Source organism: Pagrus pagrus (assembly GCF_965226575.1).
Source record: "Pagrus pagrus genome assembly, chromosome: 22".
Classification (NCBI taxonomy): domain Eukaryota; kingdom Metazoa; phylum Chordata; class Actinopteri; order Spariformes; family Sparidae; genus Pagrus; species Pagrus pagrus.
The window spans coordinates 2,193,419-2,337,597 of NC_140204.1; the positions used below are offsets into that span (position 1 = coordinate 2,193,419).

The 144,179-nt window shown below is 39.0% G+C and overlaps 12 protein-coding genes and 3 long non-coding RNA genes across 16 annotated transcripts; 7 read left to right on the top strand and 8 right to left on the bottom strand.

Annotated features, from left to right (window-relative positions):
* Positions 1-10,925: 10,925 nt before the first annotated feature.
* LOC311251927 lies at positions 10,926-11,460 on the bottom strand. Its single transcript, XR_014621468.1, has 3 exons — positions 11,393-11,460; positions 11,158-11,217; positions 10,926-11,043 (listed from the first exon to the last, which is right to left on the bottom strand). It is a non-coding gene; the product is annotated as an uncharacterized lncRNA (long non-coding RNA).
* Positions 11,461-15,567: 4,107 nt separating this feature from the next.
* LOC311251832 (butyrophilin subfamily 1 member A1-like) lies at positions 15,568-18,020 on the top strand (the record flags this gene model as incomplete). Its single annotated transcript, XM_084344477.1, has 4 exons — positions 15,568-15,874; positions 16,040-16,318; positions 16,902-17,140; positions 18,009-18,020. The coding sequence occupies 4 exons, from the start codon at positions 15,568-15,570 to the stop codon at positions 18,018-18,020; spliced, it is 837 nt and encodes a 278-aa protein (XP_084200603.1).
* Positions 18,021-19,503: 1,483 nt separating this feature from the next.
* On the bottom strand, positions 19,504-23,890 carry LOC311251125 (uncharacterized protein). Of its 2 annotated transcripts, XM_084343441.1 has the most exons (9): positions 23,823-23,890; positions 23,588-23,647; positions 23,216-23,473; positions 22,686-22,928; positions 22,317-22,448; positions 22,127-22,177; positions 21,700-21,780; positions 20,691-20,764; positions 19,504-20,592 (listed from the first exon to the last, which is right to left on the bottom strand). In XM_084343441.1, the coding sequence occupies exons 1-8, from the start codon at positions 23,851-23,853 to the stop codon at positions 20,709-20,711; spliced, it is 912 nt and encodes a 303-aa protein (XP_084199567.1). In that variant the 5' UTR covers positions 23,854-23,890; the 3' UTR covers positions 19,504-20,592; positions 20,691-20,708. The 2 variants fall into 2 exon arrangements, with proteins under 2 accessions (XP_084199567.1, XP_084199566.1); XM_084343440.1 differs by having other exon boundaries at positions 23,588-23,830.
* A 2,608-nt stretch (positions 23,891-26,498) lies between these two features.
* LOC311251833 (V-set domain-containing T-cell activation inhibitor 1-like) lies at positions 26,499-30,401 on the top strand. Its single transcript, XM_084344478.1, has 5 exons — positions 26,499-26,560; positions 28,431-28,763; positions 28,936-29,214; positions 29,311-29,430; positions 29,798-30,401. The coding sequence occupies exons 2-5, from the start codon at positions 28,457-28,459 to the stop codon at positions 30,358-30,360; spliced, it is 1,269 nt and encodes a 422-aa protein (XP_084200604.1). The 5' UTR covers positions 26,499-26,560; positions 28,431-28,456; the 3' UTR covers positions 30,361-30,401.
* Positions 30,402-32,553: 2,152 nt separating this feature from the next.
* On the top strand, positions 32,554-35,097 carry LOC311251834 (butyrophilin subfamily 3 member A2-like; the record flags this gene model as incomplete). The annotated part of the gene is made up of 5 exons (XM_084344479.1): positions 32,554-32,640; positions 32,811-33,141; positions 33,475-33,753; positions 33,831-33,950; positions 34,231-35,097. The coding sequence occupies 5 exons, from the start codon at positions 32,554-32,556 to the stop codon at positions 34,761-34,763; spliced, it is 1,350 nt and encodes a 449-aa protein (XP_084200605.1). The 3' UTR covers positions 34,764-35,097.
* Positions 35,098-36,416: 1,319 nt separating this feature from the next.
* On the bottom strand, positions 36,417-48,943 carry LOC311251126 (uncharacterized protein). Its single transcript, XM_084343442.1, has 10 exons — positions 48,831-48,943; positions 40,738-40,904; positions 40,504-40,563; positions 40,117-40,377; positions 39,561-39,803; positions 39,187-39,318; positions 38,997-39,047; positions 38,579-38,659; positions 37,570-37,643; positions 36,417-37,471 (listed from the first exon to the last, which is right to left on the bottom strand). The coding sequence occupies exons 2-9, from the start codon at positions 40,766-40,768 to the stop codon at positions 37,588-37,590; spliced, it is 915 nt and encodes a 304-aa protein (XP_084199568.1). The 5' UTR covers positions 40,769-40,904; positions 48,831-48,943; the 3' UTR covers positions 36,417-37,471; positions 37,570-37,587.
* On the top strand, positions 42,524-52,350 carry LOC311251835 (butyrophilin subfamily 3 member A3-like; the record flags this gene model as incomplete). The annotated part of the gene is made up of 6 exons (XM_084344480.1): positions 42,524-42,697; positions 48,059-48,170; positions 50,294-50,590; positions 50,798-51,076; positions 51,173-51,292; positions 51,624-52,350. 6 exons carry the CDS (start codon positions 42,524-42,526, stop codon positions 52,109-52,111), a joined length of 1,470 nt encoding a protein of 489 aa, XP_084200606.1. The 3' UTR covers positions 52,112-52,350.
* LOC311251836 (butyrophilin subfamily 1 member A1-like) lies at positions 46,884-58,170 on the top strand (the record flags this gene model as incomplete). Its single annotated transcript, XM_084344481.1, has 6 exons — positions 46,884-47,088; positions 54,425-54,533; positions 56,150-56,482; positions 56,655-56,933; positions 57,029-57,148; positions 57,527-58,170. The coding sequence occupies exons 2-6, from the start codon at positions 54,434-54,436 to the stop codon at positions 58,168-58,170; spliced, it is 1,476 nt and encodes a 491-aa protein (XP_084200607.1). The 5' UTR covers positions 46,884-47,088; positions 54,425-54,433.
* Positions 58,171-60,801: 2,631 nt separating this feature from the next.
* Positions 60,802-63,369, top strand: LOC311251837 (CD276 antigen-like; the record flags this gene model as incomplete). The annotated part of the gene is made up of 5 exons (XM_084344482.1): positions 60,802-60,888; positions 61,059-61,389; positions 61,671-61,949; positions 62,027-62,146; positions 62,323-63,369. 5 exons carry the CDS (start codon positions 60,802-60,804, stop codon positions 62,853-62,855), a joined length of 1,350 nt encoding a protein of 449 aa, XP_084200608.1. The 3' UTR covers positions 62,856-63,369.
* A 20,391-nt stretch (positions 63,370-83,760) lies between these two features.
* On the bottom strand, positions 83,761-85,737 carry LOC311251443. Its single transcript, XR_014621406.1, has 3 exons — positions 85,661-85,737; positions 84,948-85,004; positions 83,761-84,060 (listed from the first exon to the last, which is right to left on the bottom strand). It is a non-coding gene; the product is annotated as an uncharacterized lncRNA (long non-coding RNA).
* A 5,945-nt stretch (positions 85,738-91,682) lies between these two features.
* Positions 91,683-94,136, top strand: LOC311251838 (butyrophilin subfamily 3 member A2-like; the record flags this gene model as incomplete). Its single annotated transcript, XM_084344483.1, has 5 exons — positions 91,683-91,776; positions 91,863-92,204; positions 92,300-92,581; positions 92,680-92,799; positions 93,210-94,136. 5 exons carry the CDS (start codon positions 91,683-91,685, stop codon positions 93,698-93,700), a joined length of 1,329 nt encoding a protein of 442 aa, XP_084200609.1. The 3' UTR covers positions 93,701-94,136.
* Positions 94,137-94,719: 583 nt separating this feature from the next.
* LOC311251839 (low affinity immunoglobulin gamma Fc region receptor III-A-like) lies at positions 94,720-97,964 on the bottom strand (the record flags this gene model as incomplete). Its single annotated transcript, XM_084344484.1, has 6 exons — positions 97,930-97,964; positions 97,237-97,299; positions 96,615-96,881; positions 95,708-95,950; positions 95,396-95,536; positions 94,720-94,778 (listed from the first exon to the last, which is right to left on the bottom strand). The coding sequence occupies exons 1-6, from the start codon at positions 97,958-97,960 to the stop codon at positions 94,720-94,722; spliced, it is 804 nt and encodes a 267-aa protein (XP_084200610.1). The 5' UTR covers positions 97,961-97,964.
* Positions 97,965-99,249: 1,285 nt separating this feature from the next.
* On the bottom strand, positions 99,250-102,330 carry LOC311251840 (putative high affinity immunoglobulin gamma Fc receptor IB; the record flags this gene model as incomplete). The annotated part of the gene is made up of 8 exons (XM_084344485.1): positions 102,306-102,330; positions 102,093-102,149; positions 101,524-101,784; positions 101,170-101,415; positions 100,845-100,958; positions 100,499-100,573; positions 99,426-99,467; positions 99,250-99,347 (listed from the first exon to the last, which is right to left on the bottom strand). Exons 2-8 carry the CDS (start codon positions 102,145-102,147, stop codon positions 99,250-99,252), a joined length of 891 nt encoding a protein of 296 aa, XP_084200611.1. The 5' UTR covers positions 102,148-102,149; positions 102,306-102,330.
* A 2,623-nt stretch (positions 102,331-104,953) lies between these two features.
* On the bottom strand, positions 104,954-105,859 carry LOC311251067. Its single transcript, XR_014621349.1, has 3 exons — positions 105,731-105,859; positions 105,478-105,528; positions 104,954-105,013 (listed from the first exon to the last, which is right to left on the bottom strand). It is a non-coding gene; the product is annotated as an uncharacterized lncRNA (long non-coding RNA).
* An 8,647-nt stretch (positions 105,860-114,506) lies between these two features.
* On the bottom strand, positions 114,507-118,867 carry LOC311251199 (low affinity immunoglobulin gamma Fc region receptor III-A-like). Its single transcript, XM_084343554.1, has 8 exons — positions 118,643-118,867; positions 118,243-118,491; positions 117,166-117,342; positions 116,753-116,824; positions 115,945-115,989; positions 115,176-115,250; positions 114,824-114,888; positions 114,507-114,648 (listed from the first exon to the last, which is right to left on the bottom strand). Exons 1-7 carry the CDS (start codon positions 118,788-118,790, stop codon positions 114,866-114,868), a joined length of 789 nt encoding a protein of 262 aa, XP_084199680.1. The 5' UTR covers positions 118,791-118,867; the 3' UTR covers positions 114,507-114,648; positions 114,824-114,865.
* Between the last annotated feature and the right edge of the window lie 25,312 nt (positions 118,868-144,179).

The window sequence follows — 144,179 nt, forward strand, 5'->3', positions numbered from 1 at the left end:
TTAAACTGTATGCTACATGTTGTTGCCACCATTTTATTCACTATAATAACCACTGGGTGGCAGCACTGTTTTTATGGACCATCTGTTTTTAGTGTTTGGATTTTTTATTCACCAACGTCTTACTATATAAATCATGTAGAACATAAGAATTAGCACTGCAGTGTTTAAAAGCTTTTAAAACAATTATTGTCAGCTTTACTAAACTGTTTATTTTGTTGTCATGTAGAAATGTATTTTAAATGTGAGGTGGAACCTTTTCTGAAGTATTAATTTTCATACTGTGTGATATTTACTTCACAATCTTTGTGAAGGCAGGCAGCTGTAAACAACAGCGAGCTTTAATGAAAGATGACAGTCGGAATACAAAAATATAAAATCCAAAATACGAGTAAAAAAAGGAAAGCAGAGTCCGTAAAAGCAGGTGGTCAAAACTCAGGCAACAACACTGAAATCCATGAGTGTAACACAAAACAAACCAGGGAGACACAAGGAAAACAGGAAGTAACACAGGTAGACATGGGCAGAACACAGGACTGGTGAGACAAACACATGAACCAACCAAGAGTGGGGAGAAAACAGGCTTAAATACACAGGGATTAGACAGTGATTCACTAATGGAGCACAGGTGAGGAGCAAATGGGCGAGAAAACAGTCAAAGGAAGTGTAAAGTGAAATGTGAAACATGAGGATATTACAACAAAATAAAACAGGAAAAAACCCAACCATTACAAAAACAGTTTAAGGTACAAAATGTCTGTATTCATTAAAGGCCTCTACATTCATGTGAACAGATGTGTGTGGTCATACGACTCCCTTCCTTGTACGTATTAAAGATCCTAGAATGGTTTCTGTTCCTGTATTCAGTCAGGTGTATCTGCTCTCAGTAACCCACAAGACACACAAGACACTACACAGTACCATCACAATGGGTAAAACATTAAAGGGGACATATGCAAAACTGACTTTTTTCTTGCTTTAGTATGTATATTTGCGTATCCGGAGTGCCTCCCCACCCCTTAAGCATGAGTTTCGACAACTAAGTCAATATTTTGTACCTTCCGGAGTCAGGAATTGAGTCTCTAAACGAGCCGTTTGGATTTCACTCGGATTGTTACGTAACAGTCTGGTCTTTTGAATACTCCAGCCTTCTCGCTGGCGATCTCCTCCCATACTACGCCAGCTACCTGAACGAGGATCGGCCATTTTCTCGTTCTCGCTTCACTTGTACGCAACAGCCTGACCGCTACCATGTACAACCCGAAAGCCAAGCACTGCTGCTCTGTCGTCGGATGCACGGATCCTCATGTTTCGCTACATTGCCTCCCTACCAAAGAGGATATCAGAGCGAAGAGGCTACTTTTTATTTATCAGGGTCCCAGCTTCAGTGAGCAGAAGCGTTATGGTCTGTGCCAGTCACTTCACGCCGGACTGTTTCAGCAACCAGGGTCAGTATAAGGCTGGACTGGCAACGAGATTGTCCCTTAAAAGATGGATCCATACCCACTGTCAGTGATGGAACTGTAAGTATTTAAAAAACAGTGTCGTTTGTGTTACTTTGGCCATTTAGCACTCAAGCTAACGCTAAGCGTTGATGTAAATATGAGGCTGAACTAACGTTACATGTGAAGTTATCAACGTTGAACACGCAGAGGAGACGGTATGAAATGGTCTCAGTTATTCACGGCCAGTGAGCTACGTTGATTAATTAGCATGTTGTGCTAAAGGACAGTGTGTTAGATGCCCAGGAGTAACTTGGCAGTTGTACGACTTACTGTGTGTTGCTATACACACAGCTAACGCTACAGCTTACTACGTGTGTAGCGTTAGCTGTAGCATTAGCTGCTGGCATGAGAGACCAGACCTGAGAGCGCCAAAACGTTATCGGCAGTAAAGCAGTCACTATTTTTTTTGGAGCTGGAGACAGGGGCTACCTGCTACATGTCTGCTGTGCTACTATCAGTTATATGCAGGCATGGACACAGAAAAGCTGCGTCGCGCTGTGTGTTGCTCGTTGTTGTTTTTTTTTTCTTTTCTCAACTTTATTGAAAGTTGCTGTGTATCGCTTGTTGCCTTGGTCACGCGATGCCGTCCTCACGTCTTCCGCCCGGCAGGAAGAGGTGGGCGGCGCACGCAGTAGCTCATTAGCATAAAAGGGAAAGGCACTCAAACCGGCCGCTTAGAGCAGGGCTGTGAAACTGGTGTGTAAAGAACCCTGCTGTGCTCAATCCTTCGGTTTTTTTGACCAAAGCATGTTACTATCATTTCATTTAGACATCAAGGAACCATGTCAAAAAGCAGAAATGAGCATAATATGTCACCTTTAACACTCTTGTTTGTGAACGCCACTTAACAAGATGGCAATAAAATAGAGTAAAGAGATACTTGAGACCAGTATCACTCTCAGTTCTGCCTAATCCATTGTAAAATAGAAGTGATCCTTTGGATCACTGGCGTCACTGAATAGCTCGATCCTCCCGGTTCTGTTGTGAAGACAAATTAAATTTCAGTTACCCAAAAACCTAAAAATTGTACGACCCTAACTAACATTGAAATAACATCTCTTGTATTACCTTTTCATGGTTGACTTGTCAATCCTCCCCCAGACTTAAGATGTGGTAAACGGGTTGATGGAAGGATTCATCATCTGACAGAGAGACAATTTAAAGAGCCTGAGACATACACTAATACATGGTTCAACATTTATTTGAATACTGACTGGTTTAATCAGGCTTTTCTCCTGAGACAGGCCATCCGCAATTTTGATGTTGTTTTAATCATTATTATGCAGATGATATACAATTTACAGTCTGGGCTAAAAAACACAATTCCTCAAACATTTTAGAATGGCCGTTGATTTTTGTTATTTCTTCTTAACAAGTCGACATCTACAAAATGTTAGCATTACTTGCACATCAGCGTCAAAATCTTGGTTTTAATGCATTATTTAATTTGCTTGTTTTCACAGTTTGTACAGATACACTTAGTGTGGTGTAATTTCTTTCATGTTATTTTGATCTAACAAAGTGTATCTGTGAGAAAAATAGGGGTCCAAATCTGCTACACTACACGAGTCTGCTGATTAGTAGTCTGACCCATTGTTATTTATAAAAATACTGACCACCGACTCAGTTGAAGCCTTCATAAGGCTTGAATTACTTAGCGAGTGCATTGTCGTGTGGTATTTTCATGGTGGCTACTTGACAGCAAACAGCCACTGTAACTGTGACAACAGCCACAAGAAGAGCAGCTACTCAGTGAACCGAGGGGCCCATTGCCCTTTTACTGTCTGTGGGTTTCTCGTGTGGTTAGAAGATGCGCTGACTTTTGTGAGAGCCAACACCTTAAGTAGACACAGACCTACGCAGTTTAAAAATGAAAATGTCACAGTAGAAATTCAGTGGTTTTCACCGTATATAACAGGGTTAGGCTAACCCTAACCTAAAACAACAAGTGGTGCTGCAAACTTCGCCCTAAAGGAAGGTTGCCTTTAACACTCAGTGACATATTTTCATTAACTAGCTTTTTATAATAAAGGTGTTATATATTGCATTTTGTATTCCTCTGTGTCAAGTTGTTACCTTCTGTCTTCCTGGGCTTGGTGACAACAGCATATGTCACCTCAGTATAGCTCGGAGCAGCTACACTCGCCCCTTCAGACACTGAAACATAATACAACACAACAACTTACACAAAAGGAGCATGTAGTATGAAGGCACACAACAATTTACAAAAACAAACACTTGCACAAAATAAAAAAATGACTATAACATAAAGAAATGTATGAATCATTTCTTATTAAATATCATTCTACCAGTGGAGGATGGGTATTATTTTAATAAACCGGCACTTGATTTAACCAACATGTTTGTTGTTCTTGTGACCTCAGACTCTTTTTAACACAACAGTTTTAACAGCTTGAAACATCACAAGTCTTTTTAAAACTATTTTAAATGATTTGTTGAGAGAATATGAACAACATTGTGACAAAGAGAAAAACAGAAAATTCAACCTTAACAAATGGAAAGTAGCAACATAAAGAAATGTTCAGTTTTAACTCATCTGTGTTTCCTGAGATGTACTTAGCTAATGTGGCGGGGTGGAGGCTAGGGATGAGTGTTGCCGAACTACGCCACCTGGGGAATTTCACCCCAGGAAATAGTTACTACTTTTTAAAGAGGCTTTAAGATCACACAGGTTCATAAATCACCACTGGGCAGGAGACAGTGTTCAAAAATATAAAACATCCTTTTATTATACAGTTTTATTTAAGTTTCCAGACCGTCTCACATTAATAAACTCTGGGCCAACAAAGGGGGGGGGGGGGGGATGGAAAAGAAAAGACCGTCCTGCCACACTAACATTTGCTCCGGCTAATGTGTTGTTTAATTTACATACTGACAATCCCCACATATACATTTATGTTGAGAAGCAGTTGGTGTGTGTTGGTGCTCACCTGTTTGTGGAGAAGAGGACGGCTGGCTGGGGTAAGAATAGGTCGTGGTATCTGTTTGAAAAAAAGAAAATGTGTTAACATGTGACGGTATCAGTGCTCACTCGCAAGTTTTGACACGCAGAACTACCAACTTTTAGTATGCTCGGTGTCAATCAGTGAGTTAACTGTCTTTATTTTTCATCTCTGTACCTCTGATGTTTGTTTGACGTTTCCGACACGTCAGTAATCCCACCAACAGCAGCAGCAGCAGCAGCAGAGCCACAACACCGAGGCCACTCCAGAGCAGCAGAGACAGCAGAGGGGCATGATGGGAGGACGAATGAGACTCTTCATCAGCGACTGGAGAGATAATGGTAAGAGCTGCTTAAGAGACTTGATCCTAATGCTGTAAAAGACATGCCTTTTGATTTCATTACATTACATCAGATAAAACATATTCTAGATCAGTATGTCCATTCTCCTGAAGTAACTTTAAACATATCCTCTGGAAATGTACATTTGTGAACATCCACAGACCTCAGCGTACAGTAGGCAAAGTACAACTTAATACAGTAACACAAATGCATGATGAACCACTGGTATGTCTCACCTCTGACAGTCAGCCAGCTCCCTGGTGATTCAACCCCAGAGACTTTGCACTTGTAGAGTCCTTCATTAGACGTAGAAACTGTCTCGATGGTCAGGTTTCCTGTAGAGCTGCTCTCCATGAAGTGGCCATCTTTGGAGAATTCAGTGGTGATGTTGGAGGAAGTCATCTTGTTTTTACAAAACAGAGTGACAGCATCTCCTTGCTTCACAGGATGGACAGGACTCTCCAGGATCACAGCACCAGCTGATAAAACACATCTTAATTGTGAGGAAAGTAGGACTTGTTATACATTAAGAATGACAAATAAATCCTTCTTTCATGTAGAATGAGAACTGGCACCATTTAAAGAATGCTGAATAATTCATTAGCTGTTCCTGTTCTACTAACTATCACTGGATCAAGCGAGGCTGGTTCTTAAGTGTTTTTTCTCCTCTGGTTTCTAAGTAGATTTATGTTTGCATAATAACGATTTCTTCTAGGTGTGAGTCAAACTGAATCAGATATGTGCATCATGCCTCCGTGTTGCATACCAGTCACAGTGATGTTGACGGTGCTGCTTCTCTTTCCTCCTATTTCACACCAGTATTCTCCACTGTCTGATGTTTGATAGGCATTTTTAATTGTGCATGGTCCTGTTGATGTCGACCAGACCGAAGAACATGTTTTAATATCTCCTTTGACCTTCTTCATCACTCTCCACCCAGTCTGTCCCTCCAGTCCCTCACAGCTGACTTCAATGGGCTCATGTTGAAAGTGCTGCTGCCTGTTTGGAGCAACCTGAGGGAAAACTTCATCCACGACAGAGACACAGAGAAACAAAGAATGATTATAGTCGGACTAAACTGTCAAAAGTTTTTCGTGAACAACATTATTACAGCAATCCAAATCTGACTGCTACTTACCAGCTTCTTGAGAGTAGCTGAAGTCAACTTGTACGATGAGCAGCAACAACACCATCATCACTGGAGAGACAAGAGAGCTGTGTGCTGTATCATACCTGCCATTTAGCATATAACCAAACTATAACATGTAAATGTCTGCAGCATTTTCTCCATCGTTGCCAAAGAGTTGTGAGTCTAGCGAGCACATTAAATCAAGAAACTGTTCAGGTCCACATTAGACAGAGTCAGTACTCACACAGTCTGATGCAGAGAGCTGTGACCTCCATGCTGCCTCACTTCTGACGGTCTGAACATCAGACTGAAGTAAAAATATCATCAAGTCAGAAGCTGCTCCTCCTCTTCCAGTTTCTGGTGTGATGACTGAGGAAGCAGAAGGTTTCTGGTCTCTGACAGACAGAGCGGCTATGACTTTAAATACAGCACAGCGTCAACAGGTGGTGACAGAGCACCTGACTTTTAGAGCATATAAAGCAACTGGTGAACAGGAAACAAAGAAATAAATATATTAAATATTTTAAACACAAAACGACTTTTGGAATCTGTACATAAGGATAAATCTCGAAGAAATCATAAAGATACAATTACTAGAAAGTAGGAAAAAGAAAGAGTATCATAAGCATCATCATTGGATGTCCTCCTTTGAATGGGTGGTGTATCTGTTGTTTAAGGGTTTTTCCATCAAAAATAAACAAACAACCAACAAAAAAACATAAAAACAAAAAATAAAATATGTTATATAAAGGTAACACCAGCAAGGGTCACTTTGTGTTGTAAAGTGTTGAGGACATACAATAAGGGCTCAGTTAATGGTTAATAGTTTTTTATTGGTCTTCAGGAATCGGATACAGCAGTAACACAACTGCAAACTAGTGACAATATTCAATCACAACAACAATAATGGCACATGTAACAGTCACTCATCTGCATCACATCCACAGCTGCAACACCGTGTCAACAGAACAATGCCAATGTCACATATCAGCTATAACAATATCAAATGTTTTTGCCTTGAAATGACAAAATAGAAACAACTGAAGGAATAATGTTAAGAACATTGACTAAAGGAAGCAAATTAAGCTTTTCCATGATGTTAAGTTAAACTGTCTTGCTGCATTTTTTTCAGTCTGTCTTGTCAATTTAGGCTTGTTTCGACCGATATGTATGTCCATTGTTAGGAGACAACTTCCAGCAGCTGTAATAATTATTACAGCTATAAAGAAGGAAAAGAGGAGTATGTATAGGGAGGAGGTCGGGGATGGACGTTGGGTTAAAGAAAAACTGGACGTTCATTCAGGAGAGAGCAGTTCATCAAGTACATAATGTAGGGAAAGTTATTTAAGTAACATCAGTATGTTTGTACTGAAAGTTACAGAAGTAACATAATGAGCGTACAACGATGGTCCGATGTGTCACTGTTACACTGCAATGATCATGTTGTGTTGGGAGTGGTGAAATAAGTCTTTGCTTACGGAGACGCTGAGGTGTGAGGATGTGTTATATTCACCCAAACTCAAAAGTCACCAATGTCAATTTCCACCAATAAAGGATGCAACAGGACAATCAGAGAAAAGTATGATAGCTAGGTACAAAAGCAAAAAAGTGTAGCCTAATGTATACCAACCGAAACAGCAAGACGTCCAAGAGGAAAAATAGGAGGAGACATTTAAAACTATAGCAAGCACCACTGTATTATAAGTCACAGTCTAGCTATTGTAGCCAGCTAGAATGTGCTCAAATGATTATCTAATGAACAATAACACAAGTCATGCAGGTGTTGCTTACCCTGAGTTTATTGAAGTCTACATATCAGGTCTTGATAATCTAAAACTACATTTACATTTACATTTCACATTTAGGGCATTTAGCAGACACTTTTGTCCAAAGCCACTTACAATAAGTACATTTGTCACAAGAAAGAAACCACAACATATCACAGTTGATAAAGTAGAAAAGATAGAAGCAATAGTCAAGCCCTCATCAGAGCAAAGTAGCTGCTATTTATCAAGGATACCTTTCATAAGTGTAATGTAAGTGCTAAAGGTAGAAACATACAAGTGCATATAAGTACTTTTTTTGTGTGTGTGTGTGTGTGTGTGTGTGTGTGTGTGTGTGTGTGGGGGGGGGGGGGGGGGGGGGGGGGGAGTGTTGGGGGGTTGGTGCTATACCAATTTACTAATTTAAATTACTGATGACGAGCAAAGTGTTTTAATGTATTAGGTAAATTATGGTTTGTGATGGTAACGGGACAAAATCTGACTTTTCACAGAGTGGTGGGGACACATCCCCAGCATGCTGTATCTGTGAGAAAAATAGGGGTCCAAATCTGCTACACTACACGAGTCTGCTGATTAGTAGTCTGACCTATTGTTATTTATAAAAAATACTGACCATCGACTCAGTTGAAGCCTTCGTAAGGCTTGAATTACTTGGTGTCCTGACCAAAATAGATATAGCGAGTGCATTGTCGTGTGGTATTTTCATGGTGGCTACTTGACAGCAAACAGCCGCTGTAACTGTGACAACAGCCACAAGAAGAGCAGCTACCGAGTGTGAACCGAGGGGCCCATTGTTGTTTACTGTCTGTGGGTTTCTCATGTGGTTAGAAGATGGGCTGACTTCTGTGAGAGCCAACACTCCTTAAGTCGACACAGACTTACGCAGTTTAAAAATGAAAATGTCACAGTAGAAATTCAGTGGTTTTCACCATATCACCAAAACAACAAGTGGTGCTGCAAACTTCGCCCTAAAGGAAGGTTGCCTTTAACACTCAGTAACATATTTTCATTAACTAGCTTTTTACAATAAAGATGTTACATATTGCATTTTGTATTCCTCTGTGTCAAGTTGTTACCTTCCTTCTTCCTGGGTTTGGTGACAACAGCATATGTCACCTCAGTATAGCTCGGAGCAGCTACACTCGCCCCTGAAGACACTGAAACATAATACAACACAACAACTTACACATAAGGAGCATGTAGTATGAAGGCACACAATAATTTACAAAAACAAACACTTGCACAAAATAAAAAAAATGACTATAACATAAAGAAATGTATGAATCGTTTCTTATTAAATATCATTCTACCAGTGGAGGATGGGTATTGTTTTTATAAACCAGCACTTGATTTGACCAACATGTTTGTTGTTCTTGTGACCTCAGACTCTTTTTTAACACAACAGTTTTAACAGCTTGAAACATCACAAGTCTTTTTAAAACTATTTTAAATGATTTGTTGAGAGAATATGAACAACATTGTGACAAAGAGAAAAACAGAAAATTCAACCTTAACAAATGGAAAGTAGCAACATAAAGAAATGTTCAGTTTTAACTCATCTGTGTTTCCTGAGATGTACTTAGCTAATGTGGCGGGGTGGAGGCTAGGGATGAGTGTTGCCGAACTACGCCACCTGGGGAATTTCACCCCAGGAAATAGTTACTACTTTTTAAAGAGGCTTTAAGATCACACAGGTTCATAAATCACCACTGGGCAGGAGACAGTGTTCAAAAATATAAAACATCCTTTTATTATACAGTTTTATTTAAGTTTCCAGACCGTCTCACATTAATAAACTCTGGGCCAACAAAGGGGGGGGGGGGGGATGGAAAAGAAAAGACCGTCCTGCCACACTAACATTTGCTCCGGCTAATGTGTTGTTTAATTTACATACTGACAATCCCCACATATACATTTATGTTGAGAAGCAGTTGGTGTGTGTTGGTGCTCACCTGTTTGTGGAGAAGAGGACGTCTGGCTGGAGTAAAAAGAGGTTGTGGTTTCTGTTTGAAAAAAAGAAAATGTGTTAACATGTGACGGTATCAGTGCTCACTCGCAAGTTTTGACATGCAGAACTACCAACTTTTAGTATGCTCGGTGTCAATCAGTGAGTTAACTGTCTTTATTTTTCATCTCTGTACCTCTGATGTTTGTTTGACGTTTCCGACACGTCAGTAATCCCACCAACAGCAGCAGCAGCAGCAGAGCCAGAACACCGAGGCCACACCAGAGCAGCAGAGACAGCAGAGGGGCATGATGGGAGGACGAATGAGACTCTTCATCAGCGACTGGAGAGATAATGGTAAGAGCTGCTTAAGAGACTTGATCCTAATGCTGTAAAAGCCATGCCTTTTGATTTCATTACATTACATCAGATAAAACATATTCTAGATCAGTATGTCCATTCTCCTGAAGTAACTTTAAACATATCCTCTGGAAATGTACATTTGTGAACATCCACAGACCTCAGCGTACAGTAGGCAAAGTACAACTTAATACAGTAACACAAATGTATGATGAACCACTGGTATGTCTCACCTCTGACAGTCAGCCAGCTCCCTGGTGATTCATCCCCAGAGATGTTGCACTTGTAGAGTCCTTCATTAGACGTAGAAACTGTCTCGATGGTCAGGTTTCCTGTAGAGCTGCTCTTCATGAAGTGGCCATCTTTGGAGAATTCAGCGGTGATGTTGGAGGAGGTCATCTTGTTTTTACAAAACAGAGTGACAGCATCTCCTTGCTTCACAGGATGGACAGGACTCTCCAGGATCACAGCACCAGCTGATAAAACACATCTTAATTGTGAGGAAAGTAGGACTTGTTATACATTAAGAATGACAAATAAATCTTTCTTTCATGTAGAATGAGAATTGGCACCATTTAAAGAATGCTGAATAATTCATTAGCTGTTCCTGTTCTAACTATCACTGGATCAAGCAAGGCTGGTTCTTAAGTGTTTTTCCCCACTATGGTTTCTAAGCAGATTTATGTTTGCATAATAACAATATCTTCTAGGTGTGAGTCAAACTGAATCAGATATGTGTATCATGCCTCCGTGTTGCATACCAGTCACAGTGATGTTGACGGTGCTGCTTTTCTTTTCTCCTATTTCACACCAGTATTCTCCACTGTCTGATGTTTGATAGGCATTTTTAATTGTGCATGGTCCTGTTGATGTCGACCAGACCGAAGAACATGTTTTAATATCTCCTTTGACCTTCTTCATCACTCTCCATCCAGTCAGTCCCTCCAGTCCCTCACAGCTGACTTCAATGGGCTCATGTTGAAAGTGCTGCTGCCTGTTTGGAACAACCTGAGGGAAATCTTCATCCACGACAGAGACATGGAGAAACAAAGAATGATTATAGTCGGACTAAACTGTCAAAAGTTTTTCGTGAACAACATTAATACAGCAATCCAAATCTGACTGCTACTTACCAGCTTCTTGAGAGTAGCTGAAGTCAACTTGTACGATGAGCAGCAACAACACCATCATCACTGGAGAGATAAGAGAGCTGTGTGCTGTATCATACCTGCCATTTAGCATATAACCAAACTATAACACGGAAATGTCTGCAGCATTTTCTCCATCGTTGCCAAAGAGTTGTGAGTCTAGCGAGCACATTAAATCAAGAAAACTGTTCAGGTCCACATTAGACAGAGTAGTACTCACACAGTCTGATGCAGAGAGCTGTGACCTCCATGCTGCCTCACTTTTGACGGTCTGAACATCAGACTGAAGCAAAAATATCATCAAGTCAGAAGCTGCTCCTCCTCTTCCTGTTTCTGGTTTGATGACTGAGGAAGCAGAAGGTTTCTGGTCTCTGACAGACAGAGCGGCTATGACTTTAAATACAGCACAGCGTCAACAGGTGGTGACAGAGCACCTGACTTTTAGAGCATATAAAGCAACTGGTGAGCAGGAAACAAATATATTAAATATTTTAAACACAAAACGACTTTTGAAATCTGTACATAAGGATAAATCTCGAAAAAATCATAAAGATACAATTACTAGAAAGCAAGAAAAAGAAAGAGCATCATAAGCATCACCATTGGATGTCCTCCTTTGAATGGGTGGTGTATCTGTTGTTTAAGGGTTTTTCCATCAAAAATAAACAAACAACCAATAAAAAAACATAAAAACAAAAAAGAAAATATGTCATATAAAGGTAACACCACCAAGGGTCACTTTGTGTTGTGAAGTGTTGAGGACATACAGTAAGGGCTCAGCTAATGGTTAATAGTTTTTTATTGGTCTTCAGGAATCAGATACAGCAGTAAGGTTTAGGGTTTTTCAAAGAGTCTGTCTTGTTAATTTAAGCTTGTTTCGACCGATATGTATGTCCATTGTTGGGTGACAACTTCCAGCAGCTGTAGTAATTACTACAGCTATAAAGAAGGAAAAGAGGAGTATGTATAGGGAGGAGGTCGGGGATAGACGGTTGGGTTAAAGAAAAACTGGACGTTCATTCAGGAGAGAGCAGTTCATCAAGTACATAACGTAGGGAAAGTTACTTACATGACATCAGTATGTTTGTACCGGAAAACAGAAGTAACACAATGACTGTACAACGATGGTCCGATGTGTCACTGTTACGCTGCAACAATCATGTTTTGTTGGGAATGGTGAAATAAGTCTTTGTTTTGGGAGACGCTGAGGTGTGAGGATGTGTTATATTCACCCAAACTCAAAAATCACCAATGTCAATTTCCACCAATAAAGGATGCAACAGGACAATTAGAGAAAATAGCTAGGTACAAATTAAAAAAACGTGTAGGCTAATTTATACCAACCGAAACTGCAACCACAAAATAGGAAGAGACATTTGAAACTATAGCAAGCAGCACTGTATTATAAGTCACAGTCTAGCTATTGTAGCCAGCTAGAATGTGCTCAAATGATTATCTAATAAACAATAACACAAGTCATGCAGGTGCTGCTTACCCTGAGTTTATTGCAGTCTACATATCAGGAGAGTCAGCAGCGGCTGGTTACTGCAGCAGGTGCTGATGAAGAGCAAAGTGTTTTAATATGTTAAATTATGGTTTGTGATGGTAACGGGACAAAATCTGACTTTTCACAGAGTGGTGGGGACCAGAGGTGGACAGAGTACACAACTTCACTACTTGAGTAAAAGTACAGATACTCCTTGTCAAATATTACTCCAATACAAGTAAAAGTAGCTTAGTCAAAATATTACTTAAGTAAAAGTACTAAAGTATTTGTTTAAAAAATTACTTAAGTAAAAGTATTTAAAAAATATCTCAGGAAATACAGGAAAGGAAAGTAGCTTAATGTCATTATACAATACACTGATGCGATTCTGCTACAGACGTGTTTATAGCTCAAAAATAAGCAAATAAAGGCAAGAAGCCTCAGAACACAGACTCAGCTGCATTCATCAACACATGAAATATATTGCAGACAGCTGCGGTCAGTTCAGTATATTTTTGCATCTGACATCCATGCTTTCTCTACATAAAAAAGATGTAGATGCAGGCGCTACAAGAACTTATATTGACATTTACAGATAAACAACTTATTGGCTAGTTTACTTTACTTATATCATACATCATAGCCAAAAATGAGCCGGATAACCCACATCAAAGACAGCCGCACCTCACTAACGCGCGCACATCCACTCTCTCTCTCTCTCTCTCTCTCTCTCTCTCTCTCACACACACACACACACACATGCGCGCGCGCACACACACGCACACACACACACACACTCTCTCTTTCACAAACATTAAGCTAGCTAACGTTAGTAGCTACTTTACATACCGCGACGTGCTTTTTCAGGTTGGAAGACGAGTCTTTGTAGTCTGTGATATAATTGGTCCGCGGTAAGAACAACCAACATTTAAACTGAAACGAATCAGTTTTTGTGACAAAAATCTCAAACATGGGTTTGAGATAAGGCCACGGGTGCTCATGACGTAGTACAGGTACGGCAATACGGCTAAGACAAACCATACACAAATCAGCAGAAACAGTTTATTTTCTCTGAATTTTGCAAAAAAAAAAAAAATCATCAGCCGACGTAAGCTCAAAAGTAGCGAGTAACGAGAGCATTAATAGAAATGTAGTGGAGTAAAAAGTACAATATTTGTCCTTCAAATGTAGTGGAGTGAAAGTAAAAGTATCCCCCCAAAATAATACTCAAGTAAAGTACAGATACTCAAAAACTGTACTTAAGTACAGTACTCAAGTAAATTTACTTCGTTACTGTCCACCACTGGTGGGGACACATCCCCAGCATGCTCAGTGTAAATGACCCCTCTGAGCACCACTCTGTTTGATTCATTCACTGTCTCTGCCCTCTGCAGAATATCAACCTCATGTCTCACCATATACACATTTATGTTAACCAAGTAGAGACATCTATAGTTATCATTCACATTTTCTACTGAAGCAGCTTCCTTGTTGCACCCCCATGTGTTGTTGACTCAGTGCCACTGTAGTATGTTGTTCACAGTTTTCAGTCGGCAGCAGGTACAAAGTTCAGTGTCAGTCGTAAAACAGGTTTAAATATAAACAGTGAGAGAAAATGAAAGTGCAGTTGGAGGACAAACACACACGTGATCATTTCCAGTAAACTGGACTAACACTGATCTCTGATCGGTGCTCTGCAGACTCATTTAACTCTGTGTGTAAGATTTATTTATTAACTTGAGCCTAACTGAACGGATCTATCAGTCATTGTAACAGACCTTGGCCGCGTTTCCCAGATTCGTTAAGAAGCTCTTAAGTGCTAAGATCTTCTTAGGAGCGCTCTTAAGAACGTTGTGAAAGAAGGATGTGTTTCCCAGAGTCGCTCTTAGCTTAAGAAGATCTTTCACTAAGAAGGAAATGTAAGATCGAGCTGACCCACTCTTAACAGCCTTCTTAGCGACCGAATGCTCAGTGATCAAGCGCGTCAGGGAAATTTACATCCTCCACTTTGCGAAATAATAAAACAATGCTCAGTGTTGAAATGCGCTCATAGCTGCGGACCACTGGTGCAAGAAAAAAAAATAGAAAATGGTAGATGAAAAAAAACCTTTTTATTGAATTACACGTTTAAGTTTTCCGCAACATCTGCATATATGAGTTTATAGTACTACACATAAAAAAAACAACCCTGTGGCATTTCACAGATATCAAGGGAACAGATGTATTAAACTCAGCTGAACCTCATCCAGAGAGGCTTCACCTGCTACTCTGCGTTGCCAAAGTCCGCGCGTGTGAGAAACCATGGCTGCAATACAGCACATTCTCCCTGCGAACCAACAGCGTCGCCGTAAATGGAAGCATTACAGCCTTAAACAGTCATTTTCCAGCTGTGGCAGTGCTTCCTTATGTTGATGTCAGTTGTTCATTCAATGACTGCAGGCCTAAGCCACTGACATGCCGAGGATATATAGCAGAAAAACGCAAAGAAGAGTGTCTGTACAATACGACAATATACTTTGGAGAGGTGGGCATTTCTTCTGGAGGTGGGCTGTTGGACAAATGGACTCTCACTCCACTGGGACGTTTTTCAGACTTATTGGAGTTTCAGAATAATGGGCCACTCAGTCAGGTCACCCAATGATTAAGTCTTTAAAGCAACTGAATTTTGGGAATCTTGGGAAATTATGGGAAATTTTATGTGTCATCATCCTGTAATTTCTTTATTTTGTCTGCTGTTCATGAGAAATTGGTTATATATTTATATACTATGGTCTTACTTTCACATAGAGGCGTTAATCAGTCACGACTAAATGATTTAAATGACACTGAAAATACTGTTGTGCTGATATAGTGAACAAAAAAGACATGCTTTTTTCCCCTTAGGTGAGTCATCTCAGCCAATAGTGGCAATGGTGGGTGATGACATCGTTTTGCCATGTCAAATGGACCCTGCTGTGGACGCCAGTGACCTGACTGTGGAGTGGTCGAGACCCGACCTGGAGCCCAGATTTGTCCATTTGAGGCGAGACGGTGTGGAGCTGGTACTTGAGGAGAATCCGTTGTACAAGGGAAGAACGTCACTGTCCACCAACAAACTGACGTATGGAGACGTTTCACTGAAACTCTCCAAAGTGAAACTGTCTGATGAGGGAACATACAGAGGCTTCGTTCCCACAAGTGGTAGGCCGACAGATTGTGCGGCTGAGCTTGCTGTAGGTAAGTCGACATTAATCTATGTTGCACTTATAAAAACTATAATCATCCTGCAGAGGAACACATGCTTTATATAGTCCCATGTGGCACAATTTAGATAGTCAGATTGTACTTTACCACTTGAAATGTACAAAAAAAGGACAGTTGACTCTTTAAACTCTCTTTTAGGTTCTGTCTCCTTCCCCGACATAAAGATCTCTCGAGTCAGCAATGGAGTGTCGTTAGATTGCAAATCCAAAGGCTGGTATCCAGAACCTGAGGTGTTCTGGCTGGACGCTGAGGGAAACCTCCTCTCTGCTGGACCTACAGAGACAGTCAGAGGTCCTGATGACCTCTATACTGTCAGCAGCAGAGTGACTGTGGAGAAGAGACACAGCAACAGCTTCACCTGTAGAGTCCAACAGAACAACATCAGCCAGACCAGAGAGACACTCATACATGTTCCAGGTAGTGAATGGTATTATTGATGTCATCACTTCATGAGTTGCATACAGTCTCGTCTTATCAACACATATGGATTTCTTTATTTTTTTTAAATTTCAGATGAACTCTTCATGTTCGAGTCAAGTTCTGCTCTTCGCATCTCCGTCTGTTTCGCTATGTGCTTCATATCCATTTGTGCAGCTCTCTTCATTGTGTGGAAAGGGCGACAAAACATAATTAGTACGTTTGCACTTATAGTTACTTTCACATAGAGCTGGGCATTATATTGATATTATATGGTGATCATAATATATGGCTATATATTGTTTCAGATTTAGGTAAGTATTTTATCATGGTATGTCATAAGTGTTGTCTTTACCTGGTTTTAAAGCTGAATTTTAGTTTAGTAATGTGATTTTCTGAACTGTTCTAACCCTCGTCTGTGACATGTCTTTACCCACGTCATCATCCCTACAATATTGTTGCAAATGTTCAAAAATATCAAATTAGGGTTTTTAGCTATGATTTAAATGGTGAAAGGCAACACTGCATGAACAAAGAAGGTTTGATCTTCTTAACTAAACCCACTCCTCTCCTGTCCACATAGAAACCACACCCAACAGCAGTGAACTTCAGCTGCTGATGGACCGACAGAAGCTCATGACAGGAAGTTTGGAAAACACAAAGGCTAAACTTGATGAGGACTTACAGAAGACTGAGGGAGAACTGGAACATGTAAAACATGTGATTACAACACTGACGAACCAGAAGAAGGACCTGAACAAGCAGAAAGTGAAACTCATCTCACTACAGCAGGAGGAGACGACACTGATAGAGGAAGAGAAGGTGAGGCTTGAGAGGAGCCGAGTGCTGAACGAAGACAAAAAAAAAGGGAAGATTGAAAAAACCAAGAAGTATCTGGAGGACACAAAGACAGAACATGAGAAACTGTTGGAGAACACAAACAAGCTATTGAAGACAACAGATGATCTGATTACTGAGATGAGAGAAAGGAAGGCAAAGCTAGAGAGAGATAAGGAGCAGATAGAGAAAAAGCTGGAAGAGACAGAGAGACTGACAGAAGAGACTGAGAGGAAACTTCAGTCAGAGAGAGAAAATGAAACAAACAAACCATCATGCAGTGATTCTGTATGATTGTTTTACTTCATGAAAATGTGATTATGATCTCTAGTGTCATCAGTTTCAGCAGCCTGCCTGTGTTAGTCCAACCCAAGGCAGAGTGTTGCCTGTTTCATATTCACTGTATGTTGTTCTGTAATTTGAGAAGCTGATTCCTCCTTCACTAACATAAATAATACTGTGTACAGTATGAGTGGCTATGATCCTGAATGATTTACGGTACTCTGTATCAGCTCTCCCTCAGATGTTTTCTTCTTCTTTTTTTAATGGTTAATTTTAAATTAATGCATATTTAGACTGAAATACTTAATATATTTGAGGATTTTTTAATACGATTTCACCAAGATTTCATCTTCTGTCTGTCGATAAGCTCAAAACTAAAACAGGAGAACATTTTTGCGATTGCAGTTTCTGATGCTTCAGAATAACTGATTTCTTTGCATTACTTGAACATGTTGACTTTTGATGTTTTTTTCATGAATAACACTTGCTCTCTGGTTAAATGTCATGTATTTTGTGCTTTGTATACATTACTTATGAATCTCTCATATCATGTTTTTTTACTTGTTTTTAGATGTGTATGTGAATAAATAAACCACATACGTGATTAACTGTAAAGAAATTAATTTATAAACCCAACCCATAAACCCCAAAGTGGTATCTCTGTGATCCATAAAGATACAAACAGATGAAGAATTATTATGCTGAAGGAAACATCTTAATATCTCTCTAATATTTCAGAAAACAAGACACAATAAACTAAAGGACCAGTCAAGATGATATCTGTAATGAGCGGGACATGAATCACCTTGTTTAATCATCACTGATCTGAGTTTTTATGTTAATATTGACTCTGTAAAAAACATGAATGTCTTCACCCGGTCTATTATTTACTGTGACGTCTAAAACAAAACCTAGAAGAGAAAGTAAAGCTGGTCTTTGGAAACAGAGTCGTGTCCTGTGGTCTGAAACCTTTTCTGCCTCTGTCTGATAATAACCACTGCACACAGTAACAAGACAGGCAGAGGACATGATCTTATTTGGAGGGATGCCAAACCCAGCAAGGCATGCTGGGATATGAACTACTTTATTATCTTCATAACCAAAGTATCATCCAATAAACTACCCTCAGTGTTACCTGTCATTTACTCTTTTGTTTCATTCAGCTTGTTTGTTACCTTTGCATTTGAGTGGACGTCTGTTATTTTGTGATAACTCCAACATTAACATGTTTAAACAGTCCTGAAGGTGAGGTCAGTATAACAGCAGTGATCTGAGGGGGAGAGTCTCTATATGAAGTGCTGCAAAGACACACACACAGAAAACAACATGGCTGCTATTATACTAACATATTCAGATTGGATCTAAAGAGAGTAAAAGTGCTTGTTGTGTATTTTGTTGAATAGTGACTGATTTGTCCAGCTGGATAAAGTTCAATAAATGATCAGATCTTGACATACAGCACGTCAGTCCATCACAACACTATTAAATCATGTCATAATGTAGTGAAAACATCATTTAATATAAGAGAGGAGATTATATTGTACTGCAGAGCTGCAGCAGAACAGCAATGAAAGTAAAAATACGTCACACAGTGTAACACTCCCTGTCGTCTGGGGGAAAGTCCACTTTATCTGATGTGATCCTGTTTAGTCGTCTGTGGTGTGACACTTCACTGCCCGCCGTAACAGGTATGTCAGCTTTTATGAACATGATTATTATCTTCTGTGCTTTTTAACCAATGTTTACCGACACTTGATCTAAAAGAAATGAAAAATTGTCTCTAAAGAAAGAAACAAACAGATTAAAGTGTGAGAGCTAAAAAGGTCGGACTACTTCCTGAAGGTCTGTTTGAAGAAACCACAGATACGTGTGTGAAGTCCACACATCGCTGAAAGAGTCTGATATATTTCAGTCTCTGGTGTAAAAGTGCAACATTTGCTGTAAAATCAAAGAATGAATGTGACTCATGTTCAGTGTGGATGAACACAACAGATGAAGAGCAGCGGCTGAAGAAAGCAACACAACAAAACGCTTCAGCAGAGAATTAAATCAAAAGACATTTAATATTCAAACTGATTCAATTTCACAGTCAGGAGCTCGTCTTACAGTCACACGATCATCTTTGAATGCCAATTTGACGTGTTTGTAGATTGGTATGATTTTCAGAAGTCCAGATGTTTCAGCTGAAGGACGGACGATCCCTCGAGCTCTGTAGCTTCAGAGTTCTGGTTTTCCATCACACTGTTGTCCTGCTTCTTCTACCACACTGCTGTACAGTTAACTTACAATCACACCTCTCCCTTCAGTGTTTGAAGTTAACCATGCTGCCATGCTGCCATCTTGTGTCTGAATAGTGAAGCTGGTCTGATTATTTATGAATTATGTGTATAACCTGCATTATTACATGTTATATGTTGACATGCAACCAGCAGTTAAAGCTTGATGAGCAGCGTCAGGCGTACGAGCCACACAAGATATAAAATACAAAATACAAGTAAAAAAAGGAAAGCAGAGTCCATAAAAGCAAAGGCAGGTGGTCAAAACTCAGGCAACAACACTGAAATCCATGAGTGTAACACAAAACAAACCAGGGAGACACAAGGAAAACAGGAAGTAACACAGGTAGACATGGGCAGAACACAGGACTGGTGAGACAAACACATGAACCAACCAAGAGTGGGGAGAAACCAGGCTTAAATACACAGGGAGTGATTCACTAATGGAGCGCAGGTGAGGAGCAAATGGGGCGGGAAAACAGACAAAGGAAGCGTGAAGTGAAACGTGAAACATGAGGATATAACTACAAAATAAAACAGGAAAAAACCCAAACCATGACAAAAACAGTTTAAGGTACAAAATGTCCTCTGCATTCATGTGAACAGATTTGTGTAGTCATACGACTCCCTTCCTTGTACGTATGGTTTCTGTTCCTGTATTCAGTAAGGTGTATCTGCTCTCAGTAACCTACAAGACACTACACAGTACCATCACAATGGGTAAAACATTAACACTCTTGTTTGTGAACTCCACTCAACAAGACAGTGGCCAGTATCACTCTCAGTTCTGCTTAATCCATTGTAAAATAGAAATGATCCTTTGTAGGTTGGTACCTGCAAAGGGAACTGGTACCACTGAGTAGCTGGATCCTCCTGGTTCTGTTGTGAAGACAAATTACATTTCAGTTTTTTATTTACCCCAAAAACTCAAAATTGTATGACCCTAAATAACATTGAAATAACATCTGTTGTGTTACCTTTTCATGGTTGACTTGTCAATAATCCCCCAGACTTAAGACGTGGTAAACGGGTTGATGGAAGGATTCATCATCTGACAAAGAGACAATTTAAAGAGCCTGAGACCTACACTAATACATGGTTCAACATTTATTTGAATACTGACTGGTTTAATCAGGCTTTTCTCATGAGACAGGCCATCCACAATGTTGGTGTTGTTTTAATCATTATTATGCAGATGATACACAATTTACAGTCTGGGCTAAAAAACACAATTCCTCAAACATTTTAGAATGGCCGTTGATTTTTGTTATTTCTTCTTAACAAGTCGACATCTACAAAATGTTAGCATTACTTGCACATCAGCGTCAACATCTTGGTTTTAATGCATTATTTAATTTGCTTGTTTTCACAGTTTGTACAGATACACTTAGTGTGGTGTAATTTCTTTCATGTTATTTTGATCTAACAAAGTGTATCTGTGAGAAAAATAGGGGTCCAAATCTGCTACACTACACGAGTCTGCTGATTAGTAGTCTGACCTATTGTTATTTATAAAAATACTGACCACCGACTAAGTTGAAGCCTTCGTATGGCTTGAAGTACTTGGTGTCCTGACCAAAATAGATATAGCGAGTGCATTGTCGGGCGGCATTTTCATGCTGGCTACTTGACAGCAAACAGCCGCTGTAACTGTGACAACAGCCACAAGAAGAGCAGCTACCGAGTGTGAACCGAGGGGCACATTGTTGTTTACTGTCTGTGGGTTTCTCGTGTGGTTAGAAGATGCGCTGACTTTTGTGAGAGCCAACACCTTAAATAGACACAGACTTACGCAGTTTAAAAATGAAAATGTCACAGTAGAAATTCAGTGGTTTTCACCATATCACCAAAACAACAAGTGGTGCTGCAAACTTCGCCCTAAAGGAAGGTTGCCTTTAACACTCAGTGACATATTTTCATTAACTAGCTTTTTACAATAAAGATGTTACATATTGCATTTTGTATTCCTCTGTGTCAAGTTGTTACCTTCCGTCTTCCTGGGCTTGGTGACAACAGCATATGTCGCCTCAGTATAGCTCGGAGCAGCTACACTCACTCCTGAAGACACTGAAACATAATACAACACAACAACTTACACATAAGGAGCATGTAGTATGAAGGCACACAATAATTTACAAAAATAAACACTTGCACAAATTAAAAAAAATGACTATAACATAAAGAAATGTATGAATCGTTTCTTATTAAATATCGTTCTACCAGTGGAGGATGGGTATTGTTTTTATAAACCAGCACTTGATAACATTGACAACACTGACTTGACAACAGTTTTAACAGCTTGAAACATCAGCTAACATTTGCTCTGGCTAATGCGTTGGTTAAGTTACATACTGACAATCCCCACATATACATTTATGTTGAGAAGCGGTTGGTGTGTGTTGGTGCTGCTCACCTGTTTGTGGAGAAGAGGACGGCTGGCTGGAGTAAGAATAGGTTGTGGTATCTGTTTGGAAAAAAGAAAATGTGTTAACATGTGACGCCATCAGTGCTCACTGGCAAGTTTCAACACGCAGAACTACCAACTTTTAGTATGCTCGGTGTCAATCACTGAGGTTAACTGTCTTTATATTTCATCTCTGTACCTCTGATGTTGGTTTGACGTTTCCGACACGTCAGTAATCCCACCAACAGCAGCAGCAGAGCCAGAACACCGAGGCCACACCAGAGCAGCAGAGACAGCAGAGGGGAGGACGAATGAGACTCTTCATCAGCGACTGGAGAGATAATGGTAAGTGCTGCTTAAGAGACTTGATCCTAATGCTGTAAAAGGCATGCCTTTTGATTTCATTACATTACATCAGATAAAACATTATGTCCAATCCTTCTGAAGTAACTTTAAACATATCCTCTGAAAATGTACATTTGTGAACATCCAGACCTCAGCGTACAGTAGGCAAAGTACAACTTAATACAGTAACACAAATGTATGATGAACCACTGGTATGTCTCACCTCTGACAGTCAGCCAGCTCCCTGGTGATTCAACCCCAGAGATTTTGCACTTGTAGAGTCCTTCATTAGACGTAGAAACTGTCTCGATGGTCAGGTTTCCTGTAGAGCTGCTCTCCATGAAGTGGCCATCTTTGGAGAATTCAGCGGTGATGTTGGAGGAAGTCATCTTGTTTTTACAATACAGAGTGACAGCATCTCCTTGCTTCACAGGATGGACAGGACTCTCCAGGATCACAGCACCAGCTGATAAAACACATCTTAATTGTGAGGAAATTAGGACTTGTTATACATTAAGAATGACAAATAAATCCTTCTTTCATGTAGAATGAGAATTGGCACCATTTAAAGAATGCTGAATAATTTATTAGCTGTTCCTCTTCTACTAATTATCACTGGATTAAGCGAGGCTGGTTCTTAAGTGTTTTTTCTCCTCTGGTTTCTAAGTAGATTTATGTTTGCATAATAACGATTTCTTCTAGGTGTGAGTCAAACTGAATCAGATATGTGTATCATGCCTCCGTGTTGCATACCAGTCACAGTGATGTTGACGGTGCTGCTTTTCTTTTCTCCTATTTCACACCAGTATTCTCCACTGTCTGATGTCTGATAGGCATTTTTAATTGTGCATGGTCCTGTTGATGTCGACCAGACCGAAGAACATGTTTTAATATCTCCTTTGACCTTCTTCATCACTCTCCACCCAGTCTGTCCCTCCAGTCCCTCACAGCTGACTTCAATGGGCTCATGTTGAAAGTGCTGCTGCCTGTTTGGAGCAACCTGAGGGAAATCTTCATCCACGACAGAGACACAGAGAAACAAAGAGTGATTATAGTGGGACTAAACTGTCAAAAGTTTTTCTTGAACAACATTAATACAGCAATCCAAATCTGACTGCTACTTACCAGCTTCTTGAGAGTAGCTGAAGTCAACTTGTACGATGAGCAGCAACAACACCATCATCACTGGAGAGATAAGAGAGCTGTGTGCTGTATCATACCTGCCATTTAGCATATCACCAAACTATAACACGTACATGTCTGCAGCATTTTCTCCATCGTTGCCAAAGAGTTGTGAGTTTAGCGAGCACATTAAATCAAGAAAACTGTTCAGGTCCACATTAGACAGAGTAGTACTCACACAGTCTGATGCAGAGAGCTGTGACCTCCATGCTGCCTCACTTTTGACGGTCTGAACATCAGACTGAAGCAAAAATATCATCAAATCAGAAGCTGCTCCTCCTCTTCCTGTTTCTGGTGTGATGACTGAGGAAGCAGAAGGTTTCTGGTCTCTGACAGACAGAGCGGCTGTGAGTTTAAATACAGCACAGCGTCAACAGGTGGTGACAGAGCACCTGACTTTTAGAGCATATAAAGCAACTGGTGAGCAGGAAGCAAATATATTAAATATTTTAAACACAAAACGACTTTTGAAATCTGTACATAAGGATAAATCTCGAAGAAATCATAAAGATACAATTACTAGAAAGCAAGAAAAAGAAAGAGCATCATAAGCATCACCATTGGATGTCCTCCTTTGAATGGGCGTTGTATCTGTTGTTTAAGGGTTTTTCCATCAAAAACAAACAAACAACCAATAAAAAAACATAAAAACAAAAAAGAAAATATGTCATATAAAGGTAACACCACCAAGGGTCACTTTGTGTTGTGAAGTGGTGAGGACATACAATAAGGGCTCAGCTAATGGTTAATAGTTTTTTGTTGGTCTTCAGGAATCAGATACAGCAGTAAGGTTTAGGGTTTTTCAAAGAGTCTGTCTTGTTAATTTAAGCTTGTTTCGACCGATATGTATGTCCATTGTTGGGTGACAACTTCCAGCAGCTGTAGTAATTACTACAGCTATAAAGAAGGAAAAGAGGAGTATGTATAGGGAGGAGGTCGAGGATAGACGGTTGGGTTAAAGAAAAACTGGACGTTCATTCAGGAGAGAGCAGTTCATCAAGTACATAACGTAGGGAAAGTTACTTACATGACATCAGTATGTTTGTACCGGAAAACAGAAGTAACACAATGACTGTACAACGATGGTCCGATGTGTCACTGTTACGCTGCAACAATCATGTTTTGTTGGGAATGGTGAAATAAGTCTTTGTTTTGGGAGACGCTGAGGTGTGAGGATGTGTTATATTCACCCAAACTCAAAAATCACCAATGTCAATTTCCACCAATAAAGGATGCAACAGGACAATTAGAGAAAATAGCTAGGTACAAATTAAAAAAACGTGTAGCCTAATTTATACCAACCGAAACTGCAACCACAAAATAGGAAGAGACATTTGAAACTATAGCAAGCAGCACTGTATTATAAGTCACAGTCTAGCTATTGTAGCCAGCTAGAATGTGCTCAAATGATTATCTAATAAACAATAACACAAGTCATGCAGGTGCTGCTTACCCTGAGTTTATTGCAGTCTACATATCAGGAGAGTCAGCAGCGGCTGGTTACTGCAGCAGGTGCTGATGAAGAGCAAAGTGTTTTAATATGTTAAATTATGGTTTGTGATGGTAACGGGACAAAATCTGACTTTTCACAGAGTGGTGGGGACACATCCCCAGCATGCTCAGTGTAAATGACCCCTCTGAGCACCACTCTGTTTGATTCATTCACTGTCTCTGCCCTCTGCAGAATATCAACCTCATGTCTCACCATATACACATTTATGTTAACCAAGTAGAGACATCTATAGTTATCATTCATAATTTCTACTGAAGCAGCTTCCTTGTTGCACCCCCATGTGTTGTTGACTCAGTGCCACTGTAGTATGTTGTTCACAGTTTTCAGTCGGCAGCAGGTACAAAGTTCAGTGTCAGTTGTAAAACAGGTTTAAATATAAACAGAGTGAGAGAAAATGAAAGTGCAGTTGGAGGCCAAACACACACGTGATCATTTCAGGTAAACTGGACTAACACTGATCTCTGATCGGTGCTCTGCAGACTCATTTAACTCTGTGTGTAAGATTTATTTATTAACTTGAGCCTAACTGAACGGATCTATCAGTCATTGTAACAGACCTTATCTAAATTACAGAGGGCGTGGTGAAGTACACCTGATTTTATCTGAGGCTGTTTGATTCTGGACTTTGGCCGTGCAGCCTGCTCTTTGAGTCGAGACGACATGGTGACACACACGAGACAGGTATGAAGCCTTTTTACAAGAAACTCATACACATAACTTGTAATGGATTATTCTGGTGACATGTTTTACATGTCGTTGTCATTATTTACAGCCTGTTTCTAGATTCATCTGCAAACTTACGTCATAGCTCTCTGTGGATTTTGTTCCACCGACCAGTTGCTTAAAGAATAACTTAAGAAATGTGTTGTAACTTTTGGTAAACATCGTGTACAAACAACGATCACACGGAAAAACAAAGATTTACAAAAAAATGTAAAATATGAAAGAGTTACTGTACGTTGTGTTATCAGTGAATGGTTAATCTGCAACCAATCACAGCATTTTACCTTCTTTTTCATATTGTCAATCCCAGCACTCCTCTGGTTTAACTACAGTGGTTGGTTTTATTTATACAGGTTTAAATTGTATAAACTGAATTAAATGTTACATCACAATGTTTAGGTACCTATAACAACAGCTCAACCAGCAGTGTGGTCACTAAATGGCTGAACCATTTGAGCGTTTACTGCCTTCAGTTTTCTGACACTGCAGACTCCATGTTAGTTTGAGCAGTATTTAAGATTGAACTGGTCTCACATGTTTTATAGTTGACTCGTTTTCTTTCTTTTTTCAGAACTCCAGGATGATTCACATGAAGGACAGACTCTTCAGACCTCAGCTCGGTGGCTTCACTGCAGTGGTGCTACATCACACTGTCTTCATCCTTCTCCTGACATGTGCAGGTGAATTACACACTTACTGTGATGTTGTAGTAACAAAACAGTCACTTCTGGGCATAAAACTGTTGATTTACACTGTGGAGAAATGTGAAAACTGCAGAACTTGTTTATTCCTGTTGTCTTTTTCAGTCGTAACTGTGACAATAAAACACATTAGTCTGAGCTATCTGACCTTTCGACTGTGATAATTTGATGCACCAGACTGGTTAGTTAGCATCTTTGTCATCTCAGACTAACCTCTAGTTTTTGGTAAACTGAAGCTGTTAATTTCATTAGCCTGTGGTCCAACAGTTACATTAGGTCTCCAATGTAACGTTAGTGACAGTTTTGATGTAAATGAGATACAAAAACATCAAATATGGATTTTAGATGATGTTGCAGAACTGTCCAAATGAGTGGAGCTGTTCAGGACTCTTTGCTGTGTTGAGAAGCTGAATTTATAAGCTATATTTAAAAGCCTTTCCTGGTCTGGTAATGGTGTTGTTGGTATAACATGAATGATTACTGAATCTGATTGTTTTGCAAGTGTAACCGGGTGGTTGGTTGTTTATGTATTTAATTTCTCTCCTGTGTCCCTTTTTTTTAGTCTGTGTGTTTTGCGGCACGGCCCTTACTGGCACCTGTAGTGTAGCCGCGTCATTGGCCGCTAATGCGGACGTGTTCATATACCCCCGCTGTTGTCTAGTCTCTCTCTCTCTCTCTCTCTCTCTTTTGTGAGAGGTTAGTACAGCAGTTAAAGTGGAGGACCTGCTAAACTTATGCATGTTATTTTTGTTTTCTTTCATTTTGATTTGAGTTTACAGTTGATTTGTATATAGATATATTGCTTGGTTTCATTTTGATTGTTTGAGTTTGCAGTGACCTCTGCTACAGCTAGCTATATGACTCTCTTCCTAACTGAACCGCTGTGGGTTTTTGTGTAGGCTGAACATAATATTCTTTGGAAATAAAAAGAACTATATAAATGTTTTTTAAAGAGAAACTTAATAAATAAATTATTTTATTGTGAGTAATAAATAAAATTTGTAAAATGACTTCACATCGTGCCTGTATTCATTTGTGTATCGACCTGTGCATGGGTTGTGGTTTTGGGAAACCCTCTCTGAGAAGTTAAAGTTAAAGGAGTATACTCTTTAGGTGCAAGTCCTAAGGTGGCGTTGTTGGTGTTACATAGATTCTCTAGATCTGCCACTCGCAGTTCAACTGAAATTTTGCCACACAAGTTTAATTGTATACTGGTACAAACTGCATCCAGAACATATCCATAAGCCTGCATGCTGTCCGTGAGAAGTCCGACACTGACAAAGGATATCTCCTTCTTAGCTTGTATATGTTAACAAATTGACTGCGGGAAATATAAATGGAAGCATTACAGCCTTAAACAGTCCCTTTCCAGCTGTGCCAGTGCTTCCTTATGTTGATGTCAGTTGTTCATTCAATGACTGCAGGCCTAAGTCACTGACATGCCGAGGATATATAGCAGAAAAACGCAAAGAAGAGTGTCTGTACAATACGACAATATACTTTGGAGAGGTGGGCTGTTGGACAAATGGACTCTCACTCCACTGGGACGTTTTTCAGACTTATTGGAGTTTCAGAATAATGGGCCACTCAGTCGGGTCACCCAATGATTAAGTCTTTAAAGCAACTGAATATTGAGAATCTTGGGAAATTATGGGAAATTCAATGTGTCGTCATCCTATAATATCTTTCTTTTGTCTGCTGTTCATGAGAAATTGGTTACATATTTATATACTATGATCTCACTTTCACATAGTGGCATTAATCAGTCACGACTAAATGATTTAAACGACACTGAAAATACTGTTGTGCTGATATAGTGAACAAAAAAAACATGCTTTTTTCCCCTTAGGTGAGTCATCTCAGCCAATAGTGGCAATGGTGGGTGATGACATCGTTTTGCCATGTCAAATGGACCCTGCTGTGGACGCCAGTGACCTGACTGTGGAGTGGTCGAGACCCGACCTGGAGCCCAAGTTTGTCCATTTGAGGCGAGACCGTGTGGAGCTGGTACTTGAGGAGAATCCGTTGTACAAGGGAAGAACGTCACTGTCCACCAACAAACTGACGTTTGGAGATGTTTCACTGAAACTCTCCAAAGTGAAACTGTCTGATGAGGGAACATACAGAGGCTTCGTTCCCACAAGTGGTAGGCCGACAGATTGTGCAGCTGAGCTTGCTGTAGGTAAGTCGACATTAATCTATGTTGCACTTATAAAAACTATAATCATCCTGCAGAGGAACACATGCATTATATAGTCCCATGTGGCACAATTTAGATAGTCAGATTGTACTTTACCACTTGAAATGTACAATAAAAGGACAGTTGACTCTTTAAACTCTAAACTCTCTTTTAGGTTCTGTCTCCTTCCCCGACATAAAGATCTCTAAAGTCAGCAATGGAGTGTCGTTAGATTGCAAATCCAAAGGCTGGTATCCAGAACCTGAGGTGTTCTGGCTGGATGCTGAGGGAAACCTGCTCTCTGCTGGACCTACAGAGACAGTCAGAGGTCCTGATGACCTCTATACTGTCAGCAGCAGAGTGACTGTGGAGAAGAGACACAGCAACAGCTTCACCTGTAGAGTCCAACAGAACAACATCAGCCAGACCAGAGAGACACTCATACATGTTCCAGGTAGTGAACCGTATTATTGATGTCATCACTTCATGAGTTGCATACAGTCTCGTCTTATCAACACATATGGGTTTCTATTTTCCTTTTAACTTTCAGACGAACTCTTCATGTTCCAGTCCAGTTCTGCTCTTCGCATCTCCGTCTGCTTCGCTGTGTGCGCCGTGTCCATTTGTGCAGCTCTCTTCATTGTGTGGAAAGGGCGACAAAACACAACCAGTAAGTTGGAACTTGAAGTTATTTTCATCCAAGCTGGGCATTATATTGATATCATATGGTGATCATAATATATGGCTATATATTGTTTCAGATTTTGGTAATAATTATATCATAATATGTCATAAGTGTTGTCTTTACCTGGTTTTAAAGCTGCGTTACACGTCAGTAATGTGATTTTCTGAACTGTTCTTATTCTTGTCTGTGACTTGTCTTTACCTACTTTGTCATTCCTACAATATTGTTGCAATATGTTAAAAAATATAAAATACATTTTCTTGGCTATGATTTAAATGGTGAAAGGCAACACTGCATGAACAAAGATGGTTTGATCTTCTTAACTAAACCCACTCCTCTCCTGTCCACATAGAAACCACACCCAACAGCAGTGAACTTCAGCTGCTGATGGACGGACAGAAGCTCATGACAGGGAGAGAGAAAATGGATTATTTGGAGAACACAAAGGCTAAACTTGATGAGGACTTACAGAAGACTGAGGGAGAACTGGAACAAGTAAAACATGTGATTACAACACTGAAAGAGCAGAAGGAGAATCTGGACGAGCAGAAAGAGAAACTCATCTCACTACAGCAGGAGGAGAAGACACTGATTAAGGAGAAGGAGGAGAGTCTGGAGAAGAGCCGAATGCTGAACGAAGACAAAAAAAAGGGGAAGATTGAAAAAACCAAACAGTATCTGGAGGACACAAAGAGAGAACATGAGAATCTGTTGAAGAACACAAAAGATCTATTGAAGACAACAGATGATCTGATTACTGAGATGACAGAAAGGAAGGCAAAGCTAGAGAGAGATAAGGAGCAGATATGTAGAAAGCTGAGAGAGACTGAGAGACTGGCAGCAGAGACTGAGAGGAAACTTCAGTCAGAGAGAGACGATGAAACAAACAAACCATCATCCAGTGATCCTGTATGATTCTTTTACTTTACATGTATCACAAAGTTTGATGTCATGAACTGTGATTATGATCTCTAGTGTCATCAGTTTCAGCAGCCTGCCTGTGTTAGTCCAACCCAAGGCAGAGTGTTGCCTGTTTTTATATTCACTGTATGTTGTTCTGTAATTTGTGAAGCTGATTCCTCCTTCACTAACATAAATAATACTGTGCACAGTATGTGTGATTATGATCCTGAATGATTTGTATCTGTATCAGCTCTCCCTCACATTTCTTTTTCTTCTTTTCTCAATGGTTAATTTTAAACTTATGTATATTTAGATTAAATACTTAAATACTTCATCTTCTGTCTGTCTATAAGCTCAAAGCTAAAACAGGAGAACATTTTTGCAATTGTAGTTTCTGATGCTTCAAAATTACTGATTTTTTTTTTTTGCATTACTTAAACATGTTGCCTTTGTGATGTTTTGTTTTTTTCATGAATAACACTTGCTTTCTGGTTAAATATCATGTATTTTGTGTGTTATATATACTTTGTATATATATATATATATATATATAAATCTCTCGTCATGTTTTTTTTTTTTACTTTTATAGATGTGTGTGTGAATAAATAAACCATATGTGTGTTTAACTGTAAAGAAAAAAAATAAATAAACCCAACCCATAAACTCTAAAGTGGTATCTCTGTGATCCATAAAGAGACAAAACAGATTAAGTTATTATGCTGAAGGAAACATCTTAATATCTCTCTAATGTTTCAGAAAAAAGTGTTTTTGAAGGAGACACCACTAAATGATGATGTGCACACTGAGCGGGACATGAATATTTTGTTTAACCATCACTGATCTGAGTTTTTATGTTAATATTGACTCTGTAAAAAACATGAATGTCTTCACCCGGTCTATTATTTACTGTGACGTCTAAAACAAAACCTAGAAGAGAAAGTAAAGCTGGTCTTGGAAACAGAGTCGTGTCCTGTGGTCTGAAACCTTTTCTGCCTCTGTCTGATAATAACCACTGCACACAGTAACAAGACAGGCAGAGGACATGATCTGATTTGGAGGGATGCCAAACCCAGCAAGGCATGCTGGGATATGAACTACTTTATTATCTTCATAACCAAAGTATCATCCAATAAACTACCCTCAGTGTTACCTGTCATTTACTCTTTAGTTTTATTCAGCTTGTTTGTTACCTTTGCATTTGAGTGGACGTCTGTTATTTTGTGATAACTCCAACATTAACATGTTTAAACAGTCCTGAAGGTGAGGTCAGTATAACAGCAGTGATCTGAGGGGGAGAGTCTCTATATGAAGTGCTGCAAAGACACACACACAGAAAACAACATGGCTGCTATTATACTAACATATTCAGATTGGATCTAAAGAGAGTAAAAGTGCTCGTTGTGTATTTTGTTGAATAGTGACTGATTTGTCCAGCTGGATAAAGTTCAATAAATGATCAGATCTTGACATACAGCACGTCAGTCCATCACAACACTATTAAATCATGTCATAATGTAGTGAAAACATCATTTAATATAAGAGAGGAGATTATATTGTACTGCAGAGCTGCAGCAGAACAGCAATGAAAGTTAAAAATACGTCACACAGTGTAACACTCCCTGTCGTCTGGGGGAAAGTCCACTTTATCTGATGTGATCCTGTTTAGTCGTCTGTGGTGTGACACTTCACTGCCCGCCGTAACAGGTATGTCAGCTTTTATGAACATGATTATTATCTTCTGTGCTTTTTAACCAACGTTTACCGACACTTGATCTAAAAGAAATGAAAAAATGTCTCTAGAGTAAGAAATAAACAGATTAAAGTGTGAGAGCTAAAAAGGTCGGACTACTTCCTGAAGGTCTGTTTGAAGAAACCACAGATACGTGTGTGAAGTCCACACATCACTGACAGAGTCTGATATATTTCAGTCTCTGGTGTAAAAGTGCAACATTTGCTGTAAAATCAAAGAATGAATGTGACTCATGTTCAGTGTGGATGAACACAACAGATGAAGAGCAGCGGCTGAAGAAAGCAACACAACCAAACGCTTCACCAGAGAATTAATCAAAAGACATTTAATATTCAAACTGATTCAGTTTCACAGTCAGGAGCTCGTCTTACAGTCACACGATCATCTTTGAATGCCAATTTGAGGAGTTTGTAAATTGGTACGATTTTCAGAAGTCCAGATGTTTCAGCTGAAGGATGGACGATCCCTCGAGCTCTGTAGCTTCAGAGTTCTGGTTTTCCATCACACTGTTGTCCTGCTTCTTCTACCACACTGCTGTACAGGTAACTTACAATCACACCTCTCCCTTCAGTGTTCAAAGTTAATACGAAGTCAGTGAAGGTAAAAATGTGTTGGAAGTCTTTTTTGATCGATTGCTGCATCATATGGATGCAGCTGAACTCTCTTTTCTTTGTACTTACACATTTAACTACACTTCCCAGGTCACCCTCAGGTAGTTGGTCCACCTCGGCCAATACTGGCATCCGTTGGTGATGACATCATTTTGCCATGTCGTCTGGAGCCTGCCACGGATGTTGCTTCCACAGCTGTGGAGTGGACGCGACCTGATCTGAAACCCAGATTTGTCCATCTGTGGCGTTCTGGTCAAGAGCTTCTAGGTGATCAGCATCCGTCCTACTCGGGAAGAACATCGCTGTTCATCGACAGACTGAAGCACGGAGACATTTCAATGAAGCTGTCCAGAGTGAGACTGTCTGATAAGGGAACATACAGGTGCTTCATTCCCACAATGAATATAGACTCAACTGTGAAGCTCGTCTTTGGTGAGTGAGCACATGTTTATTTTTACATCGAGCCCTCCACAGTCGATCCTGCACTGGAGCTGGAACCATGCTGCCATCTTGTGTCTGAATAGTGAAGCTGGTCTGAGTATTTTATGAATTATGTGTATAACCTGCATTATAACATGTTATATGTTGACATGCAACCAGCAGTTAAAGCTTGATGAGCAGCGTCAGGCGTACGAGCCACACAAGATCATTTTCGGCTGGAAACTGTATGAAAAGCACATGAAGCTGAACATGAATCGTCCGGCTCATTAAAGACGTATCGACATGAAATAAAAACAATTATCCATCATTTCTACTCTGCTTTAGGTTCGGCCTCCTCACCTGACATAGAGATTTCCAAAGTCAGCAACGGGGCGCTGATACAGTGTAAATCCAAAGGCTGGTATCCAGAACCTGAGGTGTTCTGGCTGGACGCTGAGGGAAACCTCCTCTCTGCTGGACCTACAGAGACAGTCAGAGGTCCTGATGACCTCTATACTGTCAGCAGCAGAGTGACTGTGGAGAAGAGACACAGCAACAGCTTCACCTGTAGAGTCCAACAGAACCACATCAACCAGACCAGAGAGGCACTCATACATGTTCCAGGTAGGAAAATTGATTCATGTAGCTAAATGTAGAGTTTTACTCTTTAAACACATCTGTTTTGTGTTTTCTAATTTCAGATGGACTCTTTTTGGTCCAGTCCAGTTCTGCTGTTCGCATCTCCATCTACTTCACCGTGTGCTTCATGTCCATTTTTGCAGCTCTCTTCATTGTGTGGAGAGGGCGACAAAACACAACCAGTAAGTTTGCACTCCTTCATGATGTTGTTAAAATTGTCTGTCCAGAGGATATTTTATTTCGTTCACTGTCTTCCTTCTGCTCTCACCGTCTTCCCTGCTGCTTCTTAATATCTTCAAGGAGGCTGCAGATTCACCACAGCAGACACTGATATACGCTACTTTACCTTCATTGTTTAGCCACTGATATGATTCATTGTTCATCTTTAGCACATAAATATTTTCTGAATAAAGAGAAACTTAGGAGTTTCCAACTAAACCCACTCCTCTCCTGTCCACATAGAAACCACAACCAACAGCAGTGAACTTCAGCTGCTGATGGACGGACAGAAGCTCATGACAGGGAGAGAGAAAATGGATTATTTGGAGAACACAAAGGCTAAACTTGATGAGGACTTACAGAAGACTGAGGGAGAACTGGAACATGTAAAACATGTGATTACAACACTGAAAGAGCAGAAGGAGAATCTGGACGAGCAGAAAGAGAAACTCATCACACTACAGCAGGAGGAGAAGACACTGATTAAGGAGAAGGAGGAGAGTCTGGAGAAGAGCAGAATGCTGGGCGGAGACAAAAAAAAGGGGAAGTTTGAAAAAACCAAACAGTATCTGGAGGACACAAAGACAGAACATGAGAAACTGTTGGAGAACACAAAAAATCTATTGAAGACAACAGATGATCTGATTACTGAGATGAGAGAAAGGAAGGCAAAGCTAGAGAGAGATAAGGAGCAGATATGTAGAAAGCTGAGAGAGACAGAGAGACTGAGAGAAGAGACTGAGAGACAGATAGAAAAGACTGAGAGAAGAGACTGAGAGGAAACTTCAGTCAGAGAGAGACGATGAAACAAACAAACCATCATCCAGTGATCCTGTATGATTCTTTTACTTTACATGTATCACAAAGTTTGATGTCATGAACTGTGATTATGATCTCTAGTGTCATCAGTTTCAGCAGCCTGCCTGTGTTAGTCCAACGCAAGGCAGAGTGTTGCCTGTTTCATATTCACTGTATGTTGTTCTGTAATTTGTGAAGCTGATTCCTCCTTCACTAACATCAATAATACTGTGTAAGTATGTGTGATTATGATCCCAAATGATTTGTATCTGTATCAGCTCTCCCTCACATTTCTCTTTCTTCTTTTCTCAATGGTTAATTTTAAACTTATGTATATTTAGATTAAATACTTAAATCTGAGTTTTTATGTTAATATTGACTCTGTAAAAAACATGAATGTCTTCACCCGGTCTATTATTTACTGTGACGTCTAAAACAAAACCTAGAAGAGAAAGTAAAGCTGGTCTTTGGAAACAGAGTCGTGTCCTGTGGTCTGAAACCTTTTCTGCCTCTGTCTGATAATAACCACTGCACACAGTAACAAGACAGGCAGAGGACATGATCTTATTTGGAGGGATGCCAAACCCAGCAAGGCATGCTGGGATATGAACTACTTTATTATCTTCATAACCAAAGTATCATCCAATAAACTACCCTCAGTGTTACCTGTCATTTACTCTTTAGTTTCATTCAGTTGGTTTGTTACCTTTGCATTTGAGTGGACGTCTGTTATTTTGTGATAACTCCAACATTAACATGTTTAAACAGTCCTGAAGGTGAGGTCAGTATAACAGCAGTGATCTGAGGGGGAGAGTCTCTATATGAAGTGCTGCAAAGACACACACACAGAAAACAACATGGCTGCTATTATACTAACATATTCAGATTGGATCTAAAGAGAGTAAAAGTGCTTATTGTGTATTTTGTTGAATAGTGACTGATTTGTCCAGCTGGATAAAGTTCAATAAATGATCAGATCTTGACATACAGCACGTCAGTCCATCACAACACTATTAAATCATGTCATAATGTAGTGAAAACATCATTTAATATAAGAGAGGAGATTAAATTGTACTGCAGAGCTGCAGCAGAACAGCAATGAAAGTTAAAAATACGTCACACAGTGTAACACTCCCTGTCGTCTGGGGGAAAGTCCACTTTATCTGATGTGATCCTGTTTAGTCGTCTGTGGTGTGACACTTCACTGCCCGCCGTAACAGGTATGTCAGCTTTTATGAACATGATTATTATCTTCTGTGCTTTTTAACCAACGTTTACCGACACTTGATCTAAAAGAAATGAAAAAATGTCTCTAGAGTAAGAAAAAACAGATTAAAGCGTGAGAGCTAAAAAGGTCGGACTACTTCCTGAAGGTCTGTTTGAAGAAACCACAGATACGTGTGTGAAGTCCACACATCACTGAAAGAGTCTGATATATTTCAGTCTCTGGTGTAAAAGTGCAACATTTGCTGTAAAATCAAAGAATGAATGTGACTCATGTTCAGTGTGGATGAACACAACAGATGAAGAGCAGCGGCTGAAGAAAGCAACACAACAAAACGCTTCAGCAGAGAATTAAATCAAAAGACATTTAATATTCAAACTGATTCAATTTCACAGTCAGGAGCTCGTCTTACAGTCACACGATCATCTTTGAATGCCAATTTGACGTGTTTGTAGATTGGTATGATTTTCAGAAGTCCAGATGTTTCAGCTGAAGGACGGACGATCCCTCGAGCTCTGTAGCTTCAGAGTTCTGGTTTTCCATCACACTGTTGTCCTGCTTCTTCTACCACACTGCTGTACAGTTAACTTACAATCACACCTCTCCCTTCAGTGTTTGAAGTTAACCATGCTGCCATGCTGCCATCTTGTGTATGAATAGTGAAGCTGGTCTGATTATTTATGAATTATGTGTATAACCTGCATTATTACATGTTATATGTTGACATGCAACCAGCAGTTAAAGCTTGATGAGCAGCGTCAGGCGTACGAGCCACACAAGATATAAAATACAAAATACAAGTAAAAAAAGGAAAGCAGAGTCCATAAAAGCAAAGGCAGGTGGTCAAAACTCAGGCAACAACACTGAAATCCATGAGTGTAACACAAAACAAACCAGGGAGACACAAGGAAAACAGGAAGTAACACAGGTAGACATGGGCAGAACACAGGACTGGTGAGACAAACACATGAACCAACCAAGAGTGGGGAGAAACCAGGCTTAAATACACAGGGAGTGATTCACTAATGGAGCGCAGGTGAGGAGCAAATGGGGCGGGAAAACAGACAAAGGAAGCGTGAAGTGAAACGTGAAACATGAGGATATAACTACAAAATAAAACAGGAAAAAACCCAAACCATGACAAAAACAGTTTAAGGTACAAAATGTCCTCTGCATTCATGTGAACAGATTTGTGTAGTCATACGACTCCCTTCCTTGTACGTATGGTTTCTGTTCCTGTATTCAGTAAGGTGTATCTGCTCTCAGTAACCTACAAGACACTACACAGTACCATCACAATGGGTAAAACATTAACACTCTTGTTTGTGAACTCCACTCAACAAGACAGTGGCCAGTATCACTCTCAGTTCTGCTTAATCCATTGTAAAATAGAAATGATCCTTTGTAGGTTGGTACCTGCAAAGGGAACTGGTACCACTGAGTAGCTGGATCCTCCTGGTTCTGTTGTGAAGACAAATTACATTTCAGTTTTTTATTTACCCCAAAAACTCAAAATTGTATGACCCTAAATAACATTGAAATAACATCTGTTGTGTTACCTTTTCATGGTTGACTTGTCAATAATCCCCCAGACTTAAGACGTGGTAAACGGGTTGATGGAAGGATTCATCATCTGACAAAGAGACAATTTAAAGAGCCTGAGACCTACACTAATACATGGTTCAACATTTATTTGAATACTGACTGGTTTAATCAGGCTTTTCTCATGAGACAGGCCATCCACAATGTTGGTGTTGTTTTAATCATTATTATGCAGATGATACACAATTTACAGTCTGGGCTAAAAAACACAATTCCTCAAACATTTTAGAATGGCCGTTGATTTTTGTTATTTCTTCTTAACAAGTCGACATCTACAAAATGTTAGCATTACTTGCACATCAGCGTCAACATCTTGGTTTTAATGCATTATTTAATTTGCTTGTTTTCACAGTTTGGACAGATACACTTAGTGTGGTGTAATTTCTTTCATGTTATTTTGATCTAACAAAGTGTATCTGTGAGAAAAATAGGGGTCCAAATCTGCTACACTACACGAGTCTGCTGATTAGTAGTCTGACCTATTGTTATTTATAAAAATACTGACCACCGACTAAGTTGAAGCCTTCGTATGGCTTGAAGTACTTGGTGTCCTGACCAAAATAGATATAGCGAGTGCATTGTCGGGCGGCATTTTCATGCTGGCTACTTGACAGCAAGCAGCCGCTGTAACTGTGGCAACAGCCACAAGAAGAGCAGCTACCGAGTGTGAACCGAGGGGCCCATTGTTGTTTACTGTCTGTGGGTTTCTCGTGTGGTTAGAAGATGCGCTGACTTTTGTGAGAGCCAACACCTTAAATAGACACAGACTTACGCAGTTTAAAAATGAAAATGTCACAGTAGAAATTCAGTGGTTTTCACCATATCACCAAAACAACAAGTGGTGCTGCAAACTTCGCCCTAAAGGAAGGTTGCCTTTAACACTCAGTGACATATTTTCATTAACTAGCTTTTTATAATAAAGGTGTTATATATTGCATTTTGTATTCCTCTGTGTCAAGTTGTTACCTTCCGTCTTCCTGGGTTTGGTGACAACAGCATATGTCGCCTCAGTATAGCTCGGAGCAGCTACACTCGCCCCTTCAGACACTGAAACATAATACAACACAACAACTTACACATAAGGAGCATGTAGTATGAAGGCACACAACAATTTACAAAAACAAACACTTGCACAAAATAAAAAAATGACTATAACATAAAGAAATGTATGAATCGTTTCTTATTAAATATCATTCTACCAGTGGAGGATGGGTATTGTTTTTATAAACCAGCACTTGATAACATTGACAACACTGACTTGACAACAGTTTTAACAGCTTGAAACATCAGCTAACATTTGCTCTGGCTAATGCGTTGGTTAAGTTACATACTGACAATCCCCACATATGTTGAGAAGCGGTTGGTGTGTGTTGGTGCTGCTCACCTGTTTGTGGAGAAGAGGACGGCTGGCTGGGGTAAGAATAGGTTGTGGTATCTGTTTGGAAAAAAGAAAATGTGTTAACATGTGACGCCATCAGTGCTCACTGGCAAGTTTTAACACGCAGAACTACCAACTTTTAGTATGCTCGGTGTCAATCACTGAGGTTAACTGTCTTTATATTTCATCTCTGTACCTCTGATGTTTGTTTGACGTTTCCGACACGTCAGTAATCCCACCAACAGCAGCAGCAGAGCCAGAACACCGAGGCCACTCCAGAGCAGCAGAGACAGCAGAGGGGAGGACGAGTGAGACTCTTCATCAGCGACTGGAGAGATAATGGTAAGTGCAGCTTAAGAGACTTGATCCTAATGCTGTAAAAGGCATGCCTTTTGATTTCATTACATTACATCAGATAAAACATTATGTCCAATCCTTCTGAAGTAACTTTAAACATATCCTCTGAAAATGTACATTTGTGAACATCCAGACCTCAGCATACAGTAGGCAAAGTACAACTTAATACAGTTACACAAATGTATGTTGAACCACTGGTACTGTATGTCTCACCTCTGACAGTCAGCCAGCTCCCTGGTGATTCAACCCCAGAGATTTTGCACTTGTAGAGTCCTTCATTAGACGTAGAAACTGTCTCGATGGTCAGGTTTCCTGTAGAGCTGCTCTCCATGAAGTGGCCATCTTTGGAGAATTCAGCGGTGATGTTGGAGGAAGTCATCTTGTTTTTACAATACAGAGTGACAGCATCTCCTTGCTTCACAGAATGGACAGGACTCTCCAGGATCACAGCACCAGCTGATAAAACACATCTTAATTGTGAGGAAATTAGGACTTGTTATACATCAAGAATGACAAATAAATCCTTCTTTCATGTAGAATGAGAACTGGCACCATTTAAAGAATGCTGTATAATTAATTAGCTGTTCCTGTTCTACTAACTATCACTGGATCAAGCAAGGCTGGTTCTTAAGTGCTTTTCCCCACTATGGTTTCTAAGCAGATTTATGTTTGCATAATAACGATTTCTTCTAAGTGTGAGTCAAACTGAATCAGATATGTGTATCATGTCTCAGTGTTGACCCTTGTTGATGTTTTACTGTTTGCATACCAGTCACAGTGATGTTGACGGTGCTGCTTCTCTTTCCTCCTCCTATTTCACACCAGTATTCTCCACTGTCTGATGTCTGATAGGCATTTTTAATTGTGCATGGTCCTGTTGATGTCGACCAGTGAGGAGAACATGTTTTAATAACTCCTTTGACCTTCCTCATCACTCTCCACCCAGTCTGTCCCTCCAGTCCCTCACAGCTGACTTCAATGGGCTCATGTTGAAAGTGCTGCTGCCTGTTTGGAACAACCTGAGGGAAAGCTTCATCCACGACAGAGACGCAGAGAAACAAAGAATGATATATATAGATATTATAGTCGGACTAAACTGTCAAAAGTTTTTCTTGAACAACATTAATACAGCAATCCAAATCTGACTGCTACTTACCAGCTTCTTGAGAGTAGCTGAAGTCAACTTGTACGATGAGCAGCAACAACACCATCATCACTGGAGAGATAAGAGAGCTGTGTGCTGTATCATACCTGCCATTTAGCATATAACCAAACTATAACACGTACATGTCTGCAGCATTTTCTCCATCGTTGCCAAAGAATTGTGAGTCTAGCGAGCACATTAAATCAAGAAACTCTTCAGGTCCACATTAGACAGAGTAGTACTCACACAGTCTGATGCAGAGAGCTGTGACCTCCATGCTGCCTCACTTCTGACGGTCTGAACATCAGACTGAAGCAAAAGTATCATCAAGTCAGAAGCTGCTCCTCCTCTTCCTGTTTCTGGTGTGATGACTGAGGAAGCAGAAGGTTTCTGGTCTCTGACAGACAGAGCGGCTATGACTTTAAATACAGCACAGCGTCAACAGGTGGTGACAGAGCACCTGACTTTTAGAGCATATAAAGCAACTGGTGAGCAGGAAACAAAATATTAAATATTTTAAACACAAAACGACTTTTGAAATCTGTACATAAGGATAAATCTCGAAGAAATCATAAAGATACAATTACTAGAAAGCAAGAAAAAGAAAGAGCATCATAAGCATCATCATTGGATGTCCTCCTTTGAATGGGTGGTGTATCTGTTGTTTAAGGGTTTTTCCATCAAAAATAAACAAACAACCAATAAAAAAACATAAAAACAAAAAAGAAAATATGTCATATAAAGGTAACACCACCAAGGGTCACTTTGTGTTGTGAAGTGTTGAGGACATACAATAAGGGCTCAGTTAATGGTTAATAGTTTTTTATTGTTCTTCAGGAATCGGATACAGCAGTAACACAACTGCAAACTAGTGACAATATTCAATCACAACAACAATAATGGCACATGTAACAGTCACTCATCTGCATCACATCCACAGCTGCAACACCGTGTCAACAGAACAATGCCAATGTCACATATCAGCTATAACAATATCAAATGTTTTTGCCTTGAAATGACAAAATAGAAACAACTGAAGGAATAATGTTAAGAACATTGACTAAAGGAAGCAAATTAAGCTTTTCCATGATGTTAAGTTAAACTGTCTTTCTGCATTTTTTTCAGTCTGTCTTGTCAATTTAGGCTTGTTTCGACTGATATGTATGTCCATTGTTGGGTGACAACTTCCAGCAGCTGTAGTAATTATTGCAGCTATAAAGAAGGAAAAGAGGAGTCCGAATAAGGAGGAGGTCGAGGACGGACGGTTGGGTAGAAGCACTGGACGTTCATTCAGGACAGCTTTACATTTTGTTAGTTAGTTAAATTATGGTTTGTGATGGTAACGGGACAAAATCTGACTTTTCACAAAGTGGTGGGGACACATCCCCAGCATGCTGTATCTGTGAGAAAAATAGGGGTCCAAATCTGCTACACTACACGAGCAGGGCCGTAGCCAGGATTTTTGAAATACCGAGGTCAACATTCGGCAGACCCCCCCCCAGGAAAAAAAACAAACAAACATGTTGCTGATGAAACATTTATTTTAGGCAAAACTGTTTAGTGTGTGTCTTTGTATGAGTGTGTTGCTGTAATCGTAAAATAAATATATATAAAACTATAACTGAAGTATTTGAGTGTGTGTGTGTGTGTGTGTGTGTGTGTGGTGTTGTTGCAACTGCAACTGAGATGATCTGTAACTGTATACATTAAGTGTTTGGTAGATATTTGCATGTTTTGTAGATCTAAAAAAGGCTTTTGACACAATTTGGCACAGCGGGTTATTTTTTACAACTTCTCCAATATGGAATTGGGGGTAAAATTTATGATCTAATCAAATCCATATATTCTGACAACCAGTGCTGTGTTAAAATTGGAAACAAAAGAACAGAGTTCTTCAAACAAGGAAAAGGAGCATCAGGGGTGCAACCTGTCTCCCACTCTGTTCAACATCTATATCAATAAAGTGGCCACTCTTCTTGAACAGTCCTCAAGCCCAGGATTAGATCTACAAGGCAAAGACATCAAATTCCTCATGCATGCAGATGACCTGGTTCTACTGTCCCCAACAGAACAGGGCCTGCAGCAGAACCTCTCTCTGCTGGAGACGTTCTGTCAAAACTGGGCGGTAGATATCAACCTTGACAAAACCAAAGTCACGGTATTCCAGAAAAAGGCCAGGTTACAGGAATCCAAACATGTTTTCAGGGTAAGAGGGACCACACTTCAGCATACAGTGGAATACAATTATCTGGGCATCACCATCAGTTCATCAGGCAGCCTTGACAAAGCAATAAATTCCCTCACAGAAAAGGCACGCAGCGCGACTGCAGCATCAAAAGCTCACTATATAAATTAAATCCTCCAGTTACAACTTGGCTAAAACTATTTAACAGTGTAATAAAACCCATCCTGATGTATGGAAGTGAAGTGTGGGGCCCTCTAATGACCCAGAGGCACCTCATGGGACACAACACCCACAGAGAAACTCAACCTTCAGTTCTGCAAGGAAATCCTCAAGGTCCACAGAAACTGTCCAAACCATGCATGTAGAGCAGAGCTGGGACACTTCCCTCTCTCCACATGATCAGAAGGTCAGTTCAGTTCCAGGTTCACTTAGCACAAGCTGATCCTGGTTCCTGTCACCACAGAGCCTTTCTCAGTAACAGCCTCTGTCCAGAGACAGACCCTCTGAGAAACACCAGAGAAACCTGCCACCTCAAAACCCAAGACCTCCAGACTCTCTCCAGAACTCACCTGCTGTCTACAGACGAAGAGAAGAAAGAGACTCACACTGACATTTGGAAGAATTATATCAAATCCATCAATAAACTGGATGCTGTCGCTCACTGGACAGAGAGTCTTCTCCAGCAGATCTCTGGTCAGATACATAACCCCAAACAAAGACGAACACTAACAATGTACAGACTCAGCGACCATCAGCTGCAGGTTGAAACAGGTCGGCATAAGAGAGAGTGGAAGCCCAGAGAATGAAGAGTCTGTAGACACTGCTCTTCAGGAGAAACAGAACCTGAGGCCCATTTTCTCCTCTCCTGCCCCCTGTACCAAACTGAGAGAGAGGTTTTCCTCCAGATGATGAGCTGTTAAAAGTCTGTCTGGGAGAAGATCCACAGTTTGTAAAGTTAGCTGCACAATATGTAACACTCTGCCATGAGACTAGAGAAACACACGGATGCACACGCACATAGGGTATACAATATAAATGTAAATATATACTTTTTTTATTTTTTATTTTTATTTTATTTGTATATATCTGATTGTGTGAGTTGTATTTGTTTTATTGATTGATGCTTTGGCAACATGGTTCTTGTGACGTTCATGCCAATAAAGCGAATTTGAATTGAATTGAATTGAGTGGAGATCCTGCTCAGGCTTCTTCTGTTCTGCAATGATATAAAGAATTCATTGAATACACATTCAACCCATATCAAATCAGTTGACTCAAAACTGTTGATAAATAAAGAATGCATATAGGTAACAATAAGTACAGTAATACCATCTTTGCTCCGATTCATTTACGGCTTTACTTGCACATAGTCATGTCCCCCCCAATAAAAATACCCTAAATTATTCAACAAATGTATTTTCAGACTTCACATTCTTCACATTTTAGATTCACGTCTAAAAAGAAACGCAGTACTTTTTGAATGATATGGCGAGCCTCTACGAAGGTGTGATTTATGGTGGCATGGTATGCGCTGCATACGGCAAAAAAAAAAAATCACGTTTGTGTCCCCCCCAATCCTGAATCGGATCTGCACCCCTGCATCAGATATTTGTCTCCTTCTGTTGCCTGCTCTCCTTCTTCGTCCTCTTCCTCATCCTGCTACTGCTCTTACTCTCCCTCTTCCTCTTTCTGCCTCCATGCTGAGGGAGCTGAGCTCACATCAGGTGTATTTGTAGTGCTATGGCTTAGACTGATTGGTCTACAGTGAGATTTTAAATGTTTTCATGTGTGTGAATCTGTGTGCTTTTCCAATTTTAGTTGTGTTTTGTATTTTAAGTAGATGTGTTTTCCCAATGATTACATGAGATTTCCTTTTTGAACAATGTGTCTTATGTAAAAAACAGTGTGTAGTGTTTTGCAAGAAGTGTGTTGGAGAATTTCAAACACAGTGCAAAGCATATGTTGTGTTTGTCTATAAAATACACTATATCAGAATTAAGATCCGTGTGGTCAGGACCAGCCGGTCTCTGGCACAGACCAGTGGTCACAACCACTAGAGGCGCTAAAGACACTGGTCGCGACCAGTGGCACAGTGGTCTTGACCAGCTGCTCTGTGATCTGTTCTGTTGTTTGGACCAGCTGAGTGATCTGTGGAGTGTTTGTTTGTTTGTATTTATTTTTAATACAACTTTTCCTTTTTCTCACTGTGTTCGCAGAACAGCCTAAATGTGAGAAGCCATAATCATTTGTCTTTCATTGTAGATTACGTGGTCTGTCCAGGGACCATGGTCTCTAGCGCCGACCAGTGGTTACTGCCACTAGGGGCGCTAAAGACACCAGTCTGTCTTGTGGTCTTTGTCATCTGCCTGTTGTCTTATCGAGTGGTCTTTGGAGTAGTTATTGTACATTTAATACACCTTCTCCCTTTTCTCATTATGTTGGCATCACTGTGCTGAATAAATGTAAAAATAAATAAATAAAAATAATTATCTTTTGTCTATCAAATATTATTGATCTTTACCATTATTAGAAATCATAATAGAATAGAACAGAAATAACTTTATTGTCCCCGAGGGGAAATTTGCACAGTGCTACAATTTGTTGCTTCACAGAAACAAGCATACCTCAACAACAGACACACATAAAAAAACAATTATAAAATCAACATAAAAACATCAAAATATGGAAGACACTATACATTTTAACACTGACAATGTGGCAGCTTAATTTTAGTTCTGTTGTTCAACAGCTTGATAGAAGTCGGGACAAACAATAACTTCAGTCTGTTTGATTTGCACTTTGGCACACAGAGTCTTCTTCCTGGTGGCAGAGTAACAATGATTAAATTATTATTATTAGTCGTAGTTGTATGAGTAGTGCTATCGATTATGCAGGTCCGTGTCTTCCTGACTGGTTTAAACTTTACCAATGTGTTGCATTTTAAAAGCTTGTCATATTCCCCTTTGTATCAAATCTTGATCTAGAAGAGTTGAGTTACAAAGCAACATCAAATGGAAATACAAAAATGTAAAGGTTTAATTAAAAATTCAACTTAAGTAGTCTACAGTACAGTAACAAAAGTAACAGTCGAATTTTCTTGATTGATCCAGCACCTAATCACTCGATGATCGTTCCAAGTTTATCTGTGTAAAATCTGGAAAAACATATGTCCAAACATTTATCCTAGACCATATTTGCTGTTCGTGGATTCAGAATGGCGTATGATCAATATGATCACACCTGGCATCAAAATTGGAAATTGCTCGTGATTGGCCAGGAACTGAATCACCAACTGTTTCCTCCATTGCATCGGTTTGAAGGCAGTGGTCATGCAGCCATGGCATGATCGAAAAAACAACTGAAAATGAATCTTCAATTCTCTTCAAAAAGGAGTTAAAGGAGGCTTAGTGGTCCTGATCGATTGATGATGGAAGACACGGACCTGCATAATCAAAAGTACTACTCATACAACTACGACTAATAATAATAATTTAATCATTGTTATTATGATTTCTATTAATAATAGTGATCAATAACATTGGATATTCAAACTATTATGGCTTCTCACATTTAGGCTGTTCTGCTAACACAGTGAGAAAAAGGAAAAGTTGTATTAAAAATAAATACAAACAAACAAACACTCCACAGATCACTCAGCTGGTCCAAACAACAGAACAGATCACAGAGCAGCCGGTCGCGACCACTGTGCCACTGGTCGCGACCAGTGTCTTTAGCGCCCCTAGTGGTAGTGACCTGGTCCCTGGACAGACCACGGAATCGGCTACAACCCTGCTGCTGCTCTGGCTGCAGCTGGGAGGGACTGTTGCGTGAGGACCGGGCCGCCTGTGGGTGCTTTGGCACGGGCCCACGGCAGCACCCGCTGCTCGTTGAACGATACGTGCTTTCACGCCAGAGTCTCCACAAGTCTGCGAATGCACCAGAAAACTCGCTAAATAAAGTTGGCAGCACTGAGTGAGCCAAAGCCTGCAACATGTGTGTAAGCATTCGGCAGAAACTGTAATATGAACAGAGAGAGAAAATGAAAGTGCAGTTGGAGGACACACACACACACACACACGTGATCATTTCCAGTAAACCGGACTGCTGATATGAGGCAGTCAGGTCCCTGCGGACTGATGCATTGTATTTGCTTTGTTTTCTGTGTTTGGATTAGAGGCGTGTTCTTGTGTTTATTCTGTTTCTCATTTCAACAATCTAAAAAGAAGAATACAGGTGCTCTGCAGACTCATTTAACTGTGTGTAAGATGCATTGATTAACTTGAGCCTAACTGAACGGATCTGATTTACAGAGGGCGTGGTGAAGTGCACGTCATTGTATCTGAGGCTGATTCTGGACTTTGGCCGTGCAGCCTGCTCTTTGAGACGAGACGACGGGGACACACACTAAACAGGTATGAAGCCTTTTTACAAGGAACTCAACTCAACTCATACACAGAACTTGTAATGGATTATTCTGGTGACATGTTTTACCTGCCGTTGTCATTATTTACAGCCTGTTTCTAGATTCATCTGCAAACTGACGTCATAGCTCTCTGTGGGTGTTGTTCCACCGACCAGTTGCTTAAAGAATAACTTAAGAAATGTGTTGTAACTTTTGGTAAACATCGTGTATACAAACAACGACCACACGGGAAAACGAAAGTGATTTCAGGGCGGACTGTGCGGGACACGGGGGTTTCCCCGGTGGGAGGGGCCATGAGATAAAGAAAAAGAAAGTGGGGGAAAAGTCTATCGCAGCCTGGTCCGCTGGGTCGGCCGGATATTGTGGTGATAGGCAGGCTATACCTGTGTTCACGGATCACTGCCTATGCTGATAGCCAATCACATTTCGTCCATGTGGGTAAGTCCCACCCATTTCAGCTGTCACTTGTCAATCTCAAAATGTTCTTCCGGCGGGGTATAGCACATATACACCAACAAGACAGTGTACAAGCATTGTCACAAGAAAGTTTGTTTTCAATCATAGGCTTCATTGTCTTTCCATCGATACCCGGTGGGCCGATTCTTTGTCCCAGTCCAGCCCTGAGGAGTGGCTGTACGCTGTGTTATCAGTGAATGGTTCATCTGCAACCAGTCACAGCATTTTACCTTCTATTTCACATTGTCAATCCCAGCACTCCTCTGGTTTAACTACAGTGTTTGGTTTCATTTATACAGGTTTAAATTGTATAAACTGAATTAAGTGTTACATCACAATGTTTAGGCGTTTATAACAACAGGTCACTGAATGGCTGAACCGTTTGAGCGTTTACTGCCTTCAGTTTTCTGACACTGCAGAGACTGCATGTTGGTTTGAGCAGTAGAGAAGATTGAACTGGTCTCACATGTTTTATAGTTGACTCGTTTTCTTTGTTTTTTCAGAGCTCCAGGATGATTCACATGAAGGACAGACTCCTCTTCAGACCTCAGCTCAGTGGCTTCACTGCATTGGTGTTACATCACACTGTCTTCATCCTTCTCCTGACATGTGCAGGTGAATTACACACTCACTGGGATGTTGTAGTAACAAAACAGTCACTTCTGGGTATAAAACTGTTGATTTACACTGTGGAGAAATGTGAAAACTGCAGAACTTGTTTATTCCTGTTGTCTTTTTCAGTCGTAACTGTGACAATAAAACACATTAGTCTGAGCTAACTGACCTTTCGACTGTGATAATTTGATGCACCAGACTGGTTAGTTAGCATCTTTGTCATCTCAGACTAACCTCTAGTTTTTGGTAAACTGAAGCTGTAAATTTCATTAGCCTGTGGTCCAACAGTTACATTTGGTCTCCAATGTAACGTTAGTGACAGTTTTGCTGTAAATGAGTGTGAGAAGGTGAGCAACCCCCCCCCCTTCTCACCGTCTCCTCGGGTGACGCCGGTGTGTGGCGTGGCCCACGAGGGAGCGAGGAGAGACTTGGCTCGGACATTTGTACACACACACACACACACACACACGCACACACGCACACACGCATACACTCCCACAGATTATTCTAAGGACTCTGAGTATGTATGAGTATTTTGATGTGTACGTTTATGATACGTGGGTAGTGTGCCATGCTGTGTTAACGTGGGTGGCGTGAGCCGTGCGCCGGCGTCGGGAACGCGGTGCGCCGCGGCTCGCACGCACCACACTCTCAACTCACCTATGACAGTGTTCACTCCTTTCTATCATCTGGGCGTGTAGTGAGGTACCCACTACTCGTCCCGCTCTTCATCTGTTCACTGGTAAAGACTCTGGTCCTGCACACACTCACATACACACACCTGCACTCACAGTCCGGCTCCACTGCTCCTCGGCGGAAGCGAGCGCCGTTGCAGGGGCGGTCTTTATTGAGCACGGGGCAAGGGGGGCGCGTCCCAGAGCACTCAGGGGTGTTGGTTTTGATAGTGTATAGTGGTTTGGGTGATTATTATGCAGAGGTTTTGTGTTGACATGTGAAATATTATGTGAGTTAAAAGGGGATGGTGTATTGTTTATTCTGGGGGATATTCATGTGTATAATGGCAGATGTGGACCATTTTGGTTTTGGTGTTCCCCCTCATTAATGGTTTGCCCCAATTGGGCTTAGCATGCTGCCATATTTAAGGGAGCTTCATTCAGCTCTTTGGGGGCGGGGGCTCTGAGAGGAAGTTGCCAGGTGCAAGGCTATGTGATCACCAGTGTTTGCTGTTCTGTGCTCTCAGAGTGTGTGTGTTTATTTTCATATTTGTGTGGAAAATAAAAAGCCTTTTTCTGGCATTTGACGCTTCGCTGGCTGGTGGTTTCATCTACTTACCTGGTTCTAGTCTGCCCGGATCCCCTTTACGTGAGGAGGCCACGGCGGTCCCTCACAATGAGTGGAGCTGTTCGGGACTCTTTACTGTGTTGAGAAGCTGAATTCATAAGCTATATTTAAAAGCCTTTCCTGGTCTGGTAATGGTGTTGTTGGTATAACATGAATGATTACTGAATCTGATTGTTTTGCAGTTTGATTGTATACTGGTACAAACTGCATCCAGAACATGTCCATAAGTGTGCATGCTGAAGTCCGACACTGACAAAAGATACCTCCTTCTCAGCTTGTATTACCAAATTGACCGCTGGCAATAGAAATGGAAGCATTACAGCCTTAAACAGTCCCTTTCCAGCTGTGGCAGTGCTTCCTTATGTTGATGTCAGTCGTTCATTCAATGACTGCAGGCCTAAGTCACTGACAGGCCGAGGATATATAGCAGAACAAACGCAAAGAAGAGTGTCTGTACAATACGACAATATACTTCAGAGAGGTGGGCTGTTGGACAAATGGACTCTCAGTCCACTGGGACGTTTTTCAGACTTATTGGAGTTTCAGAATAATGGGCCACTCAGTCGGGTCACTCAATGATTAAGTCTTTAAAGCAACTGAATATTGAGAATCTTGGGAAATTATGGGAAATTCAATGTGTCGTCATCCTATAATATCTTTCTTTTGTCTGCTGTTCATGAGAAATTGGTTACATATTTATATACTATGATCTCACTTTCACATAGTGGCATTAATCAGTCACGACTAAATGATTTAAACGACACTGAAAATACTGTTGTGCTGATATAGTGAACAAAAAAGACATGCTTTTTTCCCCTTAGGTGAGTCATCTCAGCCAATAGTGGCAATGGTGGGTGATGACATCGTTTTGCCATGTCAAATGGACCCTGCTGTGGACGCCAGTGACCTGACTGTGGAGTGGTCGAGACCCGACCTGGAGCCCAAGTTTGTCCATTTGAGGCGAGACGGTGTGGAGCTGGTACTTGAGGAGAATCCGTTGTACAAGGGAAGAACGTCACTGTCCACCAACAAACTGACGTATGGAGACGTTTCACTGAAACTCTCCAAAGTGAAACTGTCTGATGAGGGAACATACAGAGGCTTCGTTCCCACAAGTGGTAGGCCGACAGATTGTGCAGCTGAGCTTGCTGTAGGTAAGTCGACATTAATCTTTGTTGCACTTATAAAAACTATAATCATCCTGCAGAGGAACACATGCATTATATAGTCCCATGTGGCACAATTTAGATTGTCAGATTGTACTTTACCACTTGAAATGTACAAAAAAGGACAGTTGACTCTTTAAACTCTAAACTCTCTTTTAGGTTCTGTCTCCTTCCCCGACATAAAGATCTCTAAAGTCAGCAATGGAGTGTCGTTAGTATGTAAATCCAAAGGCTGGTATCCAGAACCTGAGGTGTTCTGGCTGGACGCTGAGGGAAACCTCCTCTCTGCTGGACCTACAGAGACAGTCAGAGGTCCTGATGACCTCTATACTGTCAGCAGCAGAGTGACTGTGGAGAAGAGACACAGCAACAGCTTCACCTGTAGAGTCCAACAGAACCACATCAACCAGACCAGAGAGACACTCATACATGTGTCAGGTAGGAAATGGTATTATCAATGTTATTACTTCATTAGTTGCATACAGTCTCGTCTTTTCAACACATATGGGTTTCTTTATTTTTCTTTAATTTCAGATGAACTCTTCATGGTCCAGTCCAGTTCTGCTGTTCGCATCTCCGTCTGCTTCGCTGTGTGCTTCATGTCCATTTGTGCAGCTCTCTTCATTGTGTGGAAAGGGCGACAAAACACAACCAGTAGGTTGAAACTTAAAGTTACTTTCACATAGAGCTGGGCATTATATTGATATTATATGGTGATCATAATATATGGCTATATATTGTTTCAGATTTTGGTAAGTATTATATCATAATATGTCAAAAGTGTTGTCTTTACCTGGTTTTAAAGCTGCGTTAAACTTAAATAATGTGATTTTATGAACTGTTCTACTTGTTCTAATCCATCCTTCCTGCTCAAAAATATAAAATACATTTTCTTGGCTATGATTTAAATGGTGAAAGGCAACACTGCATGAACAAAGAAGGTTTGATCTTCTAAACTAAACCCACTCCTCTCCTCTCCACATAGAAACCACAACCAACAGCAGTGAACTTCAGCTGCTGATGGACAGAGAGAAGCTCATGACAGGAAGAGAGAAAATACAGGATTTGGAAAACACAAAGGCTAAACTTGATGAGGACTTACAGAAGACTGAGGGAGACCTGGGACATGTACAACATGTGATTACAACACTGAAAGAGCAGAAGGACAATCTGGACGAGCAGAAAGAGAAACTCATCAAACTACAGCAGGAGTTTACCAAGGTGAAGATGAAGAAGCTGAAAAAGAATCTGCATACAACTCTGGAGAACACAAAGACAGAACATGAGAAACTGTTGGAGAACACAAAAACTCTATTGAAGACAACAGATGGTCTGATTACTGAGATGACAAAAAGGGAGGGAAAACTAGAGCGAGATAAGGAGCTGAAAAAGACAGAAGAGACTGAGAGGAAACTTCAGTCAGAGCAGGCAAAGATAGAAAACGAAACAAACAAACAAACCAACATGCAGTGATCCTGTATGATTGTTTTACTTTATCTTAAATCACAAAGTTTGATGTCATGAACTGTGATTATGATCTCTAGTGTCATCAGTTTCAGCAGCCTGCCTGTGTTAGTCCAACCCAAGGCAGAGTGCTGCCTGTTTCATATTCACTGTATGTTGTTCTGTAATTTGTGAAGCTGATTCCTCCTTCACTAACATAAATAATACTGTGTAAGTATGTGTGATTATGATCCTGAATGATTTATGGTACTCTGTATCAGCTCTCCCTCAGATTTTTTTTCTTGTTTTAATGGTTAATTTTAAACTTATGCATATTTAGACTGAAATACTTAAATATATTTGAGGAATTTTTATATAATTTTACCAAGATTTCATCTTCTGTCTGTCTATAAGCTCAAAACTAAAACAGGAGAACATTTTTGCAATTGTAGTTTCTGATGCTTCAGAATAACTGATTTTTTTTTTTTGCATTACTTGAACATGTTGACTTTGTGATGTTTTGTTTTTCTCATGAATAACACTTGCTCTCTGGTTGAAAATTGTGTATATTGAGTTTTATATACATTTTTTCACATACATCTCTCATGTCATGTTTTTTTTAACTTCTTTTTAGATGTGTGTGTGTGTGAATAAACCATATATGTGATTAACTGTAAAGAAATGAATTAATAAACCCAACCCATAAACCCCAAAGTGGTATCTCTGTGATACATACATATAGACAAAACAAATGAAGAATTATTATGCTGAAGGAAACATCTTAATGTCTCTCTAATATTTAAAAAAAGTGTTTTTGAAGGAGACACCACTAAAGGATGATGTGCACACTGAGCGGGATATGAATCACCTTGTTTAACCATCACTGATCTGAGTTTTTATATTAATATTGACTCTGTAAAAAACATAAATGTCTTCACCCGGTCTATTATGTACTGTGACGTCTAAAACAAAACCTAGAAGAGAAAGTAAAGCTGGTCTTTGGAAACAGAGTCGTGTCCTGTGGTCTGAAACCTTTTCTGCCTCTGTCTGATAATAACCACTGCACACAGTAACAAGACAGGCAGAGGACATGATCTTGTTTGGAGGGATGCCAAACCCAGCAAGGCATGCTGGGATATGAACTACTTTATTATCTTCATAACCAAAGTATCATCCAATAAACTACCCTCAGTGTTACCTGTCATTTGCTCTTTAGTTTTATTCAGTTGGTTTGTTACCTTTGCATTTGAGTGGACGTCTGTTATTTTGTGATAACTCCAACATTAACATGTTTAAACAGTCCTGAAGGTGAGGTCAGTATAACAGCAGTGATCTGAGGGGGAGAGTCTCTATATGAAGTGCTGCAAAGACACACACACAGAAAACAACATGGCTGCTATTATACTAACATATTCAGATTGGATCTAAAGATAATAAAAGTGCTTATTGTGTATTTTGTTGAATAGTGACTGATTTGTCCAGCTGGATAAAGTTCAATAAATGATCAGATCTTGACATACAGCACGTCAGTCCATCACAACACTATTAAATCATGTCATAATGTAGTGAAAACATCATTTAATATAAGAGAGGAGATTATATTGTACTGCAGAGCTGCAGCAGAACAGCAATGAAAGTAAAAATACGTCACACAGTGTAACACTCCCTGTCGTCTGGGGGAAAGTCCACTTTATCTGATGTGATCCTGTTTAGTCGTCTGTGGTGTGACACTTCACTGCCCGCCGTAACAGGTATGTAAGCTTTTATGAACATGATTATTATCTTCTGTGCTTTCTTTAACGAACGTTTACCGACAGTTGATCTAAAAGAAATGAAAAATTGTCTCTAAAGAAAGAAATAAACAGATTAAAGTGTGAGAGCTAAAAAGGTCGGACTACTTCCTGAAGGTCTGTTTGAAGAAACCACAGATACGTGTGTGAAGTCCACACATCACTGAAAGAGTCTGATATATTTCAGTCTCTGGTGTAAAAGTGCAACATTTGCTGTAAAATCAAAGAATGAATGTGACTCATGTTCAGTGTGGATGAACACAACAGATGAAGAGCAGCGGCTGAAGAAAGCAACACAACAAAACGCTTCAGCAGAGAATTAAATCAAAAGACATTTAATATTCAAACTGATTCAGTTTCACAGTCAGGAGCTCGTCTTACAGTTACACGATCATCTTTGAATGCCAGTTTGACGCATTTGTAAATGATTTGAGCGTTTACTGCCTTCAGTTTTATGACACTGCAGAGAGGCATCATCTCATGTTTGATAAGAATTCAAGATTGAACTGGTCTCACATGTTTTATAGTTGACTCATTTTTTTTGTTCTTCCAGAGCTCCAGGATGATTCACGTGAAGGACAGACTCTTCAGACCTCAGCTCAGTGGCTTCACTGCAGTGGTGTTACATCACACTGTCTTCATCCTTCTCCTGACATGTGCAGGTGAATTACACACAACAAACACATGTTCAATGACCACCATCAAAATATTAGCTATAACACCAATGTGTTTTTTTATTGTAACGGTCACATGAACATTGATATTGAGAATATAAAATGTCATTTAGTGGAGTTCTGTAGAAGGGCACACTGTAGACCGAATCACTGTAATGTTGTAGAAACAAAAACCACCTCCGGGTAGAAAACTGCTGTTGATTTACATTGTGGAGAAATGTGACAGTTCCTGTTGTCTTTTTCAGTCGTAACTGTGACATCCAAAGACAGACAATAAAACACATTAGTCTGAGCTATCTGACCTTCTACTGTGATACTTTGATGCACTATGTTGGTTTACCTCTAGTTTTTATGAGACTGTGGCCCAACTGGTGAATCAGGTCTCCTAGTTTTGCTGTAAATGAGATATAAAAACATCAAACATGGATTTTACATGTCTATCTACACATAAATCCTGAGGTGCAGAACTGTCCAAATGAATGGAGCTGTTCGAGACTCTTTGCTGTGTTAATGTCATAACAGGAGCTTCAGATTTTAAAATCAGAACTCATACGATCTTTCACCTTGTAATGAGAAGTTGAATTTATAAGCTATATTTAAAAAAGTAGCTTTTCCTGGTCTGGTAATGGTGTTGTTGGTATAACATGAATGATAACTGAATCTACTGATTGTTTTACATGTTTAATTCTATACTGGTACAAACTGTGTTCAGAACTTATCCATTCACTAACAAAGACCACGTCATCATTTAGCGCAAAGGCAATTTTATTGAAATGATCGAAGGCTTGATCGAGGTAGGTGGATGAAGGAAAGAGGGGTCAGGGAAGGAACCAGGGAGGCTGAGACTCAGAGTGGGGGTACGTCTCAATGAGCGCGCATCTCGATTGTGAGGCGGTGATGTCGAAAGCTGGCCTGCTTTGTGGTCCTGTCCAGGATAGAGGGTCTGGGGGGGAGGGTTGTGAGAACTTGAGATGACTGGGAGAAAAATAGTTAGGCTTGCCTATATACTGGTGTTGCGTTAAAGGGAACCGGGTGGTTTTGGTTAGATGGCTCAGGTGGCAAATGGTGCTGCATGCTGAAGTCTGACACTGACAGAAGATATCTCCTTCTTAGCTTGTATATGTTAACAAATTGACTGTGGGCAATAGAAATGGGAGCATTACAGCCTTAAACAGTCCTTTTCCAGCTGTGCCAGTGCTTCCTTATGTTGATGTCAGATGTTCATTCAATGACTGCAGGCCTAAGCCACTGACAGGCCGAGGATATATAGCAGAACAAACGCAAAGAAGAGTGTCTGTACAATACGACAATATACTTCAGAGAGGTGGGCTGTTGGACAAATGAACTCTCAGTCCACTGGGACGTTTTTCAGACTTATTGGAGTTTCAGAATAATGGGCCACTCAGTCGGGTCACCCAATGATTAAGTCTTTAAAGCAACTGAATATTGAGAATCTTTGGAAATTATGGGAAATTCAATGTGTCGTCATCCTGCTCAATTTCACATAGTGGCATTAATCAGTCACGACTAAATGATTTAAATGACACTGAAAATACTGTTGTGCTGATATAGTGAACAAAAAAAACATGCTTTTTTCCCCTTAGGTGAGTCATCTCAGCCAATAGTGGCAATGGTGGGTGATGACATCGTTTTGCCATGTCAAATGGACCCCGCTGTGGACGCCAGTGACCTGACTGTGGAGTGGTCAAGACCCGACCTGGAGCCCAAGTTTGTCCATTTGAGGCGAGACGGTGTGGAGCTGGTACTTGAGGAGAATCCGTTGTACAAGGGAAGAACGTCACTGTCCACCAACAAACTGAAGTTTGGAGACGTTTCACTGAAACTCTCCAAAGTGAAACTGTCTGATGAGGGAACATACAGAGGCTTCGTTCCCACAAGTGGTAGGCCGACAGATTGTGCGGCTGAGCTTGCTGTAGGTAAGTCGACATTAATCTATGTTGCACTTATAAAAACTATAATCATCCTGCAGAGGAACACATGCATTATATAGTCCCATGTGGCACAATTTAGATTGTCAGATTGTACTTTACCACTTGAAATGTACAATAAAAGGACACTTGACTCTTTAAACTCTAAACTCTCTTTTAGGTTCTGTCTCCTTCCCCGACATAAAGATCTCTAAAGTCAGCAATGGAGTGTCGTTAGATTGCAAATCCAAAGGCTGGTACCCAGAACCTGAGGTGTTCTGGCTGGACGCTGAGGGAAACCTCCTCTCTGCTGGACCTACAGAGACAGTCAGAGGTCCTGATGACCTCTATACTGTCAGCAGCAGAGTGACTGTGGAGAAGAGACACAGCAACAGCTTCACCTGTAGAGTCCAACAGAACCACATCAACCAGACCAGAGAGACACTCATACATGTTCCAGGTAGTGAACCGCATTATTGATGTCATCACTTCATGAGTTGCATACAGTCTCGTCTTATCAACACATATGGGTTTCTTTATTTTTTTAACCTTCAGATGAACTCTTCATGTTCCAGTCCAGTTCTGCTGTTCGCATCTCCGTCTGCTTCGCTGTGTGCTTCTTGTCCATTTGTGCAGTTCTCTTAATTGTGTGGAAAGGGCGACAAAACACCAACAGTAAGTTTGCACTGAAGGTATCTTCATCAAAGCTGGGCATTATATTGATATCATATGCTGATCATAATATATGGCTATATATTGTTTCAGATTTTGGCAATAATTATATCATGATATGTCATTAGTGTTGTCTTTACCTGGTTTTAAAGCTGCGTTACACGTCAGTAATGTGATTTTTCTGAACTGTTCTTGTTCTAATTCTTGTCTGTGACTTGTCTTTACCCACTTCATCATCCCTACAATGTTGTTGCAATATGTTAAAAGATGTCAAATTAGGTTTTTTTTTTTGGCTATGATTTAAATGGTGAAAGGCAACACTGCATAAACAAAGAAGGTTTGATCTTCTGAACTAAACCCACTCCTCTCCTGTCCACATAGAAACCACAACCAACAGCATTGAACTTCAGCTGCTGATGGACAGAGAGAAGCTCATGACAGGGAGAGAGAAAATGGATTATTTGGAGAACACAAAGGCTAAACTTGATGAGGACTTACAGAAGACTGAGGGAGAACTGGAACATGTAAAACGTGTGATTACAACACTGAAAGAGCAGAAGGAGAATCTGGACAAGCAGAAAGAGAAACTCATCACACTACAGCAGGAGGAGAAGACACTGATTAAGGAGAAGGAGGAGAGTCTGGAGAAGAAGCGAAAAACGAATGAACAAGAAAAAAGGATGAAGATCGAAAAAACCAAACAGCATCTGGAGGACACAAAGACAGAACATGAGAAACTGTTGGAGAACACAAAAAATCTATTGAAGACAACAGATGATCTGATTACTGAGATGACAGAAAGGAAGGCAAAGCTAGAGAGTGATAAGGAGCAGATATGTAGAAAGCTGAGAGAGACTGAGAGACTGAGAGAAGAGACAGAGAGACAGATAGAAAAGACTGAGAGACTGATAGAAAAGACTGAGAGGCTGATAGAAGAGACTGACAGACAGATAGAAGAGGCTGAAAGACTGAGACAAGAGACTGAGAGAAGAGACAAAGAGGAAACTTCAGTCAGAGAAAAGTAGAGACAGAAAACGAAAGAAATGATCCACCATCCTGTGATGGTCCTGGCAGTAAAATGCTTACAGACCAGCCCCAACCTACATAAAAACATTTACAAAGAACATGTAAATCTAGAGGGGATGCCCAATGAACCAATAAATGGACAATAAACCAATAAACAGATGCCTCTTCAGGGACAATCAAACTGAAATGTGCTCCTTCAAGCTCTCAAGTCCTCAGTGAAATAAAGTATTAGAACTGAAGGTGTGTAGGGGCTGGGGGGGTTCAAGGGGTTCAGTTAAGATAATCTGGAAAACAAAAGAAACCTGCAGGCGTCCGACTGTTTGCAAGGCAAGCAACACTCGCACTGATAAGGACGGCTCAAAACAACGAAAGATAGCAAGTCTGCCACATTCAGGTGATTCTGTATGATTGTTTTACTTCATGAAAATGTGATTATGATCTCTAGTGTCATCAGTTTCAGCAGCCTGCCTGTGTTAGTCCAACCCAAGGCAGAGTGTTGCCTGTTTCATCTTCACTGTATGTTGTTCTGTAATTTGAGAAGCTGATTCCTCCTTCACTAACATAAATAATACTGTGTAAGTATGTGTGATTATGATCCTGAATGATTTATGGTACTCTGTATCAGCTCTCCTTCAGATTTGTTTTATCTTCTTATGGTTAATTTTAAGTGTATGTGCATTTAGATTAAATACTTAAATATATTTGAGGAATTTTTAAAAGAATTTTAGATTTCATCTTCTGTCTGTCGATAAGCTCAAAGGTAAAACAGGAGAACGTGAGAAGGTTGAGAATAACTATTTTTTTTGCATTACTTGAACATGTTGCCTTTGTGATGTTTTGTTTTTCTCCTGAATAACACTTGCTTCCTGGTAAAAATATGTGTATTTTGAGTTTTATATACATTTTTTGGTAACACTTTATATTAGGGAGCACATATTAACCATGAACTAGTTTCTTATTAGCTTATTCTTATTAAGTGGTTTACAACAACTCCCTAACCCAACTCCCAACTCCTGTAGTTAATGGTCTAGTGGTTGCAGAATATGATCATGCAGAATAAGGCATTAGTAAGTGATTTATAATGGCTTAAAAACAGCCACTATGCTACTAATATGCATGCTAATAAGAAACTAGTTCATGGTTAATATGTGTTCCCTAATATAAAGTGTTACCCATTTTTTCATATAAATCTCTCATGTCATGTTTTTTTTTTAAACTTGTTTTTAGATGTGTGTGTGTGAATAAACCATCTATGTGGTGAACTGTAAAGAAATGAATTAATAAACCCAATCCATAAACCCCAAAGTGATATCTCTGTGATATATACATATAGACAAAACAAATGAAGAATTATTATGCTGAAGGAAACATCTTAATGTCTCTCTAATATTTAAAAAAAGTGTTTTTGAAGGAGACACCACTAAAGGATGATGTGCACACTGAGCGGGACATGAATCACCTTGTTTAACCGTCACTGATCTGAGTTTTTATATTAATATTGACTCTGTAAAAAACATGAATGTCTTCACCCGGTCTATTATTTACTGTGACGTCTAAAACAAAACCTAGAAGAGAAAGTAAAGCTGGTCTTTGGAAACAGAGTCGTGTCCTGTGGTCTGAAACCTTTTCTGCCTCTGTCTGATAATAACCACTGCACACAGTAACAAGACAGGCAGAGGACATGATCTTATTTGGAGGGATGCCAAACCCAGCAAGGCATGCTGGGATATGAACTACTTTATTATCTTCATAACCAAAGTATCATCCAATAAACTACCCTCAGTGTTACCTGTCATTTACTCTTTAGTTTCATTCAGTTGGTTTGTTACCTTTGCATTTGAGTGGACGTCTGTTATTTTGTGATAACTCAACATTAACATGTTTAAACAGTCCTGAAGGTGAGGTCAGTATAACAGCAGTGATCTGAGGGGGAGAGTCTCTATATGAAGTGCTGCAAAGACACACACACAGAAAACAACATGGCTGCTATTATACTAACATATTCAGATTGGATCTAAAGAGAGTAAAAGTGCTCGTTGTGTATTTTGTTGAATAGTGACTGATTTGTCCAGCTGGATAAAGTTCATCATTTAATGTAAGGAGAGGAGATTATATTGTACTGCAGAGCTGCAGCAGAACAGCAATGAAAGTTAAAAATACGTCACACAGTGTAACACTCCCTGTCGTCTGGGGGAAAGTCCACTTTATCTGATGTGATCCTGTTTAGTCGTCTGTGGTGTGACACTTCACTGCCCGCCGTAACAGGTATGTCAGCTTTTATGAACATGATTATTATCTTCTGTGCTTTTTAACCAACGTTTACCGACACTTGATCTAAAAGAAATGAAAAAATGTCTCTAGAGTAAGAAAAAACAGATTAAAGCGTGAGAGCTAAAAAGGTCGGACTACTTCCTGAAGGTCTGTTTGAAGAAACCACAGATACGTGTGTGAAGTCCACACATCGCTGAAAGAGTCTGAGATATTTCAGTCTCTGGTGTAAAAGTGCAACATTTGCTGTAAAATCAAAGCCGACTGAATGTGACTCATGTTCAGTGTAGATGAACACAACAGATGAAGAGCAGGGTATAAATTGGTATGATTTTCAGAAGTCCAGATGTTTCAGCTGAAGGATGGACGATCCCTCGAGCTCTGTAGCTTCAGAGTTCTGGTTTTCCATCACACTGTTGTCCTGCTTCTTCTACCACACTGCTGTACAGGTAACTTACAATCACACGTCTCCCTTCAGTGTTCAAAGTTAATACGAAGTCAGTGAAGGCAAAAATGTGTTGGAAGTCTTTTTTGATTGATTGCTGCATCATATGGATGCAGCTGAACTCTCTTTTCTTTGTACTTACACATTTAACTACACTTCCCAGGTCACCCTCAGGTAGTTGGTCCACCTCGGCCAATACTGGCATCCGTTGGTGATGACATCATTTTGCCATGTCATCTGGAGCCTGCCACGGATGTTGCTTCCACAGCTGTGGAGTGGACGCGACCTGATCTGAAACCCAGATTTGTCCATCTGTGGCGTTCTGGCCAAGAGCTTCTAGGCGATCAGCATCCGTCCTACTCGGGAAGAACATCGCTGTTCATCGACAGACTGAAGCACGGAGACATTTCACTGAAGCTGTCCAGAGTGAAACTGTCTGATAAGGGAACATACAGGTGCTTCATTCCCACAATGAATATAGACTCAACTGTGAAGCTCGTCTTTGGTGAGTGAGCACATGTTTATTTTTACATCGAGCCCTCCACAGTCGATCCTGCACTGGAGCTGGAACCATGCTGCCATCTTGTGTCTGAATAGTGAAGCTGGTCTGAGTATTTTATGAATTATGTGTATAACCTGCATTATTACATGTTATATGTTGACATGCAACCAGCATTTAAAGCTTGAAGATCATTTTCAGCTGGAAACTGTATGAACTGCACATGAAGCTGAACATGAATCAACATGAAATCTTTTTTGTTCTCCATCATTTCTACTCTGCTTTAGGTTCGGCCTCCTCACCTGACATAGAGATTTCCAAAGTCAGCAACGGGGCGCTGATACAGTGTAAAGCCAAAGGCTGGTACCCAGAACCTGAGTTGTTCTGGCTGGACGCTGAGGGAAACCTCCTCTCTGCTGGACCTACAGAGACAGTCAGAGGTCCTGATGACCTCTATACTGTCAGCAGCAGAGTGACTGTGGAGAAGAGACACAGCAACAGCTTCACCTGTAGAGTCCAACAGAACCACATCAACCAGACCAGAGAGACACTCATACATGTTCCAGGTAGGAAAATGGATTTATGTAGCTAAATGTAGAGTCTTACTCTTTAAACACATCTCTTTTGTGTTTTCTAATTTCAGATGGACTCTTTTTGGTCCAGTCCAGTTCTGCTGTTCGCCTCTCCATCTGCTCCGCCGTGTGCTTCATGTCCATTATTGCAGCTCTCGTCATTGTGAGGAGAGGGCGACGAAACATAATCAGTAAGTTTGCACTCCTTCATGATATTGTTAAAGAGATTTCATTTTGTTCACCCTCTTCCCTGCTGCTTCTTAATATCTTCAAGGAGGCTGCAGATTCATTGCTCATCTTTAACACATAAATAAAAAGAGCAACTTGGGAGTTTCCAGCTAAACCCACTCCTCTCCCCCCCACATAGAAAACACACCCAACAGCAATGAACTTCAGCTGCAGATGGACAGAGAGAAGCTCATGACAGGGAGAGAGAAAATGGATTATTTGGAGAACACAAAGGCTAAACTTGATGAGGACTTACAGAAGACTGAGGGAGAACTGGAACATGTAAAACATGTGATTACAACACTGAAAGAGCAGAAGGAGAATCTGGACGAGCAGAAAGAGAAACTCATCTCACTACAGCAGGAGGAGAAGACACTGATAGAGGAAGAGAAGGTGAGGCTTGAGAGGAGCCGAGTGCTGAACGAAGACAAAAAAAAGGGGAAGTTTGAAAAAACCAAGAAGTATCTGGAGGACACAAAGACAGAACATGAGAAATTGTTGAAGAACACAAAAAATCTGTTGAAGACAACAGATGATCTGATTACTGAGATGACAGAAAGGAAGGCAAAGCTAGAGAGAGATAAGGAGCAGATATGTAGAAAGCTGAGAGAGACAGAGAGACTGAGAGAAGAGACTCAGAGACTGATAGAAGAGACTGAGAGAAGAGACTGAGAGACTGATAGAAAAGACTGAGAGGAAACTTCAGTCAGAGACAGAAAACTTTTAGGGCCTCAGTGACATCAGTTTCCACTATCTTATTCTTCCAACCCAGATGTGTCCCACTGTCAGTCTATTCTCTTCTTATTTCACATTATTGCCTGATTTGAAATTATTGTGCTGTAATATTATTTTACTGGTAAAATGTGAGGCCGTCCTTCACTGACAGAAATAATACTTTGTACAACATGTGTGAGCAAATTATCACAGAACATTTCTGATAATTCATCACTTGATCACTTTTCACTTTTTCACTTTTCTCTTTATTAATGGAAAAAGTAAATTATTTTATACATTTTCTAACCCCTTGCTTAGTTTAAAATGACTTCAGACATTTTAAATCCAGTTTGACACAGATATTTTAATTTGTTCACACCTGCTGAGTTGTTGTATTTCCTTCAGGTTACAGTAAACATCGCCCCCTGGCGGTGAGATCTGCTCAAAGATGACGTGCAGCATAATCAGTACAGTTTCCTCCCAAATCAAATGAATTCATAACAAAACTTTGTACAGTGGCTGTTGTGTTACAGTTCAGAAATGCTGATTGTTTTGTCTCTTGTTTCTATAATAACTGAACATGTCACCTTTATAAATGTTTTGCAGTATTTTGATGAATGACTTTTGCCTCTTTGGTTAAATTTAATACGTCAATATTCTGTTTTTGTTAACCATTAAATGTCGTGTTTTTACTGAGACACTGACTGAATATTGTGTGTGTGTCTGTTTGGATAATTAAACCGTACATGGGGCTAAGTGTGTAATAACTAATAAACCTTTATCATATTATCATATATTACTGTCCTGAACAGCAAATGGACACTTTTAGAGTGGATTATGGACACATGAAATAATGCAACTGTTTAATAATAATATAATCTTTATTTCTTGAAACAATAAAAACAGTAAAGTACAGTCAATCATAGACCCTTCAAAAAATGTGCTGCAAAACTAATTGATGTGCTCCAGGAAGGTCATCATCCATGTTTCCTACTGTCAATCCAAGACAACATGGACTCTCTGTTGTCTTAAGACCATCTCTGGTAAATGCTTATGCTTAATTCAATTGTCAAAAATATAAACAAAGCTCTTGAGAAACAGAAAAAATGTATAGACTTGAAGGAACACATAAACAAGTTTTATTCTTATTTATGGATTTTCTTCCATAGATGCAGCGAGGACAAATCTCTGTGATGCACAAAGATACAAATGAGACAAGTCATTATGCTGAAATACACATCTGCACACTTGTGTTTTATTAGCTGTAAACTGAATTATAAGACTTAAGTTTAATGAAACACATCAATGCTGGTGTAAACACTGACTTTAAAAATTACACATATATACAAATAGACCGCCTATGACTTGAAAATGGCTCAAAATGACATGTAATGTTTTAAGTAATTCTGAACCTTGCGAGGTCAATGCTGACATAGAGTTGACCATTTAGGACTTCTCTACAGTATGTCATTCAGTTTATATGTTAAAAAGAATGAGACACCCTCTACACATTTTGTCATTTTCAAATATATCCTGATCGTCACTCATCGTTCACAGGCGTTTATACTATTTTTTGCTAACCCTCAAAGTATTTTACAATTTTTAAAATGTGATGGGAGGGAGCCACCAGAATTTGGTTGTAGATACAGTTTATTACCTGCCTATTTTTAATGATGTGTGAACTCAGACTGGGACATGTAACATCTTGCTTGACCTGCATTTTGTTTCAGTTAAGCTAATATTAGCCCTCCAACAGACAGAAAGACCCTGCGAGGAGCGCTTCACCCTTTACCGTCTTTTTTTCCGTGGTTTGTGTCTAAGGAGCTTAAATTATCAGCAGCGTCTGTAGTGTCTAAAACAAAACATAGAAGACGTACAGCAGGCCTTGTGAAAATAGGTCACATGTCCACGTGTGGTTTTTTCACCTCTTCTGCTTGTGACAAGGTCTGATAATAACCGCCACACATGGTGGCAAGACTGACTCTGTACCTGCACTGGCAATTTAATCGAATGAAGGCTGCCATATTTGTCTGTGTTCCTCCAAATTTCAATGAAATGTACAGAAAAGAAATTGGTTCAACAACTTTAGCTGAAGCTATACAAAGTTAAGGCAAAGGTGAGTTAAAGCAGGTACAGTAGGCATGTAAATTAAAACAGCAATGACTGTTTTCTGATTGTCAGTTTCTAATCTTCTGAAGCAGGACGGAGAACTGAAGTATCAGACTTGCTTTCAGTCAACTCTTCTTTATCATTTACACTATTGTTTGGTTCGGTTTGGCATTTACCTTTGCACACGTCACATATACATACGTATGTTTGTGTAACTCTGAGTTTCCCACAGTGAAGCAGTCCCACCAGCAGCAGCAGCAGAGCCACCATCAAAATGGTGAAAACAGTCCTTAAGATGAGGTAAAGATGGCAGGAGGGTTCTGAGGGTGGATGAGTCTCTCTGTGAAGTGCTGCAAAGACAAAACAACAAATATCTACATGAGAGACAGAAATGTTTCCGTGTGTTATGCTGTTTTTTTTTATAGAATTATATGTTTGATTGTTAAATTGCAGAAAGGATTGTTTGATAAGCCTTGGATCGAGCAACTTCAACACGCGTTCTTGTAATGATGTAATGATTTCTTTTCATTTTTTAAATTATAATTATTATTATTATTGGGAGAAAAAAATTTCTAAATTACAACGCAACATTTGTTTATTTTGTAACAATACTTTTTAAGATGCTGCAATATTGCTTGGGTGTATAAACACACTACGAGTTACAGAATTGTGCTCTTACTCAATTGTTCAGATTTTACATTTACATTTTAAAAACACTTCCTCTTTTGTTTTAGATGATCATTTCGGCACACTTCACAGCGTCATTCGTAACTACAAAACCAGACAAAGTCAAAAGTTTCGGCTCCATTAGATATGCAATTTAGAATTTACAATAACATCCTACAATTTTTAAAATCTACCAATTTACCATTTTTTTAAACTCAGAGCTTTTAGTAGGATTTACATCTGTAACAATTAACCACAGTGGTGTTATTACAGTGTTTAATTTTGCTGTGACTTTTTAAATTTTCTTTTAAATTCTGATATTCTGCCAACAATCACACAGAACAATCGAAACCTCGTCACGTCTCACCTCTGACAGCCAGCCAGCTCTCTGCTGAGTCTCCAAAGTCAGAAATGCTGCACTTGTAAAGTCCTTCATCAGCTTTAGAAACATGGTGGATGGTCATCTCTCCTGTAGAGCGGGAGCCGATGAGGAAGCCATCTTTATAGAAATCGGCTATGTGGGCTGAAGAGGTCATTTTACTTCTACAGCGCAGAGTGTCAGTCTTCCCCTCCATCACAGGGAGAGTGGGACTCTCCAGGATCACATCTCCGACTAAATAAAAACAATTTCATAGACATTTTTCTACATTAACTTTAATGGAACATGTTGCTGTTGTGTTAATATTAATTTGTCATGCATTTATGAAAAAAGCTGATCACTTATGAAAATGTGCAGTTTACATATGACACTTACATGGTTGCATATTTCTTTAAACTCATTAGTAATCAGTAAATTGTTTTCATCAGTTACCGGTGATGGTGATGTTGACGACGTTGCTGCTCTCTTCTCCGGTCTCACACCAGTATTCTCCGCTGTCTGTTGAGTAAGCAGGTTTGATGGCGCAGGGGAAGTCTGTTGCTCCCACCCAGGTACTGACACACTCACTGACATTTCCCTTTACCCTCCTCATGATGGTCCATCCAGCCGTGGCTTTAAAACCCTTACATGAAAAAGCGATGGAGCTGTACTCGAAGATCTGCAGTCGGGTCGGAACGATCACAGGGAAAGCTGCATTTGAGACAAAGATGCAGATAAAGAGATGTTATAAGAGGAGCTTGTAATAACAATAATAATAAGGTTATATTTTGGATTAAGACAATACAGATTTAGATATTAGCTAAAAATAACTTTTATGGTATTTTGTAATTTTAATATATAGAACAAAATGTACATATTTCTTGTGTCACAATCACAAATTGTCTAACTGCTGCTTACCATTTTCCTGGGTATAATAAAGGTGAACTGCGGCCAGCAGTGTCAACACGTTCATCACTGCAGAGATGAAAGTTTGTAGTTTCATGTCTTTAGGTACATTTTATATATCTTTACTCGACTGACCATTGTAACATCACATCTATCATCAATGTAATATGAACTCTGATGTTTTTGGTAATAAATAAATACTTTTTAGGGGCCATTACAACATGTATTTGTTTTGCTAAATGTCAAACTAAGACTTAGAGAGATTAGATTTAGTACTCACACAGTCTGATGCAGAGAGATGTGACCTCCATGTTGACCTGCTGCTGACTGTCTGAACATCAGACTGAAGTACAGCCGAAGTGTAACGCAGGGGAGAACCTCCTCTTCCTGTGTGGTTAATGGATGATGTCGACGCAAGAGCAAGCTTCGGCTGTAACACAGAGGAACTGTAAATTGATATCTGTTTTTTTAATATTACACATAATATCCACTTTACTTTTCATGGCCTACACCCAGCCTGCAAAAACATTTGTGCGATGTTATTTGTGGATCTGGAGGATCACGTCATTCGGCTTGATACTGTATTAAAAGTGAGTCCTGAAAAGTTCTGAACAGAAATTTTGCGTAACAAACTGGAAGCTGGTGCAATGATTGCCATTAGCATGTAACAGGCAAGTGATGACAGTCTAATGAAAGATGCTGTTGAGTTGCATCATGGGAAATGTAAGATTCAGCATTTTTTAAGGTTTGACCCTAAAGGTCAGGATATCAGTCTCTGTTGTTTCAGTTGTGATCATAATCTGTTCATCTGTCTCTGGAGCAGGCCTGCACACTTAACAGTAACTATGAGTTATATAGTTAATAACTATTTTTTTTTAATATGTTTAGAAGATAAACATATCTTATGATATTTAGATACCTTTCTGCATTTTTAAAAGGTTCAAATGAAGCCTTAAATATGTTTCCATGTGCCACAACACGTCAGTGACTGGTGTTTTCTCGTTACATTGATGTCTCAGCAGATGAAGTTAGTACGAGCTGTCACACAGCAGCTTCAGCTCTAACCAGCCGACACGCTGTCAGTTGACCACAGTGAGTGTATTTAAAAGCAGCAGCAGCTCAGTTCTTATAAACAGCATCTTCATACGTGTGAACAGAGAAGAGAGAACATTGTGGTTAAACTGCTCACCTTTTAAAATACACACTGTTGCTGAGAGACAACTGAAGACCTCAGATGGAGGGGAGGTTCATGATGATGATTACATGTCAGTCCATTTTTAAAAAAAAGAATAAAGCTTTAGTTTACAGTCGGTTCAGTTCATTTCAAAATTATTCATTTAATGTATTGTCATAATGAATCCATACGACTTATACTGCATATATGCCTGATTTTTTATTTGGAGTATCAAACTTATGTTATCAAATTGATGACCTCATACTGTATTGAACATATATAATACATGCATACATGCTGTATAAAATGTTTAAGTCTGTCAGTCTGTTTGATTTTCTTTCATTTTCTACTTGAGTTATGCTTTTTCTGTGGACTTTAGCTGTTTATGTGTGTGTGTGTGTGTGTTTGTGTGTGTGTGTGTGTGTGTGTGACTCTGTATGAAAGTGTACTGATAAGGAACAGGATGTGTTTTTTCGTCTACGCCCCTCTCTTAGGTGAAGTGACGCTCTGAGCCATGAAACAGGTACGTGGTTATGTTGTCTTTGAAGTTAAATTCTTCAGCAATGATTTCATAGATTTAATCCTATGGAAATCATTAACACTTTAAAAATATTTAAAAATAATAATAATACAGGTATGAAGAGTGTTTGCTTACAGAAAGTGCTGGTGACTATGACGTGTTAAAGGGAACGTATATGACGGATGTGTTTTTTTTCACTGTAAACTTAGAAGAAGGAATACAATCGTAGTGCTTCATACAACATTAATAGTGAGTTTGAGTTAAATTTGGCTATCAATAATAATCAAATGATAAGATCTAATGTCTACGATCTAATTGGGGCACCATCCTTGAAAAAAAGGAACAGATAGCCAAGTCACCAAATCAGTCTCAGAAAAGGTATTAAAGTGTCAGTTGGTGACTCTGATTAATTAATTAATTTAATAACTACAACCAATATTACCATAACAGGAGTCCTTGACTAGAGGTTGTTAACATTCACTCTTGTACAACATTAAATAGACAGCATGACGGTTCAAAAGTGTTTTATTTAACGCAAAATGAAAAAACACAATCTATCTAACATGTACTTTATACAGGTGTGTGTGTGTGAAACAATGGTGGTTCTCACATCATGTGCTCACTGATATCACATGTGGGTGTGATATGCCCCAGGCTGAAGGAGTGTGTGTGTGTGTGTGTGTGTGTGTGTGTGTGTGTGTGTGTGTGTGTAGAAGATGGTTAGCTGCATGTACAGTAAAGACGCTGAGTCTGTGTGAAGCATCATTCATCCAATATCAAATTACTACCAATAAACTGGCTACACAGAGATCACAATAACACCCAAACAGTGATCAAACACACAGATTGAACCCATGTGCATTACATCAACCAGAGCTGTGCTCTGCTATGCTGTGTAGGCCCAGTTCCACGTTACCAGTCTCTGAAGAAAAGGTGCTGGTGGTTCCTTGGTTGAGGAGCCAAGCAGGAGTCCAACACCAACCAGACCGGAGAGACACTCGTACATGTTTCAGGTAGGAAATGGTTTGCTTTGTAAATTTCTCACTTTCAGTTTGTATCAAGTGAAAAATGTCATGTTGATCTTTTGCTTCTCATTTCAGAGGAAGTATTCATGGAGCCATCTTCTTCTGCTGTAGGACTTCATATCATCTTGTCTGTTGTTTGCGTCCTGCTTTGTTCTGCACTCGTCTTTGTTGTTTGGAAACTGAGACGAAACAAAAGCCGTAAGATACACATCTGATTCACTTGATTGTTAATGTCACCATCATACTTTATTGACTGCTGTAGCAGAGGTCTGTTTGAGTCCAACCATCATTTCTCTGTTGTGCTTCTGTATCTTGCTCTATTCACAGAAGAAACAGAGCTGCTTGTCAGTGGACAGAAGAAAATGGAGGACCTGGATGATGAAAAGTTAAAGGAGAAGGTGGAAGAAAAGACGTACATGACATACGTGATTTCAGTGTTGACAGAAAAGAAGAACGAACTTGAGCACCACAGAAACAAACTGATGTCACAGATAGAGGAGGTGGAAACAGAGAGGACGGAGAATGAGAAGAAACTTCAGTCAGTTATTATACCCATGAATAAAAAGAAGCTACTAGAGATCAAACTGCAACTGGACAACAAAAAGACTGAATATGAGAAATCTTTACAGAGAATCATGGGAAGAGTAGAGACAACAGAGGATTTTATTACAAAAATAACAGAAAGGATGAAGAAAGTAGAAAAGCAGGTTAAGGAAATGAGCAAACAACCTGAAGACACAAAGGGCCAAAGAGATGAGATTTAACTTCAGTCAGAGAGCAAAAGAGGAGACAGACAAAAACACTGCTGAGACACAGCCCAACCTGCATGTCTCTGACCGTCCAGCAGGAGACAGCAGCTCACATGTAGAGTCGAGATAAACTGTTACAGAGCAGACTGATTAAAACAGGAGAGATGATGGACGACACAGTGAGAATTATAAGAATAACATTCAACAGAGGTGGTTTTTAATTGAAAAATGTTTTATGATGAAACAGAGAGCAGAGATCGAACTGCAACTGGACAACACAATGACTGAATATGAGAAATCTCTACAGAGAAAACAAGAAACAGAAACCACATTAGAGAAATGATCAAATAAATCATTTAATTCCACAGTGCTTTTAATTTGAAACATAAAACATATTTCTATGACAGTCCAGCAGGGGGCACTCAGTCTGCCCAGCCAGGCCCTTTTTACCCACCACTGCAACCCAAAACTGCCCCCCTCAGTAGAAAACTGGCCAACAACAATGTACAGAGACACAACGTTTTAAATGCAACACTTTGTGATATTATAACACTGGATTTCAGAATTCTTACTTTTCTTTACTGAATACGATCTGTGTAATGTTCAATATCTGCTTTCTCTGTGTGTGAACAAGTAATTATGTTGTGTTGATATTGTTATTTACTTTGTATTCTTATTATGCTGTTAACCATCCCTCTTGTTCCCTTGATCAAGTAAGCAAGATTATTGGGAGGGTTTCTGTTGTTTTCTCTTGGCAGGCAGTCTCTGAATCCATGTTTTATGACAGTATGTTTGTCAGTCACTTGTAAAGCACTTTGAATTGCACTTGATTTTTGCTGCTACATAAATGAAGTTAGATTGATTGAATGATATTTATTCAGAGCTTTTATCCATGGTCATTTTCACCGGGGTTACAAAACTTTTGGAAATCCTCCTGCAGTACAGGACGTGTGTTGATTAACTACAGGACAAATATTTGTTCTACACGTATGAATGTATACAGTATAATTTAATACAAAGTCCTCTTAAGGCTCAAAAACTGAAAACAAAATTAGCTTTCATCCAAAGTTTTTTAATGAAATCATGTAAATCAAAATACTAGCAATGATTAACATGATAGGGATCAGAGTGTAATGACTACTCCAGGCTGCATGTGGGTCAGCTGATAAGGAACAGGTTGTGTTTTTTTAGTCTACTTCCTTCTCTTAGATGAAGCAACGCTCTGAGCCATGAAACAGGTACGTGGTTATGTTGGCGTTTAAATTAATTCTTCCAGCAATGATTTCATAGATTTAATACTATGGACTTCTTTATGAAAGTACTAAGAGTGTTTAGCAAAGAGTGCTGGTGATTATGACATGTTAAAGGGAATGTACATGACGGATATGTTTTTGTTTCACTGTAAACTTGGATGCTAAATCTGTTCAAAACATTTTTTTTAATGTAAATGTTAAGTTTGGTCAGGGTTGATTTGGCTTCAATTCTGCCCTTTTATTGAGAATGTATTTGAGTTGATGAATTGTTTTGTTGTTGATTGTGTAGCACACGCTATCTGCTCTTACATATTCTAGCTTTAAGAGAGTTCATAAAATAAGAAAATAAATAATCGTGAAATTTAAGAGTGATATGATTTATTATCTATTATAATTCATAAACTTACCCTGCCTTTACTTGAAGGTTTCACAACTGGTTTATCCCAGTTTCCGTGACTCCATGATGCTTCGTCTGGATAGACTCCTCTTTACATCTCTGCTCGGCTCCTTCACTGCTGTGGTTTTCCATCACACTGTTGTCTTGCTTCTCCTAACACAAGGCTGTGCAGGTAACCACACACAAACACAACCTACATAGCATTTTCTTATGTTAACTTTGCTGTTTTTGTGCAGTTTGGCAGTGTCGTTCTTGAAGTTTCAACAATAAAACCTCTTTTAATTGAATTGAAAAAACTCTAAAAAAGTTTTTTTCTGCTGCTCCGTGTGTGATTTGTCCAACTACATGTTGTCGTGCCTAACTGTCCAAGATGTCCTCAGATTGGATAGTGACAGTGCTCCTGTAGAAAGATGTAAATCCCAAATTGCTTTTCTTCATGTCAGCCCCAGGTGGCTGTGGATGAGACCTGATCTCAACCCCAGATTTGTGCATGTGTGGTGTGATGGATATAGGTCTTTCTGTTTTTTCCTCAGGTCAGTCTGCAGTCATTGGTCAACTTCAGCCAGTCGTAGCATCAGTTGGTGATGACATCACATTGCCATGTCACCTTGAACCTGCCGCTGATGCTGCTACCATTACGTTTGAATGGACCAGACCTGACCTGAACCCCAGATTTGTCCATGTGTGGCGTTCTGGTGTGAACCTGATGGACCTGCAGAATCCATCCTTCAAAGGAAGAACATCACTGTTTGGAGAAAAACTGAAGTCTGGAGACCTTTCACTGAAACTGTCTAAAGTCAAAGTCTCTGATGAGGGAAAGTACAGATGCTTCCTTCCAGTGTGGCAGAAAGACTCTTTTGTGGAGCTTACTGTCGGTAGATGAATGTTAAGTAGTTCAATTGTCCCCATACATTTACCTTCCTTTAGCTAATTCAGACAGTCAAACATATTTTAACAACATTACACACATTAAAATACCCACATTTCTTTCTACAAAAGGTCACTCAAATTTCTAATAACTTTGAGTGGTTTGACAATAATTAAACTTTTCCCACGATCAGGTGCTGTGTCCACATCTTCCACAGTGGGTATTGAAAAGGTCGGTCATGGACTGGTTCTACAGTGTAACTCTACAGGCTGGTATCCAGAACCTGAGGTGTTCTGGCTGGACGCTGAGGGAAACCTCCTCTCTGCTGGACCTACAGAGACAGTCAGAGGTCCTGATGACCTCTATACTGTCAGCAGCAGAGTGACGGTGGAGAAGAGACACAGCAACAGCTTCACCTGTAGAGTCCAACAGAACCACATCAACCAGACCAGAGAGACACTCATACATGTTCAAGGTAGGAAAGTATTTTGTAAATTTCTCACTTCTTCAGTTTGTATCAAGTGAAAAATGTCATGTTGATCTTTTGCTTCTCATTTCAGAGGATGTATTCATGGAGCCATCTTCTTCTGCTGTAGGACTTCATATCATCTTGTCTGTTGTTTGCGTCCTGCTTTGTTCTGCACTCGTCTTTGTTGTTTGGAAACTGAGACGAAACAAAAGCCGTAAGTTACATCTGATATAATTGATTGTTAATGTCAAACACTGTCCTTCTTCATTGACTGCTGTAGCAGAGGTCTGTGTGAGTCCTACCATCATTTCTCTGTTGTGCTTCTGTATCTTGTTCAAGTCACAGTCTCGTGGTTTAAATCGGGTTTAAAGTTTCAGTTCAACAGTGTCTTTCATCTGTTTGTGTACAGAAAACAAGAAGCACCACGACAAAGCAACTGAAGAAGGAACAGAAGCAACAGAGCTGCTCGTCAATGGACAGAAGAAAATGGAGGATCTAGATGATGAAAAGTTAATGGAGAAAGTGGAAGAAAAGATGGACATGATGTATATGATTTCAGTGTTGACAGAAAAGAAGAACGAACTTGAGCACGACAGAAACAAACTGATGTCACAGATAGAGGAGGTGGAAACAAAGAGGACAGAGAATGAGAAGAAACTTCAGTCAGTTTTTAGGTACATTGATAAAAATAATCTATTAGAGATCAAACTGCAGCTGGACAACAAAAAGATTGAATATGAGAAATCTTTACAGAGAATCATGGGAAGAATACAGACAACAGAGGATTTTATTACAATGATAACAGAAAGGACAAAGAAAGTAGAAAAACAGATTAGGGAAATGAGCAAACAACCTGAAGACACAAAGGGCCAAAGCGACGAGATTCAACTTCAGTCAGAGAGCAAAGAGGAGACAGACAAAAGTACTGATTTGTTCACAGCAACTGAGACACAACCCAACCTGCATGTCTCTGACAGTCCAGCAGGAGACAGCAGCTCACATGTAGAGTCGAGCAGAGCAGAGCAGAGCAGACTGGGATTAAAACAGGAGAGATGTTGGACGACAGTGAGACACTAATGTCATTATAAATTATAAGAATAACATTCAGCAGAGGTGGTTTTTAATTGAATACTTTGTGATGATAAAACATTTCTCCTTTTTCCAAACGTCTAGACCTTTCTTCACATAATACACTCTGTGCAGAGATTGAACTGCAACTGGACAACACAATGACTGAATATGAGAAATCTCTACAGAGAAAACAAGAAACAGAAACACAGAAACCAGATTAGAGAAATGAAACAACTAGAGGAGACAAAGAGACGAGGTTCAACTCAGATCAGTCAGAGAGAGAGGAGACAGAAATCATTATTGTCATTATAATCCACCAAAGAAAGTTAATGACAGACTCTGCTGGAACTGAAAGTACATCATTTCATTTCATTTGAAACATAAAACATATTTCTATGACAGTCCAGCAGGAGACACTCAGTCCGCCCACCCAGGCCCTTTTTACCGACCACTAACTGCTGCCCTGGTAGAAAACTGCCCAACAACGATGTACAGAGACACAACGTTTTAAATGCAACACTTTGTGATATTATAGCACTGGATTTTAATTTAGAAGTCTGACTTTTCTTTACTGAATACGATCTGTGTAATGTTAAATATCTGCTTCCTCTGTGTGTGAACAACTTATGTTGTGCTGTAGTTACATACTGACATTGTTATTTGCTTTGTATTTTTAATATGTTGTTAACCATCTGTCTTGTTTCCTTAATCAAGTAAGAACGATTATTGGGAGGGTTTGTGTTGTTTTCTCTTGGCAGGCAGTCTCTAACTCCATGTTTTATGACAGTATGTTTGTCAGTCACTTGTAAAGCAACATGCCACCATATATCAGCTCTTTATTAAACTGGTCAGAGTCACTATTCAACACGCTCTAGTGATTGTTTGATGCTGCATGTTCCCTGGTAAACACTACATTTGGGAAAACTGGAACATTTTACAACATTTAAAGCTCTGGTCTACGATCTGAGAAAGGTTTGAAAAAAGCATCCCCCCCCCACACACACACCCCTCCCCTCTGTGCTCCTTAACTCCTCCCCTCCGAGCTTGTATCGCTCTCCCCACGGAGCCCCGCGACACACTCCTCCGGCTACAAGCTTTTTTTTTTTTTTCTCTTCAACGAACTTTATACGTCCTGCAACAAGCACCAAGAGCAACAAACCGGCAGAAACCAAATACAGCCCAGCTTTGAATGCGGAATAATGATGTCGGATTCACAGATAAAGTTATTACAATGCACGTTGAAACTCACGTAAATCTTGTAAGTCATTACAATGTCCACAGCTAAGCTCCACAGCCAAGCTAGCGTAACGTCATTAGCATGCTACAGCTACGTTACCTTACAGCTACGTAATCAGTTACAACAGCTAAGTTAGCCACTTCTAAAAGTTATTGAGGGCCAAGAGACTAACAGATGCTGCCGCCAGCTTTCATCACAACAATCGCTTCCACATTGTGGCTGAAAAACAAACCTGTGTGTCCCAGCTGCTGTTCGGTGCTACTCAGACTTGTTGTTAGCTTACAATGCTAGCATAGAGGCTAACGTCTCCGTCGAACAAGTAAACAAGTGTTGACAACACTGCAGAGACAGACACCGTCTAATAACACAGAAACAAACTAACGGCAGCTTTCACAGTCATAAGCAGCATCGGCATGAAAGTTATCTGTGTCACAACATCCACAATAGAGACGAAGGTTACCTGCTCAACAGAAACGCCGCTGTATCAGCACCGGGTCCATATCTTCACGGACCTTTCGCCACCGTTCAAACGATGACCCGATGTTTATTCGGTTTGAGCCCTCTTTGTTTCACATCTCCGGTTTGTGTCTTTTCAGTGACAGACTTTCTCTCTTTGACTCTTTGTCGGTGGGGCGAGCAGAGGCAGCTGAACAGCTCAGAGCAAAACAAACCTCTTGTCCGCTTGTAGTTTTAAATGCGGAAGTGGGTCGGGACCAGACGTGAGCAGGAGCAGGAGAGTGAGCGAGGATTGGATCGGAAAATCGATCCAATAGGAGCCATCCGGGCCGGATGGTTCCTATTGGTCAATTTCTTTTCAGTTTTACAGACACTAGAGAGAATGGATTTTTTTGGTTCCTTTTACTCTCCACATTGTGTAGGTGGTACTATTGGGTCATAACCACCATCTAAATGATGTTAATAATAATAACAAATCTTTCAAATCGTAGACCATAGCTTTAAACTTGACACAGTTATACCTAAAGGTCAATTTAAGACTTTGATTTGAACTACTCATCATTTGAATGCAACCGTTTTTAACTACATGCTGTCCTGTATGGTTGTCTGCCATTTATCTTTTATGCACCTCAGTTTTATTTGTGTTTTATCACGTTCGTTTGCTGCAGTTTCTTATTATTTTCAAGCACTCTATTCCGTTTTATTGGTATTCTGTCAGATTGCTTCTGATCTGTAATCATTTTTATGGACCCATTCTGTTTATTTTTGCTCTGTGATTATGTTTGTTGTTTCTGTTTATCACATTTTTGCACCTATTCTGTTTTTTTATTTGTGCTCTCGACATCAGGGAAAATGTTTTTTCGAGATTTAAATAAAGGTTGAATGAATGAATTTAAAGCAGAAACCCGTCCATTTGTCACAAACAGCTTCACATTTGCCACCGTTTCTTCCCTCAGCACAGACATGTGAGTGTTTGTTTGAACTGCTGCTCACACACCTTCAAGATAAACAGACTCTTTACTGTGTCTCTGGTTGACGAGTGTCTCCGGCCCTTGTGAGCTTAGTCGTAGTAATTCTCACAGCTCAGCTAAGAAACAACATATTTCCTCATCGTTCTGTGGATGTTTGTCCTCGGTGTGCTGCAGTCATCTGATGTCCAGCAGGCTACTGGTTTATAAAGGAGAGAGTAATGAGCCAACAAGCTCCAGCTGTGACAGTCAACTCACCTGCCCTGCTCTCATCAGCCACCTCCACACCTCTCTCTGCTGCAGCTGAGCGCTTATGTTCACCCGACTCAAAGAAATGCATCGATATATTAAATTATGAATCAAAGAATGGTAACATGTCTACATATCATGTGGAAATCCACCTCCATCACAGATAACATCAAATTAATATATCTTAATGAATTTTATATCAGTTTTAATATATTTGATAAGGAACTTTGTAAATAAGCATCATCCTGGTTCACTGTTGAATTTTGGATTATTGCAGAAAATAAGTAAAAGCTGCTGTAACTTCAGTGAGGAAGGATCACAGCGTTAAATACAAGTTTTCAGCACATAGCGTTGTTATGACGTAAGAGTTTTGTCTGTAGTCAGCACCTACGTTACATCTGACAAACTGTTACACACCTGAGATTTGTGTTTAGGACACTGTTGTTGCACTCAGAAACTGTGACGGCCCCAAATCACACAAAACGTCAGTTTATACAGAACATAATGTTGCTTTAATACAAACCTTATTTCAGGCATTTCACCAAAACTCATTGACTTTGAGACCAGGAAATCTGAAGTGCAAAGATGCAAACTTATTTCCAGGTTTTAGACTCGTTCCTGCAGCACTCTATAGGCTCACAGTTTGTGCTCCCTCTGGTTCTCGTTTCTCTCAGTTTCTGGTCGTATCAGTGACTCGATCATTTGTGTTCAGTAGCACTGAGTTTGTATTGTAGATCGTCTCGTCCTTCCCTCTTTTGCTCTGTCTCTCTGTACTCAAACACCTCCTGCTTTACAACACACACTGTGACTCCTGCAGCAGGGCTGGCACACAGGGCACAGCCGGTAACCACATCCTGCAGTACAGGACGTGTGCTGTTAACTACAGGACAAATATTTGTTCTACATGTATGTACACATGTATACAGTATAATTTAATACAAAGTCCTCATAAGGCTCAAAAACTGAAAACAAAATTAGCTTTCATCCAAAGTTTTGTAGATTAAATGATGTACATTACGTTATGTTATACTAGTAATGATTAACAGGTCACAGTGTAAACACATGACTGAATGTGGGTCAGCTGATAAGAAACAGGACAAGTTGATGACTTTGTTCAGTTTGCTTTTTCTTCCCGAGATGACTGACGCTTCGAGCTATGAGACAGGTACGTGTCTATGTTGGCTTTTAAATGACATTTTTTTAAGGAATAATTAAAATAGATTAAATCCAGTGGGAATCTTTGTGACATTCACATGTTCTACATAAAACTGTGAATAGCTAGAACAGCGGGTGGTTATGGTACAAACTTCTGACTTAAGACTTTGATCAGGGCTGGTTTGGCTTCAGTTGCCCGCTCCCTAATTAAGAAGTTATAGCATTAAAGGATTTTTCTTTCAGATTATAGAAATTCAAACACAATATATAAAATGTCAATCTTGGAAATGATTCTGCCAACAAACACAGCTAAAAGTCACTCTTTATTTGGTGAATTGTTTAATGGTTTCTACAGCACAGACATTATGCTCTTAAATAATCCACCTTTGAGACAATTTAGACATTTAGGCACAGCAGCTTTACTCCTGACGACAGGCTGACAGGATTCGTCAGAATCTGATTTTAGTTAATATTCTGTTTTTCTACACGTCCAAAAAGTCACCAGGTTCATATCAGAACTCAACTTCAAAAATAGTTATTTCAAAACTTAAAGTTTAATTCTGTTTCCTCTGGAGACTTTCCTCTGTCCTGTCAAGTTTAAAGCTACAGCGTTTTGTTTTGCTGCTTAAACGTGCCACACTATTTGCTATAGTGGCATTACTGCACGTGTAATGTTTAAAATACTAAAAGCAGCCACTCTTATTGAAGGAATTTTTATTTTGTATTTATTTATTTAATTGTGCGATAACAAACAAGGTGTTGCCACTGCAGGAGAAAGACACATCATGCATACAGAACACAATACAGACAAAACAAACCCACAAACTAAATTGTATCCTTGACATGAACACATTTGAACAGAATTGTAACAAGTAATTATCTTCTTGCTCAACATAAACTACTGAACATGATCCAGTTACATTATTGGTTGAGGCGCCACATTTAGAGATATCGGTATCTGCTATGATTTTGCTTGAAAATAACTCTTTACAACTGATTTATTTCAGTTTTCAGTTCTCCACGATGCCTCGCCTGCAGGAAGGACTCTCCTTTAAACCTCTGCTCAGTTCCTTCAGCGCTGTGGTTTTCCACACTGTTGTCTTCCTTCATCTAACACAGCACTGTGCAGGTAACCTACACACAACATATTTATTAAAGGACTATTACGTGAATGTGCTCTTCGCAGTTTGATTAATGAGAGGATTAATACTGCTGAAAATGTTCAGTGGCAACATGTTCATTTGTTTTTCAGAAATATCCACTTTGCAACTGAAGTGTGATTAATGTTTTTATTGTTTTATTGTTAGCTTCATTAATAATTCATCAAAACTACAAACCAAACTTGTAGCACCAACATTCACCTTGACCCTCTCCCAACAACTCTGTGGTACAAAATCATAACCGTTGTAAAAATGCTCTCGCTGGAACAGGTTGTCAGCCCTCATTGGGTGCATCGGCCATCTTGGACAGCAACACCAAGACCAGAACAAACCACCTGCAGAACTACAGCAAATGATAATGTTTGGGATATATTTTTTCTTATGATGGAGTGTAGTTGCCATTACCATTGTGAATTTGCTTTGGCACCATTGTTTTCAGGCCCATTTGAATTGGAAAAAAATCAACGCTCTGACAGTTCAATGTAATCATTAGCAAATGTTGACATACTCATTAACTAACTTAACAGATTGCTAAGTGGTGTTGTCATACCCAACTGTCCAAGTGAACGTGCTCGCCTATACGCTACTCAGATCGGGTTGTGACAGCGCTCCCTACAACAAGATGTAAAACCCAAACTGCTCTTCCACAGGTCAGTCCCAGGTGGTTGGTCCATCTCGGCCAATAGTTACAACAGCCGGTGATGACATCATTTTACCATGTCAGATTGAACCTGCTGTGGATGCCTCAGGCATGACTGTAGAGTGGACGAGGCCCGATCTCAACCCCAGATTTGTGCATGTGTGGCGTGACGGAGTGGAACTGGAGAGTAAAAAACATCCGTCCTACAACGGAAGAACATTGGTGTCCGTCAACAAGCTGAGGTGTGGAGACATTTCACTGAGACTGTCCAAAGTGAGACTCTCTGATAGCGGCAAATACAGATGCTTCATTCCCGCACTGGGCAGAGAATCTACAGTTGAGCTTGTTGTCGGTGAGTAAATACGCTGTAGTTTAATAAACAATACACAGTTTGTTCTGATTGTAAAGGACAAACACAGAAAAACCTCCATGTAGGGTTTCATATCGTTAGTTTTATTGAAGCCACTGTTTTATGTTCCTCCTCTCTTTCATTAGGTGTCGTCTCATCCATGGTCATCGGCTTGGAGAGGACTGGAAAAGATGAAGTCAGCAGTGGACTGGTTCTGCAGTGTAACTCTACAGGCTGGTATCCAGAACCTGAGGTGTTCTGGCTGGACGCTGAGGGAAACCTCCTCTCTGCTGGACCTACAGAGACAGTCAGAGGTCCTGATGACCTCTATACTGTCAGCAGCAGAGTGACTGTGGCGAAGAGACACAGCAACAGCTTCACCTGCAGAGTCCAACAGAACCACATCAACCAGACCAGAGAGACACTCATACATGTTCCAGGTAGGAAGTGGTTTGCTTTGTCAATTTCACATTTTTTCAGTTTGTATCAAGTGAAAAATGTCATGTTGATCTTTTGCTTCTCATTTCAGAGGATGTATTCATGGAGCCATCTTCTTCTGCTGTAGGACTTCATATCATCTTGTCTGTTGTTTGCGTCCTGCTTTGTTCTGCACTCGTCTTTACTGTTTGGAGACAAAACAAAAGCCGTAAGTTACACATCTGATTTAATTGATTGTTAATGTCAAACACCATCATACTTTATTGACTGCTGTTCAAGTCACAGTCTCGTGGTTTAAATCAGGTTTAAAGTTTCAGTTCAACAGTGTCTTTCCTCTGTTTGTGTACAGAAAACAAGAAGCACCATGACAAAGCAACTGAAGAAGGAACAGAAGCAACAGAGCTGCTCGTCAATGGACAGAAGAAAATGGAGGGTCTGGATGAAGAAAAGTTAAACGAGAAAGTGGAAGAAAAGATGGACATGATGTATATGATTTCAGAGTTGACGAATCAGAAGAAAGAACTGGATAGCTCCAAAAACCAACTGATGTCACAGATAGAGGAGGTGGAAACAGAGAGGACAGAGAATGAGAAGAAACTTCAGTCAGTTAGTATACCCATGAATAAAAAGAAGCTATCAGAGATGAAACTGCAGCTGGACAACAAAAAGACTGAATATGAGAAATCATTACAGAGAATCATGGGAAGAATACAGACAACTGATGATTTTATTACAAGAATAACAGAAAGGGCGAAGAAAGTAGAAAAGCAGATTAGGGAAATGAGAAAACAACCTGAAGACACAAAGAGCCAAAGAGATGAGATTCAACTTCAGTCAGAGAGCAAAGAGGACACAGACAAAAGTACTGATTTGTCACCAACAGCTGAGACACAACCCAACCTGCATGTCCCTGACCGTCCAGCAGGAGACAACAGCTCACATGTAGAGTCGAGCAGAGCAGAGCAGACTGGGATTAAAACAGAAGAGATGATGGGCGACTCAGTGAGACTCTGATGTCATTATAAATGATAAGTGTTGTTGTACAGATGTTGTAAACGTATATTTACTCAGAGTTTTATTTTACCAATCTTACAAAATGTCTACACTTTATTGCAGCAGCATATCAATCTGCAGGGACTCAGTCTGGGAACTGGAGTGTGGTCGGTTCAAATCCAGCACAGACTGTAGACTGGTAGCTGGAGATGAGCCAGGTAATTTGGACAAATTTAGTTTCCCTAAAAGAGAGGGCACTTATTTTTAGTTTATGATAATAAAGCAGTTTGCCCTGATCCCTGACTGATCCGTCATTCTGCAGGTCGGCAGGTTATGAACCTGCTCTTCGGTCAGAATGTTTCTGAAATATAAACACGTCTCAGAAAATTGCAACGAACAGGTTCAAATAGCACAAACTCTGTAATTGACTTCCTTTGAAAGCTACTGTATGTTCAAAGTAAACAACATTGTGCTGATAGAAGAAAAATAGATAGAAAACAATGAGAAAGAAAATTACCTTTCATTAAACTCATGTTTATTTATTAACAAACAATCTACTGGTACAGAAGGCAGTTACATTTTGGATACAACGTACATTTTTGTAATTTCATATAATTTTTGCTGTCGTCATGAAAAAGTTACCTCTGAATGTATGTTTTTTTTTTTTTTTTTTTAAATCTGTTGGATTTTATTGTGTGAAGGGGGGGTTCGTGTGAACAGATATATTTTTTACATATGTCAAACATTTTATCTGTGGGCTTTACATTTAAAATCATTTATGTAACCTTTCCAATAAAAAAAAAACTAACAACCAAAAAACATTATAGTCTAGTCTATCCCATGCAGCAGTAATCTAGCAGAAGTCTTTCTCAAGTCATTCAAATTTATGAAAAAATGACTAATTAACATTGAGAGGAGGTTAAAGCACGACCTAATGAAGGCAGTCATCGGCTTAGAGCTTTTGGATTGGCCTTTCACAGCCTGTGCATAAAAAATAATTGATTTGTAATTTTACTAACTACTTTCTTCCATTGGAGGGCAGCATCGCATCTCGTTATTTACAGTATTTGAACAACTGCACTGTCATTGCATCAGTGTGTTTGCATGCTTTCCTATGTTTAGGAGATAATAAACGTAATAACCCCAAAAATATGTTTTCACCTTTTTGATGTGTGAAGCACGAGCTCATATTGTTCATCTACTCTAACTGAGCTGTTTCAACATTTTATGAAAAAATAATATATGATGTAAATTATAGAAGCTCCACCTTGAAATTAAATTGCATGGTCATTATTTTCCCACCTCATTAAATATGAATTTATTGGTCTGTTAGAGTGACTGCCTGACAGCAGGTCAAACTGAGGTTAAACCATCACGTAGCTGACCACAGACAGTCGAGCTGCAGCAGTGTGTGAACTGACAGAGCAGATAACACACTGTGGTTTAACTGCTCCTCTATGATAAACCACCAGCTTTCTAAACATAGACTCTGACGTTGTGAGTCAGTTCAAGTTGTCATGTGATCATGATGACGTTTCAGTCTATTTACAACAGACAGATCAGCCCGATTTCTGCTCTCTTTGAGCAAGCTTTATCAGGAATCTCTAAGGTCAACATAACAAATATCTAAATCTGAGTGAAAAATGGCAAAAATCATGCCAAGATCATTTACTCCTAATATGTTTTATATGTGGTTTTTACAGAACATAAAAAGGGTTAAAAATATGTATGTATTGCTTTTATTAAAGCAATTAGCAAACAAAAACTCGGACACATGCAACATAACAAATACAGAAGAAAAGGTACAGAAGGACAAGTAATTATTAAAAAGTTAGAAATTGCTGTAGGAGCCCAGGTTATAGTTGCATTCACTTCTCAGTCTGACACAATGTTTAAAGGAGCTTTCACACAGTCTCTCCTCCATCCTTCATTCAGGTGTTTCAGCTCTGTGACCTGGAAGAGACACAGGATGGACAGTTTACTACAGCTGTTGTTGTGATATTGTTGCCATGATACAACACAACAGACTTTCCTTACTTCTTTGATATCTATTTTTTTTCATAGCTAATATTTAGACATTCTGCATGAATTTGCTATGCATTTCATATTAACTGTTATGCAGATGCAACAGAATTTGTATTTTTCTAAAACCAATCTGACTCACCAAAACGTATGCCTTGTGCGAGTAACGAGTTAATTTGACATTATATTAATCTAATTGGAAACAATTAACAACTAACAATGGTAAGTTCATAGATAATCAATCGTAGGTTGTTTGCTGTTAACAAACAAGACATACTTTGTATACCATTTTTTGAGAATTTGTTCATTGTGGAGTTGCAACTGATGTTTAAGAAACTCTTTACAATTGCTTAATTCATACTTTATAAGGCATATCATTGTTTTTTATAGTCAAATAACTATTAACTAAAGCTTAGTTAACTATAAACTTACCATTTGTGGACACAGGCTATTATAAAGTGTTAGCATTAAATTGCATTAACTATAAAAACATATATTTGAACATAAATACAGATATTCCCCTCCCCCCACAAAGTTTAACATTCAGAGGGTACACAACCTAAATTATGCAAGGAAACACAAATATACAAATAATGCAAAATAATCACAATAAAAGTAGGTATAAAGAAATAAAGAATAAATAAAACTAGCAAATTAATAACTTAAAAGGGCCTAGTACATTCTAGTATCGAGGGAATTGACATGCATACAGTAGAAACAAGCACATGAAAGGAAAGATTGTAACCCTCCAACATTCATGCGATGGAAAGTAAAGGACTTTAAAGGAGATTAGGTGATCAGAATTTTAAATAAAATACCTCTCTCCTTCCTCTGTTTTGCTTTGTTTGTTTGAGCTCGATGTGCGTCTGTAGACACTGAGACATAAAGGAAAAAATAATTATCACCATTATTATCCAGTATTTCAACAGAAAAACTGAAATCAATATGTACAAATCATTAAACTAAAGGAGCAGGTAAGCACAGTATATACACGTTATATCTGGCTTGCTGAAATTTAGGGGTTGGATAAATGTTGAATTGTGTTCAACTTAACATGCCATTGATATAAAGGTAGAGATCTGTCTCTCAACATGTCTTCAAGTCAAACTCAAACCATAGTGTCAGTGGTTAACCACAGTTTGCCTTTTTAAACGCCGCAGTAGCTTCATTCTTTTTAACAGCGTCATCAGATGTATGAAAAGACAACAGATATAGCAGGGTGGCTTCACTGTTGAAACCCTGAGAAACCCCACACTCTTAAAAATAGACATTGATGCATTGAGAGAGGCGAAGCTCTCAGATGAAGGCTTATGATGTTGATAATTATCACTTACAAACATGCCAGACCGGATTTAAAGAGCTAAAATTTTGTCCAACTTGAATGTTCAACTCAGCAAATGCATGTAAACATATCTACACCGACTAAGACATACCTTGCTGCATCACCGATTTTATGTTGCTTGTGTTTAACGGTCAACAATCTGTTATTCAAGCAATGTTAGCTAAATGTATCATGAAGTCAATATAGTACCTCTCTTGGACCTCTTTTTTGAGACGACCGCATACGTCGCATTATCATACGCAGTTACATTTGCCTCCCGACGACCTGTAACATTAAAAGAGTTTACAGACATCCATTATTTCAACAAAAAAACTATAGATCAAGTGTTGTCACCCATAGACACAGGTGAAAACAAAATTGCACATACAAAAGTGCAGCTAACATATAAATAACATGAAGTAACACAACTACCTCTTTTTTTCTTGGGTCTCGGGACGTTAGCATATATACTCGTTTGTGGATCAGCTTGAGTGACATGTTGGTACACTGGAACAAATTAAAAATTATATTTCAACAGATGTAACATTAGTGATACGACTGACATGTAAACTTAATATCAGTGACAGTCATTTGGAAATACTACAATGCTGACATCCTAGAGTATAAGAAGACATGTATTCAGAAATACATAAATACATTTCTACAACGACAGCAATATATTATACCTGTACAAATGTCTTGTGTTCCTTCAATACTTGATGCACCAGGGTCTGATCCTGTTGTTTGTGCCTCTAATGAAAAGCATGCAGCTAGTTGGAAAAAAATGGAAAAAGAACTGGTTCAGAAGTTGTGCATCTGACTCAGTCTTCAACATAAATATTCCAATTAAAGTCCAAATAAAAAGGGAAAAAAAAGGAGACTGGAAGCTCAATGAAAGTTGGCCTTTTTTTAAATCCAAGTTCCAAAAAATGTTCTAAATCAAGTTTCATGAAGTTTTATATTTTTCTGGCTTTTATCTTTAATTCCAGAGGTGTGGCAAAAGCGGACAAGTAAATAACACAATGGGCGTATCCAAGATTTAAAACTTTTTCGGGATGTTATTTGTAGTTTGTACCTCCATGTTTACGATGCTGAAGCAGTCCTACGACCAACAGCAGCACGGCCACACACAGAATGGTGAAGAGAACCGGCAGCAGGATGGAGAGCTGAATGGATTCAGGGCCGGGAGGAGGAGCAGGAGTGTCTTGAGGTGTTGGGACATGAAGTGGAGGAGTACTATATGCTGGTAACACCATGAGAAAAGGTGGTTTTAACAATGAGATGGATTACCATGTAATTCGGGTTCAGATTATTATAGTCCCCAGAGGATGAACCCTAATAACTCCCCACGAAAAAAAATCTCAACAGATATCAGATGGCTGGTGATCCTCCAACGTTCCCTCTAGTGCCAACTGCTGGTCAAAGTTTTTACTTAAGCAGTGAAGTATCTCAACATCTGCTTGATGGATAGATGATGAACATTCATGGTTCCTAGACAATGACTATTATGATGATAATACTATTGACGATGACTGACTTCCTGATAGCCTGACTCTTTCTGCAGCACCACCACGAGGTTGACATTTCTGGTTGTCATGACTCAACAACTATTCGATGGGTTGCTATAAGATTAGGTAAACTTTGTTTGTTTGTTTTATTAGGTACGTTCCCAGAGAATAAAGTCTAATGAGTTTGGTCAATTCCATACATTTCCTCCAGTTGAACAATGAAGTTGAGATTTGTGTGAGTTGTCGAAACAACGTCTGGATGAATTGCCGTGACATTTGGTAAAGACATTCACGGTCCCCAGCGGAAGAAGTGCTCCTATGCCCATCACATTATACCTATTACCATGATAAGGTCAACTTTTAATTCTTTCCAATAGTGTGATTTATTTCAAACACTTGCAATGAAAATGCTAGCTAGACATGCCAGTATCATCACTGTGAGCATGTTAGCATGCTGATGTGAGCTTTTATCTAAGTACAGCCTGACAGAGCGGCTAGCGTGGCTGTAGACTCTCTCTTTATATAAAAATAATGAAGAAGAACACTGACATATCTCACCACTAACAGCCAACCAGCCCTCCGGTGATTCTTCTCGAGGTCCAGAGATTCTGCACTTGTACCGTCCCTCATCAGACTTGGAAACACTGTGTATGGTCATCTCTCCTGTATATCCAGTCTCACTGAAGCGGCCATCTTTAAAGAAATCAGCTGGGGGGTTGAAGGATGTCCCCCTTTTTCTACAGCGCAGAGTGACAGTGTGTTGTTCCATCACAGGGAGAGCAGGACTCTCCAGGATCACCTCACCAGCTGAACAAGGAAACAAATCATCAAGCAGAATAAAGCCACGCTCAGTTAGTGAACTTCACTCACAACACTGCAACCAAATGTTGCTGCTTTTAAACCATAGAAATATAACTTCAGTCAGTGTTTTCTGAACATACCAGTGACAGTTATGTTGACAGAGTTGCTTCTCTCTCCGGATCTACTTTCACACCAGTACTCTCCACTGTGCCATACAAAGGCTGGTTTAATCTTCAAGTATCCTGTCGATGTCTCCCATTGAGAAGTATTTGAGTGAACCTTTGTCATCACCCTCCATCCAGTCGGACCGTAAAGCCCCGCACAATTTAATGAAAAGGACTCATACTCAAAAAATTGTAGTCTGTTTGGATCAATGTGAGGAAAAGCTGAATCTGTGACAGAGAACAAAAGACAAAGATATCCACTCTTTAAGAAAACTTGTTGCACGGTAATTCAGCTTTTTCCCTCATCACTCTCTCTGTACAAGTGAGGCCAAAAATACATAATGTCTTACATTTAAAGGACGAGAAAGACCGTTCAAGGATTAAATAAATGTTCAAAATCGTCTGTTAATGTTTAAAAAGCTATTTAACAGCCATCAACTCACCGTTCACAGTTTTGTGAACAAGGCCAGCGCTCTGAGCAGTGAGTAGCATCAGTACATTCACTGCTGGAGAGACAGAAGAAGAGAGCAGTGTATCAGACATAACTGGCTTCATATGTACCCAACCTGAGTATAATGAGAAACTGCAACTAACTACAAGCAGCAGGTGCTGTGATTGAGTGTTAGTTTTAACAGTAAATACTACTTATTTGATATATTATCAATGTACTCACTCAGTCTGGTGCAGAGCGCTGTGACCTCCATGTTGTCTGGCTGCTGACTGAGTGACAGACTAAATGGAAGCTAACATGTTGTAGGTGAAGGTGAAGCACTTCCCCTTCCTGTGCAGAGGGCCGACCACAGCAGTTTATAGCACAGCTGCTGTTTCTTCAGGTTTGAGCTGGTCTGAGAGATAGAGGCGTTTCATTCAGCTTGTCAGAGCCAGTCGGGGTTACTGAGAGCAGAGTAGCAAACCTGAACGACACAGAAGGAAATCTGGTAAAATATATTGTTAATTGTAAAGACCAGTTTACTCGTTATGTTTAGTTCTCAGGCTGTGAACACAGTCATACAAACTGCATTTTCAAGTTTTAGCAGAAAACTTGTATTACAAATATGTAGACTGGAGTTTGAAAGACGTGAGCAGTTTCTCGAGTTGCATCATGGGAAATGTAGGATCTAGTACACTAAGGGCATGACCAAAACCTGTCAGTAAAAGGAGGACGTCTCGGCCTCTGCACATTTAATAACAGCCATGTTATGTGACATTAAAAATGAAGGTGATGTATTTAAGATCCCACACACTTTTTCTAGGTCAGCAACACATACAAGCTCATTTGTAGTTTGGCCAGCTGAACAGATTTCCATGAATTGTATCCCTGTCACGTGCAAAGATAAACTTCAGGTGGATGTGGTTTACTCATCTGAGGCTCATTCACCTGCAGCCATTGTTCACCTGTCGTGATAATGGCTGTAACTCAAGTTTTCAGCAGGTTATCAATTTTTAAGTAGCACTGTGATAGTGGGACACGTGGCCACACAAACAAGCGGAAAAGCCGGATGTCACTTTGTTATTCAAATCAAAGAGGGGCTTTTTTTTTTTGCATCAAATCAAGGCTTGACTTTTCAGAACCTGGGTCAGCTGTATCCAAAGCACGACCAGGCAGACCAAAAGTGACCACACCTTCAGAAGATGAAAACATCAAGCTAGAAAGCCAACTTCCCAGGAGGGGAATAAATCTGGTGCTTTAACAGTTCAAGAGCATTAGCGAGGTCCAACGCTGATGTTAGGTGTTCAGGTCTGGCTGGTGTCAGATGGGGTTGAGGTCGGGGCTCTGTGCAGACCAAGTCAAGTTCTTCCACATATATTTGTTAGTGGGCCTACTTTATGCACAGGGGCACATTTAAACAAGAACTGCCATAAATGCTCATAAGCTAACATCAGAGAGAACAGTCACAGAACAGAAGTAAAAAAAAAAGGTGTCCACATATTTTTGGCCACATACAGTATGCCATCTCTCTCTCTCTCTCTGTCACATCAGATGTGTAAATGGTCCTAATCTGCCCTCTGCTGCAAATCAGTGACGTATACACATCTTAAAGCACTAACTAACCCTAACAATTAGACCATTCCCCACTATAACAACCCATAATATTCCTTCAGCTGCTTATTAGTATTATTCAAGTCAGCAATGCAGTTTAGCCTCCACTTTTCAGCAGCCAGCATTCACAACCGTAAATTTCTTAACAAATTGTCTTCTCTAGTTGCAACATAAAATAACTTAATCTATGATTTTTTTGATGCAGTCCAGTCTAGAAGTGAACGCAGTAATTGCTCAAGTAGAACACACCTCATGACTCAGGTCAAAGTCTTTTGTTTTATTGTCTTTTTTTTTTTTTTCATCAGAGGACTTTGGCTGAGCAACTTTGTAGTCTGAGGGGAGAACCGGCTCAGCAATACAACAGGTAGGTACCTTTTATTTATTAAATATAGTTTCATTTCAGTTTTCACGGCGCTCTCACGACCTTTTCATTTCAGTGAATGTGTTATTTTATAAAATGAAGCATTGATCAGAGCCTCTGTAGCTGCAGCAGTGTGCCAACTGCTGAATGTCTCACTGTGTGTTTGACTCATTCATATAAGACGTCTTCCAGCTTTGACTTGTTTAGTATATGTTATGTTTGTATATAATATAATATAATATAATATAATGTTATATTATATTATATTATATTATATTACTGTATATTATATATATTATTACCAGTGATGGAGCGTAATTGAATATGTTTCCCAAGAACAATTTTGAGGTTTGTGTACACAACTTCACTATTTCCATTTTCTGCTGCTTTATACTTCCACTCCACATTTTGGAGGCAGAAATCATTCAAACAAAATAAATAGCTTCATATCTTTCTTTTGAGACGTGTACATGTATCGCCAAGAAAATTACTTTCATTACTTCACCTTTCACTTTTCCTAAAGTAATATTTTAACACAATGTCTTCAACTCAAGTGTGACGACTTGGGTATATTAAATGGAGTAATATTGGACCATGACCGGTTAAGAGGCAGAAAATGGGGGGAAAGGTTGCTGGCTGAATTCCAACAACGGTCGCGACCAAGCCGTTCAAACGTTCAGTAGTTGTAAAGGAAATGTTGGAACAGGGGTCATTAGCATGTAGCTCCTGCTTACCTGTCATATAATAGCTTGTAACCTATACCTACCTACAGTACATCCCTATTTTACAAGCTGCTCAAGGAATAAAGGTTCATTTGTTGTCATGGTAGACAGGGGTCAGAGTTGGAGTATCGTGACTTATTACCCATTTTAAAAGTTTAATTCCTTCATTTACTATTGAGGCCTGATGATAACATCTTCACACTATTTAAGTTAAATGCCACTCTGTCTATATTCTGAGACAACGATACCTGAGCAAATGAATTATTAACAGGAAAACAAGTTCACGTTTATCTGCGTACAATAGCTGTGTGTGTGTGTGTGTGTGTGTGTGTCAGAGAGTAAGACTGATTTATGATTGTTGAACTGGTGAAAAATGTAATGATCAGCTGCAGTCAAGCAGAAACCAGTCAGAAGTTTCAAAGAAATCACTATTTGTTAACTCCTTATTAGTAAAGAGCAAACTATTATTATTTAATCATGTTGGAATCATTTTCAATACATTTTGAGGTCATTATTATAGTAATTTGCAATTTCAAAGAATTTTCAAATATTTTGCTTGGTCGTTGGATCTGTAAAAGTATCACCCATATTTCCTTACATAAATTAATTCTTATTTATTTTCCCAGATTTCCAAGATGCTTTGCCTGAATCGTGGATTGTTCAGTTCCATCAGAGGTTCGGTGTATCACCACACCGTGACCCTCCTCCTGCTGGCAGGCTGTTTTAGAGGTAACTTACACCCAGACACCAGCACCATGTGAATCCAGTGTGAAGTTCAGAGTGCAGCTTTTTAAATGTGTTCTGTGTCGTTCCAGGCCGGTCTCAGGCGGCTGGACCATCTCGAACAGTCGTGACATTAGCTGGAGAAGACGTCGTCCTGCCGTGCCGCCTGGAACCTCCCCTGGATGCTGTTTCAAAGAGTGTGGAGTGGGGGAGACCTGACCTGGAGCCCAGATTTGTCCATGTGTGGCACGAAGGTCGAAACCACCTGGCGAACCAAAACCCGTCATACAAAGGAAGAACATCAGTGTCCATCGACAATCTGAAGCAGGGAGACCTTTCACTGCATCTCTCTGCAGTGAGACTCTCTGATAATGGAGTCTACAGATGCTACTTTCCCCAAAAAAGTAAAGAATCTACTGTTGAGCTTGTTGTTGGTGAGTCAGCGTACAATCCTTTTTGTCCATACTGCTCCGACATAATGTTTAAAGCCACCATGTGTAGCATTTGTTCTCCTCTCTTCCATCATCAGGTTCTCTCTCCACACCTGTCATATCAACGACTAAATACAACAGCAGCGTGTTAAATCTACAGTGTGAGTCCACAGGCTGGTATCCAGAACCTGAGGTGTTCTGGCTGGACGCTGAGGGAAACCTCCTCTCTGCTGGACCTACAGAGACAGTCAGAGGTCCTGATGACCTCTATACTGTCAGCAGCAGAGTGACTGTGGAGAAGAGACACAGCAACAGCTTCACCTGTAGAGTCCAACAACAGAGAATCAACCAGATCAGAGAGACACACATTCAGATTTCAGGTGTTTTTCCCTCCACTAACATCCTTTTGTTTCTTCTTCCAGCAGCTGATGTCTAGTTGTATATAACCACTGTTCTGTTGTGTGTTTTGTCATTTCAGCTGACAGCCTGGAGGCCACGTCTTGTTCTGCTCATGTCGGTGTTATAGTGGTTTTTGTGCTCCTTTTTATTCTTGCAGCAGCCTGTGTCGGGTGGAAATGGAGACAGAACCAAACCAAAGGTGAGTTTAACTGATGTGATGTGAACAACTGGCCACAAGATGTCACTGGGGGCTGTGTTTTCAAAATAATAGAAATTAAGGCTCTATTAAAATCAAGATTTTCAAAAGGAGAAGTCAGTATAGATGGTGAAATATTACACTAAGTTTGGTGAGCCTTGTGTCACCAGCTGGTGTTGGTTCCAGTCCACCTGCAAACTGCAGACAGGATCCAACTGAGTATGTCAGAAATCAGATCCTGTTACAGATCTTGTTTAACTTTGTAATAAAACACTGTGTATGCTGTAAAATGCTAAAACATGTTTGTATGTTGTCTCTGTGGTGTCACTCTGACACCTTTTCTCTACAAAATGCATCAGCAGAACAAGTCTGAACTGAATCTAACACTGTTACCTGTTTTTATGTTCACACAGACACAGAGAGGCAGCGAGAGGATCAAACTGAAAGAGAGCAGCTCATCACAGAGAAGAAGAGAACCGAGGATTTGGAGAAGAAAATGGTAAAGCTTGAAGAACAGTTACAGAAGAAAGAGGAGACGTTACAGAAGAAAGAGGAGACATTGAAGAAGAACGAGGACTTTGAGCAGGAGGTTTATAGTAAACTGACTGAACAAAGTGAGGAACTGAAAAACCAGAGAGAGCAACTGAGACAACAACAGGAGGACATGGAGACAAACATTAAAGATATTGAGAACAAGATCCAGTCAGTGGAGAAGACGGCAGAAGGTGAACGATTCCACAAAATGAAAGAAATCACATTAACTGCCAAAACTCAGCTGAACAACAGAAGACAAGAAGATGAAAAACTTCACATACAAACAGACACAATACTGACCAAAACAAATGATTTGTTAAAGGAGATGACAGACAGGAAGAAGGAGGAACCACAAGAAGAAACTCAGTGAGCAGCTGGAGGAGATTCAGAGGAAACTTCAGTCACAACAGAATCTTGACCCGATCAGATTATCAATAAAGTTTTTATATTTTATGGTGCACATACTGATTTGTTTATTTCAGTAATGGGACAGTAAAACTATTTTCATTTGTCAGATGTCATCATGAGAATGAAAATAATGTAAATTTTATCAATAAGAAAGGTCATAACTTCCTAAACTGCAGCTATTTGGCAAAATATTATTCAAGAAATACAATTTATTTTGTATTTTGTATAGTTTTCAGTAATATTTTAGCTTTTTTTCTTAAGGTTTTTGGGATTAATGTGACCAAAAGTGACAGAACTTCAATCTTTCTTTTCTTTCTTAAGGAAAAAAAAAAATCACACCAGAAAATCAGAATTGAGAAAAAGAGAATATATATGTATACGGAAATACAATATCTAAATATTACACTGGGGTAATATGGTACAATGCAGTAGAAGTAATCTTTGATGTGATGTACATAAATATGTATATATAACAGTAGTAAAATAAACATATGTATACTGTGACGTGTGCAGAAATACAGTTTATATATCCAAGGAGATTTATGTTTGTTGTATTTATTTTATTTATTTATTTTTGCTGTCATCTGCTTTGAAATTGTTGTGATTAACACAAAAGGGACGCGAACGCATGACACACAAAGGCAGGCAGGTTGCAAACAGGAGGCTTTAATAATAAAGTTGATGTCAGAGAACACAGGGAGGAATCCAACAATACATGAAGCATCACAGAGACACTGGGAACAAAACAGATCAGCTGACACAGACAGAGGGAAGGATAAACAGGTGGAACCAATCAGGACGAGGCTCACTATGACAGCTGCATACTGACGTTTGTAGTGCAGCAGTTTGACATGTTGCAGTTTCACACAAGTCATTTGTGGTCAAAGATTCAGCAGCTGTTCTGTTGCATCAAACCAAAGAACGTGACTATTGTTCTCGGTGGGCGAGCTGCCTTCACTGAAACACAGCCACAGCTTCTCTTCACAGAGCTGTAGAGACGCTGCGGTTATCGTTCACAGGGTCAGTCAGGGTTACAGAGACTATAAAAACAAGAATGAAAGAACAAAAATAAATATGATGAGCAAGAGACTGTGTGAGACTTAAAATATCTTAACTGTGTTCACTCCATCTCATGACATGCACTGATCACAGCTGGCCTCACACCAATACAATACATACGTCAGTATTTACAGTACAGTCATCTTTTCCATACACTCAAGCCTCAACATGAAACATGCTGAAAGTAATTTCATACAAAACAGAGTTAAAAGATTGTGAATTCAATTAAAAGTCATATTGCATCAAACACATACTGTACAGATTATCATGTCACGATTTCACACACATTTTTAACATCTGAATACAAAATGAATAGTAGAATCCTGCTGGTTTGTATATTCCAGCTGTGTTTGTCACGCCTCTCTTGGCCACAGGTGTAGGATAGGATACACCTGTGCGTCCTCGCTCAGAGCTCCTCTGGCAGGCCTCCTCTCTTCATGAGTGAGCGTTTTAGGAAGTGCGGCATCCTTCGACATGGCGCGCTGCACAGACAGGAGGGCAGAGGAAAGAGGAGATAAGGAGGCACAAAATACAGAAATGAAAAGCCGAATAAATTGATTTTCTTCTAGCAGCTGAAGTTAGTTCTAATATTTTTTACCTCTGCGTTTCCCAGAGTCACGTTTTCTCAACACCAACAGCAGCAGGGCCACACAAAAAACTGTGGCGACAGTCTTTATGAGGAAGTAGAGGAGAACAGGAAGTTGATCGGAACAAAAGGGAACGGTTCCTCTGTGATATCCTGGAACAACAATGCTGTTGTTACTGTCCCAACTTTCTATCCATTCGATTCACAGAACTGTGTTAAAACTGTCACATGGCTTTGACTTTTCACATCTGTGCTGATTCAATAAATTGCATTGGTGTCTTTGGGTTGGCAAAGTAATCTGATTTCATTCAGGTTATCTCTCACCTGTGACAGTCAGCTGGCTCTCTGGGGATTCTCCAGCTCCAGAGATGCACTTGTAGAGTCCTTCATCACACTTCTTAACATTTTGAATCGTCATGTCTCCGGTCGCACTGTTCCCGATGAGGACGTCATCTTTATAGAAGGAAGCTGAGATGTTGGAAGAAGGCGTCTTGGTTTTGCAGCGTAAAGTCACATGGTCTCCCTCCATCGCCGGGTGGACAGGAGTCTCCAGGATCACAGAACCAGCTGAACACATACATTGTAGTTATTATTGTGAATAATGTGACCATTTAAATTAACATTGGTGACCAACAGTGTACTTAATGGTTAGTATATTCATACGTCATCATTTTTGTGATGCCCTGCCTCCTTTCAAACAGGACTGTTTTCATTGGTCCATGTGTCGTGATATTACACTTGTTTAATTTCAGTTCAATGGTCCTCAACAAAGGACTTTTTGAGGAGACCTGTGGACATTTTCAGATGTTTTTGTGGTGACCAAAACCAGCTATTTTTAACTGGAAGTCCAACCATTTTAATCCGTCACTGTGGCCACCAAAACATGTATTTTAATCCAAACCATGATGTTTTCCTAGCCCTAGCCAATAGGGTTATCTGTGGTTTTGCAGAAACTCAATTAGCTAATATTTATTCTGGCGATGGGTTGGACACTACTACAAAACTTGCATTCATTTATTATATGGAAAGCGGCTGATTCGATGCACAAGCATGCTGGGATACCTGGCCACGTGGACCAAGCTGGTGGTGCTAGGGCAGTCAGAGTATGTGAACAATTCAAAAATTCAAACAATGCTCATATCAAGACAGCTACTGCAGCACCAACGATGTTCTGAACAGCTACGTGTACAACCAGGAAATACCAAAGCAACTGAACACATGGTTGACCTACCAGTAACGCTGATGGTGACAGTCCCACTCTTCTCTCCTTCTCCAGTCTCACACCAGTATTCTCCACTGTCATCTACATAAACATCTCGGATGATGCAAACGGACTCTTTTAAAAATCCCCAGCTTGTGCCACATGAAGTATTTTTACTTGAGATGTTCTTCATCAGTCTCCATCCAGGCGACCTTTGTAACCCCTCGCAGTAAAAAGAGATGTGCTCGTACTCGAAGTACTGAAGTCTGGATGGAACGACACGAGGAAACACTCCGTCTGACACCAACAAGAGAGACGGAGACATTAAACGATGCAGAGAGTAAAAGATTTCATCAAATCAAAACATAAAACTGCACCTCGACAGCTCTGTGAAGGCTGGAGAAAAGCCACTCATGGAAAAACAAAACAGACAAACGGTTCTTTCATTAAAAAACATATTATTAAAGTGAGCTGAGTGCATCATGCATAGGTCAAGGAAGCCAAAGCACTTAAATTCAAGTCAAAATACTTAATAATGATGTTCTTTAACCGCACAAAATGTAAACCTGGCTTGTGTCTTAAAATAGTTATATAATGCAAAAAAGGAAAGGTTAAAGATAACGACAAAATTAAATAGTTAACTTCTACTCACAAGCTTGTTGAGCATAGGAACAGTCCTTTACTTGCGTCACCAGCATCAACAATAGATTGAAAACTGTACAGACAAAGGAAGAGGGTTGTACATGAGACATGTATATAAATACTTATCTGCTAGCAAAAATAATCAATAAATAATTATAACATCGTCATAATTTCTGAAGCAGCTCATTGCCTTCAATGCCAACTGAAGTAAAATAAAAAAAAACAGAGTTCATGGATAAGCCTTAATCAGTAAAATGTATCATATTTTATAAATATGTAGCACCCTTGCACCCAAGTACAATCTTGGTCAGACTAGTAAATATAGATGCTGTACATGGTAAATGTAGGTCAAAGGATGATGATACACATACAGAATGTAATGTGGTAAAGGACAAATATAAAGTATCATAACATGTAGATACGCAAGTAAATTACAAGTGTACAAAAGTCGTACTTCAGCATGGTACTTGAGGTAATGGAGTTGCTTTTCAACACTGCAGTGAACCTGAAATGTTAATGTTTTGTCATTGAATCTTTTCAGGCCTAAAATGATTTGAATGTGTATTTGATGTCACCAATAACACCCTGTGGAAACTTCACTCAACAGGTTTGCCTGACACTGACTTTATCTTAAGTAAACAGATATAAGAGTTCAACTTCTCCTGCTCATCCTCAGAACATTCCAATATGAGACAGTACTCACACAGTCTGATGCAGAGAGATGTGACCTCCATGATGTCCTGCTGCCGACTGAACACAAGACTTATTTGCAGTTGACATTCAATGCTATGTATAAATTGCACTTCCTGTGTGGCTTACGTCTGCAGTATGAAGGCTTCATGTGTGGCTTTGTGTCATCTTACTCAGGAGGGACTCTACACTGCCCTCTGCAGTAAATCAGCCACTGTCACCACTTAATACTGCCCATGACCTTGAAGACTGAATTTAAATATAAATGACTGATAAATATAATTATTATTAAGAATAATAAAGGTAACGATGGACAGAAGGTGATTGGAGGTAAACCACTCTTTGAAAGCTGTCTGGCTGCAGTTTAAGGGATATGGTAATAAAATATTTTTGTAAAGTGCTTATCTTAACATAGTTACCAAGTACTTTCAGATGCAACAAATACAAAGTAAAATAATACAATAAAAGTTTAGTCAACAAAACATGAATGAAACTGTAACCATTTACAATGTGTAACCTTAATGTGGCAGACTTAAATCTGGGCCGCACGCTTTAGTAATCTCATACTTATAATGAATAATTGTGTCAGCACCATGCACATAGTACAGAATATACAGCATACAGTAAAAATGTGTTTGCACAAACAATGTAAGGCCTTCGGGGGGCAGCAGTGAGCTTAGCCAATCAATCTTCAGTGTCTTTTCCCAATGATTATCCACATGTTCATTTCTTTTCAGGACGGATGTGTCAAGCACCATTTACACATAAATACCCAGTATGGGAACCATGTCATCACATCCTTTAACACGTGTTGATGACCATGCAGTATATAATTATGACATATAGCATAGGAATACACAGATATCATGGGGACATCTGTCACACTTCAAATCTAAATATTGAAATGTATTTGTAGGACTGGTAATATCTGAAAGTGTGGGATCTTAAAAGTTAATTACATTCATTGGGTAACAGCTTATATAGGACACGACTACATTGTTAGTGTTTACATAGCTGCAGCTGTAAACTCAATGTGTGTGCTGATGTAACATCATCGTGTTAGTATTTGACCGCAATGAGTGTATTTTAAAATCTTCGTAAACAGACGTGTGAACGAGCAGAGCAGATGGAACAAAGTGTTTTAATTGTTCCACTGTAATAAAAAGAAAATTGAAACAGCGTGCTTTCAGGTAGCTCAAGCCATAAACTCAATCATGCCTTTAAGACACATAGGATGTATAAACATATCTGTAACACATGCTTCTGCTTATTTTTACTTATACAAAACATTTTTATCTATAAAAATAAAGAGCAAAGATGGATTTTGTATTGCTTAACTGATCATATAATACAAGCAACTGTCTTCTGTTAAAAGTGGGTTGATACTTGAAGAGGGAGTTGGTGTTGCAATGGAGCTGGATACTCCTGGTCCTGTCATTAAAAGAAATACAATAATGCCAGTCAGAAAATACTTTCTTTTAAACTGTAGACTTGATTGCGGAGTCTTACCTGTGCACAGAGAATAGACAGCTTGTGCAGTCAAGGATTGATCTGATAGAGAGAAAACAGTGTAAGTCACAGATACTTTGACGAGGACAGCAAATAAATTAAAAATTGAAGTATTAGGTCGATGTGCGTAGTGTGCTATTGAACAGTTATTGTTTGAACGTGTACCCTAGGGCTAAATTCTCAGCCAAGTTTAGTTGTCTCTGTATATATCTCCTCTGAACTGCACAACTCACATTTTATTATCATTTCTTTGCAGATGACACCCAACTTAACATTGGTGTTGAAAATGTATACAGACGTCAGATTAATAAGTATCTAAAGATGGGAATCCTAATAATCATATTAATAATTAATAAACAATACTGTTAATATGTTTACCCTAATCCCATCTGTACACAGTTAAACTGGCACTTTTATGTGTTCATGAGCACTCAACCAACAAAGCTGCAAGGTTGCTGCAGACTTCACATGAATATTTCTGCATGTCTCCTAATGAATACTGTGTCATGTACTTTCCTATAGAGATTCACTACTTGGTTCAGTTGCAGCTTCCCCCTTGACTGTAAGTTTAGCCAACACAGAAACTGCTAACCCGTGTCTGTTTACCTGTTTCTGTCTGTGGGTTTCTTGGGGTGATTTGTCTGAGATGCTAATAAAGAGCTAAAATTACCACAAGCACGTATGCTCCTGAAGCACACGCAGGCGAAGATACTTTAAAACCGCATGCGTGACTCTTTAAAGCTATTTCTAAAATGTTAGTTTATTAACTCAGTGGTTTGCAACCCTTTCTGCTTGTGGCACCACACGTCTATTCACAGCCACGGTTGTCAGGATTAACATGTGACGAACTTGAAACTGTTTAAGCAGTTAGCGGTTTTAACTAAATAAAGGCATAACAGTTCACATTTTGGGTTTGTCAGTGTCATATTAATTGCCTTTTTTCTTCCTTGGTTTTGTGACAGCGGCCTGCGTGTCTTGAGGTTCATCTGCACTGGTCTCTGCAGACATAATCATAAAAAAATAAAATTGTGTAACAAGTATACTTCTGTATATATCATTATGAAGTTAATTACCTTTTTCCTTTCTGGGTTCCCTGACGACAGCATGCGTTTGCAGTTGAAGATCACCTACACTGGCCTCTGCAGACACTGAAATAAAACTTTTAAAAAAGTCACTAAAATCTGGATCCAAGTTCCTAAATGTGAGCAGCAGATAGGTAAATACTAAAGATTAGCAGAAATGATCATTTGCTTTGATTATTATTGACAATGTGTGTGACAATCCATCAACATACTTAACTTATGTAAACTTAACATGATGATACAACAATGATATTTTTAATAAGTGCATGTTGATGTACACCATACTTAAAACATGGTATCAAATACTAATTTAATCAAGTGTTTTTACATGTCTTACCTCTGTGCTTTATATAGTAACATCCCATCACCAAAAGCAGTAGGAGAGCCGCAAGTAACACAGTTACAACCATCCAAAACAGAGTGAAGGGATGACTATCAGGATGCAGGGTCCCTGTTTTGTATGTTGGAACAAAAAAGAAAATAAAGTGGCTTCTAAATGTACGTTAGTTGTTTCAAACTGAAGTGTGATCCTTTCCGAACTATAATCAAGTACTTTTTTTAAACTTAACAAAACTGTGACTGTTTGACGTCAACAACAAAAAAATATATATATACAAATGGGCCTTAAGTCAGAAGAGGTTGGCCACACTGTTTTCTCTCACCTCCGACAACCAGCCGGCTCTCTGGTGATTCTCCAACTCCAGAGATGTCACACTTGTAGAGTCCTTCGTCAGACTTGGAGACATTGTGGATGGTCATCTCTCCTGTAGAGTTGCTCCCAAGGAGAAGGCCATTTTTATAGAAATAGGCTGTGAATTTGGAGGGAGTTGTCTTGTTTCTGCATTGCAGAGTGACATCCTCTCCCTCCTTCACAGGAGGAGCAGGACTGTCCAGGATCACAGGACCAGCTGAAAAACATCATCGAGAGTAGGAGTAAACTTCTTTTTCTTAAAAACAAAATGAATTTTAATGTTTTTGGGTGAGTAACATTCTAAGTTCATATGTGTTGAACATACCTGTCACTGTGATGTTGACAGAGTTGCTTTTCTTTCCTTCAGCTTGGCACCAGTATTCTCCGCTGTCCGTTGTGAAGGCAGATGTAATGGTGCAGGATCCAGTTATCTCCACTCTAACGTTACATATAGTATCAGTTCCCTTGATATTCCTCATCACTCTCGATTCTCTCGAATGTTTAAAAATGCCCTTGCAGTTTATAGAGACAGACTCATATTCAAAGAACTGCAGTCTGGGTGGGGTGGTAGTGGGAAAAGTTGCATCTGAGAAAGAAAAGACAGACACGACATTTGAAAAGTACATTTTTCTGATAAAACATCTCAGATACACAATTTAGTGAACCTGCACTGAGAATGTAACGGTCTCTCCATCAAACGACGAGGGTTTCTCTTCCGTTAAGTACTTAGTTGGAGAACTAAGTACTAACTAACTAAAAAAGAATTTTTTCATCAACATTTTTTTATGATCAGAGATTAATTTTGCATCATGTACACATTGAAAAGTACATTTTAATTTGGACTAAAGTACAAACTGGATATATAATGTTGAAATATTCGAGTTATTCACTTACCAACTTTGTGAGAGTTGTGCTGAACCTGTGCACACAGCAATGCCAGAACATTCATCACTGTAAAGATAAGAAATCTGAAATTCAGACACTTTTTTAAAATCTCAATTCATGTCTTAAGGCAAAGAAAAACAACTCATCAGAGATCATCGTAGGGACTTGGAGGATTTATCATTTTCTGAGGATGAAGTGATCTATGACAGACTCAGTACTCACACAGTCTGATGCAGAGAGCTGTAACCTCCATGTTGACTTGCTGCTGACTGTCTGATCATTCGGGTGAGACACAGCACAATGAGGTGAGCACTTCCTCTTCCTGTGGGGCTTATTTCTGGGGACTGAGGCAACGGTCTTCTCTGCGCTGAGAAGTCTGAGCTGCTCTGAGACAAGTTACCAAAACGTATCTAAAGTAAACCCTGACTTATATTTTCTGCATTTGTAGCATAACAATGTAACATCATAAATGTAAATTAAACTGCATCTGTTGGACGCTTGGTCGGTGGCCTTGAGCATCCAACAACGCTCAACTACCCCCTAGTGTCAGTTTTGGATGTGAATGGCTCTGTGGTCAAGTTAGCAATAATACATATGCAACCTCCACTTAGACATCCAAAATAAAGTGACAAACATTTAACATATTATGACACGTTATGTGTTTTGGACTGTTATAAATGTTGTGAAATGCTTTCTGTTGGTTAGGTTTACGCTTTGAAATATATTACCCCGGTCTCTGGGTACAAAGCTCAGTGTATGACCTTTTCAACCACCCCGACCTCCTACCAACTTGGACATACTACTGCACTAGAAGGGCGCTTCAAGTAATGTACGTTCTCAATTAGAGAATTGTAGAGCCACTGACCAGGCTGTTGTATTTGACATGTTGACATGCTGACATGAGAACGGGCTGCACTCACTTATATAGCTTGCGTAATTTACACTATAAACTGCTGTTTGTAATTAACCCCAGTGATGAGAAGATTAGTTTGCGGGTGACCACCGTGAGCGAGGGCATCTAAAATGGGCAGTTCATCTTGTAAACTGATGAGTGAACAGGCAGAGCACACAGACCGACGTCTTAAAAATACTGTGAGAAGGCTGATGGTAATTATTATACTGGTGATGCCGACCAGCGTAGTCATTTTTGTAATGTGTTAAATGCTTCGCTTCGCCCATGCCTATTTATGACTGTGAACTACGATCTATACTTTACATTGTCATTATTAGAATTGTCTTCAGAAATATGCAAACTCTGCAAACTCTTTAACCGTCTGTCAGTATACTTTCTGCAAATTGATGTCTTTTGTTGCATGCTCTTAAAATACAAAAATGTAAATGGTTATGTTCATTAATCAATAAAACCTTAACTCTTCAAGGACTTACAGATGTTCTGCCAAAATATTGCACCCCCCATAAAAAAACAAAAAAGGATGTATCTAGGATGCAGTGATCTATGACAGACTCAGTACTCACACAGTCTGATGCCGAGAGCTGTAACCTCCATGTTGACTTGCTGCTGGCTGTCTGATCATTCGGGTGAGACACAGCACAATGAGGTGAGCACTTCCTCTTCCTGTGGGGCTTATTTCTGGGGACTGAGGCAACGGTCTTCTCTGCACTGAGAAGTCTAAGCTGCTCTGAGAGAAGTAACCAAAACGTATCTAAAGTAAACCTTGACTTATATTTTCTGCATTTGTAACATAACAATGTAACACCATATATGTAAATTGAACTGCATCTGTTGGACGCTTGGTCGGTGGCCTTAAGCGTCCAACAATGACGCTCGACCTCTGGTGTCAGTTTTGGATGTGAATGGCTCTGTTGTCAAATTCGCAATAATACATATGCAACCTCCACTTAGACATCCAAAATGAAGTGACAAACATTTAACATATTATGACACGTTATGTGTTTTGGACTGTTATAAATGTTGTGAAATGCTTTCTGTTGGTTAGGTTTATGCTTTAAAATCTATTACCCCGGTCTCTGGGAACAAAGCTCAGTGTATGACCTATTCAACCACCCAGACCTCCTACCAACTTGGACATACTACTGCACTAGAAGGGCGCTTCAAGTAATGTAAGTTCTCAATTAGAGAATTGTAGAGCCACTGACCAGGCTGTTGTATTTGACATGTTGACGTGCTGACATGAGAACGGGCTGCACTCACTTATACAGCTTACGTAATTTACACTATAAACTGCTGTTTGTGATTAACCACAGTGATGGGAAGATTAGTTTGTGGGTGACCACCGTGAGTGAGTGCATCTAAAACTGGCAGTTCATCTTGTAAACTGATGAGTGAACAGGCAGAGCACACAGACCGACGTCTTAAAAATACACTGATGGTGTGAGAAGGCTGATGGTAATTATTATGCTGGTGATGCCGACCACTGTATGTGGTTAATGTGTTTAAATGCTTCGCTTCGCCCATGCCTATTTATGACTGTGATCTACGATTTATACTTTACATTGTCATTATTAGAATTGTCTTCAGAAATATGCAAACTCTACAAACTCTTTAACTGTCTGTCAGTATACTTTCTGCAAATTGATGTCTATTGTTGCATGCTCTTAAAATACAAAAATGTCAATGGTTATGTTCATTAATCAATAAAACCTGTACTCTTCAAGGATTTACAGATGATAAATATTGGGTTTGTACAGCGTTTATATTTTTTTGGCTCTGACCTAATCACTCCAGTCAATCAAGCACCAGACTCAGCACAGGGAGTGACGATACCAAACAAGTTTATTCTTTTAGCAAGTTTCACACAAAAAGACAATTCAAGCGAGGGTGGGGGTGGACCTTTTAAAATGCTATATGAACAGCAGTGGACACGGCAGCATGTATGTAATTAAATTCCTCCATTTGTACACAGTATGTCTCCTCCAACTTTCAGTAAGATGACTCCTCTGTCTGTGACCTGTAAGACAAACAGGAAGACAAAATCTGTGAAAACGATGGAAAAACAATCCCTCCACACGGACCAGAGATGTTATATTCTGTACATCAATATCTCACACAGGCATCGGTGCTTCCTCGTATAACTGGTGCACTTGCTCATATGCAGTCAAATGGAGCTGGTGAGTGAACACAGGACTGAAATCGCAAAAGAGAGCTGGACACACTCTTAAAGCACTTGCACCATGTGCTTTAGACCTTGTGCCATAGATCTTTTAAAACCCTTCATTAATGGAGTTTTTTCACTTGTCAAGAATATGGTGCAGATGTGTTGGAAACTGCTTCGGTGAGCTCATGGTACAAGTTGATGTGATGCAGTTGCAAGATGTATAAAAACTTGTGGACCTTAGTGTTCCTTGAGTTAAGATTATTTGATTTCCGACTGATTTGTGTAAATGTCATTTGGAAAGCATACAAATAGCTTACCGGTTTGATGAAAAGCGAAAGCACAGATGGAAGGAGGAAAGGTCGAGATTCCTGAGAGAATTAAAGAAACAGCAAATTTAAATATATGTACAAGATAATAATCTACCAGAAAACATCACAACAACTCTAGCAATCCTTGAATCAAAATGAAAATTGTCTAAAAATCCACTGAAGTGATGACAACTTATAAGATATTGGCATCACAATCTACATTAAAGGGCATGCTTTAACTTGGAATCGGTTATTTCTGTACCTTTTTTTGCTGCAGTAAAGCAGTGCCATCACCAACAACAGAACCACCAATACAACAGTCCAAAAGATCCGCAGCACAGTGAGGCCGTGATGGGAGCAATCAGGGGAAGGATGGCAGTCTTCAGGAAGGGATCCAATCCCTGCAAGATGTATGAATTTTTACATTATTTATAAGTATTAAAAACTCATCTGCATTTATGCAAAATTTTTTAATCCACACATCTGTAGGTGGATTGTTAAGAACCTTTTCTATTCATGCAACACCACCAATACAAAGTCAAGGCAAAACAAGGCAAAGTTACATAAAAAAAAAAAAAAAAATCTAAATACCACAAAAACTGTTTTAGGTTTGGCTAAGGTGGAAAAGGTAGTGAAAATAATAAGAGCACGGTCCAGTAAATGCCAAGCATGGCTAAAAATCCAAGTCATGGTGATGCAAGAATGTCACAACAATTGTTTGACTTCAAATCATCCGATGGCTCTGATGTTATTGAGAAATCAACAGCCAAGTCACCAGAATGAAATGTTGGCAATTAATGTTTATGTATTTTTTTTTTTTCATTTAGGTATGAAGAGTTTTCACAGAGCTAGCAGTTTGCATGGAGTGTCCACACTATTATTTGCAACTGATCAGATCCCAGATCTGTGCGACGGTATCAACATAGGCCTAAGTAACTCTGTCTGCTCTCGATCACGATCGTGCTGCGTAGTCACGGAGCAGACAGTTGTTCTGTGTTGCCTTCATACTGCTCTGCTAGTAGCAGCAGGGATTCTGCTCAGCCGCCCTGATACGTTTCTGTCTCTTCAGATCTGAAGTCATCGATATGTGTCATGCTGCGAGGACACAAAAGACACTTGAAATTCATTATAAGCCACCAGAGCCGAACTGAGACCCATCTGTAGAAATCAGATTTGAATGATGGATTAGATCAAATTAGCTAAAATTGCATTTCCTGAGGTCTTTTGTCATCTAGACTTCCTAAAATCAATGTAGATACAATCTGGATTGGCCAAAAGCAAATTCGCTTTGTTCTGATCTCTCACCTATGACGGTCAGCTAGCTCTCTGGTGATTCTCCAGCTCCAGCGATGTTACACTTGTAAAGTCCCTTATTAGACTTGGAAACACTGTAGATGGTCAGCTCTCCTGTAGAGCTGCTCCCAATGTGGAGTCCATCGCTATAGAAATCAGCAGACTTAAGGTTGGACATCTTGTTTCTGCAGGGCAGAGTCGTATCTTCTCCCTCCATCACAGGAACAACGGGACTCTCCAGGAGCACAGACCCAGCTGATCAGCAGGTGGGGGTAAAAAATATTTGTATTTGTTAAAATAAATTTAATACAGTGTTGCTTTCAATTAGAGAAAAAGTAGGTTAGACATAGAAAAGGCAAAATTAATGGTACCATGTAGAAGCAGCCTTCTTAGGCCAACGTCATGCTAACATCCTAACTTCATAGTCTACACTCTAAAACTCTATCATTTACACTTATGTGATATGAGGCACTCTTACATGTTTAAGTATTAAAATATGGGAATCAATAAACCCACAAATCTTCAAATAGCCACATGTCAGACATTATTCAAAACCTTTTTTTTTGTGATTGCTATTGGCTGAACACACCTGTCACTATGATGTTGACAAAGTTGCTTTTCTTTCCTTCAGCTTCACACCAGTATTCTCCGCTGTCCATTGAAAAGGCAGTTGTAATGTTGCAGGGTCCCAATATCTCCCATCCACGATTACATGTTGTATTCATCCCCTTGATCTTCCTCAACACCCTCCAATTGGTCAAATCGTTTGAAAAGCCATCACAGTTTATAAAGACGGAGTCAAATTCAAAGAGCTGCAGTCTGGATGGAACAATTCGAGGAAAAGTTGCATCTGTAACAGAAAGAAAGAAAGAAAGAAAGAGAAGTATTATTTTCTACATAAAATATCTATCATTCTAGATTTTAGCACATAACAGACAGTTAGTGTATTGGTACAGATGTAACTTCAGTCTTAGTTGCAGAGGAAGACAGAAGACTTGGTCCTCTATATATAAAGATACCTCATGACCCTTATAATTGTTTTTCATAAATGGATAAATGATAATGATTAGATATAAACTGGCAAGTTTAGCATCTTTGCACTAAATATGCATTTGTGGGTGACTTGGTATTGTGCATCAAATTAAATCCTCACATATCAACTACAATGTTATATAATAGATGTTAGATTGACTCACCGGCTTTGTGACAACAGCTGCACTGAACTTGTGCAGAGAGCAGCAACAGGTGTACGTTTATCACTGGAGAGACAAGAGACAGACGAGATACTTGTGATTTTCATATAAATTCACATCTGATGGCTACACAAACTTCACACATCATCTGTGTAGAGATACAGATGTCAATACATTAAAAGTCAACAGACAGTCAGTACTCACACAGTCTGATGCAGAGAGCCGGGACCTCCATGTTCGCCTCTGACTGTCTGAGCATCACACTGAATTACGTTTAAGATAGAGCTCAATATAGAGGAGCATTTCCTCTTCCTGTGCATCTTATTTCTGAGGACTGAATGCGTGAGACAGAACAGACAACCTGACCACGCGTTGACATAGAAAACTGACTCACCATGAATGTAGTTGTTCATATGCTTACCATTATACTACGCGTCCTACTGGAGGATACCACGATACGGCACACCAAAGAATTCAGTCCGCATGATGTGTTTACTGACCCCTGACCACTGTTGGGGGTAACGCACTACAAAACTAATGTGTAATAGTAATATATTACTTTAAGCAGTGATAACACATTTCTTGTAGGATTTGCAGTAACATTGCTACAGCTACTAGGTCCGGTAATGTGTTTATCACTGCTGTACCTTTATGGTAATTCTTCTGATGGAGGCGGGCTCAAAGTACTTATCATTTTATTACTGGACTTTGACTGTGCAACCTACTGTCCTTTCTGATTAGAAGACTGTTTGACGCACACAACAGGTATGTACGTTTTGACTGTAATACTTTTGTTTTAGTTCCTTAGTTTAATAAAATGTTACACAACTCTGTGTCTGAAATAGCATATTATAGCCTGTTTGTAGGACAAAAGCCAAGTTGCCTTCATACGCAGAGATTGATCGATTATGACGGTAGTTGCTTAAGAGACAAGACTGTGCAAAAACAGGTAAGGGAAGTTCTTTGTCTTTTTAGTTAAAGAGTAACCGTGGACAAAGGTCACTCAAGGGGCTGTAAGTTTGCATGCTCTTTGCCAACTTCCCCTGACGCTCTGACACACAAAAGAGAGAGACTGGTACATTTTGAGCTGAGGTTAAATCCTTTGTAAAACATGAGTGAATACATACAGAGAAAGGATGACAAAGAACAGGGCATGTCAATGTCCGGACTCAAGTCCACATTCACACTGAATGGTAAGTCACTCTGGACCAAGCCAATGTGCCTCCTGTTATGAAGTTTACAATACATTATGAATTGTAGCATTTTCCATTTTAATTGATAAATAGTTATGACATTGAACACACAGTGTAGCTGGAGTTGGCTTTACAGCGATGACCGAGGTTTTAATGTAGCTTATTTCCCTTATTAATTATCTTTCAATTCTACATGTGCTTATGTGCTTAAAGTACACAAATTGCTGTATGCCTAATGGTTACATTGGCAGTAAAACATCTGTTAAGTTGCATACAGGCGTACCTTACATTGCTGGCAAGGGTCCCCTTTTGGGGCTAATGAAATAATGGTATCCGATTGTTGCATGGGGGGGTATTGGTGGCATTTACGATATAGTATCAGTATTTATACAACCCCAATTGTACTTCCATTAATGGTGTGCGACTGCCAAGGGGGTGGGTTCATAAAAGAAGTCTTGATGCTTTTTCAAACAACATTTTGGTTTACGGTTGATTTGTTTTCATTTCCAGAATTCCAGAATGATTCACCGGAAGAACAGAAAATCCTTAAAACCTCTGCCATGTGACCTCAGTCCTTTGGTTTTGCATCAAACTGTTGTCTTAGTTCTCCTGGCACACTTTTGTATAGGTAAGTTAGACACGAACACAATTATAAAAAACAAGACAAAGAATCTATAGTCATGCTAGCAGCTCTATGAGACTGTTCAGGCACACGGGTGCTTTGTGCTAAAAGCTTCAGCATGCTAATATGTCTTGATTACATTGGTAACATGCTGATGTTTTTTAATGTTTACCACATTTACACTTCAGTTTAGCCTGTTAGCATGCTAACAATTGCTAATTAGCACTTGACTGATGTAGGTATAGTACCTACTGTACCTACACAGTAGGTAGTTTAACCAGCATGTCATTGGTTGGGCATACAGAAAGTTAGACCTGATGACGATGCTAGATGAATGTCCAGAACAAATTTCGTGGTAACTGATCAAAACTTTTTCACAACAACAAAGGAGCTTAAGCAAGAGTTAAAAAGCATATCTATCTTTCTTCAGGTCGCTCTCAAGTGAATGGACAACCTCAGCCAATAGTAGCAATGGCTGGTGATGACGTAATTTTGCCATGTTACCTGGAACCTGCCTTTGATGCTGTTTCCTTGACTGTGGAGTGGGCGAGAGCTGACCTGAACCCCAGGTTTGTCCATGTGAGACGGGAAGGTGTGGAACTCCTGATTGATCAGAATCCATCTTATATCGGGCGAACCTCAGTGCCCATCAACAAACTGAAGTGTGGAGACCTTTCACTGAAACTCTCCAAAGTGAAACTGTCTGATGAGGGAACTTACAGATGCCTTGTCCCCAAACAGGGAACACAATCTGAAGTGAAGCTTGCTGTGGGTAAGTGGGCATATATCAATTCATCCTGTAAAAATAAAAATAACACAACTGACACACTGACACCGCTTCCTTACACCCCTTGACGTCTCATGAAGACACACAAAGTACCTTTTACTGTTTGTGTGCGGCTTGCAAAGCCTTCCTGCGAGAAAGCCATGTGATTAACATCAAAGGGGATTTGGTTAGGTTTAGGCACAAGAACTACGCGATTAGGCTTCGTTGACGTTTGGTTTCACAGTGGACAGGAATTCTGGTTTCAAGGGCAATGGTCCTGTATTGCACACTGCCCTTCCCCGACCTCCACCCCTCATTCTGTATACTACATTGGGTGGAGTAGTTGTGGCTTGTCAAAGGCACACTCGTTAGAGTCAAGCAGAAAAACTACTTGGCTAGATTTCTGAAAAGATTGTTGATATTTGATTTCACATGGGACACGAAATCCCATGTCCTTGGTGAGAGTCCTTTATGCCCAAACTCCACCATATTAGAACTTTGCAGCTCTGTACATCGGCTAGAGCAGTCTAATATTGCCGTGTATGGGTTTACATTGGAGTTACTTTACAGCCAGGTGTGTCTCATGCAGATGCCAAATGGCACTCTGGTAATAAAAATCTAACTTGACTTTTAGCAGTTTAATAGGGGCAATGTGTTGGCTACTTTTGAGTCTGTCTTTTAAAAACGGGTTGCCTGGCAATGGCTGCTGGCCAAGACTTCAGCACATAAACCAGCAAAAAAGAAACAAAAAGGCAAGTAGTCATTTTAACACTTTGGTTTTTAAGTCTCTTTTGGTGGATTCCTTTAACTTTGTACAGATCCAGGCTACCTGTTTCCCCCTGTTTCCAGTCTTTATGCTTTGCTAAGCTAACCAGGTATATTAGTCTTCTCATTTAGTCTCAAATGTAGAACTGATCCTTGTCAACATATTGTTTGAATCATTTTGAATTTTTCATCAACAGGTTTGGCCTCATCACCTGTTCTGAGGCTTTCCAGACTCAGCAGTGAAAGCAGTGGAGTGATGTTAGAGTGTGAGTCTACAGGCTGGTATCCAGAACCTGTGGTGTTCTGGCTGGACGCTGAGGGAAACCTCCTCTCTGCTGGACCTACAGAGACAGTCAGAGGTCCTGATGACCTCTATACTGTCAGCAGCAGAGTGACTGTGGAGAAGAGACACAGCAACAGCTTCACCTGTAGAGTCCAACAGAACCACATCAACCAGACCAGAGAGACACTCATACATGTTCCAGGTAAATAATTATTATCCATGTAATGTTTTATCTATAGTGAAGTTTGGTGTGTTGCAGACAAAATCTTATTTCTTGTGTTTTGTTATTTCAGAAGATTTATTTGTGGTCCCGTCTTGTCCTGTTGGTCGTATCATCATCGTCTCGGTCGTTGGCTTCATCAGTATCCTTGCAGTTGTCCTGGGTGCATTTTTAATACGACGTAAAGAAATCCGTAAGTCACAAATTCAGTTTTCTTAACTTTAAGTAATCCATCGATGAAAGGGAAACAAGGGAATTTTCTACCAAAACTCTATTTTCTCATGTGGACAACAGTTTTTGAAATTGGTCCAGTGTTAACAAGAGGACTGCAATCAACAGCTGCAAAATGGGCAGCAGTGTGATCTTTCAGGGCTTGTGAAAGAAAAACATTTTATTTCTCTGTAAGGACACTTTCTATAATATTGTCCCACACTTACAGTAACAATTTGAGCCTGTCAGTGGCAGAAACAACCATTTTCAGTGGATGTACAACCACCCCGTCAGGTTAGACTGTAGTCTGTTTTGTGGCTGCCCACTGTGGTGTTCTTGCTCAATACCAGACTAATTTAAATAATTGTTGTCCATATCAGTCCCTATTAGGGTTATCATCATTATTCACATCACATTGAGGTCACCATCACATTTCTGTTTTGATTCTAAGTTACATTTCTAGTATACACAACTGAACAAATTGAGGCAAATACAACAGGTTTGATTTTTAATTTCTATATTCTCACAGAGACCACGACAACCCATGATGATAAAACTGAGCTGGGTGAGCTTCAGTCTCGGACGAGGTCAGACAGAGAGAGTTCACAGCTCCTAGCTGAAAAGGTGAAAAAGAACCATATGAACAAAAGCAACGAAAACCTTGATGAAGAGTCAGATAAAAATGAGGTACAACTGACGCAGGTGCTAAAGATTATTGAGACATTAAAGAACCATAAGATGGATCTGAAGAGCCAGAAAGAGAAAGTCTCTGCAATGTTTATGGAGATTTTAGAAAAGAAGAAGATGGTGACAGAGGAAGAGAAGAAGTTGACAGAGGAAGAAAAGAAGAAGAGGAGGAAGAAGGAAGATAAGAAGTTGCTGAAAAATAAAAAAGAGATCAAACTGAGAAGAACTGTAATACGTGATGAAATATTTAAGAACACAGAGGAACTTATGGAGACCACAGAGGGTATGATCATTACAATGGTAGAGATAAGGGTGAGGTTAGAAGAAGACCAGAAACAAGTAAATAAACAACTGAAGGAAGTAAAGAGATTAGAGCCAGTGGCTTAAACTAATTCTCTACATTTAAAGGTGCTACTTGTAAGAAAAATGTATTTTTGAGTCTCACTCCCAACTCGTCAAAAACTGATGCTTAGGATAGCAGCTGACCCATCCTACAATCCTTTTTTATTACAAATAGCTCCTTTAAGTGCATATTTTGTGCTCTCTTAAACTTGATGCTCCAGTATTCTGATGTTGATTTTTTACTGCCGCTGTTTCTGTTTTTACTCCTAGTCTTCTGATAAGCATCTCAGTTTTATAGTATTTCATTATTGTTGGTGTTGCATAGCAGTCATTTTTGATTATATTGTAATATTGTGATCACCAACACTGTTTTCCTCAGTGACAATGTTCAGGGCACTCCTAAACTGAATCTCTCATCAAGTTTTTATTAACTTTTACTAGTCATTGATTATAAATGTCGCATTTATTAACATGCATGTGTGCGGATGAGAAAAGTGAAGTTGGCTTACAACAAATTAATGTATTAATACACATATTAAATTCTGTTCAGACAAATGGCAATCATGTCTTTTCTACAAAATCAGAGAAACGTGGCCATCTTGCAGATTATAGAAACACTTGATTACTTGATTTATTTTCATTCTTGGACTATTTCGGTCATGAATTCACTGTACATAATATAGCCAGTATAAACCCTGTAAAAATGCTTTGCAAAATAATTGGTAATACATTTTCACAATAAGTCACAATTTGCAAACACTGGTTGTTGTAGTGCTAGTTTTCAAATGTTAGATGATGAACATGGTAAGGAATTATACCTGCTTAACATCAGTATGTTACCATTTTCATTTGTCTTAGAGCTGTTAGCATGGCTTTATGTTGGGTTATCTCTCATCTGAGCATCAAAAGCTGGATGTTTTCATACTGCCAATGTAAATACATTTTTAGGGCTTGGTTTCATCATCCATTTTTATTTGATTTGATTTTGATTTGATATAATATTTAATATGATTTAATATGATTTCCACATATAAAGAGCCTTCTTTTTCATTGACAATGTTTCGTCTTTGGAGGGCAGCATTGAGCTATGTCTGCTGACACATGGACATTTACTTAACAAAAAACGTGACATTGTTCGTGTATCTGCATGCTTTTTTTTATTTGACAGACAATGAAAATGCTTATTTTACATTCGTTCAGTATAGATCTGTGACACTGACGTCAGTGGTTGACCACAGCGACTACATTTAAAACCAGCACCAGCGACTCTGTTCTTGTAACTAGCACCTTCAGATGTGTTAACAGACAGTGCAGGTAGAGCCAGGTGGGTTGCCTGTCACACTATAATAAACTGCAGCCTTTCAAAAATAGTCTTGCAACGCTCTCAGATGAAGGCTAATGTTGATCTCAAAGTCTGAGAACCTCGTCAATCTATTTTAAAATGCTTTCAACGGCCATTCTACTTATAACTTCTTTCGTTTTGTAACCATGTTTTTGTACATATATATATATAGTATGTAGTTTGCTGTAAGGTTGCATTTCTTTGTCTGTCTTGCACTCGCTGTTTCTCACCCATCCTTTAGTGGGTGTTTTTGCTGTCAGTAACCTGGAAAACACAGAGTTATAGTAGTCTACTTGGTAGAAATATGAAAATATTAGGTGATATTGCATGCATTGTAACAGTCAGTAACATAATTAGAGATTAATACATCAGTCAAGCTTTTATATAACCATTATTTGTTTTACTATGAAGTGAGATTAATTAAATGTTCATAACTTACCGCTCTCCTTCCTTGTTATTGTGACAGCATATGTTGCATCCTTCATGTGATTGCCTCTTGACTGCCTGTAACAATAAAAATAAAAAATAGTTATATAGTTTTTAGATAGTTATACATTTATCTGTGCCTTCTTTGTATTTCTCTTAATCTCAACTTTTATACTAGTAGTGGTTAATCAAAAAGCATTTGCCAAAGTTGTTCCCCCATCTGGATACAACATACAACTCTAAAATCTATCTATGGGTTTCTCATGTGAATTATGAAAACAACAACAAACAAGTTCCAAGAATATGAAGCAAATAAACATTATGTGTGAAACTATAGTAGAAATAATATAATTTCAAAAAATTACCTCTCTTCTTCTTGGGTTTTCTGACACTAGCGTATGTGGGTATTTGTGGATTAGGTACACTTCCATGTTCCTCCACTGAAAATATAAATATGATTTATTTATGAAATGTGATAAGTATTTAGTAGAATGAAGACATACAGTTATGCATTATGCTGCTTTATTTTGTGTTTATTATGAATTATTCTCCTGTACTGAAGTTGAGATTCGAAGTTGAGTTGAGTGTATAAAGAAAGCTCATCAGGTTGAATGGCTACTTAACTTACTATCTTATCTAAATGTATTTCTGTAATGACAGAAATATACATTGTTACTGCAGTTTAGTGTGCCCTGGCAGAAATAGAAAAATGGGTCAGTATCAGATTATAACGTAACAAAGTTAATGTTATAACAAGATGTTTTTGTAAGTTGTAACCAAAAACTTATCATGTCATTTCAATAAGCCTTTGTTGTTCTAACAATGTTCTATTCATCTTGTCATGAATTGAAACGTTTCACATTATGACATTATTATGACAAATTATATCAATCATGTTGAACAATGTGAAACAACTGACGAAATAGTTTGAGAACAAATGCATGCTTTGGATACAAGACAATAGTATATTAAAGTGAAATATTTCATGTCTCAATAATAACTTATCACCTTATTAAGTGACACATTTATGTTAAAGATAAGTTACTATGTTATAACGTGACATTTTTCACATAGTAATAGTATATTAATGTAACAAAATGTAAATACTTTCTTTAGCAACTATTTGATACTCACCTGTTTCTGATTCTCTTTTTGGCATCTTAAACGAAAAGGATGTCTCTGTAAAACAAAATTAAGAATATTTACATTAATGAAAAAAAGGAAATGGAGTTGGGCTACAAAAACAACAGAGAAGAATGTCGATACGAATGACCTTGCAAAACCCGGATTAGTTTCAGTTTTCCTGGCAATGTTTTGAACATTCTAACTTCCTACATTATCTGCATATGGCAACTAAAGTACGACAAGGTAAGAAAAGATCGTGGTTTTGGCAAACTAGCCAAAGTTAAGATGTTTTTCAGGTTAGACAACAAAAACATTTGGTTAAGGTTAGGGAAATATTGTGGTTATGATTTATGAAAGGACTTCAATTTCACATCTGTAACAACATCTTTACTCGGGCATGAAACCATTTTTAATAGCGTACATGAGTTCTTTTACTTGTGTAAATCTTCATTAAATAACATCTTGTGAAATATTTCTGTGGAAGCTTTTGAAAGTCTAATCAGATGTTGCATGTTATTTATTATTTCAAATTTGAATTTGGAATGAGAACATGTACTTTTCGTGCCTGACTCGGTGAACTTGAAGGGCTGCTACATACTTTGGCAATACTTTGTAATACAGTAGGCACCTAAGGCACATTGATTTGTTGTGTTGATTTAATTTACATTTAACTGAGACATCTACATTCCATTGTGATTTTTAGTTGTAATAGTTGGGCATTGTAAATGTTAACAATTGTATTCTAACATTGTTCATGCCTCAGTCACTCAGTAGGGTGAAACACTTAAATTTAGCTGATCAGCTGTCAGAGAATTACCTCTATTCCTGTGTATTCTGACACTAGTATACATGGACGGTTGTGGCTCAGGAACACTGCAATGCTCATTCACTGAAAAAAAATAAAAGTAACAGAGGTTAGATTCAGTAGTACGAAGACATACATCCATTAAAACAGTATTTTTCTACACATTGTATTATGTTATTTTCTCCTGAGACTTAAATCAGTTCAGTTCAAAGTTCCAAACTTAAATACAAACGTTGAGGCTCGAGACATTGAGGTTAGACTAGACTGTGTAACCTTAATTAGTTTCTGAAATGATGGTAATATACAATATTATACTTATTATTTGATATTTTGATATTTGATAGTTTTTTGTGTGTGTTATTTAAGGTAGCCGTTTGCTACGCAATTTTCATACTTAATATTTCTTCAAATAATATTTTCAGTACCTCTGTGTTTCTGACCCTTAAGCAGTCCCAGCACCAACAGCAGTACAGCCACACATAAAACAGCGAAGACCAGCGTTACCACGATGGAGAGCAGAAGGGAGCCAGGGCGAGAAGGATGAGGAGGAGCCTCATGACTCTCGAGAGATGTCGTGTCTTGAGGTGCAGGAGTAATATATGCTGTCAACACGACGAGAAAAGATGGTTTGACAATATGGAAGTGTTGTACATTAATATAACATTTAAAATGTTAAACATTGTACATGATCAGTCAGTAAGTTTATACATAACCGTCTCCTCAAAGTTATAAAACATTTCTATGACAAAATAGGTCAAGATATGTCCTTCTCCCATAGTTACACTACAGTACTTGTTAGTGTGTCTGGACACTTATTTTAAATTACCATATCTAACCATAAAGTACCTTTAATTAAAGTGCATGAAGCTGTAATCGAAACAGTAACTCACACTTCAGATAAATGTAATGGAGTACGGAATAAAATGGAAATGCTCAAATAAAGTACACTACTTGATTAAATGTACTTGCTTCCACTACTCGTATTCAGTTGTCAGTCCAGACTAAAGTAAATTAACAACTTTTGGATGAATTGCCATGGATGTTGATTCAAACATTCAGGGCCCCTAGGAGATGAATCTTATGACGTTGGTAACCCCCTGATGTTTTTGTCTCGCACCACCACAAGGTTGATGTTTTGGTTGTTACTGAAATGTTTCAAGAACTACAGGATAGATTCCCATTAAATTTGGTACTGACATTCGTGGTCCCCAGAGGATGAATTGCAATAACTGCGATCCCCCCTCTTTAGGTCTCTGAATTTGAGTTGTTGAGGATATTTACCATACAACTCTTAATCACATCTTTGCTTGTCTTCTACCGCCACCCTGACAACATTTTCCCACTACTATCAGTAAAGGTGTAAGAATAGAAGCATTTTTTGTACCATATTTCTGATATTATGGGGTGTAATGAACAGCCTTAAGGATCCACCTGCCATTGATAATTACTGTTGTTTAGCTTCTTATACGTGATTAAAAAAATTAAACACTGGTATGTCTCACCTCCAACAGCCAGCCAGCCCCCTGGTGATTCTTCTCGAGGTCCAGAGATTCTGCACTTGTACAGCCCCTCATCAGACTTGGAAACACTGTGAATGGTCATCTCTCCTGTATATCCAGTCTCACTGAAGTGGCCATCTTTAAAGAAATCAGCTGGGGGGTTGGAGGACGTCGCCCTTTTTCTACAGCGCAGAGTGACAGTCTGTCGTTCCATCACAGGGAGAGCAGGACTCTCCAGGATCACGTCACTGGCTGAACAAGAAAACAAATCAGCAATTAATCATGCAGAATAAGACCACGATCAGTTAGTGAACTTCATCTGAACTGAACCACGAGGGTTCACTTGTTGAGATGAGCTGCGGAGTCACACATGGTGACCAGCCAGGTGACCCCTGTAACATACCAGTGACAGTTATGTTGACAGAGTCAGTCCTCTCTCCATTTCTATTTTCACACCAGTATTCTCCACTGTGCGATACAAAGGCGGGTTTAACCTTCACCGATCCTGTTGATGTCTCATATCGAGCAGTATTTGAGGGAACCTTTGTCATCACTCTCCATTCAGCTGGATCGTGAAACCCCGCACAGTTAATTGAGATCGAGTCATATTCAAAGAACTGCAGTCTGTTTGGATCAATATGAAGAAAAGCTGCATCTGTTAGGGAGATAAGAGGCAGATATCCATCCATAGATAGAATATGGAAAAATCAACTTGAGCATGTTGGTGTATACCATTCAAAGATTAAAGAATTGTTGAAATTTCCTGTTTATGTTCATTCAATCAAATAATAAACCTGGACTCACCAGCTTTGTGATCATAGTAACCACTCTGAGCATTGAACAGCAACAGGACGTTCACCACTGGAGAGACAGAAGAATAGATCAGTGTGTCAGACATACAGTTCATGTCTTTATAGTGTATGTACAGTTACTTTGAGATACACAGAGATAAACAGCCAATCAGCCACTGCAACAAACAACAATTAACACTGCTGAGCATCATTAGATTAGATTTTTTTTTCAAAGGTCCAGGTCATTGTGACCTCATGGCACCCCGCTGTCATAAATGCTGTATCTTCAAAAACTCATTGAGGGAATTTCTTAAAATTTGGTAGAAATGTGCACTATGAGTCAAGGACAAACTGATAAGAATGTGGTGGCCAAAGGTCAGAGGTCAAATTCCCTTGTGACCTCATTTTTGAAGCTATTACTCAAGAATTCACACATGTACGATAACATTCGACATACAAATGTCAAATATGATTAAATTATGAAATTATGCCATTTGATATCGAAAAGGTCAGCAATTAAATGCACTGTGACACCATAATATCCTGCAAAAAATATTCAGGACATTGTTCAATGCCACAGCTCTGGAAGAGCAACTTGAGTGGTGCACAGATTCTAGTTATTTATAATAATAATAATGTGAAAATAAAGGATAAAAATAGGACCAGGATAATAACTGTAATGCATTGTGATAAGCATCCACAACACAATGATACTGCCCAATAATATATAGTAGTAGTACATGCTCTACAGCTAGGTGCAGCCTGCGCTTTGATATTTGAATACAGTCAACTATAAAGAAGAATCTACTTAGCTCGTTAAATGCGCATTTCTCTTTTACACCAATAGCTACAAATACAGAAAAAAACTCACAAAAGATACTGCGATATATGATCTATAATTAACATCACTATGACACATTAACGTTTGTACCACTTTTACTTCAAACATGAACCATGAAGTAAGTGATGTATCTGCAAACACCACCATATTTCACTCTCACTACTGTCATGTATAACTGATAATAAACCTTTTGGTTTCAATTCAAAGTGTATTTTCTATCAAACTCTTTTGATTAGATTTGAAGTGCAGAGTAAATAATGAAAGCAGACTCACTCAGTCCGATGCACAGCGCTGTAACCCCCATGCCGTCTTGTCGCCAACTGTCTGAAGATCAGACTGAACACAGCCTAAATATGATGTAGCTGATGGTGCAACACTTCCTTTTCCTGTGCAGCATAGAGGCCACAGTGGTATATAGCATTATAACCGTCAGCCCCCAGTTTCTCTGAAGGATAAAAATACTCAGATTTAGCAGGTCAACTGTCAGAGCCTCTTTGTGTCTGAGCTCAAACTATCAAACCAGGCTTTGACAGTTCTATTCTAATATGTGTCTCTTTAATGTTTACTTAACTTTATGGAAGTAAAATACTTTATTGCTGGAGTGGCCATACAAAATATGCAACATATGTTGTGTTTAAGTTGGCCTCGTAGGAAACATTGTGTTTTGGGCTAGTGTTAAATCTGCAATGCATGGCAGCTTTGTGGTAAGTTCTGCACTTGCAACCAGTGAGTGAAAACCTCCACCTCCAATTATGACAAATCATGAATAGTTAATGTTAACGTGATATGACACATTTGTAGAAATGTCCGTATGGTCTGTAGGCCTATGACACATACAAATTTGAAAGTATCAGTGGTTTGCAGAAACGTTCTCTGCCAACATGTCATCCTAGTGACTGGGCTTCAGTAGATCATGATCAACAAATATACTATATGGTCAAAAGTATGTGGACAACTAAGCATTACTACCATAGCATAACATGTCATTCCAAAACCATGGTCCTAAATCTGAAGCTATAACAGCTCTCACTTGTGTGGTTTCAGTCTTTCCACCAGATTTTGGAACGTGGCTGCAGGTATTTGCTTCTATTCAGACACAAAGAAAGGGTCTGTGCACACAGGTTCAGCCACCTTCCTCTCTTTCTCCCAGACACAGTCACATATTAACGTGTAAAAGTAGTTCAATTCTGCCCTCTGTTGTAAATTAGCCATTATTACACATCTCAAACCTGATTCTTTCCTCTTTATTGCCAAAAAATAAGGAAGAAACCCTTTTATTAGCATCTATATATAACTATAAATCACCTACCAAGGAGGCTATGCTGCCAAGTTCAAAGTACCATGTAGTTAAAAATGAAAACTGTAGAACTGAAAAACCAACAATGGTGATAGAGACCAGACCTGCTATTAAAAAAATATCAGTTCAGTGAACTCATATTTTGACCAGAGTCTGCACATCCTCGTGCTCCATTAAAATGTAATTCCATGACTTTTCTAAGTTGTTTTTTGTTTTTGTGAATGTTTTCTTTATTGAAAAGTCTGATTAACAGTATTTCGAAGACATGGGAATTATTCATTTGATAGTAACTTAATAATAATAACTCTATCTGAACATCTCCTTTAATGCAACAGAACGGTTTGATAACAATATATAAACATTAAAAAGAGTTTCAGAACATTATGATGGGTTGAAGCATTGGCATAAAACTTGTCATTATTAGTGATGATAAAAATGCTAGATGTGTGATTGTGATTCTAAGATGAAAGTTAAGTGAATTACATGCAACATTGTTCCTGCAGTGTGAAATCTACACATACAGGTTGATCCAAGCTGCAGTGAAAAGGAATGTAAAACACGATGTGACCAGACCTTATCTGTTGACAGGCTGCCAGTGCTTTTAAGGACTTTGACCCTTCAGCTAGTGAGCTGAAGTGTTGCTGCTCGGAAAAGGTAAGAGGACATTTTAAAGTTGAAATCTTTTAGCAGTCTATCTGTGCAGATCAAACTGCAGCTACAATCTTCTTTCATCAAAGTTGTTTAGTAGTTAAATGTGATATCATACTAATAAAATAATTATATGTATTGATAAGCATGTAAATTATGAATATTTATGAGACAGAGAACTCAGTTTAGTTATGAAATATTATTAATTTGGAAAGTCATATTGAGTCCAACACTTTTTTAAAGAGAGACCTGAGAACAAGTTACATACATACAAGACATTTCATTGTCATATTAAGGTCAAAGTAAAATTTTCAAGAAATATTTTTTCTACTGTTTCATTTACAATCGAAACAATATCGATCGAAATAATATTAATTCTGCCATGGCACAGATAGCACAGATTACATGGGAGTAACTTGATGTCTTCAGTCGGAACGCTGCCTCTATTTTAAACATGATAGTTAATATGTTAATGTGAAAATTGTTCAAAGTGTAATTCAATCCGTTAATGTGTTGCCCTGTGTTTTCTGATTTCAGATGGGTTCTTCATGGTCCCATTCAGATCTGCGTCTGACAAGACAAGTTGTGGCTCTTTCTGCAGTGTGTGTTTCTACAGCAGTCGTCGTGTGGATGTGGAAATGTTCCAAAAAATGTGAGACACTAACTCAGTTTCTTGTAGCACTGTGTCATGAGGGGCGTCATTCAAATTTTCATTAGCATGTTAAGAAAAAAAACTTTACAATATCATGTTTATTCTAAATTATTATTAATTAATAAATAGAAATGATGTAATGTAGACATAAACTGAACCAAATCCCAAATGTAACTGTAATTTTAGCTCCTATTGGTTGACTTTAATTTGAGTGGTCAAAATAATTGGTAAATAAGTGGTGAAATAACAGTTGCCAAACTAAACTTCACATTTAAAAAAAATAATATAAAAAACAGTAGTTACCAAGAATTACCAAGAAAGTAAATTATAGTTTTCGTGTCATGTCATGTGAAACAACCTCTTAAATAATTGTCTTCTCTCATTCAGTGTCACAACATTCCTCTTTGAAAGAAGAAAAAAGTCAGGACTTGGATGAGACAAAGGCCAAACATCAAGACCTACAGAAGACGAATGAAGAACTGGACAATGAAGTGTACAAACGGATCACGTTTATATGCCTTCGGAGGCTTCTGGAGAACCACAGGGAGCTGTCCAATCTGCTGCTGGAAGACGTGGAGAGAGAGAGGGAGGACAACAAGGAGAAGATCCAGTCAGTGGAGAAGTTAATAACAGAGAGTGAGAGAGAAAAGGCAACTGAGAAAACAGAAGAACTCTTAAGAGAAAAACGAAAGCTGTTAAATGCTCAGTGGAAACTGGAGAGGAGAAAGGAAGAACTTGAGAAGCTGCAGCTGAACACAGACAAAGTTTTGCAGAACGAAGAGGCAGAGGGTCTTCTGACCAGGATGACCGCGAGGAAGGAGAATTTAGCAGCGTTAGTCAGCGTAACATAAACTCAGTGCTTCAGTTTGCATCAACTGTGTCGGGCTTGAGTCGAGTTTGGATGTAAAAAACACCTACCACTTGTTATTTTTACACCAAGGTCACTTATTTTCCATGTATTTTCAGTTTCCTGCAGCTGTTTGGTCAGGTTTAGTTAAAAAGTAACACTCGGTTAGGTCTAGGGGACATATAGTTTAGGCTAAAATACACCCTTTCACAATGTTAACCACAAGTGAGTAAAGGATAACTTCTCCCATGTGCATATTTTTCCAATCTTTCTCTGTACAGCTATGACTTCACAAAAACATGATTGGTCAGTTACAATGCTGTTCCAGGAACAACACCAACACGGTGATATCAGATCCTGTAGACGTGCGCACATGTATAGAACTGATTCTACAGCCGGTACGGATCAGGTACTGACACTGACCCGATTATGTAACAGCTGTTTACTACAGAAGATATCATCAACAACAAAATGGGGTGTTTAGTTTGGAGGACTTGTTGTTATTAAGACATGTAATTTCACTTTGACTTGAATAAAGTGCTTTTCTGACTTGGCCAAATGTTTTCATCATTAATACAAAGCCAGTGCTGCTTATATTTAGAGTGTGATTGTGCTGGACAATACATTTAAGAGTGGGGATAATACTTAACAATTTCAGTAGGCTGCTGATGTCTATGTTTTAACTACAAAGGTCAGCTAATTCTAATTGGGCCTTTAAAGATCTAACACACTTAACTTGTTACTTGTAACATTTATTTTACTCATAATTGAGCAAATTTTGTCAATGTAATTTTAGTAACTGAACATTACATATTAAGTATCGTGTAACTGACTGCACCTGCTATGTTATTTCAAGGTTTTAATATTCTATAGCTTTCTGTGAGATAGTGTGATTTGCAGTAAGTGACAGTAAAACTAGACAGGTACAGTAGTAGTAGTAATCTATTATGTTATATTACTGGTAATCATTTACTTTGCAGATAGTACTGTGTCTAGAGTTCAACAGCACCTATTCACACACTTAGGGTGAAAGTGAAAGGAACTTGATATCTGACTGATATGAGTCTCAGATTAAATATTAACCAGCCGAACAAGCTGAACACAGGTCACCAGATTTTACAGCCAGACTTTGATCAGGCATGTCATTCAGCTAAGGTGAGGTTATTCTTTGACGCATTCAAATCAGGTAGGTGAGCTTTGAGGAATTCAATTCTCGTCCCACAAGATTATTGTTTCAATGAAGATTTTTATTAAGATGCCTGTATTTTGTACAAGAATATTCATTATCATCTATCGGTGGAGTTTTGATTCATTGAGCACCAAACTGTTGTTCTGTGTTATTTATCTCCCAAACGCCATGAGAGATTTAGCCCGATGCTGTATGTAGCTGTATGTCAACAAACCATCCTACAGTTTTTACAGAAATGTTAGAGGCATCATGTATCACTGTGTGATTGAACAAGGCATTGCTTACCATTCATCACTATTACGAGTTTTAGATCGGTAATATTTATACTCCAAGCTAAATGTTTTGTGGCGACTAAATCAGCTCACTGTACTTAAGAACAGTTTTTTATGTATACACACTTACTTATATTTAATATCCTGCATTATATTCAAAAGGCAAATATTGTACTGGTTACTCTAATTATTTGACAGCTTTAGCCTCATTACATTAGTGTTATTGCTGTATCTCAGGAGGTAGAGCGGGTCGTCTAGTGATCGGAAGGTCATTGATTCGAATCCCGGCTCCCCCCAGCTACATGTCAAAGTATCCTTGAGCAAGATACTGAACCCCAAATTGCTCCTGATGAGCAGCTGGCGCCCTGCATGGCAGCCTCCGGCATCAGTGTATGAATGTGTGTGTGAATGGGTGAATGTGGCATGTATTGTAAAGCGCTTTGAGCTGTCCGAGAGGACTGGAAAAGCGCTATAGAAATGCAGACCATTTACCATTTACCATTTATGCTAAATGTAACTGCATTAGTGTTAAGGAATTTTACAACAAATATTACTTTGCATTCAATACTTTCTCCATCACTACCTGTTTACTTGATTATTAAAATATTTCACATTACTGTATATGCCATTACTTAATTACTGATTGTTTGACAGGATATGTCATTATTATAACGATTAATATTTTGTATTTTAAATGTGTTTTTTTACTGTTTTTTTGTCATTTAAACACAGTTTTTTTTTCTTCTGTTTTCTAGTACTTCAAGATGAGGAGGAGCAGAATGGCCTGTACCTTGTGGAGTCTTTTACTGTTTTTAATACTCCTAGTCTTGTGTGGAGGTAAATCTTTAACCAGTGGGCTAGAGTTAAATACTTGAAGCATAATTATCATGTGATGTCTGATCATATATTTTGTTTGCACTTCAATCACATTCACCAATAACATCAAGACTGTGTCCGTGTCTTCCAGTGTTCAACAATAGCTATAATAAATATTTTTTATGTAGGTCTATTTCACCTCCACAGAACTCTTTTCATTGATGACATTACTTCTTTTCTTCAGATCTTATATTTATTTAAATACAATTTTAAGAAGTGTATTTCATTTACTAACACGCTTTAGCCAGCTAAAAACATGGTACTAATAGACTAAACATATACGTAAATAAATAAATAAATAAATTTTTTTTTTTAAATGCTGCAGTGACAAAACACAACCAAATAATAAAACACACAGTGGACAGACAACACAACAAAATACAGTTAACACTAAATAAATTAATTTCATGGATGTTTCATTGGATGCATGTCACATCTTTCCTCAGGTTCCTCAAGACCATTAACGTCTAGTGACATTGCAGAGAAGCAACGTGAGTCACAGTGACATGATAATGACATAGAAATGTTAACATTACCATAACTTTCTAATCACATTATATTTATTTAACTATGATAACAATTGTTTCCTTTTTCTTATAAAAAAGCACCATAAATATTTCTTAATTGTCTATTAAAATTGTTTTTGAATGCCTTTTTCTTTTTGTTTATAATTTCAGCTGGTGACTTCTCCATCACATCTCCATCTTGTTGTCCTTACTGTATCATTGTTGGCTTGGTTAGTGGCATAGCTGGTGGACTTGTATTGATCGTGGGTCTCTTTATTGTCTGGAAATGTACAAAAACAAAAATCAGTAAGTAAAAAACGTTTTTAATATTTTATATTAATATGTCAATATTATCCATGTTAATACAAATAATGTGTAAATCTTCAGAAATGTTTGTTTGTTTGTTGTTTCTTTTGAGAGTAAATCGTATATTCAGGCTAGATTCATGAGCTGGTAAATCTTTCAGTTAGTATTATTTGTATTATATTTAATTCTACCATCTGTGTGTTTTTCAGTGTCCTACATTTTCTCCGCAAAAAAGAAGGATTTGTTTGACAAAAAGGATCAGCTCCGGAAACAATCCATGAAGACACAAGAAGAACACAACGCGTGGGTGGCAGCTTTGTCTCCGTTGATGGAGCTGAAGACCGGAGTGGTGAACCAGAGAGAGGCATTCAGACTGCAGCTAGAAGAAATAGAGAAAGAAAGAGAGGAAAACAAGGAGAAGGTTCAATTAGTGGAGAGGGAAATAGCAGCGAGTGAGATAGAAAAGGCAACTGACAAGACAGAGGGCTACCTGAGAGAAAAGAAAGCCCTTTTAAATGCTCAGTGGAGACTGGAGAAAAGAAAGGAAGAAGTAGAGAAGCAGCAGCTGAACATGGAGAAGCTGCTGCAGAAAACAGAGGGTGTGATGGTGACAGTGACAGACAGGAAGAGGAAAGTAGAGAACCAAATGGAAGTGATTAACTTGTCCCTGGGAGACGTAGACAGTGAAGACGAAAACACTCACCTTCACAAAGAGTAGTCAGAAAGTTGACTTTTGTTTCTAGAATTGGTTATAAACACAGATTCAGTTAAACCATCATTAATGATTATATATAAATAAATACATCATAAATACATACTCTGTAAGCTGATATATAAACCTTTTCAATTAATTAATAAATGGCTTATAAAGCATTTTATGGCATGTTAGAAATTATATATTTACTATGGTTTGATTAACTATAATGTAGCATTTATTAATGATGGTTGTTATAAAATGTTATATTATCAACGGTTTGAATACAAAGTGACCCTTGCAGCCATAATCTTAAAAAACATTTTACAAGCTGTAAGTAAAAATGGCCCTACTTACAGAAAATGTACAAGTTGATTTAGTCCAAATTAGTAAAAACTGTACTTGGACTTAAAGATGGCATTTGTAAGAAAAGTTTATTTTCTGAGTCTCATTCCCAACTCGTCAAATAATTATGCTTTGGGTTGTTGGACGGGGCCGCCGCCATCCCAGAGCACCATTTAACAAATCATCAGGTATCACTCTATGCTCATGACAATCAGTATTTGTTCATTCTTAATAAATCTTTCTCACATGTAATTAATCATTTTTTTTACCTTTAGTTCATCATTAATGCAACCTATATGCTAATTTATTTTCCATCATCATATGTGAATGCTGACTGCTGGGTGTTGTGCTGCTGGGTAGTTTGTTGATCTCAGATACAAGTAGCAAAATTATGTAACTATATAAAATGATATTCCTTATATACAACTATACTAATATCAAGTCATGTAACAATTGACTGCATGCAACATTTTCATTTGTAAGGTATCAATTGGATTTTAGTGTCTTTGTTATTGTTTGATTTAAATGTTTTGTTATGTTGTATTTTGCATGTCTTCTTTTTTTTTAAATATATTTTTATGTTATGATATACTTCTGTGACAATTGATGTGTGTGTGTGTGTGTGTGTGTGTGTGTGTGTGTGTGGAGTGAGAGAGAAACAGAACAAACACACTCCTGTAACTACATGTCTTGATCATGATGTCTGTCCTAAATCATTTTTCCATCAGAATAAAAGCAGCAAATCACACTGAGGTTAATATTTTTACATTTTATTAATAAAACAAACAATAGCAAACTTGACCTAAAATTACACAGGTGCAGTTGAGCCTATGTAAAATTAGTGTGTAACTATATAATGTCTAACATTATAAATGTGTCTGTCCTCGTCATTGAGATAAAAATAAAGGGATTACAGTAAATGCGCCTTGGAAAATGTTTTCAAGTGTGTGCACATTAAGATGTTCAGTACACAGTATGCAGACACTCGCTGCCTCCTGCTATTAGAGTAGGTAAGCCCTTATGGTCTTCTAAAAGGACATTAAAGACCTTTGTCATTTAGCTGGCTTTCAACCTGAAGTCATCTTACAGCCTTAGTTTTTAAGTTTTTTTTTTTTTAGTTTATTTCATTGACTTTTATTTGTTGATCTTTAATTTATATATATATTTTATTGTTGTAATTTTTAGACTGACATAGTTTTGTTTGTCGCTTACTTTTTTATTATTATCTTTGGTCTGTGTTGTTTCAAGCACTTTGGGCTCCATGCTGGTATGAAAGATGCCACGAGAAACAAAGCTGAATTGAGACGTGCTTAGAAACCAACCAAAACAGCAGGAGATCAGTTGGAGGGGAACGATCTTGTCCTCTGTTTCCCATGTATTTAAATTCTACAATCCTCTTCATTTTTTTTTTTTTTTGTCTTATGTACATCTTTAAACATATAAACACATATGCACTTTATTCCTGCTGTTCCATACCCATTTGTCAGGTTAGGAGAAAGTGGTGAGGACCCAAATGCAGAAAAATAACAAGCTGAAATCCAAAAACACAAAAGCTAAAACAAAGTAGCCACCAACAAGCAAAGCACAAGTCAGGAAAAACACGATGAATGACGAAGAAACATAACACCAGGAACGAATAACAGGAACAGTCTCAGGGGAATAACACAGGACGATCTGAAAAAGACTGCAGGGAGAACAGCTTAAATACAAACTATACTAACGAGGAGATGAGGTGCAGGTGGAGTGAGGCGGAGAAGCACAGGTGAAGGAAATCACCGGAAAAACACCAGAAACAGGGAAGAGGCTGAGCATAAAACACTGGAAGGAGGGAAAGGCTAATGAGGGAGATGCAGTGCAGGTGTGAAGGGACAGCAGACTGGAGAGGAGCACAACAAAACAGGAAACACATATAAAACACACTCAACCATGACACCCGTTCCCTTTTATACATCTCATTACTTCACACCACATTGCTTTCTTTAACTATTTTTGCTATTATTCTGTTTTCCTTTTATTTTATTTCGTTATATTTGATATTGACTTTGTTATTTTTGTAGCCGAGTCTCTCAACAAATAATTTCACATGAGTGTACTTTGTGTCCAACCGGAGTGACAATAAACATGTTGAATCTTGAATCAACTGAACATTTCATTTACAGAATAAAACCTATAATATTATTCATGTTATATATGCAACATACAGTAACTTACTTCACTGAAGTCTAGGAGTGAACACAGTACAGTACTCACCTTATCAGTGGGGTCAAAGTACACATTTATTTATTGAAGGACTTTGGCCGTTTGGCTTCGTAGTCTCAGGCGAGACCGGACTCAGGGATACAACAGGTAAGAGCCTTTTGTTGAGTAAACATATTTTAATTTAAATCTTGATGGTGCTTTCACTACTTTTTCATTTAAAGGAATGTGTTTTAATTTGTGGAGCAAAAAAAAACTGGTTATTTACACCGTTGCTAAGAGCAGCTTCTGTATCTGCAGCAGTGTGGCCGATTATTTCCTACAGTGTGTTTCGCATGTGTGTTCGATGTTTTCTAGCTTTGACTCTTTGTTTTAGTTATTCACAGATATAAATGCTGTGAGTTTCATTGTTTGTTTCATTTATGCAAAAAAAAATCTCAATCTCAATGTGGCTTACTGCACATATAATCTTAATGTAAGGTCTGTTACTGTGAGTTACAACAATATAGATTTGTAATACAGTTTAACTTCAACTAACTGTTCTACTGTGTGTCTATTGTCACTGTTGAGCTGTAGGTGAAACTAGTTTTCACGATGTGCAGCATGAAGGGCACGTCTTTTTCCACTTCTGTCCACAATAATAAAGGTGAAATATCATTTAGTCCAGTTACAATTTAACAAACATACATGACAGTGAAGCAAAATGATGGGGCTGAAGAACATGCCTTTATTTAATTGTCTGTTTAGATGTTATTTATCTCTTTATCAGTATTTCTGTGCAGGAGGTTCTCAAACTTTTTTCTCTTGGAGGTCAGAATCTCAAACCACTGCCTCCCCTTCTTGGTGATGTTTTCCTTGTTTTTAATGTGTCACTTATTTGTAAAGCTGTTATATTTAAACAAATACAAAACATATAACTTCAAAATGGCGGAAAATTACTATCTGATACAGACAGAAAATGGCGGCCATCCTGCTCCGGAACAATAGCGATGTGAGGCGTGGTGGATTACGCTTTATTACCTAGAAATGCGGCAAGGGTCAGACATTTAATGTGCTATCTGTAAAGTTCACTGAAGGAGGAAGTACCGACCGGCGCTGGTTCTTGTGAATTGTGCCACTGGCCTTTTAGTTAATGAATAGTATTCTTAATGCTAAAGCATGCAGTGATATTTCTGATCACAGTTTGTGTGTGTGTGTGTGTGTGTGTGTGTGTGTGTGTGTGTGTGTGTGTGTGTGTGTGTGTGTGTGTGTGTGTGTGTGTGTGTGTGTGTGTGTGTGTGTGTGTTACATTCTGATACCATTTTTGAGCTCAAATGAATGTAAATCAACATTAATATGACATTATATTTGTGCCTCAATTTTGTGCATGTGATGGAAGAGAAAAAAGAAATGACTGTATCTGCTCAGAAGTTAGTCTACATAGCTAACCAGCTAACTAAAGCTATGACTGATTCAATGATTTGACAGCCAACAACATTTTGGTCCTTTTTCCTATAAATTAACATTTCAGAATGTTGTATTTCCCCAGACCTCCAGGATGCTTGGCCTAAATGATGGATTGGTCCTTAAACCTAAGCTCAGTTCCTTCAGAGCTTTGGTTCTCCAACACACTGTGATCCTCCTTCTACTGGCAGGCTCTTGTAGAGGTAATTTACATCAGCACCACAATAAGCCTGTTTAAAAAAGGGGAAAACAAACATATTCATAAGCCACTCATGAAAGCCAACAATAATTTTGTGCAGGAGTTCTGATTGCAAGATTTAAGAACCTGTGTCGTTCCAGGCCAGTCTCAGGTGGCTCAACAATCTCAAACAATCGTGACATTAGTTGGTGAGGACGTCGTCTTGCCGTGCCGCCTGGAAACTCCCCTGGATGCTGTTTCAAAGAGTGTGGAGTGGGGGAGACCTGACCTGGAGCCCAGATTTGTCCATGTGTGGCACGAAGGTCGAAACCTCCTGGTTAACCAAAACCCATCTTACAAAGGAAGAACATCAGTGTCCATCGACAATCTGAAGCAGGGAGACCTTTCACTGCATCTGTCTGCAGTGAAACTCTCTGATAATGGAGTCTACAGATGCTACTTTCCCTCACAGGACAGAAAATCAAATGTTGAGCTTGTTGTTGGTGAGTGGGCATATGTTCTTTGTGCATATTTTGTATAATGCTTCTACATTACTTCTTATTTGTAGTGCCTCCAATCATGACAGGAGAAAAATGTTGCTTTTATTTAGTCCCCAAAAATACAGGTGGAAAATGTCCTGATGTCTTACTATAATGGTTGGTTTTGCCACAAATATTGCTGGAAAATGTCTGAATATCTTGTTTAAAATATCAGTTTTTGGTCAGTACAAACATGGTTCAAAAATGCCTTGACGTATTGTCTTGGCATCCTTCCCACCTAGCTCAAAAACCATGTGACTATGGTATGGTATACTGGGGTTAGGGTTTGAATACGTTGGTGGTTTGCAGAAACAAAACATGCCAACATAATATATTATATATATTATAGTAATGTCTTCTCTTTCTCATCCTCAGGTTCTGTCGCGTCACCAGTCATAGCTGGGATTAACATAAACAGCACTGCAGAGGTTGTACAGTGTACATCTACCGGCTGGTACCCAGAACCTGAGGTGTTCTGGCTGGACGCTGAGGGAAACCTCCTCTCTGCTGGACCTACAGAGACAGTCAGAGGTCCTGATGACCTCTATACTGTCAGCAGCAGAGTGACTGTGGAGAAGAGACACAGCAACAGCTTCACCTGTAGAGTCCAACAGAACCACATCAACCAGATCAGAGAGACTGTAATCAAGGTTTCAGGTTGGTTTCGTCAGTTCTTTTCTCTAATGTCCTTATTTTCTCTTCAAACAGCTGAATTATGGTTTAATATAACCACTGTTCTGTTGTGTGTTTTGTCATTTCAGCTGACAGCCTGGAGGCCAAGTCTTGCTCTGCTCTTGTCGGTGTTATAGTGGTTTTTGTGCTCCTTTTTATTCTTGCAGCAGCCTGTGTCGGGTGGAAATGGAGACAGAACCAAACCAAAGGTGAGTTTAACTGATGTGATGTGAACAACTGGCCACAAGATGTCACTGGGGGTTGTGTTTTAAAAATAATAGAAATTAAGGCTTTAGATTATTATGTTTATTAAAGAAAAATCAATAAAGACTTTAAAATATAAGTCTAAGTTTAGTACACACTGGTGACTTGACCCGGGTGAGCCTTGTATCACGAGCTGGTATTGGTTCCAGTCAACCTGCAAACTGCAGACAGGATCCAACTGAGTATGTCAGAAATCAGATCCTGTTTAATTTTCTGATAAAACACTGTATATGCTGTAAAATATTCTAAATATTTGTATTTTGTCTCTGTGGTGTCACTCTGACACATTTTCTCTACAAAATGCATCAGCAGAACAAGTCTGAACTGAATCTAACACTGTTACCTGTTCTTATATTCACACAGACACAAAGATGCACGGAGGGGATCAAACTAAAAAGACAGACAGTCAGCAGCTCATGGGAGAGAGAGAGACAATTAAGGATTTGCAGGAAGAACTGGTAAGACTTAAAGAAGAGTTACAGAAGAAAGAGGACTTTGAGCAGGAGGTTCATAATAAACTGACCGAACAAACTAAGGAACTGAAAAACCAGAGAGAGCAACTGAGACAACAACAGGAGGACATGGAGACAAACATTAAAGATATTGAGAACAAGATCCAGTCAGTGGAGAAGACGGCAGAAGGTGAACGATTCCACAAAATGAAAGAAATCACATTAGAGGCCAAAACTCTGCTGAGCAAAAGAAAACAAGAAGATCAAAATCTTCACATACAAACAGAGACAATACTGACCAAAACAAACTATTTGTTAAAGAAGATAACAGACAGGAAGAAGGAGGAACCACAAGAAGAAACTCAGTGAGCAGCTGGAGGAGATTCAGAGGAAACTGATTATTAGACTATCACTAAAGTTTGAATATTTTCTGGTGCACATACAGATGTGTTTTCAGCAGTAATAAGAGACATGTCAGGTGTAATCATGTAATTCTCAAAAAGAAAGAATAACAATACATATTACAGCTGCAACCATTTTTTACATTTAAGAAAAGAAATTGCTTTGTTTTCAATGTAATATTTGTTTTAAAGTTTGGAATTATGACTTTATGGCTTTGACTGAATCATAATATTATGATTTATAACATTAAATGTAATTTTTCTTGCCATTATTTTGTCCAAAAGTACATTCAAAGCACGTTTGCTGCCATGTGAATTTGTTAATCAACGTCTGAGAGCTAGAAATTGTACTAATTCTTACAAATTAATGTACGTAGTATGTGTTTGTGTGTATGTTTCTTTTGTGTGTATATTTAATTTTTTATTGTTTTAGCTTGTTTTTTCTTAACAACACCTTATATAGATAACTGTTCTCTGCTTAAAATGTATTTAAATATTGTTTTTTATTTTGGGGTGATGATAGATGTTCTGTAGAATAATTATTTTTTATCTGTGAAATATTGATTAAAACATTAAAATAAAATCATATTCTCTGTCCAGAAACAGAAAATCAATGCAGCTAAATTGTTTATTATTATTATATTCTGCAGTAAAGGAAATTATATCACACCGTGCAGATTATTGAAACCCATTTATTCACATTCTTTATAGCTTATTAGCTACAGGATATTTACAGTAAGTGATGAAAGACTCAGCAGCTGTTAGCATCAAACCAAAGTGTGATCATAGCTCTCTGTGGACGAGCAAAGCCACAGCCTCTTTTCACAGAGCTGCTGGGATGCTCAGGTTATTGTGCACAGTGTCCATCAGGGTTAAACTAAAAGAAACTATGAAAAGGAATACTGTATGATTATGGAGATATTGTAGGGTGTAAAAACACTATAAATATCTCTACCTGCATTCATTTTCATCTCTTGATCATACAGCAGTCACAGCACATTGAAGATCTTCTGAAGGGTTTAATAAAAATATAACAAGTTTAAGAAGAAGTAGAAAAACTAGACAGAGTCACTTTTCATACACATAAGACGAGGCATACAATACCAGAATATGTGATTTTCTGTGCAGAACTTATAACATTATACATATAGTCACAGCATTTCTTTCGTCACCTGATGGGCAGAAGTCTCCAAGATCACAGAAGCAGCTGAACAACATACAGTATGCTGCCCTACAAAGGCAAATCACAGATACTGACTGTTCAACATTTTGACTGTCCAGCCAAATGCATTGTCAGTAGTTATGTGCTAATTAAATATGTATCATCTCTTAAAAATCATGACCAGTTATTTGACCTACTGTATGACCCTAAGAATAAAGGTACTGCAATCTGCATAACACTTTGTTTTAATGTTTGCAAGTTGAACAAAATGAAATAGATGAGTAATTAGGAAAAATCAAGCAATCTTCAAGTAATCCTTTGTGAGGTTTAGCGTAATAAGATGGCTTACTGTATTTAGTTGTATTATTTTTGGAATTATATATATGAGCCCATATAGTATAATCAAGTCCCTTTCTTAATAGAAATAAGCATCCATCAGGTTGGGAGGAGCGGTCAGAGAGACGAGGTTACATGAGGTTAAAAGGTAACAAACAAATTCAGGGACCTGAATGCTATTAAAAAAACTGAAAGTGGTAACTGCCACAACTTTAAGATAGCATGAACGCAGCAGGTGTACATTTATATGTGTCTGCCTCAGGTCAAACTGCTCTAACAGTGTCATGTTGGTAGTCGACCACAGCGAGTGTATTTAAAGATGCAGCAGCTCTGTTCTTATAAAAAGCGTCATATGAACAGATGTCTGGAACAATGTGGTTTAACTGTCACAGTCTGAGAAACCACTCACTCCTAAAGATAGACAGCAATGCAGCATGTTGGCTGAAGCCCACAGATGAAGGGTTGATATTAATGATTAAAGTCACGTCTCTGTTTGTTGAACCTCAAGTTATATGCAAACTGCAGTGCATTTGCCACAGAAAGCCAGGTCATCAAAGATCCACTAGTTTACTGTAAAATATACGGTATTACTCCCTCCTCATATCCATGTACAACAGCACAGCTTTAAGCTCCTCTCTAGGCCCAAGTTTCTGCTCTCGGCGACCTATAAGACAAACAAGACTCTCATTAGTTTTCGAATACAATCAAGCAATTACATTTTTATTTTTACAAGACTCCTCCCAGAGTATCTGGATGTTCCACTTTCTTTACCAGCTTTACCATTTTCAACCCCACTTGTCTTATTCATTCATTAACCAAAGGTCCAGTGAGTTGGATCTAAGGGCAGACAGCAACCACACTGCTAGACGCCACAAATCCTACCCACTGGACCTTTAAATTAAACATGCCTTCAATTAAGAACTTGTTAATGTTGGTAATATCATCTTTAAAGCTGTCAAAGGTCAAAATGTACCAGTATTATTGTTCTGTAATTTTGACAATGTTTTTTACTGTTGAAATTGCTCCTCTTGTCTGGAAAATAATACCAGTCACATCATCAGACTTTTACCCTCAATCCCTGTATTACACTCACCTTATCTGGACTGTAGAATAGACAACATCGTTGTCTGTTAAATAAGATTTGGCGCCTGCTGAAGATGTTTGCCTGGCTGAGCTGCTGGATCCTCCGGGTTCTGCTTTAGAAACAAAGGTGAGAACAAAAATCTAAAAGTTAGCTCTGTAAGATAAACATGTTTTATTGTCATTCAACTTTGTCCCATGCATGTCCGACATGTGGGGTGCCACAGGGCTCAATTCTCTGGCCCATACAGTTTGAGTTCAATTATAGCTCTGGTCATTTACGAATGTATTGAAATATACAATACTTTTGGTTCTGTCAACATGACAGATCATACTTCCATTTAATCACTTAAATATACATATTCAATCTGTTTGCTGATGATCCCCATCTTTATATTTCTGTTTATTTATGGCTATTTATGTTCTCATATCAAATTCTTGAGCAAATGTCCTAAATATTTACACCTCCGTCAATCCACCAGAGGTAGAGTCGAATAATATGTAGAGTGTCTCACAAATAGCTTAAGTTTATCTTATATCACACCCATATTGGCTTAATTATAGAGGTTTTAAGAAATATTTCCAAAGCCTAGTGAGGGAGTACTTTTTTATGTGTGTGTGTTTTTCTTATGTTGTTTGTGTCTAAAAACTCAAAGAGCAGTTCAAATGATCAGCTGCACAACATAATGAAACAGGACCAGTTGGAGTGATTTCATAATCATCAGTTGTGCATTTGTTTTTACATTTTTTATGCACACAACACAAAAAATATTCCTAATGTCAAACGCAACTACAGTTCTAAACAGCAGCAGGCACTTAAAATAAAACTGCATTTTAAATTTGTTTTACTGCAATAAAGACACTATTGTGTGTTTTTACTAAAATGTAATGTTAAAATTCAAAGTTGTTGCCTCACCAATTTGCCACCCCAGTGCTCAAAATAAAGTAAACACAGTAGTATAGTAGTATAAAATAATGTGTGCAAATAATTGTACCTCTTTTCTTACGGTGTTTTGTAACAACAGCATATGTAGCTGTGTTTGGATCAGCAACACCCGCCTCCCCAGAGCCTGAAACATAAATAAAACCAAACCATAATTATCCAAGTGTCTGTTAAGCATGAGCATTAGATAAAGTAAAATGCAGACAGAAGCATATTGCTAATGGATTGTTTGAGACAGTTTTTCTTATTTCTATTTCTATTTTCCTGTTGAAGTTGATTTATAAAGATAGCAATTTTCATTTTTGGTAGATCGTTTGTTGTTGTCAACATACTTACAGTAGGTACTGTAAATGTATATATATTGAACTATAACATTAAATGTTATACAGACTCAGGATTCAAGATAACTTTATTTGTCCTGAGCAAAGATTTTGTTATGGACATAATGGCTGACCCACCTGAATCTCTTCCTGGTGTTGTGTCTGAAGAAAAGCAGCCCACTATAGAACAAAAAATGAAAAATAATAGTGTCAATACAATAATGTATATGTCAGTAGCTCAAGGATTTAGCATATTTTTTAGCCTTGGGGTGAATAGCAACACACTGGTGTCTAACTTGGTGCAGACTGTTGCATGATTTGATTTATTTCTGAGTCAATAAATGAGAAGGCCCAACCACTGTGGCTGAACTGGTACAGAACTGTATCACATAGATTATTTTAACCATGCTCTGGTTTAATACATAGTAAAACTGATCTTTGCCTTTGTGTTTCAGGCAGTGAAGTATTCCCACCAACAACAACAGCACAGCCACAGATGAAATGGTGAAAACCACTGGTAGAAGGATCGGGACCTGAGGGGACTCGATGGTTGAAGGAGTCTCTGAAGTCTCTTGAATCTCTTCAGGTGGTAAAGTAATATGTGCTGCAACACGAGACAAAATGGTGTGGACTTTTAAACAGTGAGTAATATATGACATACACTATACTACCACCATCCTCGTGGCTCCGGGCCTTGCAGACGTAAGTATAAAGACATAAAACCAACACCAGAAATATCCACCTCATCACAGTGCTGGATGAGAAGTCAGTCATAGTGCCTTAATGTTAGAATAGCATCTTTATTTTTTCAGTTCTGTGTCTTCTTGTAATTGTCGTTACTTTCACACTATATTTTATATGCAGTTGAGACAAATATTAATATTAATTACACAACATCTTGACTTTTGCCATTTTCAACTTCTGAAAACTAAAAGCTTGTTCTTTTGACAGATAATTAGTTTTGTTTGAAAACAGGTGATCTCACCTCCGACAGCCAGCCAGCTCTCTGCTGATTCTCCAACTCCAGAGATACTACACTTGTAGAGTCCTTCATCAGATTTAGAGACACTGTTGATGGTGAACGTTCCTGTATATTCAGTTGCAATGAAGCAACCATCTTTGTAGAAGTCAGCGAAAGGGTTGGAGGTCTTCCTTCTGCAGTACAGACTCAAGTTGTCTCCCTCAGTCACAGGCAGAGCAGGACTCTCCAGGATCACATCACCATCTAACCGACATGAAAACATGATTTTGATATGCAATTGTTTACTGTTATCTATGAATTTTCATTTTAAAAGTTTGCCTCAGTGTGACGGTGTGTTGCAGAGAAGAACAACTGTGATTGCTGTTTATTTAAATAGATTCTAAGGCTTACACATTGTTCATCATCTATTAGAATAAAAAAGAAAAAGAGAGTTAGGTAAAGCTAGTAAAAAATACCCTGAAGTTTTGCATTGTTGAGAAAAGAACCCATTGCAAAATTAGGATGCATGTATAGGCACTCATGATCAGTCTCTTTCTCTTTAGTTAGTAGCCTAGTTAATAATACCAGTGACTGTGATGTTGACGCTGTTGCTTCTTTCCCCCTCTTCATTTCCACACCAGTATTCTCCACTGTCTGATGTAGAGTGAAGTTTAACGGTGATGGATCCTGTTGATGTTTCCAGTAGTTGAGTTGTATTTGTTGAATCCTCCTTCAGCTTCCTCATCACTCTACATTCAGGTGAGCAGTCCAAATGTTCACACTTTACAGAGCTTGGCCTATATTCAAAGAACTGCAGTCTGTTTGGTTCAATACGAGGGAAAGCTGCATCTGCGACAGAGACATAAAGAAAATGGAAGATAAAGAGGTATTTACCCAAACCTGTTATTTGAAAAACATGAAGCACACACTAAACAAAGTCACTGATTGCAGTTTAAAAGCAGATCTAACTGATACACTCCTGCCTTGTAAAGATGTAACAGGCAATAACGGTCGTGCATTTACCTAAAAATAAATAATGGTGTAACCTTGTGGAAATATCAGGCTTACAACAGTAAGGAAATGCAGAAATTATTTGAATAATACGTACCCAGTTTTTGAGCATAGGAACAGTTCTGAACTTGTGCAGCAAGCAGCAGAAACACAGTGATCACTAGAGAGAAACATATCAGAGTTTAATGATTTCATAACTATTTTGTCTGTTAAATAAAACATTTACATAACAATCAGAGGAACAATCATGTGTCTGTCATCGTGGTGCTGTGATGCCTGACATTTTCACTTCTATGACTTGATCTTTATGAAAAGTAACATAATGTCACATTCAGCTACACTTTGAGCTTTTGTGAAACTTGAACTCAGTAGTTTTATCATTAAATTATAAAATAAAATAGTCCATAAAAGGATTCTCAAAAAAAAAAAAAAAAAAAATGGACTTTGTGCCTAGAATTAGTGAGCTGATTTTTGTTGAGCTCAGATGTAACACAACTCTTATGAGTTTGCTGACATTCATTCTGTATGCCACGAATGCAGTTTGGTAATTTAATTAATTTCACACAAAGGGACAGCAGATGTGACAAAATACAAATGTAACCACCTCTTTATCTTGCAAGAAATAATTTGTCTTTTAGTCTAAAGGACATTAAAAATGAATCATGCTCTGCCTTTTTTATGCCAGAAACAACAAAAATCACAAAGTAAATCACATTAGTCTACAAGTAATGTCTTCTGCTCAAATATATTTAATATTAAACAATTTGTTAATTCATATACTGATGTCTAAAATGTGATTGAGAACTACATAATTTAATTTGTCTGTACTCACACAGTCGGGTGCAGAGAGCTGTAGCCTCCATGTTGTCTTGCTGCTGACTGAACATCAGACTGGAACATTTTCTTAATCCCTCCCCTTCCTGATTCACTTTCTAGAGAAGAAAAATACTAGTTGTGATGTTATTATTGGTGTGCATTCAGAACCAACAGCTCCACAGAGGATGACTTATCCATTGCCCTCCATGCATCTTCACACGCTTTGAAAATAAGAACTACATCAGAATGCTGTTTGTTGACTTCAGCTCAGTATTTAATACGATCTCACCCATGAAACTTAAAATATAACAATCTGCAGTACATAAGCAGACCCCAGACAGTTCAGATTAGCAGTCATCACGGACGTAATTTGGGGGGGGACACAGGGGACATGTCCCCTGCACTTTTTCAAAAGGCCGTTGTGGTTCCCTGCAGTTTTTACCGTCCAAAAACAATGTTACGCTATAGTAAACAGAGACTCGACAAGCACTAGGACCAAGCGGAAAACGGCCGCTCAAGCTGAAGCCTGTTTTCCCTGAGTTTAGACCGCCCACAAGCTCCTCGATTGGCTCAGCCGTTTCTTGTGTGATTGGCCGGCCCCGCTGTCACTCCATCTTGCTTGCACACCGGTCTGCTAGTTGCCCAGGGGGGTATTCCAGAAAGGAGGTTCAACAAACTCTGAGTCTATCCCTGAACTCCGAGTTGACTCACCCTGTGAAGTGAAACTCTGAGTTTTCAGTTCCAGAACAGCTGATCTGAGTCAGGTAAGTCGACTCTGAGTATGTTAACTCTGAGTTGAGCTCGTGCCTGACGACTAGTAAAAAGCCATCATCAATGGAGCTCCGATACTGTGATTCACCATGGCAACAGGGGAGAAAACAGGAAGCAGACATTTTCTGGGAAAAAAAAAAAAAAAAAAGCAACACGGCTGCGGCCGTAAAATCACTGACAGAGTTTTAGATGCGGTCGTCTTTTCATTTGGAATTTAACATCAGTTTCTTTCATATTAGCCTTTGGGGAAGTGGTTGAATGTTGTTCAATGTTTTATTTTAGGCTATTTTATTTCATTTAAATCGGCTGAAAATGAAATAGCCTACCTATAAAAACAGTCTCACGGTGGCTCCTCCTCCTTCTTGCTGCTGAAGGTGATTGATTAACCTGCGAAGTGATTAAAAAAACAAAACAAAAAAAAACAAAACAAAAAAAACGCAGAGGATGGTTCAGACCTGAGAGCACGTCAGCGATGACGTGTAGCCTGATATTCGCTGTGCGGCCGGAGAATATAAATGACGGACTGATGAGGAGCGGTCTACTGTTCGGTTCAGTCCTCGTCAGGGAGCGAGAGCTCATCTAAATTAATCTAAATTCTCCTCCTGGTGTAAAACTGTGTGAATTATTTCTGCTTCAACATGATCGGACTGAAGGAAAGGACAGCCGCTGTCAGACAGCTCCGTCAGACTCAGGGTTTCTTCAGGTGAACCTGCCAGTGAGCAGGTTATGTTCACAGAGTCAGTTACCGCGGTAACAGACCCAGAGTTTAAGTTATCTCTCTTTCTGGAACTGAAAACTCAGAGTTTCTCTCATCTCAGGGTTAACAAACTCAGAGTTTTCACAAAACCCGCTTTCTGGAATACCCCCCAGGAGTCCTTATTAATCTGCCACGGTAAATTGGGCGTTTGTTCTGCCTGGGTCACGTCAGCTAGAAGGATTGTAATATCAGAGGTTTCATTTACATTAACGTTTGAATCGGTGTCCATGTGCGTGCGTGCGTGTGTGTGTGCGTGTGTGCGTGCGTGCGTATGTGTGTTTGGTAATTAGGCGCAGCCAGGATGTCTAAAAAAAGAAAAGTGGACATAAGAGATTTCTTTAGAAGTCAAAGTGTAAGTTACTCAAAGAAATGCCTTACACCCATCCTGCAACTGGCTCCCAATAAAGCAGCATATCCACTTCAAGATCCTCCTCATCAATTACAAAGCTCTCAATAATCTTGTAAAGTGTCTTTGAGTTGTATTGAAAGTGCTGATAAATCAAATGTATTTTTATTATTGTTGTTATTATTATTATTATTATTATTATTATTATTATTATAACTGTAGAGCCCCAACGATGCAAAGATTTTAAAAAAGCTTCTATTTAATGCCGAAGAGATACACTTATTTTCATGTATTATTTTTATGTTGAAAGGCAGCAACTGTTTAAAAAACACCAACAATGAATGATTTAGGGAAAAATACAATAAAACCTCGGATTACAAATGTGATTTTATATCCAAACTCATGATAATTGTGAAACTAAGCTTTTTCCTCTATAGCCGTATCATCAAAATTGATGATTGTTGCACCCCAAATTGTCCCACTGTTCATGTCATGTATCAATATATTTTTGTCAGGTGACGGATAGTAGAGATGCAGAAGGAGATACAGGAGGAGAGGCTGGAGGAGATGGAGGAGAAGAGGCTGGAGGAGGGAGAGGAGGAGAGGCTGGAGGAGATGGAGGAGAAGAGGCTGGAGGAGGGAGAGCAGGAGAGGCTGGAGGAGATGTAGGAGGAGAGGCTGGAGGAGGTAGAGGAGGAAAGGCTGGAGGAGATGGAGGAGGAGAGGCTGGAGGAGGTAGAGCAGGAGAGGCTGGAGGAGGGAGAGCAGGAGAGGCTGGAGGAGATGTAGGAGGAGAGGCTGGAGGAGGTAGAGGAGGAAAGGCTGGAGGAGATGGAGGAGGAGAGGCTGGAGGAGGTAGAGCAGGAGAGGCTGGAGGAGGAGAGGCTGGAGGAGGTAGAGGAGGAGAGGCTGGAGGAGGAGAGGCTGGAGGAGGTAGAGGAGGAGAGGCTGGAGGAGATGGAGGAGAAGAGGCTGGAGGAGATGGAGGAGAAGAGGCTGGAGGAGGGAGAGCAGGAGAGGCTGGAGGAGATGGAGGAGGAGAAGCTGGAGGAGGTAGAGGAGGAGAGGCTGGAGGCTCACAGGTGAGGTTGAAAGAATAAACATATGTTAGTCATGAGATTAAGCATTGTGACAAATGTGAGGGTGATGATAATCTGTATCAGAGCTTTCAAAGTTCAAACACCATGCATCTTATATTTTGTCAGATGAAAGAAGCAAACTGGCCAGGTACAGTTTTATATTGAGGCCGGTGTACTAAAAAGTCTGTGTAAATGTGTAAATGTATTATTTTATTGGTAAGAAATAGTAGCGACTAAGCAGAGAGTTCACGAGCTGGGTCCGGAACTCACAGTAGGAGTGACATAAACTAGTTTATTTGGCAATATTTGTTGTCATTATTGTAATTAATTAAATTATAAGTTGCTCATAGATATTCCACCTTTTGTAATGTTTATCTTAGCTGGGTCAGCAGCAGCCAGGGGTCAGTAGATGCTCAGGCAGTAAAGGAGCACAAGATGGAAGAGCAGAAATGAGGTCTGTTTACCATATATTCCAAAAATAAGTGTAAAATTGGTGGTACTGAGTTGGAGTGAAGTTGACTAACAAGGTGAAACACAGAATTGGGTGAAAATGTTTTGCTACATGCTTTACAACCATTCAAACCAAAAAAGTGAACAGTAAACTTAAAAGTAGCAATAGAAAACTAGAAGAACTTGTGTCCCCCCCACCTCTGAAATCAAAATTTCGTCCTTGTGTCTTCCTATTGAAAGTCTGACTGAGGTGCAGCTCAAGTGAAATGTGTGAGACCCTCCTCCAAACCTAAACCCTCCCTCTGCAGCTCGTCTCTGGTGTTCAGACGATGGTTAGCTGGTCTGTGTTCAGATCTGATCTTACAGCTCTGATTCTGGGTCAACCTCCTCTCAAAACTTTTTATCTTATTCATGTAGCCTATTGTCTCTGTCCAGATGTTAAGACGTTCCTAAACATGAAATTATAAGTCATTTATTTTATCTCTCTAAATAACTTTAT

Bases quoted from the DNA above. Each gene is read 5' to 3' on its own strand.
- LOC311251125 (XM_084343440.1), bottom strand. From the start codon at position 23,696: ATGCTAAATGGCAGGTATGATACAGCACACAGCTCTCTTATCTCTCCA. The intron at 22,178-22,316 runs GTACAGAGATGA...TTTTCCAAACAG, and splicing joins ACGTCAAACCAACATCAGAG to ATACCACAACCTATTCTTAC. The intron at 20,765-21,699 runs GTAACAACTTGA...TCTCTTTGTCAG, and splicing joins CAAGCCCAGGAAGACGGAAG to ATGATGAATCCTTCCATCAA.
- LOC311251833 (XM_084344478.1), top strand. From the start codon at position 28,457: ATGGTGGGTGATGACATCGTTTTGCCATGTCAAATGGACCCTGCTGTG. The intron at 28,764-28,935 runs GTAAGTCGACAT...ACTCTCTTTTAG, and splicing joins TGCAGCTGAGCTTGCTGTAG to GTTCTGTCTCCTTCCCCGAC. The intron at 29,431-29,797 runs GTAAGTTGGAAC...CTGTCCACATAG, and splicing joins AGGGCGACAAAACACAACCA to AAACCACACCCAACAGCAGT.
- LOC311251126 (XM_084343442.1), bottom strand. From the start codon at position 40,768: ATGGAGGTCACAGCTCTCTGCATCAGACTGT. The intron at 40,378-40,503 runs GTAAGTAGCAGT...TCGTGGATGAAG, and splicing joins CAGCTACTCTCAAGAAGCTG to CTTTCCCTCAGGTTGTTCCA. The intron at 39,319-39,560 runs GTGAGACATACA...TTATCTCTCCAG, and splicing joins GAGCTGGCTGACTGTCAGAG to TCGCTGATGAAGAGTCTCAC.
- LOC311251199 (XM_084343554.1), bottom strand. From the start codon at position 118,790: ATGACAAAGGTTCCCTCAAATACTGCTCGATATGAGACATCAACAGGA. The intron at 116,825-117,165 runs GTACTGAAAATA...ATTTTTTTTCAG, and splicing joins TAAGGGTCAGAAACACAGAG to TGAATGAGCATTGCAGTGTT. The intron at 115,251-115,944 runs GTGAGTATCAAA...TTATATTTTCAG, and splicing joins AAAAAGAGAATCAGAAACAG to TGGAGGAACATGGAAGTGTA.